The sequence below is a fragment of the Squalius cephalus genome (genome assembly GCF_949319135.1).
Source record: "Squalius cephalus genome assembly, chromosome: 25".
NCBI classification, from domain to species: domain Eukaryota; kingdom Metazoa; phylum Chordata; class Actinopteri; order Cypriniformes; family Leuciscidae; genus Squalius; species Squalius cephalus.
Genome location: NC_137146.1, coordinates 10,070,781 through 10,214,959, shown reverse-complemented (window position 1 = coordinate 10,214,959; position 144,179 = coordinate 10,070,781). Strand labels below are relative to the sequence as shown.

At 37.2% G+C, this 144,179-nt stretch overlaps 7 protein-coding genes and 1 long non-coding RNA gene across 27 annotated transcripts in view; 4 read left to right on the top strand and 4 right to left on the bottom strand.

The window, feature by feature from the left end:
• Nucleotides 1–31,826: 31,826 nt before the first annotated feature.
• Nucleotides 31,827–43,798, bottom strand: armc1 (armadillo repeat containing 1). Its single transcript, XM_079862536.1, has 7 exons — nt 43,577–43,798; nt 42,600–42,808; nt 39,963–40,054; nt 36,408–36,597; nt 36,191–36,307; nt 35,333–35,407; nt 31,827–33,632 (listed from the first exon to the last, which is right to left on the bottom strand). The coding sequence occupies exons 2-7, from the start codon at nt 42,759–42,761 to the stop codon at nt 33,441–33,443; spliced, it is 828 nt and encodes a 275-aa protein (XP_079718662.1). The 5' UTR covers nt 42,762–42,808; nt 43,577–43,798; the 3' UTR covers nt 31,827–33,440.
• A 704-nt stretch (nt 43,799–44,502) lies between these two features.
• mtfr1 (mitochondrial fission regulator 1) lies at nt 44,503–48,631 on the top strand. Of its 2 annotated transcripts, XM_079862535.1 has the most exons (8): nt 44,503–44,634; nt 45,140–45,241; nt 45,323–45,424; nt 46,085–46,209; nt 46,295–46,521; nt 47,232–47,475; nt 47,554–47,728; nt 47,804–48,631. In XM_079862535.1, exons 2-8 carry the CDS (start codon nt 45,206–45,208, stop codon nt 47,849–47,851), a joined length of 957 nt encoding a protein of 318 aa, XP_079718661.1. In that variant the 5' UTR covers nt 44,503–44,634; nt 45,140–45,205; the 3' UTR covers nt 47,852–48,631. The 2 variants fall into 2 exon arrangements, with proteins under 2 accessions (XP_079718661.1, XP_079718660.1); XM_079862534.1 differs by having other exon boundaries at nt 44,548–44,634; nt 47,232–47,728.
• A 1,176-nt stretch (nt 48,632–49,807) lies between these two features.
• On the bottom strand, nt 49,808–81,076 carry pde7a (phosphodiesterase 7A). 14 transcript variants are annotated; one of them, XM_079862517.1, is made up of 14 exons: nt 80,022–81,076; nt 61,405–61,465; nt 59,451–59,495; nt 58,280–58,369; nt 56,142–56,293; nt 55,606–55,669; nt 55,309–55,404; nt 54,239–54,339; nt 54,015–54,146; nt 53,781–53,872; nt 53,467–53,611; nt 52,356–52,452; nt 52,176–52,256; nt 49,808–51,054 (listed from the first exon to the last, which is right to left on the bottom strand). In XM_079862517.1, the coding sequence occupies exons 1-14, from the start codon at nt 80,157–80,159 to the stop codon at nt 50,831–50,833; spliced, it is 1,518 nt and encodes a 505-aa protein (XP_079718643.1). In that variant the 5' UTR covers nt 80,160–81,076; the 3' UTR covers nt 49,808–50,830. The 14 variants fall into 14 exon arrangements, with proteins under 14 accessions (XP_079718643.1, XP_079718650.1, XP_079718649.1 ...); XM_079862524.1 differs by lacking the exon at nt 59,451–59,495 and adding an exon at nt 58,907–58,939 and having other exon boundaries at nt 80,022–80,892; XM_079862523.1 differs by having other exon boundaries at nt 58,280–58,366; nt 80,022–80,881.
• A 4,853-nt stretch (nt 81,077–85,929) lies between these two features.
• On the top strand, nt 85,930–93,186 carry dnajc5b (DnaJ (Hsp40) homolog, subfamily C, member 5 beta). The gene is made up of 5 exons (XM_079862537.1): nt 85,930–86,006; nt 86,458–86,580; nt 88,136–88,349; nt 90,583–90,757; nt 92,973–93,186. Exons 2-5 carry the CDS (start codon nt 86,474–86,476, stop codon nt 93,056–93,058), a joined length of 582 nt encoding a protein of 193 aa, XP_079718663.1. The 5' UTR covers nt 85,930–86,006; nt 86,458–86,473; the 3' UTR covers nt 93,059–93,186.
• A 3,578-nt stretch (nt 93,187–96,764) lies between these two features.
• Nucleotides 96,765–103,515, top strand: trim55b (tripartite motif containing 55b). 2 transcript variants are annotated; one of them, XM_079862532.1, is made up of 8 exons: nt 96,765–97,578; nt 97,881–98,050; nt 99,388–99,565; nt 99,717–99,812; nt 101,646–101,879; nt 102,247–102,269; nt 102,349–102,473; nt 103,041–103,515. In XM_079862532.1, the coding sequence occupies exons 1-8, from the start codon at nt 97,459–97,461 to the stop codon at nt 103,220–103,222; spliced, it is 1,128 nt and encodes a 375-aa protein (XP_079718658.1). In that variant the 5' UTR covers nt 96,765–97,458; the 3' UTR covers nt 103,223–103,515. The 2 variants fall into 2 exon arrangements, with proteins under 2 accessions (XP_079718658.1, XP_079718659.1); XM_079862533.1 differs by having other exon boundaries at nt 97,287–97,578; nt 99,391–99,565.
• Nucleotides 103,516–104,594: 1,079 nt separating this feature from the next.
• crhb (corticotropin releasing hormone b) lies at nt 104,595–106,142 on the bottom strand. The gene is made up of 2 exons (XM_079862538.1): nt 106,048–106,142; nt 104,595–105,713 (listed from the first exon to the last, which is right to left on the bottom strand). The coding sequence occupies exon 2, from the start codon at nt 105,689–105,691 to the stop codon at nt 105,203–105,205; it is 489 nt and encodes a 162-aa protein (XP_079718664.1). The 5' UTR covers nt 105,692–105,713; nt 106,048–106,142; the 3' UTR covers nt 104,595–105,202.
• A 7,853-nt stretch (nt 106,143–113,995) lies between these two features.
• Nucleotides 113,996–133,311, bottom strand: LOC307153818. The gene is made up of 3 exons (XR_013820212.1): nt 133,182–133,311; nt 120,955–121,113; nt 113,996–114,061 (listed from the first exon to the last, which is right to left on the bottom strand). It is a non-coding gene; the product is annotated as an uncharacterized lncRNA (long non-coding RNA).
• The window catches only part of pcyt1ba (phosphate cytidylyltransferase 1B, choline a), a 15,233-nt gene continuing 4,110 nt past the window's right edge, over nt 133,057–144,179 (top strand). For all 5 annotated transcript variants that reach the window (XM_079863539.1, XM_079863538.1, XM_079863537.1 and 2 more), the window contains exons 1-4: nt 133,057–133,123; nt 138,436–138,559; nt 138,672–138,878; nt 142,038–142,137. In XM_079863539.1, the coding sequence (XP_079719665.1) occupies nt 138,840–138,878; nt 142,038–142,137 (139 nt within the window). In that variant the 5' untranslated portion in view covers nt 133,057–133,123; nt 138,436–138,559; nt 138,672–138,839. The remainder of the gene's footprint in view (nt 133,124–138,435; nt 138,560–138,671; nt 138,879–142,037; nt 142,138–144,179) is intronic.

Genomic DNA, 144,179 nt, shown 5'->3' with positions numbered 1-144,179 from the left:
TATAATATGCCAGGACAGGCCAAAATCAGTTAGTTACTGTAGGTTAATTGTATGTATACTTTCACAGACAGGGCTTAGATTAAGCCATTATTAGGCCTTAGTTCAATTAGAACAATTATCTTTTATAAATGTACCTTAGAAAAAAACATTACTGATGTGCATCTTGAGACAAAACAATGGCACTGACATAATTATTTTAAGATATATCAGTGCAATTTGCTTTAAGTTAAGACAGCTCAAACATGCATTTTAGTCTGGGACTAGGCTTAAAACGGGTTATATAAAATATCCAATAATCCTAACAGCAACAACAAGTTTTGAGACACCAAGTGTAACCTTATTGTAGAAAACTACAACTGTATCTGTTTTGACAGCAAACAGAGTGGCATCTTGACAGCCTCATAAACCCAAGATACTTTAATTGGTTCGTTTCATTTTCAAGTAAAGTCCTGTTTGGCTCAGCTCAGAGGGAATAAACAGTGTGGAGACCTTGTGCATGTCATTGTTCTTTGCTGTTCCTGATTCCCTGTCCCAGGGCAATGTGGCAATATGTTGCGTTGTTTAGGACAACAGCCGGCTATCTGTGAGCATGAGAGCCCTTGTCAGGCTACAGCACAGTGCTCACAGTGACACGAGCCTGTGGTCACAAATGTGCACACACAAAAAAGCCATTTTATCTTCCTGCTCATCCATGCCCCTAAAACAAAGTCTCACCATAGCTAGACAGCATCAATCACTATCATACAATTTACACTAACTTTGAACGAAATTTCCGATTCACTGTGTTTTCTTACATTTAAATATGTCAATTTGTATGTTAATATATTAATGCATTTTCACATTTTCTTAAAGTATTATATTTAAATGAATATAATAATATTGACATTATTTTAAAAGCATTATATTTAAATATATATGCATATTATATATATTTATCTTACAATGAACTTTACATGTTTGTTACACACACACACACACATATATGTGTGAACAACAAACATGTAAAGTTAATATATATGTGTGTGTGCATATCTATTTTTTACAGTCTATGGTGTATATATATAATAATTATACAGTAATTTCACTTAAATGGGAATGAAAATTACCTATTAATTGCCATTTAAGTGAAATTACTGAACTTAAATATACGAGCTTGATAAAAATGATCATTCTAGATGAAAATTTCAGATGGCACTTAGAGGTTTTTGCATCTGAACTCTTCATATATATATATATATATATATATACCCACGCACAAACACACACACATACAGCTTTACAGAAACCTTAATGATTTTTTTTGATTTTCATTATTTAAAATGTTGAACATGTGAAATGTGTAGTATGACCCAAAAATAACCACCCCATGAAAGAGGGTCAACTGCCCCTTTAGGGTACCATGTTTACCTGAACTGGGACCAAGTTCAGATCTGTGGGTGGCCATGGAAACTGGCATGAGCACACTGCAGCAACAGAACCATACCAGACTGAGGATGTCACCCAGAAAACAGCAACGAAATTAACTTCTGGTGGCTGAGACTGCTCACAAATCTTTTGGCACGAGTCGATTCAGAGTAGGTTTTTAATAAGCAATGAATGTTTAAAAATAAAAATGGAATAAATACTAAAATAGTACTAAACACTAAAACTGTGTTCCATTTACATGTGATTTAAGTAGCCTAAGTGTACAATAAAAGCCAATTTGCATGTCATAGATTTTGTAGTGGGTGCATGATAGCATTTAAAAAGACTAGATTAATAAATAAAATAATAACTGGATTTGAACAGTCCTGAATTAAAAACAGACTGAATTATAAATGTGAATTATAAAATAGAATAACATAGGGATTCTAACCCCTTCTAGGAACCAAAGAGTTTGGTTCGGAATCTTTTGGACTAGACAACCCCTATAGCAACCTCTCAGAGCACCCTAGCAACAGCAGAGCAACATTCTGGCATCTACCCACTGTTAAAAAATTATTGTTGGTTTAATTTAAAAAAGTATGTCACCTGGTTGCCTTAAAATTTTAAGTTCTTTGAAATTCATACAATGAAGGAGATTGATTTAATCAACAGAAATTCAAAATATTATGTTATCTGAATCGCATAAATTATCGAAGTTGATTTGACAAAATAAAAAATCATGAAAATATTTTTGAAGCGAAACTTTGCAGGGCAAGCAGAACTTTTTCAGTGAATCTAAAAATCCACTTTTTAAAAAGATAAGTTAAGATTTGATGAGCAAACTTGCTAATCGGAGCAGTCCGGCCAGCACAATGACTCAAGACCCTTCACACTAGAGAGCATGAGCCTTGCTCCAAGGAGCTGAGTTACTTAGGAGAAGCTTTTCCATATATTTGCTCTGGAATGGGCTCATGGTGCACACATAGAGTCTAAGCCTCTCTTGTCTCTCTCACCCCTCTGCATCAATCTGTTCCCAAGCTGTTCCCACATTTTGGTGAATTTCCCAGGCTAATTCCTTGGCACAGACAGAGCAGAAAGGCTGATTACTTCAGTGTGAACCCCACAAGCCTTTCCAAGCCTGTGAAATTCAGGCGTTCAGTGGATGAGAATCTCTTCTTTGTCTGCTTTAGGAAGCCTGTGGAATGTGCAGGGCAGAGATTTGGATTTTTCAAATATGATTACAAGCCATCAAACAATCTGTGTTTCTTTGTATTGGCCATAATTGACCTTATAAATTAACTAAACATCTTACCGAAATACAGCAAAAATGTAGATTTTAAATTAAAATATTCCTTGTTATAATATGGCAGATGTCATAGAATTACTGGGAAAAAAGTGGCGTGGGTGAAGCAAAAGCAATAATTTGGTTCATAGAAATTAGCTATTTTCAGCCATAAATGGCCATATATAATTTGTTATATGAGTGAAAGATATCAAATAAATAGTAATAGGCTGGTCATCTGATTTCAATATGTAGTCCGCCATTTGTGGCAACCTAGAAGAAAACAGCTTTTAGTTTGTCACATATATTAATATATCACATAAATATTATTAATTTAAGGGTACAATTGAAAAAAAAAAAATGAGGGGGGGAAATGAGTATACCTTTAAGACTCTTTAAAAACAACCACTTTCATAAAGTGCAATCAGCAATTAACCAAAACTTTCTAAAAGATTTCAATTCTGAAAACTGATCCACTGTCAATTTATTCTTTTTTCCCCCCTCATAAATTACATTTCCGGGGCTGTGTGCAGATATTACTAGGCCGCAGGACAGCTGTGTCCCATTAAAATATGTGATGGTTGCTGATTTCCTACAGCACATGGTCATCAGGCCAAATCTACAGCCAGTAATTAGGAAGATGAAATGTTTAATTGTGCCTTAATTTTGATAAAATTTATCTGTCACCCATCCTATAATCAGCCATTATGCTTACAAATCAATGTCAGTAGATTTCAGCAGGGGGGCATTCACAATTCTGACAGAAATGTCTGCATGTCACATCACTGCTCATTCCCGCCACTTCATGACCTGCTCCTGTGCCATCTCTTATCATAGATCGTCCTTAAGAAATACAGGGCATCAAATTACAAAAAAAAAAAAAAAAATTGCAGGTGGCTTCTTGAATTGAGAGACTGTCGCACATGCTAAAATATGGTAAAGGTGAAGCGTGTAACTTCTGCATTTTTCAGTATTTTTGTCAAGTTTTTCCTTTAAAAATATCTAAACATCCTGAAAGCAAAAACAATTCACTTGAGAAGCAAAAAAGTATGAACATTTCTTGCTATAAGATTAATTTTATTTTTAAACAAGCAAAAACATATTTGCCAATGGGCAAGAAAAGCTGCTTTAACCCTTAAATGTATGAATGTTTCGCCAATCATTATTACATATTCGGGTCTTTAGCGACCCGGATCTATATCTAACAGGGATTGATCTCTACCTGTCACGATAATATAAAACTCTCCTGATATTAAAGGAACAATTACAAAAGATTTAAAATAAAGCATATTTTTAGCTTGGAAGGGTTCAGTTTGAGCTGATGTTTTATACCATTATTACAGTCCTTTTCAGAGCTTATTTCCCATTTCCCTCTTTTATCATTTTTAAAATTATGTCATGCGGACAGTGCGGCCGAAGTATACTTTGGGCTTTAGTCAAAAAATATTTACTTGAAATACCCCCTGAAAATTACAGGTGATATTTCAGTAACTTAATGATACCTTCACATGTTAACGTTTCTCTAATCTTTTAAAAAAACATTTAACGTTTTTAGTAAGCATTTTATTTGTATTGTTTTCACTTCAAAAAAAATCTTTGTGTATTGCACATCTTTCCAATCTTTGTGTATTGCACATCTTTCCATATATATATATATATAAAGAATATTAATAAATTATATTGCAATTTCAGTTTTATTTCAATTAGTTTTGCTGCCATTTCTTTATTTTAATTTTACATTCAATTTAAATAATGATTAGCTTTTCATCTACTCACGAACCCCCTCCACTTCCCTCACAAGTCCCCAGGGATTCACAAACCCCCATTTGGGAACACATGATGTAGACATTACAGTAAGACAAAAAATTGCTGCATTTCAATACAAAATTATAAAATGATTGCATTGCATTTTAAACGTGCATTCCTAAATCAGGCTAACCGCTAGGTTATGGCTCCAACTTTGTGAATTTTTCAAATGTTTTGGATGATATTAATCTGAAACAATGCATGACACATGCCTAATAACTGCTGCTCAAGGCAACACCTCTTAAAATGACATCAAAACCGAATCAGACCAACTGAACTAACTGAATTAGCCTTCTCACATGCTACAGCACAGGAACTTCTTGTTTCTGAGGGACAGAAACTGTCCATCCTCTGTCATTATGGACAAATGGACAGATGGACGGAGGAGGCAGAGGAGTGGGAGAAGGTCATCGGGAGAAAAACAAAGCTTTTCATGCAACATGATGGAGTGTGATATTTCTAGGCAAAAAGCACAGCTCTGCCAAGAGCATCCCAGCCAAGCTCTGCCGAGCTTGTAGCAGTTATCAATGACAGCATGCTTGAGGGGGCACCCGAAACCCAGCGGAGAAAGGGAAGAACGTTGAATGCCTTCTACTTCGGTTTGTAAAGAGGGTAGTGTAATGTACCAGTAGCATTCATGGATCTTTGAATCTGGGGAAATCAAGTGGAAAATATTGCACTGAAACGCAAACCAAGTCAAATGTGTTTGTTCATTGCTCATTTGTTCTATGTTCAACAACTTGTTAGCCAAGCCAATGAGCGTGCAAAATCAGTTGTTCTGACTGAGACAAACCTATATAGTTCGTTCAATTAGAAATCATGTTAATGTCACGTGGAAGAAAAATGTAAACATTTCCTCCACATTGCTTTAAAACGGCTGACAGCTTAATACAAGCATTCCATACAAAACTATGGCAGACAATTTGGGAGCTTGAAATTATTCAAATATAGAAAATACTGTAAATTATAGCCTAATATATTAGAATTTTACATATATTATATAGGCATTTCAGTTAATTTTTTCCATTTCAATTCAAAGTTATGAAACGATTGCAATGTATTTCAAGTCTGCATTCTGCATCATCATTGCTCCAGCTCTTTTTGACTGTTTGGATTATATTCATTCATATATAACTGAATTAGTAGACATCTTTTGTTGATATAGTTTGTCTAAATGAAAAATTTTGCTGCGCTGCTTTAAACAATTGACAGTAGGAAATAAGTAAGAATTGTGGGACTCTGCATATTAATGAGTTCTGTGCTTCCCAGGAGGAGCCGTCCCCTCCCTGGAGAATTTCGGGTGATTATCGTCAGTTCAGTCCTGCCAGTAATTCACCCCACGTGTCACATGAGATGCATCATTACAAAAGGTAAAATAGGGCATCAGATCTGGGGCAGGACTCCAGCAGTACAGCTTTATAATCACAGAGTCCAACTGTTCCCTTCCACATTCACTCAGCCACAATTATCCGTGTGGATTTTTCTAACTTCTGCAATGGTAGAACATTCTGCTTAACATGTGGCACCCATAATAATTAACACAAAATTAACACATATCATTTTATAGCCCTTCTGCTGCCAAGCTTTGCCAAAACGGGCCCCTTGTTTGTGCAGTGATCTCTGGAGCGCTTCATTACGCCCACCCTGCTTCAACATGTCTTACTCTGACAATGATTTGGAAAGACAAATCCTTGAAGCTGCTATAAGAACATTGCAAGTGTTTTATCCAATCCTATCCTAATATATATATATATATATATATATATATATATATACACACATATATATATATACACACACACACACACACGCACACACACACACACACACACACACACACACGTACGTACGTACATACATACGTACATACATTCACACATACATTCATACAGTATACATGCATGTATGCATACATAGTACCGGTCAAAAGTTTGGAAATATTAAGGTTTTTGAAAGAATTCTATTTTTTACCAAGGTTGCATTTATTTGATCAAAAATACAGTAAAAACAGTAATACTGTGAAGTATTATTACGATTTAAATTTACCGGCTTCTGTTATAATCTATTTTAAAGTTTAATTTATTCCTGTGATGCAAAGATGAATTTTCGGTTTCATTACACCGGTACACTTCATAAATCATTCTAATATGCTGATTTGGTGCTCAAGAAACTTTTCTTGTTATTATCAATGTTGAAAACAGCTGTGCTGCTAAATTTTTTTTTTTGGAAACTGTGATTTTTTTTTTCCCACGGGATTCTTCGATGAATAGAAAGTTCAAAAGAACAGCATTTATTTTAAAGCTGCAGTCCGTAACTTTTCTTTTTGGGTTAAAAATGATCCAAAGTAAATTTTGAGCAAGTACATAACCAGCCAGTGTTCAAAACTACCTGCTTGACTTAGCTCGATTAAAAAAACGGTAAGCTTGTAATAATGTTTCTAATTCCAGTGGTACTGGTGGATTTCCGCGGGAAATCCGAGCATGTCTTTGCGTCATTACGTCACATCTGTACGTACACATAAAGAAGGAGTCTCGGCTAGTAGGCTATATTGCGAGTGAGGATGTTGGAGGTGGAGATTTTTAGCCTTTTCTCACAGCACTTGATATAATTAAACTTATCAATTTGATGGTGGATCCAGAAAGGTTCAAACGACAATCACCAGTGACAACTGGAGATTCACTCGTTGTAAAATGTAAAAGACTTCGGAGTGGCTACAGAAAAAAAAAGACTGCAATCGGGCTTATGCGAAAACAAGGATAAATATCTGAAGGGCATTTGAAAGGTGGCGTGAACTCCGTATTTTCTGCTGGACAGGTAAGACATAAGCGATCGGAATTTTTAATCAGCGCAGTTTACTGCAATGCTTTTTTCCCCTTAGTTGGTCAGAACAAAAGTGGATGTTACTTACTTGTTGAGATGACATTTTCCGGTGAAAATTCTTATGTTGGTCATACTTCCAAAAAGTAGAATCTGTGATTCCGAATGACAGTATCCACTCCGGCGCAGTGACTGACAGCCGCACATTCTCCTCAAAACATTGGATTCATTGCAGATTTTGAACAGAGATGGCGACAAAGAGGAAAAACTACGGACTGCAGTTTAAATAGGGGTGGTGTGTCGCAATGGATAAGACACATGCCTTTGGTGTGAGAGACCCGGGTTCGAATCCACTGTGAGACACCAATGTGTCCTTGAGCAAGACACTTAACCCCTAGTTGCTCCAGAGGCGTGCGACCTCTGACATATATAGCAATTGTAAGTCGCTTTGGATAAAAGCGTCAGCTAAATGAATAAATGTAAATGTAAATGTAAATAGAACCTTTTTGTAATATTTATTAGGGGTGGGTAAAAAATATCGATTTCTCGATTTTAATCGATTCTCATTTTTACGAAACGATATTGATTCTAAATCCCAAGAATCGATTAGTCATCCTGTTTTCAGTTGATGAATGAATGGAACATTGTTGCGCGCATCCCATCCAATAAATCGCAATAATCTTTGTGCTTTGTTATTATTGATATGAAACAAAGTCTCAGATTTCAAATTACGTCCATTTTCTTACGAAATTCAAAAACATAATTAGGCCTACCGTTTTGGCGCTGTGGCGTGAGATCGCTCTGGCGCAGCTCAAGAGCAGCAGCAGCGCGGATTGCACATGATCTTCTTGTTAAACTCATTATGTCATGATAAACTCGTTAGACAGCTAGAAAAATTAACTCTAGAGAGGAGCATTTTGTTAAATATATGCACCATATTACATATTCATTATAATTTTTAATGTTCTTCAATATTTAATGCATGTTTGAATAAATCTGGAAAGTTTTTTACTTTATAAATATAAATGAGTGTATTTTAAGTGTATACAAATCAGTTAATGTTTACCTTCAATATTATAGTTGGCTAATGAAGCCTATAGGCTACAACTGACTCCCATAGTTTACAATAATAGTTAAGAGATTAGTTTTCCTTGAGAAAATTTGCAATGTATTGTACCTGATATCCAAAATAATCAATATTGAATCGAATCGAATCGTAATCGAAATCGAATCGAATTGCTAGCTTGTGAATCGAAATCGAATCGAATTGTGAAATTTGTGTCAATACCCGGCCCTAATATTTAATAATTTCATAAATGTCTTTAATGTCATTTTTTTAAAACAATTTAATGTGCCTTTGCTTACCCCAATCTTTTTAATGGCAGTGTATCTTGATTTCAACGTGGGAAAAAGGCAGCTAAAACTGTCATTGATAATAATAAGAAATTATCTTAGAATGATTTCTGAAGGATCATGTGACACTGAAGACTGAAGTAATGGCTGCTGAAAATTCATCTTTGCATCACAGGAATAAATTACATTTTAAAATACATAACAACAGAAACCCGTTAATTTAAATCATAATAATATTTTACAATATTACTGTTTTTACTGTATTTTTTATCAAATAAATGCAGTCTTGGTGAGATTAAGAGACTACTTTCAAAAAACATAAAAAAAACAACGAAATGTTTCCAAACTTTTGATCGGTACTGTATATTTATGATGTCTTTCAGGTGGGTATATAAGTGCTGTTAAAGCTAAAACAGAAAAGGTGGTTTTATAGTAAGATATCACTCCTCATCCTGAGAAAATAGAGCTAACACAGGAAGATATATATATGCATTAAATTTATATATATATATATATATATATATATACACTGTCACTTTTGATCAATGTAATGCATATGCATTACATTGATCAAAAGTGACAGTAATTTACAAAAAAAATTACATTAAGGTTTAAAAAAAAACAGTTTTCAACATTGATGATAATAAGAAATGTTTCTTGAGCAGCAAATCAGCATATTAGAATGATTTCTGAAGGAACATGTTACTGAAGACTGGAGTAAATTCAGCTTTGCCATCACAGGAATAAATTACATTTTAAAATATATTAAGTAGGAAACAGTTATTTTAAATCGTAATCATATTTTCACAATATTACAGTTTTACTGTTTTTGATCAAATAAATGCAGCCTGGGTGAGAATACTTTTTTTTTTTTTTTTTTCAAAAACAAAAAATCTTAACCACAATAAAAGCGCATGATTGAATGACTATTGTAGGGAAAAATGTGTGACAGAAACACTATAGCTGATGAAATTATGCATTATTGGCAACTTTGGATGGCAACTTTAGGAAGTGTCCAAAACATAATCCACAGATCTTATTAACCGTTACTAAAAACAAGCTACTGAAATGAGAGTCAGTATTGGGAGAGCTACTGTATAGAGGCAAATGTGAAATTGCATATGGCGCTCTTGCAGCTGGCAAGATAAAACGCTTTAAATTTGGTTCTCTCTAACAGCAGGACGTCTTTTCTTTAGATCACAGAGAACAAGCTAGACTGGATTCATGCTTCTAGGTCGAGTGAGCAATGACGCTCAGACGCGTCAAACCATTGTGGCCCTCGCTCAGATGCCCCACTGATGGCGAGAACTACAAGGGAGGGTGTCTTGGTACAAAGAACAAATCTCCCGCCTGTCCTTGATTTTTTTGTTCTTTGATTAAAGAAGAACATTTGAGATTTGCATTTTAAAATATGATGATCAAAAACAATTATCGCTCCGTCTGTATGTCTTACAACAAATGAATTAGATTATAAGCCTTCGTGAGCACCAGTTTCTTACAGCCTTGTTGCGCTGACAGTATTTGAAGTTTCCTGCGGTAACTTCATTACCCATATTTTGTCCAGAATTAGTGGAGCGTGCTGAAAATTGCTAATGACAGATGTTTCACCACTCTGTCACACTCCTTGTATCATTTGATTTGGAAAGCAACATACGGTGTTCTGGTCTATCAGTATGTCACAGACTGTCTGCAAACAGCTGGTCATAACTCAGTTCAGTGAAAACCATTACTTTCCAATGAAGTGCTGGAGACTGTCCAAATTGTGTTTTGGCATGGCCTCAGCCCTCTAATGCAGGTAGGGAGGGACAGGCCGAGTGCCAGCATCTTCAGCTAAACAAAGCACGGCGCTAGCAGGAGGGGACACAAGTCACCGGGAACGCTCTGAACACTGGGACGTTTCATCAAAAGATGAATGTTCGAATGGGGTTTGAATGAGGTGATAATCTTTGACCTTTAAACAGAATGTGGAGAGAGAACGTCATGCTGGGTAGCGCTGGAAAGTCAAAGCCGAATGTCAACTCAAATGCGACCGTGAGCTGGCTAAACGTCTCCGATGGTTTATTTAATTAAAGACAATGTTTCAAATGTGCTGAGATAAACAGGCTGAAAATAAACTAAAATGGGTCGTGTCCAATTCAGAACTCAACTGAGAAGGAATTTCTGAATATGATTAGCCAACACAGGATGTAAAATTGAATTTAAGGAAGTAGAATTAAGATCGCATTACAATTCAAAGTAATTCATGTAACTAGTTTATGTTTAGTTTTTCCTAATTACCTTTTATCATAAATCAATCAACATATGCAAAATTTCAAGAAACACGATTTTCTTGACTGAAAAAATAAAGATCCAAAAATCAATATTTAGATTTTTTACCACTTGTTTTTAATACCTTAAAATGATGGATGGATGGATGGATGGATGGATGGATGGATGGATGGATGGATGGATGGATGGATTTAAATTCTGTTGTTTGGGACATTCCCAATTTAGGACAGTCCAATTCCATTTAAATTCCAACAGTTGAGAGTGGAGCCAATTCTTAAACACTGGTCAAAACATTTCATAATTGTAAAAAAATGAAAAATTAACACGAAAGCTGAATCTTGAAGATCACAAATAACAATGGCATTGCCCTTGAAAGGAAAAGGGCTTTATTATTTCCTACTGCCAGCTAACTGATGCTTGAGGTTTGTAAAGCCAAATCTTCCATCAGTAATATCATCTGTAAGCTATTTACTTTCTTGTTATTTGTTGGTTTGACAACTGTAAACTGACAACTGTTCTATTAGCACCCCTCTAATAATGATGGCTTGAAGGTCAAGAGCAGCTCCGATGTGTCTGAGCATTGTTAATTCCCCGTGATTCAGGCCAGGATTTAAGTGCCTGTTTTTATTCAAGGCCCACAGTCCTCATTTTCCCTACCCCTTGTTAGCATTGTGGGCTACAAGACTGACAAAATAGATGGAAATTGCATTAATGAATGTTTGCTGCTGTGAATGAGTGAATTCACATGGATAAGTGTGACCCCCTCTTTTCCTGGCTGTTGATTTCCTTTCTGAATTACTGTAATAAGTATATGTCCCTATTCTCAGCCATGTCTCCAAATACATGGTCTGCTCTAACACTAGGAACCATGGTCCTTCCCATGTGATATGTTTGTCATGTTTATCATCTTATCATGTTTATCTGCACAACAAGTGAGTTAATACAGCTTAAAAACGCAGAGATGACTCCAAATAAGGTAAAACGTATACTTGTCCTTTAACCTGTATCACTATAGTCAAAGTACATTAGGTGTGATTGCTAACATATTTTCCACAAAATACATATAATGCATTTAAAATGATTCACTTGGCTCCTTATTTACCTTTAAAAAAAAGAAAAGAAAATATTTAGAAGTGAAAGATCACTCCACTTCAGCATTCGTAAAGGAAATTTTAGAATAAGGTTTCATTTTTTAACTATATTAGTTAACACAACGAACAATACTTCTATACAGCATTTATTAATCTTAATAAATGCCCCAGACAGCATAGTCATAGTGTTGACCCAGATCCGGCCCATATCTGGTACGCATGGAATCCACATCTACCAGATGTGGCCCGGATCTGGGCCGGCACTGTTGCTGTCTTTCTAACATTTACTTTTTAAAATCCAAAGTTGTATTTGTTAACATTTATTAATGCTCTGTGAACTTTAACATGAACAAACAAACAATAAACAATTAGATTTTTACTAACGTTAACAAAGACTAAAAAATTCATTAAACAATTTATTGCTCATTGATAGTTTATGTTAGCTAACGCATTAACTAATGTTAACAAATTAGACCTTATTGTGAACTGTTACTGAAATTATCTTACATTTGTGAAGAAAATTATCAATACAAATTCTTTAGACTTAATTTGATTGTCTATTTAATATAACATAACATAACATAACATAACATAACATAACATAACATAACATAACATAACATCACATAACATAACATAACATAACATAACATAACATAACATAACATAACATAACATAACATAACATAACATAACATAACATAACATCGTAACCTGACCATCACTGTAATAATTGATAAGGTAGGCTGTTGTAATGCTATAAATAATTCAAAATGAACCTAAATGCCAATAAGCAGTCTTACTAGAAATGTGAGCATTTGCACTTGAATTGTATTATTTTCATGTGTTTTTGACCCGGTTGCTTTAATGATTTACCCCATTCATGTGCTCATCTGTAGTCTCTCTCAAGCATAGCAGGACCATCTCTGTCCTGCCAATCAATGTGACATGCTTCAGGGATTTCCCTCTATTTCACACCGAGCGTTTGTATCAAGCTTGAAACAAAAGGTCACATTTATTACCAATAATTGCCTTTATGTGCTTACTGTAATCGGAGAATTTTCATTTATTTATTTATTACTTTCCTTCCTTTTCTTTCTCTTTTTCCCCCCCAGAAATTGTTGAGTGTATGTCCAATGCGGAGGCACGTATGCACTCTTGGAAGGTAATCTAAAAGCGAGTTGGGCCATGACAAATGGGGACAGCTGGCCTAATTGAATCATTTGAGCTAAGACAGCTCAACTTGGTTATCCTCTCTGCTGCCCATAGTGATATTAGCGCGGGAATCATTAGCCATGAAATCATGTCTGCGTTCTCGTCCTGCATCCTTTATGACACGACAGCCAGCACAGCCTGCCTTGGGTTTTTTTTACACCAATGAGAGCCTTTAAGCACAAACAGTCTGGGTAGATGAGCGGGATACATCCATCATGCATACAAACGAGCTATGTGATATCATTCGCGCATCAGTTTTCCGAATTCATTGTATAAGAGAGACCAGGGATGTTTGTTGTACTGGGTGAGTTATAACAGTCAGTTAACCACTTAACCAAAGATCATGCATGACATCCTCCTAAAATAAAGTAAAACATTTTTTAGAAAAATATATTTAATTTGATTTTGTGATGCCTGTTAAATGACAAATCTGACTCAACAGGTTCTCTTATTTAATTTGATGTATAACATTTCACGTTAAAGTAAAAGCAAATTATAATAAATGAATAAATAAAAATTAAGAAATATATAATAAATAAATAAATACAAATTAAGAAATATCATGTCTGAGCAGACGGGATTTCATTTACTTCTACTGGACCCACTAAAAACAAACAAACTTAGCCGTCATTGCACATAAATGTCAGATATGTATTTTAATTGTATTTGAATTTAATTTATTTTTTAAATGTAACTTAAAAAAGTGAGAAAACCTCTTGCCTTAAAATTATTAATAATAATAATAATAATAATAAGGGATTGATTGGGCTTTTGTTAACAAAATAAATAAATAAATTGATTAACAAAACTGAAACTGATGTCCTTTTTGCTATTTGTGTTACAACTCATCTTAAGTACTTTTAAACAACAGCACTCATTGTACTTGATATTAATTAGCAATAAGTTGTAGATTTAAAAAAAACCTTTTTGTAGCAGATAAATATGGGAAAATTACATAAAAAAAACAAAAACAAAAACAGAGTTACAGACATTAAATCAAAAAGTGTTATAACCCTCCCGGTCTCCCCTATCACGCAAAGCACACAGTGATTTGCACAAGTTTCTGTTCTTGGAACAACATTCCCATCAACCAATCTGCTCATAGGAGTATGGAATGATAGGAATGTTTCAGGAAGAACAAAGGATGTTGTCCTACTTGGGAAACACGTGTGACAGCCCAAACGGTCAAACCATTATTGGTTAATGGCAGTGTTGTTCTTGTGTTATGTTAGTGTTGTTCTTGTGTTAAGCTATTTACATTACATTTGTTTTCTCATTGCCGTGTTTGATACAAAGGCTTCGGACAGAGTTCAGGAGAGTTCTGTGTATGAAAAAATGTAATCTTTTTTTTAACCACGTCACGCTCCAGAGCTTGTAATGAGCTACAATTACATTCATTCCTGCAGACCATTTGCTGGTAATGTAATCAGGTGCGTTTCATATGGCGCTCCATAGATGGGCTCCTCAGCGGTGTTTCCAGACCTCTCATATGTCCAGGTCCGGTTTTGCTGTCTTCTTCTCTTTCTTTCCACAGCAGACACAGCATCTCCGATCTCCAGTCTCCTGCGCATGTGTTATCTGAGGACGCATGGACACTTGCATTGTGGCCCTTAGTGGAAGTTCACTCATGACAGAGTGATTTAACGGTGCTGCGTGTGGGATCCCCCGCCACGTTCGGGTCAATTTCCATTTCGAGGGTGTGATGTGACCCCAATGAGACGCCTGCTTTAGCACCGTAGCATTAAATGATGTCCCAGATTCCCCTGAGCAGTGCTGTGCAGAGACCTCAATCTCACGGGTGAGCTTGACTGGAGACGCGGTCGACAGGGGTGCGAGCGCGAGCGCGCGGCCCCTGGGTACGTTCAAGAAAAATTTGCCATGAGCAATTATTGAGAGTTTTAACATGACAGGTCTATTCCAGGTTTAAATCCGGAGCAGAGAGGATAAGCGTACTGACAGTCATGTGAAAGGATGGAATTACCGCCATTCCTGCTCTCGGATGACTCTCTCTATCCTCTTTTCTGCCCTCAGGGCTTCTGTGCAGTGTGTCTTTTGGATGTTTACACATCATTACCGGCATCTCTCACATAGTCCTGCAAAATTCGGATGTGCATCAACAGCAGAAAAGGAGTCAAGCGTGAGAGAGCGGAACTAGTGCTGTAACGTTCGCTTATTGAAGGTGATACATCGCTTGACAGCGCAACATCATGGTGTTCAATGTCAATTAGTCATTGTTGTGCAATGTAAAAAAAAAAGTTGCTGCCTTAAATTAAGTACAATCAACTTGGATGTTGAAGTCATTGCAACTTAAGTTTCATTAAACTGACTTAAAAGATGAGTTGAATCTTGTATAACTTATATTAAAAAAATTTGCTTAACTTTTAAAGCAATGTAAAAACATATGTTGTCATAACGTATTGATCATATCATTTTTTACAGAGTGCCAATCTTATAGGGCACATTTTTATTGTGTATATAGCAGTAAAATTATAGATTTGGTTTCCTGAAGTAAAATACCAGTGCTTGCAAGGAAGCAAAAGAATAGCATTAAAGGGGACATATCATGCTAAATCCACTTTTTTAGCACTTAAATGCATTTTGTTTTATATTTGGAGTGTTTAGAAGTACAGAAAAGTTGAAATTATTCTCTTCAGGTGCTTCGTTGATATCTTTATATTCTGTTTTGGCCTTATTTTTCAACCTGTTCCGATTTTTCTGTTATCTATGACGTTTTGTGAACTATTACATCACAGTATTTGCAGCGGAACTGCCAAATAAGGACATTGACTTCCAGCCCAACACTTCGAGCAATCCGCCATTTTTATTTCTCGCTGCAATTTTGTAGTCCAAGCTAAAAGATGCAGAAGTTACGAGAGGGTAAGTTAAAATGTTCGGTTGTTGGATGTAGTAACCCACACGCTTCATTACACTGTCTAATGTAGATGAACTGCAGCGCTTGTGACAGGGCGCATGTTTAACTGAAAGAACGAGCAGAGAGAGAGAGACCCGGTCGCGCGCACGCACTCTCTCTCTCTTCGGAGCCAGGCGAAAATGTAAACAAGACACCGTCTCCAAACTAGACGCTGTCTTGCTCTCTCTCCCTCGCACATATTAATCAAAATAAATCGACATGGTGGTAAAAGGTCGGAAGACCAAAGTTTCATGTGTAAATACAGTAACACACCATTGCGATACATCCATATGAAGACGTTGTTCTGCAGGTTCGTCGTCTTCATTTTCATCTCGCTCCGGCTCCGGCTCTGGCTCGAACATGTAAGGCTGGCTGGACAAGTCTTCCGTTGTTGACATTTTGTTAATAACGTGTGAATAAAAAGTTTCTGTGCCGCTAGATAATCGTATCTCTGCTATCAAACAACAAAAATGGCCGAACGGGGTGGAGTTGAACCGAGTGTCACCTCTGCATCCTGGAGAGGGGGCGGGGTATGAAGTGTCTCATTTGCATTTAAAGAGACTGCACCAAAACGAGTTGCTCTCAGACGCACATCAGAAAAGGGGTAGAAAAGGGGCCTGTGGAGCTATAATAATGAGGAATTCAGACCCAAGCATTGCAGTTCCGCTTTATATAGACTACAAATGTATGATTTATATGTAAAAAGGAACGATTTAAAAGCATGATATGTCTCCTTTAAAGCTGAAGTGTGTAATGTCCGTGCCACAAACATTAACAAATGGATTTGCAAAAATAATAATTGTTGTTGAACAGGTTTCCCAAACACTCTAAGCTAAATTAATTGCAAGAAATTGTGTAGAAGAAAAAGTTGTTATATAATACAAATGTACAAAACTTAATAGCAGAAAATACTATTTTTAATATCAGTTTGAATCATTTTCAAATATAAGAATTCTTAAATGTACATCATAATCATTGCCTTGTCATTCAAAGATGAGTAGTAAGCCATAAGTGATTATGTATTTAAATTTGTATTTAAAAAAGCCCACTGCCATTTGATAAAGATTAAAGCAGATCATCAGTAAGATTCCTAGCAAAAGAAAGTCATTCCCTTCAAAGTATCAGAGCTCAGAGACCGAGAGAGAGAGAGAGAGAGAGAGAGTCTGGTGGGCTGCAGACACGTTAGACAACAGTGGCAGTGAAGCATTGGCAGAAAGTGATAATTGTTTTAATTAATGATAATGGTTTTAATGATTCAACATTTTGGCTAATTGATTATGATTGATTGCACATTACTGAACAAGGAAAGTGAATCAGGGAGGTAATCAGGGATATGACAGCACAGGTCAACACTGCAGCGCGAGAGATTCGAGAACATACAGTACACATGCTAATCAGGCCCAGAGAGATGGCAGTCTGTCTGCCTGCTTGCACTACACCGTCTGTCTGATCGCCTATATAGCTGCCGTTACACTAGTTATGGCCATCGTCCTATGTTTGGCCATTGTCCTGTAACTGTGCCCACACTTAGCCAAGCATGCAACAGAATAAGAAGCTGTATGCAGTACCAAAATCTGCCAAAATCGCGTTTGAGAGAGACCGCGGAGTGAAACAAAACGCAGGAACAGTCAGTTTATACCGCATTATCCGGATGAGTGATTATTATTTATAAATATCTGAAGTGAACGCTGCTATTGACCAATCAGAAACAAGAATTCCACGGTGCCGTTAATACGTATCTGGATGGACAATTAAGGGGGCGTTTACAGACCACCATTTTCAGCTAAAAACGGAAAGCTTTTTATGCGTTTTGGCCATTCATTTACGCAACGTTTTGGGGGCCAGAAAATGCAAACTTTTGAAAACGGGATTAAAAGTGCAAGTTTTTGAAAACTATACTGTTATCGTCTCTGTGTAAACTACAAAAATGCACATTTGTGAAAACGGTGACATCATGCGTATTACGTGTTCAGTCTATAGGCACGCAGTGTTTCTTTACAAAGTGACATCGCCAACTACAGCGTTTTTAGTCGCTTCGTGGATCCGGGTGAATGAGGATCATTTTTGACAGCGTTTCAGTTTCTATGCAAATAAACTCAAAGGAAAAACGTTTCCGGTGTTAGTACCCCAGAAAGCAACATAGTGTCGGCCCAGATCCGGCCCACATCTAGTCGTGTAAACGTACCCTTAAACACCCAAATTTGTGGATCATTACTAAAGTACATTCAGCTCTAAGTTCTGAAGTGGAACACCTCAATTGTTTAACATAAATAATAATGTATTTACTAAAAAATGATAGTGATATTTTTTCCTATTTTTCCTCATAATTAGTGGGTTATGGCGGTTCATATTTTATATTTTTAATTGTGATCTTTTCTGCTGCCGTTCGGATGCTCATTATATGAACCTAACACTGCTGCCACACCTCTTATGGTGTTAACATTTAGAGTACAGTCGCATCTTTTACAAAATCGTTTTGGATAAACACTCAAAAACTGTTGGCAAACACAAGCCTTCATTTTCACATTCCTCTACTCGCTATAGGCCTAATGAGCCTCACAGAGTTTTTAGTTTTCACTGGACTGTATGTGCAATTTTACTCAGTTTTGCATGAAGGTGCATGTGTTTACAAGAGCTGTGCAAAGAGCAAGCTACCTTTGATAATTGCAGTTGTTTGTGTACTTGAGAAAATGGCAATCTTGGTGCAATAAATAGGGGGCATGGAGGGCATTCTAGAAAGAGGCACGCTTTTAAGCCTCATCACACTGGTGTCCATGACAGGTACCACTCATCCAGGCCACTCTATGTTAATTTGGGGTCCACTGAGAAACAGAGGAGTTGTTTGAGCCTTGTTGTCCTATGTTACGCCTAGCCCAGGATGTAATTGTGCCTTCACCTGTTCCTCCAATCTCCCTGCTGTTAGCCGCATTTGGAGGACACTCGTCAGGAGAGGAACCCATCAAAACCTGCCTGCCTCAAAAGCCCTGTACATGCAAATATAGCACCCCTTTTATGTCATGTTGGAGAGTGGAGTGACCTTTGCCCTCTGCCCTCCACTCTCAACTACTTATCCCTTCTGCATCTCCCCTCTGGAGGTGGCACCTCTCCGAGGAGGTTGACTGGGTTAGACTTTAATTAATGAAATGTATGATAATGTGATTTCTGTAATAGAATGACATAGTCTAATGGTGTTGTGTGATTATGATTAATACAGCACTTTACAACATGAAAATCCAGCCAAGGGCTAAATGACGGCCCTCTTTGATTCCCGACCTCGACCCACCAAAGAAACTGGACAGACTGACCCGATCAGAACGAGTTTACTTTACAAGTTCAGCTTATTTCAGATCCTTTGATTTGATATTTTCATGGTTAAGCTAAAAAACAACCCAAATGTTATTTGGACGAGCATGACAGCTCTCATTATCAGTTTTTTTTTTTTTTTTTTTTTTGAAGGTTATGCCAAGGATACAGACAAACCGTCTCCTGGAGGAATGGAGAACTTTCACAGGTGTCTGCGGAGGAGCGTTAGTCACCCTCATACCTTGTGAATTCGATAATTAATACTGTAATTCAACTAAAACCACTCGGCGTGAGCCGTAATGAAAACTGATGTAGCTACTCAGCACAGTGAGCATCACAGGTGGGCCCAAATTAATGTGCAAATAGAGCTAAATTGCCTGTGCTTAGTGTTTTCGTCAGCACCATTTCAGTTTGTTGGAACTATCAGTAATTAATTCTGATATAACAAAGTCGTAAATTTAAGGTTAAACGCCGGGATTACCTTCAGACGCAGTGACGGGGGGCTCATTTGAGAGTCCCAGCTGGGATCCAACATCTCCCCATTACTGAGAGATCAGATAAACCCTTTGAGATAAAGAACAACTACAAAATGCTGTCAACTGTGGTTAGTGGACTAAGATACTCAGATCCCCATGTAGATGAAAAAAAATTTGTGACGGCTTTGTAAAATACCAGTGTTGGCTTTAAAACCATTTTCGGATTATTTGACATGAAGGGTAAAGGTTAATTTTGTTTTGTTTTAGACAAGTTCTGTGTGAAAGACGTGAATCAAAACATTTTTATTCTGCTTCTGCTTCTTTCTTTCTTTTTTTTTTTTTTTCTTTTTTTTGTTGCAGCAAAGCATCTCATTTACTGAAAATGGTGTCTGAAAACAAACCACAGACAAATCAGAGAAATAATCACACATTTATGAATATTTAATATCATAGTCACGGCAAATAAGGCAAGTAATTAGTGGTTTCCATAAATTTGCAAATTGTTATTTCATGTTGATGAAAGAGCTTCAGTTTTCCTCATAAATTATTCATACATCAACAAAAGTTTAGCGGAAAGAAATGAAAAGGAATGAAAAGTGAAAATTGCTGGACTATGTTAACACACACACACACACAAATGCTGGAAAATATATTTGACAACAAAATGTTGATACTGAGCTCTGACAATAGCATTTATCCTAGACGTACAGTGAGATTTACATATAATTTTTTTTTAAGTACGGTAGTTTATTGTCATGTGTACAAGTACCATGTACAAAGCACAATGAAATTCATGCAAAAAAAAAAAGAAATAATAAGCATAATTAAGTCAATTTTTTTAAGTCCAAACCTTAAATCACCTACATGGTGAGGAGCAGCCAACAGCCTTTAAGTAGAAATTGTGTTAAAAACACAAAAAACAAGCTAATGTCTTAAGAAAAATCTAAAAATGCAAAAAGGTTTCTGAGAGGGTTAGGACAGGAGTTTTCAATCTTTTAGATGCCACAGACCCCCAAATATGATCATATTTTTGTGAGGGACCCCCATTCTAAAATTCAAAAGTCAGCTATATATTTTCAAGTATAAAGATATATAAATATGCAAAATATTTAGGTTCTATTGTTACATTATTACATTTTCTTCTGCTCACTATAGTACTGTTATGTATCTATTATATAAATCAAATTTATATATATATATATTTTTTTTTTTTCATGTTTTTTTCTAAACTTTTCCACTGACCCCCTAGACAACATGACAACCTGACTTAGGAGGTAGAAAATATCATTATAAAACCCCTAGAAGACCCGACCATTATAAAAAAAAAAAACATTTTGGAAGCAAATCATTGAATTTCCACGAGGCCAGATCGTCAATCCTTTCCACATCCTCCAAAGTAACTCATCCACAAACAAGGAACATTAGCGAAAAGAGCCTCTTTGTGATTGTTGTCGGCGAGTGTGTGTGTGTGTGCATTTAGTGGGGTGGGGTGCAGGGGTTAATGTTTCGGTGGAGCCGTGAGACGCAGTGAGTCAGAAAACAAGAGCAAAACAAATCTGTGATCTGGAACTTCCCAAGCACCCATTCAGGAGGGATTAATGAGGAGTACACTGCTGTGAAATTACGTGCCCTTTGAGTCAAGAAAATGGCCTTAGTGGTGCATGACCTTGAAATGAGGTGAGACAAACCTCACCTGAACCACAATTAACAATGTTACATGGGCCGAGTTTGACATTAGCAGACAAAAGAATACAAAAGTCAATATTTTATGTGGAAAAATCCGTTTTCAACCCGCATCGGGGCTCATTTCCCAAGGCCCAACGTGAGCAGCCTAAAACCACGTTTGATTAAAAGGTATTACGGAATAGGAACACTTGCTCGCCAAGCGGATGTTTGTTTGTCTTTGTCGACCGGCGGCTGCTTTTATCTTTTGTGTAATTCTCTGTCTGCTGAAATGTGTTTAAAGAGATGAATTGGGATTGGAGGAGCCGTCCTGACATGATTATGAAGGATTCATCGGGAGCCATCTGCCATGGTTATGAAAGGGGGTGAGGGTGGGTTCGCACGGCGAGTGTGGAGAGACAGCGGACCTTCTGTTCAGCAGTCTTCCTGCTATCACACAATAGACAAGCCTTTTGCGTGTTGAATGAACACGCTTGCGCATCCAGCTCGCCTTCGCGAGGGACAGTTGTGGGGTCGGGCAGACGAAGGTACGAATTCGTACGGATGCGGCCAAAAGCGGCGAAAATCTGTGATACTTTCCCAGAGCGAAGTCCAGGTAACAGAAGGACGAGGGTTCTCGCTGAACATATAGTTTACGTCATATTCACACACCAGTTGGAGGAATTTAAGGAGCAGATGGGTTCTATTGCTCATCAAAACGTCCAGTTGCTCTTCAAAAAGGACGAGGCCGGAAACGAAGCCAGCGTGAGCCTGTTTGATGGCATATAGGAGATATGCTTGAAAATCACACATTGTTTTCTCTCACTATTTAAATTTGTCTTCGGGTAGCAACTGACTGTACAGGCCAACATAAATCTGTCTCTGATTGGATTATTACTGTATTAGCATGACGCTGGTTTTCAGATTAATTTAAGTCTTTATACTTCTGTTTTTTTTAATCATTTTAAAAAGAGAGAGGTGAATAAAAACAAGTACACATGCACTGTAGAAACAAGATTCTGGCAAAATACAAAAAAAAACATGAAATGACACAAAACATGAAATGTGACATAAAACACCATAATGCTCATAACTGTCAACAAAAACCTTTCAAAAAGTACACTATCAAATGATACTTCATGCAGGGACTTCTGGGAATGTAATATTCTCATATTTTTACTTACAAAGAAACAATTTTACTAATAATATAATGTAAATGTACTTTCTTATTATATATACAGTGTAAATTCGAATTAGATTCATACTTTCTACTCCCAAAGCCATACATTCTGCAGTATTTTACAATAAAATTACAGTTAAGGTTAAGCAATTAACACATTTTGTATTGTAGCATTTTACAATTTCTCCCATACTTTTTTTTTTTTTGCTAATCTACTGACTAAATATTGATAATCCAAACTATATGTATTTTTGACAAAGTTCGACAAACCAAATATTCAAGATAGCGTCGACCAAATGGTAACGTTTAAAAATCAGTCACTGAAAACCCATATTGATGGACCACTGTTCTGAATAATGGGAGTGACACGTCCAGCTGAATGATTTTAAATGATTTTAACATCAAAACCAAATTAGTGAAATGGATGTAGAGGCCTAGAGCCAGATTTACTGACATGATTCTGTTGCATTAATAGTCCAACAACTTTTATTTCTGCTACTTTAGTCAGTTTTGAGCGAGCAGTTTCTTTTTAAAGACCCTGCATCGCGTTTCACTTGCCACCGATGCTGTGGACATAAAATCTCACTATAAAAAGATTTATATCACTCTCTTTAAAACTTGATTTATATTACATGTCTTTAGACCATTTCTCCTCTCAAAAAAACTCAGCGATGTGCACACAATAGACAGGACGATCATTACCACAGTAAAAGGTGGTTGTGGCAAGTCTTTTCATCCTTGTAGGAGAATTAAATTTCACATGACTGCACCTTAAAAATTTCAATTGAATCATATATCGTCAGCTTAGCTCGAGGCAGAGCAAGCATCACGTCCAAAGTGATCATAACTGCTGTGAATTGTGGCCCGTAACCTCTGAAGTAAACGGTCAGAAATCTCAGCGCCGTCTGGGCATCTTCTTGACAGCCCGTTACAAAGATAAACCCAAGGAGAATCAGAAGCAAATAATCCCCAGTGATCCGCTCTCTTCCCTGCATTGTTTTAACGTAGTGCCTCCACCTATTACAATCCTGCCATCACTTCACATTACAGGTCAAAGTTATGGTGCTTAATTACATGCCGCCTGCTCCCCGCTTCTAATAACCTGTCATTTGGGGGGAATTTGAATGTCACACCATATTGTGGAGCCGTAATGGCGTCCGGCAGATCCACTGATGGGACGTTTTAGGACAATTATAGGAGATATTCAAATCGCAGGTGGGGTATTGAGTGACCCGCAGCATATACAGATTTTCCGTCACTGTCTGAGACACACACACACACACTTCCTCCTCCACACTCAGAACTTGACCCCGCGATCCTCCGCGCTTGACATTGACAAAATGAACGCCTCTGCCGCCGAAATAGTTTAACTGTAGCCTGATCGCTTTTATTATCCTTCTAATCCAGATATCAGCTATTTCATCAGGCCGGAAGATATGCATGTCATGAATTATTTTGACACGGGGACCTTTTAATTTTCTCCAGCAATATTTCATCCCACCAATCAGCGGCTGAAGTCAGCGGTGCCGCGCGGCCGTGGCGGTGTTAGAGGACAGTGCTCTCCCGACGGCTTCAAATCATCTGGGAGCTGTAATGAGCTATGGACACAATTATTATCATCTCCTGTGCTCACACATTTCATCAGCCCAAGGGGGGCAGATGCAAGATCACACGCACAGGGAGCCTTAAACAGAAGCTATTCTATGTAAAAGTGTTATGCTCCTTGACATTATGGGATAAATTTAAACTCTATTGATGACATTTATTGGAATTATTTTGAGTGAACCTTCTGTTTATAGTAATGCACTCACTTTGAAAATCTAGGGACCGACATAGCATAGAATTTTCCGTGTTTTGAAAGTGTAGCAATAATATCAAGACATAATGATAAAATAAGGGGTGGAGACAAACCACAAAAAAGCAATTTAAGAAACCATAACACTCAATATGACGGTTATAAAAATGGAAGGTGAATGCAATTTCACCATGTACAACATGATCCTGGATCAACATCTTTGTTGACCCTGGAACAACATTCCAATCAACCAATCAGATATGAGGGACAAGTTTACAGTTTAGGTGAAGCTTAGGCTTACAACCAGTGTCTTTTTAAATGAAGACCACGTTAAATAGATCCGGGGACATTCACAAGATGGCCGCCTAGTGTACTGATATTATATATCTTATTGTGAACGATTTATCCATGTCTATGTATGATTGTTTTTACATCTTTTGACCTCATAATGTTTATCTTCTGGTTTATCTTCTGATGAAAATGGCAGATTTCTGACTGGTGACGTATGCTGCTTCTCTGTTCATTTAGTCCACTTTAACCCCACCACTCCACAATGGACTGCAAGCTTGCATTCATTTTTGTGTGCAACGTCTGCAACGTGCAACATTTTTTTCTTTGGTGATAATCCATTACACTCTAATGTTCATCAGAAAAAGAAAGAAAATACTTTGGCTGTGAGAGCTCAACGCGTTGCAACTACTTACAACACAAGCAAATACAGAAGTGCGTTGTAAATACTCACAACGCAACCAAATACGAAAACGCAATGCAAATACTCAAAATGCAACCAAAAAAAGAAACGCACTGCAAATACTCAGTCACAATGCAACCAAATACAGAAACGCGCTGCAAATACTCACAACGCAACCAAAAACAGAAACGCATTGCAAATTACTCACAACGCAACCAAATGCAGAAACGCAATGCAAATACTCTGTCACAATGCAACCAAAAACAGAAATGCACTGCAAATACTCGCAACTCAACCAAATACAGAAACGCACTGCAAATACTCACAACTCAACCAAATACAGAAACGCACTGCAAATACTCACAACTCAACCAAATACAGAAACGTAATGCAAATGCTCAAAATGCAACCAAAAACAGAAACGCACTGCAAATACTCACACAATGCAACCAAATACAGAAATGCGCTGCAAATACTCGCAACTCAACCAAATACAGAAACGTAATGCAAATGCTCAAAATGCAACCAAAAACAGAAACGCACTGCAAATACTCACAATGCAACCAAAAACAGAAACGCACTGCAAATACTCGCAACTCAACCAAATACAGAAACGCGCTGCAAATACTCACAACGCAACCAAAAACAGAAACACACTGCAAATACTCACAACGCAACCAAATACAGAAACGCGCTGCAAATACTCACAACGCATCCAAATACAGAAACGCGCTGCAAATACTCGCAATGCATTCAAAAACATAAACGCGCTGCAAATATTCGCAACACATCCAAATACAGAAACACGTTCCAAATACTCGCAACGCAATACAGAAACATGTTGCAAATACTTGCAACGCATCCAAATACAGAAACACTGCAAATACTCGCACAGAAACCAAATACAGAAACACTCTGCAAATACTCGCAACACAACCAAATACAGAAACGCGCGGCAAATACTCACAATGCAACCAAAAACAGAAACACACTGCAAATACTCACAACGCAACCAAATACAGAAACGCGCTGCAAATACTCACAACGCATCCAAATACAGAAACGCGCTGCAAATACTCGCAATGCATTCAAAAACATAAACGCGCTGCAAATATTCGCAACACATCCAAATACAGAAACACGTTCCAAATACTCGCAACGCAATACAGAAACATGTTGCAAATACTTGCAACGCATCCAAATACAGAAACACTGCAAATACTCGCACAGAAACCAAATACAGAAACACTCTGCAAATACTCGCAACACAACCAAATACAGAAACGCGCGGCAAATACTCACAATGCAACCAAAAACAGAAACGCACTGCAAATACTCGCAACTCAACCAAATACAGAAACATGCTGTAAATACTCACAATGCAACCAAAAACAGAAACACACTGCAAATACTCACAACGCAACCAAATACAGAAACGCAATGCAAATACTCAGTCACAATGCAACCAAATACAGAAACGCACTGCAAATACTCGCAACTCAACCAAAAACAGAAGCGCACTGCAAATACTCACAATGCAACCAAAAACAGAAACGCGCTGCAAATACTCACAATGCATCCAAATACAAAAATTCAATGCAAATACTCACAACGCATTCAAAAACATAAACGTGCTGCAAATATTTGCAACACATCCAAATACAGAAACAAGTTTTTGGTTCCGTTGTGAGTATTTGCAGCATGTTTCTGTATTTGGTTGAATTGTGAGTATTTGCAGCACATGTGTTGTCAAACTTATGAAGATGTTTCTTAATTTGCTGGTGTTTTTTTTTTTCTATTTGCATGTGTTTTCTAGAGTTGCAGCACGTTGAGCACTCTCGGCCACCGAAAGAAAAGCTCTGACGCTACTTCCATTAGTCCACCTTCAACAGACAATTTAAACAACGTTATAGATCAAATGATAAACATATTTACAGAAGATTTGTATTTAAAAGTACTTTAACCAAAAATACAAGCTTCAATTGTATTTAATTTATTTTGCTTTTAAACACTCCAGAATGTCTTGTCTCATAGCCTTCCATTGTATGTGTGTTTATGTATGTTTTTGGAGGTTTTGACAGACTGAGAGATGATTCGAAATCATTTTTGGTGGTAATCAACAATCAACAGTGTGCATAGATTACTTTTTTAAATTTATTTAACAAAGAGTATTGTTTTAAGCTTGCTAATTCCACTCAAAGAAATATATACTCAATCATAAAATATTATTTAAAAAAATAAGAAACAGACTGCCTTATAAACACATCGAAAATAGTAATCCATAATTCGAGGGACCACAAGACCCTAGACCTGCCATGTTTCTGTCTTGTTGCATCTAACCTCACTGATTTCTGGAGATAAATGTATGTGGAAAAGCTGATCTCATTCCTAAATCTGTGAATCTACGACCTTCTCCCAACCAGGTGATGACCCTAGATTTAAAACGAAACATTAAAGAACATTACACAAGACGCCATTCCATCAGCCTTTGAGGAAAAGAAAAATGTTTCAATTAAATCTCCAGTATCAGCACCAGCGCTGATTACACACACACTTTCACATCCTCAAAAAGTTATTTGACATAAATTACGGGTGTCACATCATTTTCCAGCGCATAGAATGCAATTTACGGCCGATCCCATTGACTGGGAGCTGAACCTCGAATAAAATCGCCAAACTGCCTGGGCAATAAGATGCACCTTTCTCTCCCATCAGCACACAATCAGTCCGCCGGCCACAGGCAGATTAACAATGCAAATACTGCTCATGATAGTAACGACACATTTATGCACAAATTCTGAGCTGTGGTCGATATCTTTCAGAGCCAGGAAGGTTTGGAGCCATTGGTTTTATCAGCTTCCCTCTTCAAATAAAATGAACTGCCTAGTAAGAGGATGGAAGAGATGCATTTGTAATACTCAATAAATTAAAACATGTTTTAGTGGAGTTCACAGCATCACCGTATTTGTCTTCAAGGTGAGTTTAAAGGTCTTAATGACAGTTTGTTTTTCAGTCAAATGTGAAACAATGAAAAACTTCAGTTATTTAAATATGCATACACTGTACATTGCATGACAATAGAGAGCTTTTCTATAGGTTGTTTTCAATCAGGATTGTATTTTTGAACCAAGTTCAGTGAATTTATGAATGTAAGTGGGACACTTAATGATGTGTCATTGTGTATATTCTTCCATTAATATTTTTTTGAATGGAATGACATTTAGCCATGCGTATCATTTTAAAAACAACAAATCCGAAAGTGCCTCAATTTACTCTCCCAACCGTTGAGACCTATTTGACATACAAAGCATGAAATGGGCCTATTGTGTCATGTTTGCTAACTCATAAGTTAGACATTAAAGTGAATACGATAAACTCATATTGTCGGAATGACAATGTACCTTAGGTTGCTGAAAACGTGGCACTTCCTGTTTACCTTTGTAGTAACTGCCAACAGCTGAAATTGTATCAAAGCTCATATATCATATTATATACATTTTTAAATATAATTTTGAAAAGTTTTAAAGTATTTAATAGTTCTAAAATCTTAAAAATAATGTACAGGTTTGACATAATGGAATTTCTCTCATAATTTGTACTTTTAGGATTTTTAAAAAATCTCTAAAAAATCCTACTAAAAACTAAAATTCTCATAAAATTATTGTGTAAGTGGGACTTATATGGACTAAATATTACATTATATTGTATTGTATTATATATATATTGACTTAAAAAAGTAACTAAAATATTCCTCAATATTTCTACTTGATCTAAATAACTTTGATTGTTGGTTAAATTTGCCAGGATGATTTAGTCACATTACATAACATTTTTGACTAGAATATTATTCTAGTCCATACCATAGAATAATGTTACCATGTGAAGCAATTTTTTAGGTTACCTTGAAAAGCACTTTTTACAGACCAGGATCTGAAAGGATTTGATTTGTCGATTTTTAAAAAAAAATTTTTTTTATCCCATTAGGATCTTTGGTAACACTTTATTTTGATGGTCCCTTTTGAAAATTCTGTTGACTATAAGTAACTTTGCAACTTCAAGTCAACTAACTTTCATTCGAGTATTAGTAGACTGTCTGCTTAATATCTGCTAACTCTTTATTGTGATGGTCCTCCAACAGACATTCTACTGACTATAAGTAACTTTGCAAGTATGTCAACTTATTTTAACCCTAACTCTACCAGTCTACTAATACTCTAATGAGAGTTAGTAACATGTAGGTGCAACGTTACGTTACTTATAGTCAACAGAATGTGTTAAAGGGACCATCAAAATAAAGTGAAACCGGATCTTTTAGGGTTGTTGGTCACAAACAATGACAGGAAATTCATAAGGTGGGAAGGAGTCGACATATAAAGAATGGGTCTTAGTCTCGATAAACACTTGCACACGGCCCTCATAAAGCTGTCATCAAACACTTAAGCACTTGACAAGGCAAAACATGCACTTTGTCCTTAACTGTGATCATTTAGTTAGGAAGCAGCACTTCACTGAATGAAAATCATAGCAAACCAGCGCCTCCTAGTGTCAGGACTGACACATTTACTGTAATAAAAGTGTCAGACATTTCACCAGAGGCTTGGAGAGGTCTCACTGCGTAGCTCTGGCTTTTGAAAGCCTATAGTACTGACACAATTACCCCCAGCTAAACCTGCCATACGAGCACAGTATGGTAGCCATATGCATGTTTTCTAGGCCTGTGGCCCAGTTGCAGTAGCTGACCCACTTCACATCACGATAGTGCCATAGGGGTCTTTCAGAGATGAAGGTGTGTATGTTGGAAAAGGTGCATGGTGATGATTGATGAGGTTTCCTGCGGCTTTCTCTCTGCAAGGCCTGTTGGAAGAGCAAAGCAGACTTTGAAGACTTTGCCCTGATATCTCCCTAAACACAACCCTGATATGCTTCTACACTTGTTTCGACCAATCTACAATTGGACTAGTACTTGTTGATTTCCTTATTAAAGCTCAGTGATCTAACACCATGTACAGAATCCTAGCTGACCATGTCTCTGCTATCTTTGCAGGGCTGGAGGAGGTGGGTGTCCCTTATGGCTCTTTACACCAACCATCATGAACAAAACAGATTTCCTGCCCTCCGCTCTCTTTCTCTTCTTCTACTGCAGGACATAGAGAAATTAATACTAGAAAGGATTTATTAAAGGGATAGTTCAACCAAATTGACTAGAACCTGTATGAGTTCCAAACCTGTATGAGTTTCTTTCTTCTCTTGAACACAAAATAAGATATTTTAAAGAATGTTGGTAACCAGTCGACAGCACACATTGACTTCCATAGTATATAAATATTTTTTCCTACTATGGAAGTCAAAGGCAACCTTCCGATTACCCAGCATTCTTTTAAAGATCTTCTTTTGTAAGTAAATGATGACAGATAAATTGTTTTGTTTTTTCTGTTTGGGGCGAACTAACTCTTTAAATTGATCAAATTGACAGTAAACACTAACATTATTTTAAAAAAAAAAGCTATTTTAAATAAATGCTGTTCTATTCCTAAAAGAATCCTGAAAAAATGTATGACGGTCTTCACAAAATATTAAGCAGCACAACTGAAATGTTTCTTGAGCACCAAATCAGAATATTAGAATGATTCCTGAAGGATCATGTGACACTGAGGACTGTGATAATGCTGAAAATACAGCTTTGATCACAGGAATAAATTACATTTTAAAACAAAATAGAAAAGTTATTTTAAATGGCGATATTTCACCATAATACTGTATTTTTTGACTGAATAAATGCAGCCTTGGTGAGCATATGAGACCACAAACTTATGAATGGCAGTTTAAATGATATTAATAACTGTTCGACTGAACAGACAATGAGCTATACACAGACTTATTGAAACAAAACCTTATTTTTCACATTTCAAATTTCACACACCAATATAAGCAATATATGAAAAATACACATTTCTAAAATGCCTTGCCCCATTACTGTAAAAGCAATTTGTTTCTACAAACTGAGGCATGAGTCAAAATGATTTGCTATGGTAATCAACATTTGAAACCTTTAAAGCCGTAGTAGTAGTAATTCACGGTAAGATCAGATTCTCAGGCGCTTCTTCTTGGTGTCCGTGAGCATCCAGCTTTAATCAAAAAACAAGCAAGTTGATAGTAACAAATTGGTGTCACCAAACCTAATGAAATGCAATTTACAGTGAAAACAAAACACAACAAAGCAAATTTATTTTATCTATTTAATAATCCTTGTCATTACTGTGAACAGTCAAGAACTGTGTGTTCTAAAACTCTTTGTATATAACAGCGAATATGCCCTGTACATGAGAAGCGACTAAAATCTACCGTCTGCCATGGGCTCTGGTTCTGCGGTCCTGGAGTAACAGTGAACAGTAGCTTAAAACGCTTCAAGGAAGGATGATGATGATGTACAGTACAAGAGGAGGGAAATAAAAGTACAGAAAATGCAAACCTCATTTCAATTTGGACTTTGTTCATAAATATAACACTGATGGCCTCTCTTTCATCTTGCACCCAACTAGAAGCACGCCACTGTATGGAGATTCAATGCTGTACACTAATAACAAATCCTTAATGTGAACAGACATGATGTGAGTCAAAATAAAAAGTCTCTTAAAGCACTGCTGATTAAATTGTCAAATTAGGAAAAAATACAAAAGTGTGCAAACACTGATGCTTCACAACAAGCAAAGTTTTCCAGCATAATAAGTGAAAAATTAAATCGATTTCAATAGAACTAGTTACATTTAGAAAAGGGCATGTATTGGTTTTGATATCGATGCGCGTCTCCTTTTGGAAACACTCTATACTGAACGCAATGGTAACATACACAAGACCATCAGTTGCGGGAGAATGTACACACACATCCTAAATGCGATACGTGAGGTGAGTCGATCGTCTAAACTGTTAAAAGACACCATAGGTCAGGGAGATCTCAGAGAAAGGGGCGAGGGGTGATGGTCATGCAGAGGTGACAGGCACATATCCCGTCAGATTTGACCGGATCATGCATTTGGCTAGCAGGAGAACCCACACTGAAATGATCATGTGTATGAAAGGCCCTGAATTTATGGTTACCCATTTATGATATTTAGGAATACACAGAAAAAAAAAACATTTATAAATGGTCAGTATGGCATAATGGAAAACTGTATTGACGCTCAAAGGTAAAAAAAGAAAAGAAAAGAAAGACAACCTTATATCAGTTCCTAAAGGGTCACAACATATTTTAGCAGTGTAAAACAAAGGTTATCTGGTGTTTGGCACATGCTGTAACAAACAACACACGCACACACACACAAAAAAAAAGGTTAGTATTACACACACAGTAACAGCCATTTCGTGGTGACTTCCCTTTACAGGAGACATTAAACCGTTAATTATTATTACTGCACACCAACCAGTGCTGGTGTTTTAATGATGTATCATGTGAAATCAGGAACCATCACTACGCATTTCAAATTCTAACCTAAAAAAATAAAAAAATAAAAAGAAAAATCGTCTTGAGAAGGCTTTAAAGTTCAGCCGAAGCAAATAAAGAGGATTTAAAACCGTGAAAATGAATCACATCAACAAGCTACGTAATAGAGGCACACACAGAAGGAAAGGGGTTCGAAAAAAGGCATCAAAAATACAGCATGCTTTGAAAAGTGCTGATGAATAATAACATTAGGATTATTAAATAACTGAAAAAAAGCAGTTGTTTTAAAATGTACAAGAAGGCTGAGATGAAGGGTTAGAACACATCAGAAAACACCCAAATTCATAGAAATGTAGAAAACCTCAAGGTACGACCCACCCAGCGAAACCCCCGGGCCGTTGTTTAGTCTCAACAGACACGAAACCGCAAGGAGGATCTGGGGCGAATCGTTGGAAAACCTTCTCCCAACCAAAAAAAAAAAAAAGAAAAAAAAAAAAGTGAGTAAGAGAGAGCAGATACACACAAAACTCTTTCTGTGAACTTCTCCCGGTTGCTCTCAGGTTTTAGTGTCTCGTGGGGTGCGTATGCAGCGTTAACGTGAGTTTGGGAGCAGGTTGGATCGCGTACCATTTACAGCCGCCTGTCATGGTGTTTTTATAAAGTTGGAACACGGTTATAAGTTTATTGCGAGATGCGCTCGGCAGTTCTGCAGGCTGTAAAGAGGCGGGGCATGCGGGGAGTCGTCGGGTCACCAGTAAAATGAGCGGGACAGGAAGTTGGCGGCCGTGCTTAGCCAGGTCACACCATCTTGCACCGAGCCCAGTCGCGTCACAGCCTTGTGCTGCTCCTGAGACGGGCTCTCGTCCTCAGGCAGATAATCCGGCAAATTCACGTTCTGCTCGACCACCACATCAGAGTCCTCTTGGAATGGAATTACAATCTGGATGAGAGGGAAAAGAGAATAATGGGAACAATGACTCATTTAGTATACACAGAGCCATGAATAAGCAAATTAGACCCCGCCTCCACTCACTTACACCAGTTCAGAGATCCACTCGCTCAACTTTACTGTAGTAAACACTGCATAATGGCAAGTGGAAATACTGGTTTAATTCAGCCACATGTGTTTGAACCAGAAACTGATTCAGAAGAAGTGGAAGAGTAAATTACACAGCCTCGTATACAAGTCCATGTATCAGAATGGTAATCCATTTTATGTATTACTCTCTAACACGTCGGACACATAACGGTAATAAATATGGATAGCCTTTTAGTTCACTATGTTAGTTATGAAACAGCTAATAATGTGTTGCTAATATTACACAAAGCATGTTCACGTTCACCATCTCAGAGTCAGTCATCTGCCTTCAAACAATCAGTATTCCTTAGAAACGCTTTGAACAACTAAGAACGTCAGTGGAGAAAGGCATAGTTCATCATAACATCGTAAGATAAATTCACCTAAATAGTACAGCTATATTGCTAAATGTACACAATTTTTCAAATCAACAGAAAAATATACCAGGATAACCTGGCTTCTCTTGAGACCCCTGCTGCAACACTTAATGATATGCTAAAGCCCGCCCCCCTCATGACAGGATTGTTTATTTGTGAGGTAGAGAACAAGGGCGATGTCTTTTTTTCACTGCAGTTTTAAGGAGAAATACTCAGCAATGGTGATGCCTTATGAATTTGCACATGGTTAGTCTTAAATCATATTAAAAAAACACCACAAACATATAAACAACATTAAAAGCTTGACTTTCACCACAGGGAGTCTTTAACATTGCGAATCTACTAAAGAATGGCCGTTTGGTCAAAATTATTACCGTTATTTAAAAATACAGCTCAAATATCATCATAAGGTTCAAAAGGTTAAGACATTTTATTTTTAGTTATATCACTCTGGCCCTAATTACTATGTAGCTTTCTCTTTGTGCCTGTTCAAGCAGAAAAAGTTTGAGTCGATATCTCAATCAACTGCGCCACCTGCTGGTTGTTAAAGGAAGTGTGTGGTAAAGCAGTGTTCCAGACCGCAGGGCTGACGGCCACCGGAGGTCATGACTGTGCCGCTGCAGGTAGAGAGCGCCCTTCCAATTCAACCAGAGAGGACACATCTTTCTTTAATGACCACACACTGCATGCAAGAGTGTGTGTGTGTGTGTGTGTGTGTGTGTGTGTCTCCAGGGCCCTCTGACGCAATGTTTCAGGGGGAGAGGGACATCCTGAGTGATCATGTGATGAGGGGAAAATGAGTAACTCTTCTGAAGGGGAGGAATAGATAGACAGCACCAGCTCCACATGACAAACTGCATTAACCTCGGCTTTCTCACGGTTTTGAGGACAGACGCAGCCACGGCAGCGTCGGCTAACATCCTCAGGTAGAGGTAGTCAACAAAAATGAACGCTGCTTGAGAAAGGGATAGCTCATCCTAACCTCAACACTGTTATATTTACTCTCTCACGTCATTCGAAACTCATTTGAGTGCATAAGGAGATCAATTTTAAAGATTTTTTTTTTTCTTCCAGAAAAATGAAAGCATATAATAACAGAGGCTGTCTAGCCCTAAAAAGTGACATGAAGATACTCATATTTGGTTCAACTATCCATTTTTAGATGCGTTTGTTTGATTTACTCACCTCCGATCCGTCTTCCCCCCTCATTACCTGCTGTGCCTTCATGACTTTGGTTGAAGCTATAGCAGTTCCCAAGGCCTGGGGAATGAAAATAAATGCATTAGAATCTTGAAATGGGTTTTATAACAGCATCTCTGATCCATAAAGAGTGATTTGTTTCTTCAGAATCATTTCTTTTGGTTCAGTTGATTTATTACTCTTTTTTGCTTCAACAGTCAAAATTGTTCACAGACGTCCCAACCTGGCATCTTAAATGTATTAAAATATACATATTTTTGAAAAGTCACTTATGCTCACCTAGGCTGCATTTATTTGTTATGTGATATACAGTAAAAACAGTCATATTGTGAAATATTATAATTTTAAATACCTTTTCTATTTAAATATATTTTAAAATGTCATTTATTCCTGTGATGGCATCATTACTCCAGTCACATGATCCTTCAGAAATCATTCTAATAAGCTGATTTGGTGCTCAAGAAACATTTCTTCTTACCATCAATTATTAAAACAGTTGTGCTGCTTAATATTTTGTGAAAACCGTCATTTTTTTATTAATTTTTTTGTAAAAGTATTCAAGTCATTACTGTCACTTTTGATCAATTTAATGCATCCTTGCTAAATAAAAGAAAATATCAAAAAGATTGTGTCCCAAAATTGAACAGTAGTGTACATGTAGTTAAATATTGATTTTTATTACTTTATTAAAACTCATTAAAAATACAAGACATCTAATCATTTTTTTATTTGAATAAAAGCAAACAACATACTGAAATCAAGGCAACACTAGTTTTATTTTTCACAGGCATTCTTTAATAGTCTGTAAACGGTCATGTTGTTCCTGCTAGATTGTGATCTCACCTCGGCCTTCAGGTCCGAACGGATCCTCACCACGCATCTCTTCACAGCCATTTGGAAGGTAAAGCTGATGACTCCTTTGATCTTTAGCAGTGCCTCTTCACAAAGACTCCTCCGAGTCTGACATAAACAGATACAGTGTGTCAAATTGTGCAAATATCTGAATCTCCATACGCTGCGATTAAACGGGTTACAGTACAAGTTGTTTGATTGCAGTTACCGAATCATCAAGCCCGTCGATCTGAAGCACCACCGTTTTGGCCCGTTTGTTCGTGGCGCCCAGGAAAAACTGAGCTTTTCTTCGGCACGAGGCGGACGCCCCCGCCTGTTCGGCCTCCGCACTGCTGGAGTTCTGCAGGATCTCGTAGATCTCAGAGGCTAGCAGCTTCGTCTCGCCTGGCGACGTGCCCCTAGACCAACACATCACAGTTCACTGTAGGATTTTCCATTATGACAACAGATGAACAACTAACAATAATGGCCACTTTCGATGAACAAAGAAATAATTGAGCAGTCTAGTCTTTTTAAAAGAGCATGTATTGTACAATTCAGTGCTTGTCGGTGCTGATATTTGAAAAGGTCACCACTCCGGCAGACAAGGGGACACGACACAGATCTGTGCGGGGGGGTAATCTGCACACATGAGGGATACAGAAAAGAGCTTGAACCAACTAACCTTTAATACTGAAACAACACTGTGATTCATCTAGAGCCGTGCATTCCGTATGGTTTAATATCACAACGAAGTATAACAGCATATCGAATGTACAGTACACTTGAAAATTAAGAGATTGATGCATCATAGCATGAAAAGCCTAAACAAAAAATATACTGTACAAAAGTAGTACATAAAATAAAATTAAAATAAAATAAATAAAATTAAATTAATAATAATAATAGGGAGTGGGACAAGCTGAAAATATGCCTATTAGGGCAAGACGAAATTAAAGTAAAAATAATAGGATAAAAGGATGTCTGTCATCAACTGAAATTGTCTATAACAAGAAAAAATATTACATAATAATAATGATAAAGAAAAGTTAGGTATTATGACACAAACAGCGTGAACTATATGTGAACGAAGTTACATTTCAAATAAAATCTGGAAAAAAAATGTGTATGCAAAAATAACTACAACAATAATATTTGTATTACTCTTATAATAGTCTTATTGTGCGGCGGAATTTTTAAAGCATACATAAAACTTTAATATTCAGAATATTTAGTTTTACATTTTTTTTGAATAAAAGGTTAATAAAAATGCCTAATATTCTCATGTGCATCTCTCATCCATAGGCAGTTTTAGATGATTGCCCCTTGCTAAATATACTGTCACAAAAATTATGCACACTGCACCCTTGGTGCATCTTACCCCCATCTCCCCTATGGATTGGGGCACAAAAAGGCCTTAAATACAGAACAAGAATGAAAACAAATGGAAAGTTATTAACATTTTCTATTTAGCCAGTCTGTTTCTTGGTGGCTAACTATAGTCAAGTGACCTGTTCGTTTAATGAGGTTAAAAAAAACAGCAGTTCATTGACATCATTTTAGATCAGGCATGACATCAGAATCTTGATTTGCCCTACAGGAGCTAATGGGGGAGATGCAACTCTGCCATCATTCATGCAGTGTTACAGGAACGGGCATCTGCTCACTGGCATATCTGAGCTGCCAGACCTCCAAGCTTCCCATGTTCACCTGAGGGAATGCTGACGGCATCTATATCCTCCGTCAAAAGCAAGTTGTATATCAACTTCTGCAGCCAATAACAGCACATTCACATATAGGTCTTGGAAATTACAAAAAAAGAGTCAGAAAACACTGAATGTTCCTCATAAAAACAAATACAAGCATTAGCATAGCTTAGTTCTGAGCTCTGTCGTCTCATCAGGGGTGATGAAGGATTTCTTCACTTCCTCTAGCCATAAAATTTCACAGACTGGGGCAATACACAACCTCTACCCAAAGTCGTTGTGCCGGAAATAGTGACGGGCAGCTTGTGGAACTGCAGGGCACTCCTTGATGGCATCTGTGCTAACTGAAGTGACTGGTGAATGGAAGGGGGCGGGCAGGGAGTCGCCCTGAGAGAAGGATAGGCAGCTCTCTGCCAACCATCGGCACTTCTGTCTGTGTGGCTCCATGTAAACAGAAGGCACTCGCCGTCTAAAAGCCTGCAGACTTTCGCACTCGAAATAAGCCCGAACTGCAGTGAATATATACATATACTTGGACATTGCGCCTCTATAGTTAGCCTTGGGGTGTAAAAAACATGCAGTTATATGAATATTTAAAGCATCAGCTGGCATCTACGTTAGTATTGTTTGACATGTGAGGTAAAATAAACCCTGAGTAAAAGAAAGCCTGAGTAAAAGAAACCCTGTTTTCTCAAGCATAATCTAACAAAGGCTCAACAGTACGGATTTTTTTCCTGTACTAGATCAGATTTGCCTTGCCACTTTTTACATTTTTCACTGGCCCCATCACATATAATATATATATACACTGTGTACACATACACACACACACACATACATTATATATACATACACACACACACACACATGCATGCATGCATACATACAAACATACATACATACATACATACATACATACATACATACAATGTACACACACACTTTATATTCAACAAATAATCCTGAAAAAAAATTCTTAAGTACCAAATCAGCATATTAGAATTATTTCTGAAGGATCATGTGACTCTGAAGACTGGAGTAATGATGCTGAAAATACAGCTTTGACATCACAGGAATAAATTACTTTTTAAAATGTATTAAAATTAAAAACATATTTTGAAATATTTTATAGATTTAAAAAATTACTGTTTTTACTGCATTTTTTAATCAAATGAGCATAAAAAAAATAATAAAAAAATAAAATTATATATATATATATATATATATATATATATATATATATATATATATATATATATATATATATATATATATATATATACTTGTAATAATAATAATAATAATAATAAAGATCTACATTTTTTATGGACAAAAAGGTAAAACAATTTGGTTCAAATTCAATTTGAAAAAAAAAAACAAAAAAAAACTTGTGAAAGGTTTTTATTGACAACTATAATGTAACTAAATGACAGCTATAAATTCATAAATATATTTGCAAGGCATTTGTGGTTTCCTTATTCTCAAAGTTTCAAAAAAATAAAAAATACATCAGTTTGCAATGGATACATTTTTTTTTGTTGCATAATTAATAAGTGTAAGACGTACAGAAAATGCAACACAATGTCAACCGGCTCTCTCACACTGACCATCCTTACTGTTGAACCATGAGTTATGATGTCATTTCCCTTTCTTGTCAGGTAAATGTATAATAACTGATCATTGAAAAACCCATATTGATCAACCAATATTCTAAATATGGGCACTGAACATGAACTCCTTAATGTCTCCTTAATGGTGGTATGATATTCTCTCTTAGACTGACCTCTGCTGGACATCAACAGATAGCGAGCAAAACAAATGCAATCGTGCACCAAATCAGGTTGCTTGACACGACAGTTCGCATTACGCTTAAACAGCAAGATCGCATCATCGCTCCCATTTAGTTTCAAAACAGACAAATCCGCTTATGACAGGACGACCTTTTATCGTGCTCTTAAAATCTGCCCACCTCACACATTCACTTCAACTAAAGCTGCAGGATGAGGTTTTCTGCGGAAAGTGCAAAGCGAGCTCACGTTGCCTTCATGTTTTGTGGCAGAATGATGGGAGCGACTTACTTCTGCATGACGTTCTGCAGGCTCAGCATCATTCCCAGCTCGCCCTTCATCTTCTCCCTGTTGGCGTGGCATTCTGCCAGGTAGCGCACCGCCTGGAAGGACACAGAGCCATTAAGGGTCACACAGGGCCATTACAGAGGCATACCGCCAGGCACCGCTGTGATAACAAATCCATTAACACAACACCAGGACTACTCGGGTCAGAGTTACTGTGTGTGTGTGAAAAAGTGTTATTCAAATATTCTCCAAATGTCTTCACAGGTGTGATGTCCTTCAAAAGGAGGTAAAACATACAGTGGGGTCCAAAATTTTGGGGTTCAAACCTGGAAATAAAGTTTTATGATTTAAAGGTGACATATCATGCTAAATCCACTTTTTTTAGCCCTTAAATGCATTTTGTTGAATATTTGGAGTGTTTAGAAGTACAGAAAAGTTGAAATTATTCTCTTCAGGTGCTTCGTTGATATCTTTATATTCTGTTTTGGTCATATTTTTCAACCTGTTCTGATTTTTCTGTTATCCATGACGTTTTGTGAACTATTACATCACAGTATTTGCAGCGGAACTGCCAAATAAGGACATTGACTTCCAGCCCAACACTTCGAGCAATCCGCCATTTATATTTCTCGCTGCGATTTTGTAGTCCAAGCTAAAGGATGCAGAAGTTACGAGAGGGTAAGTTAAAATGTTCGGTTGTTGGATGTAGTAACCCACACGCTTCATTACACCGTCTAATGTAGATGAACTGCCGCGCTTGTGACAGGGCGCATGTTTAACTGAAAGAACGAGCAGAGAGAGAGAGACCCGGTCGCACGCACGCACTCTCTCTCTTCGGAGCCAGGCGAAAATGTAAACAAGACACCGTCTCCAAACTAGACGCTGTCTTGCTCTCTCTCCCTCGCACATATTAATCAAAATAAATCGACACGGTGGTAAAAGGTCGGAAGACCAAAGTTTCATGTGTAAATACAGTAACACACCATTGCGATACATCCATATGAAGACGTTGTTCTGCAGGTTCGTCGTCTTCATTTTCATCTCGCTCCGGCTCCGACTCTGGCTCGAACATGTAAGGCTGGCTGGACAAGTCTTCCGTTGTTGACATTTTGTTAATAACGTGTGAATAAAAAGTTTCTGTGCCGCTAGATAATCGTATCTCTGCTATCAAACTACAAAAATGGCCGAACGGGGTGGAGTTGAACCGAGTGTCACCTCTGCATCCTGGAGAGGGGGCGGGGTATGAAGTGTCTCAATTGTATTTAAAGAGACCGCACCAAAACGAGTTGCTCTCAGACGCACATCAGAAAAGGGGTAGAAAAGGGGCCTGTGGAGCTATAATAATGAGGAATTCAGACCCAAGCATTGCAGTTCCGCTTTATATAGACTACAAATGTATGATTTATATGTAAAAAGGAACGATTTAATAGCATGATAGCTCCTTTAAAAAAAAAACGCAATAATGACAATATTTCTAGTTCAGCACTATTTCTAGGTCACTAATCAAATAACTAAATTTGTTTGACCAAATTGACCATGTCAACAAAGGTTTTTTCTTGCTTCCACTGAAAAACAAGATGCTCTGTAACATTCTCGAATCATGCTGGAGAACATGGATCATGTCCAGATTTCTCTATCCGTCTTACAGAAGAAGGGAGGAAACAATTCCTGTAGAAGTTAGGCTAAGCTTTGTGACAATATTGGACAGCAGGTGGCAGTCTTGTGACTGTCTTCGGACAGCTGGGAGGGCATGGAGTGATCTGATTGGTTGATATGAATGCCTTTATCAAACAACTGATGTCAGACTATTTGAGTTTAATAATAACGTTATTATATTTTATAATAATTATAGTGTTATAATATCTAATAATAAAAATAACCGCTATATTAGGTACAAATTATTATTCTTATTATTTGTACAAGTTTATTTGAGTTTAAATTTAAATTATATACATAATAATAATAATATTATTAATATTATACACTGAGTACAATAATAATAAGCCACAATATTAGTTACAGATTGTTATTATTGATATAAATGTTATTTGAGTTAATAATAATATTATTATGCACTATTATTATTATTAACAATAAGCCATTATATCAGTATAATATAATTATTATTGTTGTTATTATGTATACAATCATATCCTTTTTATTATTATTATTATTGGTTACAAATAGGTGGCAGTGGCAGTCATGTGTCATGCATCGGGCCAGCTGGGTGTGCTTTGAGTGATCTGATTGGCTGAAATGAATACCTTGATATCAACAACTGGGACATTTAAAAATGACTGGAGGTATAAAGTAGTTCTAAAATCATAATTGCAAAATATTATGCTTTATATTGGGATGTCTGAATCTGAAACTGAATCTAGCAGAGACTGCTTACTGCACACTATAATAAACCACCCATCAGATTTCCAAGAAACATTGCTATCAAAACATTGCTGTTTATTAGAGAACATCAACATATATAAAGATTATACAAAATATTTATGATTATTATAGCATAACATTGAAGCTACGTTTGAGTTCCTGATATGAACCCTGACTTACTATACTAACATGGCAGAAAGCATCTTACAGGTCGCTATGGCAAGAATGTCTGCACAATTCTTACAAACTGGATCTTACCAAGAGCGCCGAGTAGACGACTTGTGGGTTGGGGTGGTCGAGGAAGAGAATGAGGCCTGGCAAGCAGCCTTGATCTTCAACAATAACTCGCCTGTTGAGGGGGTCAGCAGCTAAGTCCCTCAGCTGATTCACCACAGCCAAGGCATCAGGCTCCCCACTCATGGTGCTCCCACACCAAGGGCCATGCACAGAAAATACACTGATCTTAGCTGAGGGGGATAAAAACCACAATTAGATCATTTCTGATACCATGGAACTCTTTGTTAATGACAGAAAGCACACTAAGGTCTATGATAATAATAAAATAACATAAAAACTGGTTTAAATTGAATTACATAATTTTCAGTCTGCTTAATCTTTTAAAAAATACGATATTTTTTAGATTTTAAATACATTATTTAAACAAAAAATAAAAATAGGAACCGGAGAAATACTGCCTGACGTCACTCAGTCAACATGCATTTTTGTCTCGCGACACCTTAGCATTGATTTACTGATTATCTTTTTACACGTGGCTTATTTGTGGCTTATTTATGGCTTTCATAGTGCACTAAATGGCCCATGATATTCATATATGATTCATATAGCATAACGAGGCCTTTAACGGGGCCTGTGCTAACCGGCTAACATTGACACGGCATCACAAGACAATGACACTCTTGAATTCTCATATGGGACATAAAACGGCATGTAAAAGCTAGCATTTGGCGCTGACTGCTCATTCATATTTAGTCTACAGACGTCAATACGGGTGTATCTGAATGTGCAATGTCTTTCTATGAACAAAAACAATGACAGCACGCAAGACAGAGAAAGGCAGAATCTACTTATATCGGGTCACATATAAAAATACTCAGATATGTAGCCAAATAATAATGCTAAATGTACAATCAGTGTATTAGTTTCTGATGTTCGTGGTCTCTATCTTGTTAACCTTGTGTGTGTGTTGTGGCACTGTTGTCCACGCATAACCTTACAGCAAACACGCCCAGGACGGCTCTTCGCTTCAGATGATCCTGTCCAGTCAAAGGATCCCAACAAATGACCTGCTGATGGACACGAAACTGGATGTAGCTCGTGTAATAACGACGAGAGTGAATATGGTTAAAAATCTTTATGACAGCTGTTCTGGTCAGGTATATTTGTCCATTATCTGCGGAGCTTTAACACCCTGTACAACACTTCCTGGAATTAGACAGACTGATTGGAGGATATGGACTATGACATCATGCGTTCTTGACCAATTAGAGAGGGTTTTACTAAGATACATATTAATATTTCATAATAACTGTGCTTCACATACAATACAAGTGAGCATTACAGATCAACAAATCAGAACTAAAGCTTACTAAAATATTTGTTTGTTTGGCTGCTGTTATTTTTTGTATTGTAGAAATAGGAATATGAAGCATGTGATATTTATATTGGGCCTTACTAAAATGCATAATCGCTTCCCAGTACATGACATCATTTGAAGCCGGTAGAAAATGTCCAGTTCTTATATGAAATGACACTGACATCTGGACAAACAAGGCAAACGTGTAAAAAAAAAAATCTTCCAAGTACACGCATTTTATATTCAGACATAAAACAACGGACTAGGGTAGCAACAAATACATAAATAAATGTTTGATACTATTTTATACAGATAAAGGGTTTAAAAGACTTGGTTGCCATAGTCAACCAGACACCACATAGTTTCAAAATAAATCATACTCCGTTACACACCTATGCATGCCTCGTGTATTTGAGTCATCATGTTATGATTTGCCAGTTTAATTGCCTATCCACCATTCTAAACCAATGGTTGCCTCAATACTTCTAGAACCCACCCATTGTTGGAACATTCTCAATGCCTATTGGCCAATACTGTAAAGACCCGCCCCTCTAACCATGCGAATGCTCCCACACTGTGGAAATGAAAAACCATTGGAAAAACATAAGCTAGGTTACCGCTGGATTCGGTCTGGACAGCATTAGCATAGCACAGCCAGAAAGGTCCACTAGGAAGGTCTGTTACACTACGGTTTACATGGTAAGATATCGATATTTCCCTGTAATGTCCTATTAGGAATCCCGACAATTTTTGTAAACAACTAAGAGCGCGTTTAATACAACGCTGAAACAATAACGCGTGGAGTTTTAGCGCATTTGATAACTGTAATAAAGTTTTGTAGACCGTTCACTTGTCCTCTGTTTGTGACAAATACTCTCGTGCAGGAAATAACATCTAGAAAATGTAGTCATTATTTTTTCCCCAGGCAAATATCAAGGTGAACAATGGCTGTTCGCCACATAGCAACTGTTTAGGAAAGTATGAGTGGAGACTCGTTTGTACAAGATAACTTACTCCTGAAGATCTTAATTAGCTGGTTCTGTTGTGTTTGATCTGAGCTGAACTTTGCAGAAAGGTACAGGATTGGGCAACCCTGGCTTACAGGGATCATAATGTTTTTATGAGTGGAAACCACTGTACTGTATTAAAGATGAGATCATTTAAAATAAAACATGTATGAGCATAAAACATTGTTTTTGTTTAGGTTTTGATCTGAAGATGACTTACACAGATCCTTGATGATGAGATAGATCTGTGACTAAATCACAAGATGAGCGGAAATCATAGACGGATAGAAATGGATCTGGTAAGTGCATGGAATCATATGTACAGCTTTGGCTAATCTCTAATCCTTATAGATGAATGATTTTCTTTATGTCTCTCTTAGGCTTTATCATCATCATCAAAGCCTTATGGGTCATCCCGGAGTATTGTCAGAAGAATTGCCACAAATCTTCCATTGGCGCCTTGTGCTCGTGTCCATTTTCAGGTAAAACATCAGTTTTTGTTAATTCAAATCTTTAACACCCTCCATCTTTGGCCTTCTCAAAGTCTTCAGGTTTCATTTTTCAGTTCTCCCGTACCATAAAATTTCTGGCCTCTTCTCTGCTTTGATTCCATTATTGTGCTGACAATAAACACTGAAATCACAGGGTACTGGCAGCTCACAATATCTAATCTATCCTTTTCCCACTGCATAACCTTTAAATTTACAAGTATGATGACATTTAACCCACCTTGAAACTTGTATTACTGTCTCTGTTTCTCTCTTCTCTGCCCTTCCTTCCAGCTGTCCTGTATGTCAGGAATGCAACATGTCTGCTTTAGGTCAGTTCTCCGGTTCGTTCTTGAAAAATCTAGGCCAATAAGCTTGAAGTGCTTATTTACATATAATACAGATTTCCTCTTCATAAAGAGTTGAATGACACTGTAATGTTCTAATTGCTCATACAGCACTTGGTTTATTGCTAGGTGATATTTAAACCGGTTTGCCTGGTGTTATTTACATTACCGTGCTGTAAAAACATTTTCCGCTTGCTCTGCTGTTGTGGTTCTGACATGGTTTGAGTGTCTGTTTGTCTTTGTTGTGAGACTTGAAGCAGGTGTTGTAATTATTAACTATCCTTTAAACTGTCTTTGGGCCGCGTAGCTTCATCCGTTCACTTCAGGAGTTGGTTTCCTCAACCATTCAAATGGGCCAAATGGCCTTGTGGCCACACTCGCTGATGTGGGCTGGATCGAAAGAGAAGAGAGCGATAGCGCTGGCAGAAATAGGTGAAAAGCATTTCTGAATTGAATTAGGAAACATATAAAAGTTGATGTGTGGTGTTTATCATGTACGTAACTGTATGTCCTGCAGGTTTGAGGCGGATTCTGGGCTGTTTTTTCGCACCCAGCACCGCAGGCCCCTGAGACGCCAGCGGTCGTTACCCAGCTTGCACCAGGCTGAACCTGCGCCACAGAGCCAGACGGTCATCAACGATGAAGCCATTCAGAAGATCAGCGTTCTTGAGACTGAGCTGGCCAAACTCAGAGCGCAGATCGCACTGATAGTTCAGGCACAGGAGCAAAGCGCTCAATCCACAGGTTAGATGGGCAGTTAATGGATGTGTGTGTCCATGGTTTGGAATGCGTGTGTGTGTGTGTTCACTGCTGCTAATGTGTGTGCACTAACTTGGAAAAAGTTGCAGTGTTACTCTAGCATAATAGTATTATTAATATGTTGAAATATATGTATTTATATATATATTTTATATTTGAGCTTTTTTATTTTAAGCATTTATTTTTATATTTAAAGTTTACATCCTAATTTTATCTTTTTTGTCATTTATTTATTTATATATCTATATCTCTCTCTATCTCTCTATCTATCTATCTCTCTATCTATCTCTCTCTCTATCTCTCTATCTCTCTCTATCTCTCTATCTATCTCTCTATCTATCTATCTCTCTATCTATTTAGCTTTACTATAATTTCAGTTGTAGTCTGCTTCAACTTGTTTTAGTTAGTTGCCATATGTAGTTTGTGTGAAACTGATTTTTTAAATAGTTTTAGTTAATAATTACAGCACTGGTTGGTTGTTCTTTATGCCCCAGACTTGTCAACACAAACGCAACACAAACTTTTGAAATATGTCGAGACTACAATTCATAACTTAACGCGAGTACACATCTTACAGAGCAAGTTAAAGTTAGTTAAATGGTCAACATATTTATATTTGCGCAACTGAATAGCACATTTAACATTAAAATAAAAGTTTTTACTCATTTAAAGTCGCAATTTTGGCATAATTTCAGCTCCAGCGCCAGGTGGTCCCCCTGTACCACCAATGGCTCCTCCTCCACCACCCCCTCCTCCTCCTCCATGTCCTGCCCCAGGCATGCAGAGAAGCTATTCCGCCATTGACCTCATCCGAGAGCGCCGTGGGAAAAAAGCGGGGCAGAACACGATACTGGACTCAGAACCCAAAAAGCCAGAGCTTCCCAGCATGCTAGATGTGCTGAAAGACATGGGGAAAGTGAAGCTGCGCTCCGTAAAGAGGCGAGTATTAGTGTTTGTTTTGGTCTGTGATATCATATACAGCTTACCAATAGGGTTAATTTGTCCTTTCGTTCGCAGTCATCAAGAGGACGGCCACACGAAACCCAAACCTGTTGAGCCCACAGACGCTGCAGCGTTAATCGCAGAGGCCCTGAAACGCAAGTTCGCTCACCGCTATCGTAGCGACAGCGAATGTGACGGCAGCTTTAACTTGCCGGCCCCTGAGAATAAGACCCATGTGGAAACTCCGCTGGTAAGAGAAACCACTTGAAATCTTTCTGACGTACGCAGTCTTAATGCTGTAATGATTTTGTGCTTTCCTTTGCAGTTTGGACAGCACATGTTGAAATCAACTGGAAAGAAGAAACTGTTCTAGGATGAGGCTGAGCCACGTTTCTTCGCTGTGGGTTAATGGAGTTAACCTGGTGACTCTTAATTTAGCTAACTTTTCTAGTTAGCTCTTAAATTTTGTTCGTGTTCACTTTTAAGAGAGCATGCACATGCTAAAACACTACGCAGTCAATCTGGTTTCCCTATTGATATTTTTGTCATTTTGCACTTTGAAAAGTTCATCTCTATCAGTACATGTTGTGCCAGTCAGTTACATCAATGCCAGTTACATGGAAAAGTTTTGAGTTCAACAGTGCAAGTATTCGACCTTGTTGAATTCCTCGTTTGAAGGGATAATGTTAAACGAAGGCACCAAAGTGTATAGATGGATTTTTTTTATATATAAGTAGTTTTATGTGTATTTTTAACATCTGTTTGCACAGAAGTTCTTTCTACTTCAAAGGTACAATTCATAATTGCTGAAATTGTAAAATCAGTTTTTTTTCTGTAATGCTGCTACCACTATAACAATTATGAAGCACACTTTTGTGATCATAAATGAGGCTTAGGTGGTGCCGTCAGTAGTATTTGCTCTCTAATGTTGAGAGCTAATTTAAAATGCCTATTTAGGTTGTAATTTATTTTTGGAACATTTAGTTATTTAACCAAATCACTTGAATAATGTAGTTTTGTTTCATGTGAAACCAATGCACAGGATAGTATGTATAACAAGTCTATTGCCATTTAATCATAATTTAGTGTATTATCAGAATTGTGACAGTGTTTGTACCTTTTAAAAGGTTTGTTCTTTTGCACGTTTGACCAAGTCTAGCTGATGTTTGTCAAAAAACCAGTGCATTATATTACAAGATTTCTCATTTCAAGGGTTTATACTGAATTTAAAGGGATAGTTCACCCAAAAATGAAAATTCTGTAATCCTCAAGTTGTTCCAAACTTGAATGTTTTTCTTTCATCTTTTGAACACAAAAGAAGATATTTTGAAGAATGTTTGAAACCAAACAGTTGATGGACCCCATTGACTTCCATAGGTGGGGAAAAATACTATGGAAGTCAATGGGACCATCAACTGTTTGGTTACAAACATTCCTCATATCTTTTGTGTTCAGCAAAAGTAACTCGTACAGGTTTGGAGCAACTTGAGGATCAGTAAATGACAGAATTTTCATTTTTGGGTGAATTATCCCTTTAATGGCCAGCACATAGGAGCAGTACCTCAGCGGAGATGCATTTCGTTCCATTCTAGATTGTGATAATCCAAATTATCACACTATTATTTCACACTACAGAACCATTATGAATGGGCTTTCAGATCTTGAATAAACCTAAAACAATTGGTGTCTTGTCATTTGTGTAATGGTGTTTCTGTTGGGCTATATTTCAACCACAAGATATTCAACACATGATTGGGTCTGGTTTGTACAGAACAGCATGAGCTCATGCCATCCGGTAGAGAAACATTTTGTGAAGATTTATTCATCAAAAACGCAACTGCAACAAGTATGTATCAAAAGGTTATACGGCAAAGCCTTTACAAAATGGCTTGACACATAGGTCGTCTCCCCAAAATGGCTGTTACAACAAACTGTAAACAGTTTTTTTTCTTAAATCAACAGTCTTACAGCACTTACAACAAAAATACAAATCACCTAAAATAAAGCACCTCTTCTCTTTCCGAATATAAAGAGAAGCACACAACTGTCCATTCTGTACAGAATCCAAAACCATACACAAAAAAATGGAATGTTCAGTGTTAAAAATCAAATTAAACCAACTCTCCTCCATACTGTATATTTAAAAAAAAAAAAAAAAAGTCCACGACGAAAGGCAAAGGGTCAGACAGTGCACTAAATGGACAATGTGATGGGTTTAAAATGAAAATGACAGCTGGTTTGGTCACTTAGCTTTGTGCATAGTTTTAAGGCATTGTGTAAGCAGTCTTCCGAAGAGACGAGAGTGGCTTTGAGACATTCTGAGAAGGACTTCTTATCTTCTTTTACAAAATACAGAGGAGAAAGAGAAAGAGGGTGGTGGCTACCTACAAAAGGCACCTGTACGTCCTTGTTTCTCCCAATAAGCAGGCCAGTGAAACCCTGAGCGAAATCCATGGAGAGTCCGTTCAGCTACATGTCCTGTGACAAGATCCTTCTTCCATGGTCGAAAGGGTTCATCTCTGCCACCTTTCACCGAGTGACGTTCCTTCAACACGGGGGCGCTGTCTAAAACAAGGGAGAGAGATGCAATGGCGCACAAATGGCATTCGTATGGCATCTGACGCGTCACACACTGGCGGGGTTGCAGTCTGACAAGATTTTGTTGATCATCAGCAGTAGGTTTCGAACAAAATGTACAAGTGGTTCTTCACATCTGTGCTTAAAAGGCAATAATCACAGAACTAACATGATTCAGTTAAAAAACAACATGTGTAAACAGTCTTCAGAGGCAGCAAAAGGACTGGGCTCTTCACATTTGTATTTTTGTACACAAGGAGGAAGATTGATTTGCAGAAGCACTGGCACACGCTCACACACACGCTCGCACGCATTCAGTTTCACACACATTGTCTCTTGGTGCAGTTGTAAAAACCTCTCCTATAAATACTCAAGGTGTTTCAAATGACTTTCAGAGCAATTCATTGTTTCAAAATGGCACTTTAAAGCCATAGGAGGGGGTTCCTTCCAACCCCACATTCCCTTACAGTCTTTAATCAAAGCATTGGAGCTGAATTAGTAACACCCAAAAAAAAAAAAAAAAAAGGTTAAATAAATAAACCACAATAATTAAAAGGAAACAAAAAAAATGCAGCAGTAGCCAAATGAGGTATCTATGTATTGCTCTATGTCGAAAGGGTAAATGAAATTTAAAATTAAATAAATTAAATCCACAAACAAACGAAAAGAAGAAAACAAATCATCAGTGGTTGTTTGGAGATGGGTGGGCGAGCAACTCAAATGTGACGCAAGATGTTTGGCTGAGGGCAGTAGAGGTGTTCTTCCTGTTGGGGTGTCATGACTCTTGGCTTCCCTGAGATAAGGCTCTGGAACTGGGCTCTTCGGTGGCTCGGGTCGGCTCGGACTCCCCCTCCTCGGAGCTCCCTGACGCCTCGGGCTCCATGGCACTCCAACTGGCCTTGTTCAGGCCCAAATGACCGAGCATGGTCTGAGAGAGCCGCGTGTCTGAAAAACGCGCCCACTCTGCAAACAGAGGCTCCACCACGTATGTCATGAAACCTGGTACCAGAAAAACAGAATCACTAGATCAGCCAGACCTTAGATATAAATAAATATGTTATTATATAATTATTATAATATAATCACATCATTTTCACACACATACATTTTTTTTTTTTTTTTTTTTTTTGAATACAGAATTTTGGATCTCTTTTTATCACTCTATAAATCAAATAATACTGTCATATATAGTATTATATAATACAATAATAATAAAGTAATTAAAATCTACAGATGAAAATAAATAAAGTGTAATAAAATACACTTAAACGTGGATGCAAAATTGAACAAAATCTCAATTGACCAGTGCCTGAAAAAACACGGGTTTTGCCTGAAGTGTCTTGCATTAAATCAATATATAAAATATACAGGCATGTGATCAGCTAAACCATCCCACCCAACATGCAATAATTTTAATTTATTAAGAAACATCTTACTATTGCAATAATACATACTTTTGTACTGTAAAATAAAAATAAAAATTTAATAATAATAATATTATTATATTATATCATAATACAATATATGTTAAAATAAGAGTATTCATTTATTTGTTATTATTATTGTTTGTTAATAATTTATATTATCATTATATCATTTTTTACAGAACAGTAAAATTACAAAACTAACATTTACGGTTCGTTCTTAATTTCTTTGCTTGCAAACGTAAAACCATTGAGCTTTTATTTTGAGCTATTGTATTTACTGTGAAACAGTGCAGTGCTTTACTCTGAAACATGCAGTGCGACATATAAAATATGACAACCATTGCGATTTAATGTTTGCACAAAGCCATATCACATTCTCACTACCATGCATTGGCAAAATGAATTAAAAACCAGGCAACTGGAAAGTAACACGGTTTCAACACTGTTTGGTGCTTTTCTGTCCCGTGAGCTCATGCAGTTTATTTAGTAGCGTTTTCAATCATCATACAGTAAACACCTCCCACCTCAAAAAATTTTTTCTCACATTTATGCAATTCACATGGATCATACTTTTCAGGTCGGAAAAGTACGAAAAAAATTATAATAATCACATCGCTGAATATATTATATTATTTTTCCTCCCAAATTCAGGGTGAGCACTGAAATCACATAAATGATTGTTCCGGTTCTTACCGATTTGAACACTGGCTATGGTGTTGGCTTCACTGTCACACAGTGGACTGATTTCAAGTTTATGCTTCTTTTCAATGTCACCTAAATAAGAAGACAATGTCAAAGCACAAAGATTAACTTTTGAACGCAGTGAACTAGTTGCAAAAGCAAAGAGTTTGGTCATCATGAGTACTTGGGTACCTTGGTGGAAAAACTCCTCTGTGACCTTCTCACTCCACTGTTTGCTGAGCTCCCACGGTCTACATGGGTTACAGATATCTGCACACTTCAGGGCCATCTGGAACATATGAACACATGTGGATTTGTTTTTAAGTGCCTAAAAGTGTCTTTCTTTATTTAAAAATATGGTGCGCAGCCCCTTCTACTTAAAACGGGACTCACACAGATCTTATCACGACAACTTTATTATTATTATAGTAGTAAAAAAAAAAAAAAAAAAAAAAAAAAAAAATTCACTCAAACAATTTTAATAAAAATTATTCTCTTGGTTTTGTTTAATAAAAATAATTAATATTTAAAAGATAATGGTCCTCAGTCAAATGAAAGATTTTGGTAACACTTTACAATAAGGTCCTACTAATAATGAATAAGTATTTATACATTTTTGTTTACATAATTAATTTAAAAAACACAGATTTTATCATTTTTTTTATCAGGTTGATAATAAATGTTGAAATTAGTAATAACTAAAATTAATAAATATTTTAGAATAGATTTTCATTATTAGTTCATGTTAACTAATGGATTCAACTAACGTTAACAAACGCAACCTTTTACAATAAGGTTCCATTAGTTAAGGTTAGTTAATGCATTAACTAATAACAATGAGCAATACATTAGTTACAATACTTATTCATCTTTGTTAACATTAGTAAATAAAAATACAATGTTTTTTGTTGCTTCATGTTAGTTCAGGTTCATTAACCAATGTTAACCGACAGAACATTCGATTTTTATCATGTATTAGTAAAAGTTGAGATTAACATTAACTATGATTAATAAATGCTTTAGAAATATTTTGCATGGTTAGTTCATGTTAACTGATGTAGTTAACTAACATTAACAAATTAAACCTTATTGTAGCTACCGTAAAGTGTAACCCAGGTATTATTTGCAATAATCAATTAAGATATTATGACTTGTTTTAGGAGAATGTATCTTTTCAATTCCTTTAAAGCAAACATCTCAAATGTATTCCAAAAGCCATTTTGGCATATCAGTCGTATATAGAAATATATCTAAACTGTTTTATTTATTTTATTGAGATGGATATTGAATACCAAATTCTCACCTGCAGAGAGAAATGCCGATGAGAAGACTGTCCTAAACACAGGCTGTTCTCATCCAGATGTGTCCTGAACCGGGACAGGTACTCATTCTGTCGGCTGATATCTGTGGCCAGAATCAGTGATCCCAGCTGCCTCTCTATACCCAGACTGTTAGACACCAATTAAAGTCAGTCAATCATAAGTAACAGAAGTCATTTACAAGTCTTTTATACTCTAGGGGTCAAAAAGAGGACGGAAATGAAACGTTTTAAAAAAAAAAGATGGCTTGTTTGTGGTGTAAGAAGCTCTAGGCTGTAAAAGACCTGCAGAGACTGACCTGTCCTCAGCAGGAAGATGTGAAAAGAGATCAGTCTCTCTGAGCAGACCCACTGCAGACCTCCAGTGATGGTTCTCCAGAACTGAGGTATTCTACAGAGCGACACACACACACACACACACACGTCAGTGCTGATCGACTTTGAAATATTTACAAATACGGTAATTTACTTAGAACATAAAGAGGATTGTGGAGCTAATGATATGCTTAAATCCCATTGGATGGTGCTCTAACCCGGTACAAAGCTGCAAGGTAATGGTTGGTTTTGATGAGGAAAGGCTGGTTGACTCCAGGGTGGTCCAGATCGTGTGTGGCCGCTGCCAGCAACCCTAAGAGGATGTCGAATGATGTGAGGGACTGGGCGAGCTGTGAATACAGACACACAGAGACAACCGTAAGGCTGTAAGTACAGTTATGTAAAAAGGGAATAATGGTACATTCAATAAAAGGACAATCACCTTGGGTTCTCTCAGGTAACAGTGCATGGCCTGGGTGACATCAGCAGCATGGACTGCATTATGGTAAGGGTTTTGATTGTGGTAGTCTTCTTGAACCAGAACTTGAAACCAGAGGACAACGTTTTATCAAAGTAATTCAGCAAGATTAGTACATGTCAGTATATTAGGGCTGCAGCATTTCACTAAAATCGATGATGACAATAATCAACAACAAATTTCATTAGTTGGATCAGAAACATTTCGGTATTTTTACAATACCAATTTTTTTTTAAATATATAATTCATACATTTTTATAATAATAAAAAGAAAACAATAATAATAATAATAATAATAATAATAATAATAATAATAAGTATAAATGGTGGAGGTCACAGCCAAACCAAGTTTGTTCAAAGTATGGAAGGACTTTATATTAGATGCTTCAAAAAAACTCATAACCAAAACATTTAATAAGTAGTTCAGATGTTTTTCTTAGCACATAACCTTGACATTTTATTGATTATATTCTTGAAAATATTACACATTCATTATAAAATGGAAAATAAAAGTATTTCCATTTTGCAAAAAAGTTGTTGATAAACTACATTATTATTATTATTATTATTATTATTATATTATAATATATAAATAAGATTTAAACATTATGGTTATTTTTTTAGCAAATGTTGACTAAAATATTTCTTGAATGAAAAATAAATGTATAAATAAAAAAAGTCTAATATTTTGAATTAATCATGTTGTCAAATATTGCATTTAGGTTTAAAATAAAAGATATTTCGCTGAAATGTTACATAACACATTTTTTATTAAAACAATAATTACAAAAGTGTTAAAACACCTGCAATTAAGTTCATATACATTCATACATTTATATTTGTTTTACAGCCTTCCATTTGCACACTGTTTATAGCAGATTACTATGCAAAATGTGTAAAGTATTTTCAATAAAATAATTTTTTTTTTAAATAACATAAAAACGGAAAAAAAAAATCAAATTAATTGATCAAAAAGGTAGTTAGTATCAGCCCTAAAGCATTTTTATTCTAAAAAAGAAATTAAAAACACTTACCTAGAAATCGACGCACTTTAACCATGTCTAACTGGAAGAGCTCGATGAGGCCATACTGGTTCAGCAAATGAAATGTCAAGAAGACGAGACTGTTTCCTTAAAAACAACAAACAGCACAAGAGGAATGAGGGCATGGGCAAGGCAATGCTTCATCCTCAATATTGCACATGCATTATTCAACCAGCAGGTGGCAGTGTTCACAACAAAAAGTTAAGTATTTACACACTGAATTGCTATAGTGGAGGGAAAGCACAACACACACACGCACGCACGCACACAAAAACAGAAAATATTTACCATTTGTAAGTCTGTCAAAGAGGAATATGTCAAAATTCCAGGATCCAACCTTTTCAAGCATACACTGTGAGAAAATGACAGTGAGCACAGATGAAAAATCAAGAACTTATTTTAAAAACACTACAAATATTGAATATTCAGGGTAAATTAAAGTCACTCACTGCATCTGAAATTGAATACTTCCCTACACTATAGGATGCGAAAAACAATATGACGAAAAAAGTAGTATGTCCGAATTCACAGTATTCGGTGAAAAGTACCCAATGACCTCCTACTACTTCCAGCAATACTCTGAAGCACGCATTCGACGGACACTTCACTATCCCATGAGGCCACGGGAGAGGATTTGCAAAAGCTAATGAAGCTATGCAACTGATGAAGGTAGGTCATGTGACTAACAACATGGTGGAAGTAGTACATCTAAATTTCATTCATACTACCTATATTCATTCTAAGTTTAAATTCAAATGTAGTACAGACAGCATGCGATTTCGGACGCAGTGTTTTTAGCACAGTGTGTGTTTGTGATCCCATACCTTGGCTTGACCGCAGTAGTCCTCATCCAGGATATGGAGGGTGTTGAGGTGTGGCGCTCCTCGTAGCAGACGTGACGAAAGCAGGTGTCGCTGGAAACTAAAGAGCCTCCGGATTCTCCGAGCTGGAATCGACCCTGCTGACTCAGCACGGGCTGTGCACACACACACACACACACACACACACACACACACAGAAAAGAGAGCATGGAAATTCCATGATGCAAGATGCCGGATTCTCAATAATTAGGCTGATAAATTAGCATCTTCAATAATTAGTCTGAAACTGCCTTCACATTTTTAGCATTTAGTGTCTTTAGCTTTGGTTCCTGTCAAAATCACCGCCCCAGCCCAGCCCCCATGACTGGAACACCTGCTATTTTAAAGTTTGGTTGCTATCGTTGCGATTGTGCTGCTCAGGCAGCCTACGAGAGGTCACGCCTGACCGAAACACAAAAGGCAAGAACAGTCCGAAGAGAGTCTTTAAAACAGTGTTTCATTTCACCATCACAAAAACGCAACAAATCTTTCAATGTGCCCTGTGTACATGCTCCTAAATTCAGCTCACCTAGTGTCAACACAGACAGAGGGACATATGCACCACGAGAACTGCGTGTGCAAGGCTTAGCCTTCCCTTGGCCACGGACTTGAGCCTAACGTGGTGTTTTCTCACTCAAACCACTGCCTGCTGCTGCTTCTGATTGCTTTTAGAGGGAAAAGCTGCTCATAACTGCTGGTCTAGGATCAGTTTCTCCGTAATAATAGCATGTCGGCAAGCGATCCAGTGCGTATCCGTGTTTGCGCTCTGGAGACCGGCAAAGGTTTCTATTTACGTGTTTTTGCAGCGTTGAGCAATGTAGCCAATCACTGAAGTATTTGTAGACTTTTTTAACGCAATGGCCAATCACAGGTGTTTAAAGGCCCCCTGAAATATTTTTTTTAGTTTTTTTAGCTTTTAGTATGAATATGTTAGCCTTAAGGTTATGAATAAGCTGGTGTGTTCCAAAACAATAACAAAATTCACATTTAGGAGATATAAGCATTCAAAACTTAGTCTCTCACTCACGCTAAAATGGATCACGGATTTTTATGACATCACAGCGGACGTCAGCTTCTCGTCACATCTTCTGTCCAATCAAATGCTCTCTAGAATCTAAAGCAGGGTTCACCAATCTCGGTCCTGGAGGGCCGCTGTCCTGCAGAGTTTAGCTCCAACCAGCTCCAACACACCTGTTTGAAAGTTTCTAGTATGCCTAATGAGACCTTGATTAGCTGGTTCAGGTGTGTTTAATTGGGGTTGGAGCTAAACTCTGCAGGACAGCGGCCCTCCAGGACCGAGATTGGTGAACCCTGATCTAAAGCGTCCCGCTCCCTATGCTATAAATACCACCTGGCCAAAGCGACCATTGACACGTCACGGAGCAATATGGGTTGGAGATGGGAACTGTACGTTGGTTTATTCACACCTCTACTATTGAATCCAACGTATCATCAGCGCTCTGATTCGCTTCCATGGTGCTGTCAAGTACGACTTGCAGTCTGTGAGGTAAACTAAATGCTATTGGCTATTTGAAAAAGGGGAAGGAGCCATTAAATATGTCCTGCCTTAGCTTCCTGTTTCAGTGGAAATTACATCAACGCATCATACAAAGCTGCGCGTTCAGTGGGCCTTTAAGTTAGGATCCACTTTCCACTCAAAATTTTTGTTCTGCACACTCGCAAATCCTCCAATTTTAACAAAGTGTTGACATGTAAATAAGAGATCCATTGTGCAATGTAGACACCTTCCTTTATTATAACGAAACTTCGTGAGATCGAATCATGGTGATGAACTAAGATAAGTGACAGCTATTTAGTGATTATAAAGGGACCGCTCTTTGCACACTTTTCTACGCGATATATAGTTCAGAATTAGAATAAACGTACGCTCAAAAGAACTCAAACTATTCACTTTACTCATGTGCAGTGTGTTATGGGATGAGTAGCTCATTGACTAATTTCAGAACCGGTTTAAAGATTCAAACACTTTCAAATACCTATGGAGAAAATGAAAACTTTCAGAACAAAGCGTCCCTGTAGCACTCTGCTCCACAGAGGTAGGAATGTGTGCGTGTGCTGGACGGTCTTAATTTGGTACTTACAGTGCAAAGTGCGGAAATCGACGCCCAGGTATGGGTGCGAGCCTCTTCGTTCAGGTTCAAAGCCTACCTGACTTCTCACTCTCACATCTCCTAGAAGGCATCAACACACAGGTCCTCAAGACATTTGTTTGCAAACACAACGTACAGCAGGTTACAGGCCTGGCTACAGGGGGACAGAGACACAGACATACACACACCGCTGATGGATGTGGAAAAGGGAAAGACAGGGGGACAAGACCATGCATCGCCATGCCAGAGGGACTTATGCATTAGTATTCAGACGGCTAGGAGCAAAGGAGGACGCATGGAAGAAAGACAAGCTTGTGCTTCAGCCCAGGACAGAATGGAGAGGAAATCAGAGGGACTTCAACGAGGCTGGCCAAAGCTCTAAAGTCACATCTGTTAAAAAGTCATTCAATAGGCCTTTTCATCAAACTCTGGCTGTGTGTGTGTGTATTTGCATGGAGAGGGAGAAGGAGGGGGGGACGCATAAACTTTTACTGAGTAATGGCAGCCTCCGACATGTCAGTCACTACTGATTGGAGTTCATGTGCAGTAAAAAAGTAGTCAACGTGTAAATAAGTCAAACAAATAATAAAACAGCCTCCCACCAGTATATTTACTTACTTGAAAACAGCTGTTTGAATATTACACAAGCCCCTATCAAAATACCAAAACTGTGAATTACAATTACATAAAAAACACTATTAAAATGAATAAGACAAACATGAGTTTTAAAAGAAACAGAAAAAAACCAAAACAGTAATAGATACGGACCGACCTTACAAGTGTGTAGCACAATTGCACACATGCAACAGGCGAATCAGACATTTAAATAAATAAATAAAAACAGACGGAAGCTATTCGGACATGCAGAAGAAAAGCCGCAGAGGTCGAGGAAGCAAGACCACATCCAAATTATGGAACCGAAAGCGCGCTCTTTTGTTTTGCGCCCAAACCTCTCGTACGCAACCAGAACTCATCTCCTGACCCACAAATATAATTAGAAGACATTTTAACGTGAGAAATGCCACTGATTGCACTGTGCCCACTGATGCAGGTCTTTAAGGAGGAATGGTGTGGAAGAGTTATTAAAGGGATAGGCCGTGAAAGCGAGTGAGCGGGGGGGGGGGGTTTGTCTCTCCTGGTGGTGAGAGGTGTTGGTTCATACCTGGTGTAAACACGAATGAGGGTTTGATTGTTTTGTTTGTCACAGCTTAAAAACAAAACAAAAAAAGAAATTACGATCAAATATTAGGTCAGGGTTAGCTTTACTGGGTTTTTGGCTACATGCTGATGTTACTGAACGTGAAGATACTCCAGGTTAAGATGTGTCGCTAATTCATGGTACAGTGACAGAAAGCAAAGCAGTCATACGGAAGTGGTAAACTCTAGTCTGATTGTGTAAACGCCAGTCAATCGGATTTAATGTGTGTGAAACCACCGCATTCTGGCGTGATGTGTATCATTTCTGATGCGTTTCATCCCAAAAGGGTGATTGCTCGAGGATGAATCGCATAGAACACATTTGGTGTACTGTACACAAAGTTTTTAAGATTTGTTAGGGATGCACAGATACTGAAATTCTGAGAATTATTCTTATATTATAAAACTATAACATTGTTAAAGGGATAGTTCACTGAAAAAAGAAAATTCAAGCCATCCCTGATGTATATAACTTTTTTTCTTCCGATAAACGAACAAATTTCTATGAGTCCACATAATGCCGTAGAATGGGTGTCGCTTGGTTGACGCTTAAAAAACAACATAGCGATCGTGACTGTAATCCATACAACCTCAGTGGATGATTCAATGTCTTTTGAAGTGAAATGTGTAAGAATACTACAAATCATCACCAGTTTTCTGTCATACAAGTGTTCAAGAGTTACATTTCTGTCAAACTGAACTTGTAAACACGCCTAGGACAATTGGCTGGAAATGATGGTGTATAGTTAAAAGAGTTTAAAATAAGTATTCTTACATTCGCCAATAATTATTTAATTAATTCAGCAAAACATTACATGGACGCACAGAGATTGATTATTTTCCTTAAAATCTTAATTTGCGTTTATCTGAAGAAAGTCAGTCATATACATCTGGGATGGCATGAGTGTGAGTAAATCATGAGAGATTTTTCATGTTAGGGTGAAACTATCCTTTAAAAAAAATAAAAAAAATAAGCACGACTGTTACATGCACACGGCAACTCTCCGACATGCACAGTTAGAGAAAGTGCTCTTGAAGGCTTACATATTTGTGCCATAATTTATTGCCATCTCTTTAAATTAGGAAAACTTCATTTAAAAATATATCCGATAACCAGGTGATAAATATACAATAATTACCAAACAAAATGAACATAAAAAGAGTAATAGAAACTGATTCCAGGTGATATATAAATGCAGAAATATGTGCAGTTTGCTTCCGTTTCATTTCCCACCCCATCTACTTCTTTAAATTATTTCCACATGCATTTTGCCGTCCATTCACAATACTTCTGCATTTAAAAAATACCAAAGCAATACTAAAAGTTTCACCTGTGCCGATAAATGTGATGATATACTGCAATATAACTACTCTTTTAACAGTATCTTTGTCTAGTTTCCCCATAAGCTGTCTAAATATCCTTAAAAACGAGATGGATTTACTTGAAATCAAAATGGCCAAACATAAAACAATGACTACAAGCATGAACCTAAAATGCTTCATAGGTTAATCTGACATTGGATTACGTAAATTTTTCGATTTGCAGTTTGTTCATATGCAGCATTTAAACATCAGGCCTTTTCAGTTCTGTCCTATAACCTCAAAGGGTCCCCAGGGTCAGCAATCAGGCAGAGCCAGGGTTTGATAAGTATTAAATCAAAGAAAATTTCAGGGAAACACTAAGCAATTCCCAGTCGAGGAATGACTTAAGCTGTGGATGTAATGACGAGATTATCAGCGGCTTTTTGACTGATGTTTGAGGCTCTTCATCCCCTCTGTTACACAATCTGGCGTATAATGTGCTGCGCTCAGTAACTTCCAGTGCAGAGTGGTACATCTACCCTGTGTCTGCATTTGTTTACAGGTTGAGTGTGTGTGTGTGTGTGTGTGTGTGTGTAGACAGGGAAGATGGTGCTTACCTAGCATGCGAATATACAGAGCTGTTTGATCAGAGCTGTCATAGGAGATTGCTCCGCGTCTCTGTGGGGGAAGAGATGCAGATGAACATCAGTATTTGCATTTACTCAAACACGTGGGAAAAAACTAATATAAAAGCCAAATGCTCAACAGTGTATATTCAAATAAGGCTCAAATAACCACCAAAACTTCAAGAAAGAAAATCAGCTATTGTTTATTTTCTTTTATACATTGTCATATTTTGCTGCTCTTTGAAACCATCAGTCATCTGACACGCCTTAAATTTTTATAAAAAAATCCCATGCAAATATGCTTTTATAATATACATTTACAACCGATTTAATGTAAATGGGATTTTAAAAAGGGAAAAAGATGGTTTTAAAGCGCCATGACAAATAGAAACAGCACACAGATAAACAATCCAAACTTCCTTATGAAAAATTCAATATCATGGTATAAGACTGATAATCATTTATTAGCATGGTAACAAACAAAGTGCCGTAACAACAACATTTCAGTAATAAATATCTACAAGTATGCTATTGAACACACCGATATTGATAATCCACTAATTATTTTATATTACTATTATTTTATAAACACTGATCAATGGCTGATATTAAAATAGTGTATTATTTTGTATAAATAAATTGACTAAAAACAGCATCAATTAAATGAAATACAACATTAAAACATACAGTATGAAAAACAGTATGATGTTCATTTGTTTTTTGTTTTCCTAACATTTTATTTACTGCTATTTACAGTGTTACTAAATTCTAAGGTGTCTTTTAAAGATGAACTTTAAGGGAACATTAGATGGCAGCAAAGGTAATCTCAATGTAAAAATAAGAAGAAAAAAAACATGTACATCTAAATATCCAATAGAGTATTCCTAAACACACTTCTTTGTTAATATATATATATATATATATATATATATATATAGTTATATATATATATACACACATACACACACAAATATCAGATTAAAACAATGGCATGAGGCCTCACTTCAAGTATCTATTCAAGTTCTTTAATTATTCAAGTAGTCATGTAAATGAAAGAGTGTGATAGTTGCCCCATATCTCTAATATCTCTACCTCTAATATGAGTGATTGGCCAATCTGTGACTCAATCCTTCTATAATCACGTGAGGGAAACGCACATGCTGGAGGGTTAAACGTGAGCTCAACTCTGTTACCAGCCCAGCCTCCAGTGCGCACACACACACACGCTGCAATTTCCCAGCAGCAAGAGGAAGCTGGAGCGGAGAAGCTTGCTTCACTGAATTAAGCGTGCATCATCTGTCCAGTGTAATCTGTTCTCCTGTTCATTACACTTCCATACAGGGCCATTCAGAGATTAATTCATGAACAGAGTCGCACCACTGCTCATTATGCAGATGCGAGCGTGATTGGCCGCCCGAGAGCGGTGGGCGGAGCATTCCCTGCCCACAGTACTCCAAAGAGGCCTTTGTGTGCCGAACACGTAGTTTTCGCACTTGTCGTTTCTTAAAGGTAGCACAGGTTTATCTTTTAAGATGTTACAGACACTGCTAGCACAAAGCACAACTAGAGGACAGCATAAGGGCTTGTAATAAAACGCTTTGTGAGAGAAAGAGAGGACTTGATGAATACGTCAACCTTTCTCTGTCATATTTTCTTTGTCTCTGGCAAGTAGTCATCCATGTGAACTCAAAAAAACATGCATAAATGAGAAGATGAGAAGGAGAAAGGTTCACTGTGAAAACACAAGACCTGGCACATCTTGTGCCGCCATATACCCAAAAAGAACCCGTGCATACGCAGACAAAGACAAGCACTTCAGCGCAGCTTTTAGATGGCTGGTCAGGGTGTCCCCAGATGGCATACAATTCAGTTTCTGACGTCAATGGACTGAACCAATTTGCATACTTGATTTTTATCCATTAACAGCCCTCCCGCGCCTCGAGCCTCTGCCCAATAAAACTGCAAATGCACAAAACTAGAGGACTGTCACTAAAACTGGAAGATGTAGATGAAGAACCTTCGACGATATATCTCAACGTTTATATTCAGGTTTTCTGTCCAGTTGTTTCAATCAAACAGCTATTGTTGCCAAGTGCATTCAATATATTTTGCAAGTAAAAATATATTAAAAAACAAAAACAAAATAAAGCTAATAAATACATCAAATAATGTTTAATCATTTAGTCAAAATCCCACTGTTCTTACTAATATGAATCAATATAATCATACATATTAGAAACAGCAATATTTACCAAAATACTTATACAAAAACATTTTAGTACATGAAAAATGTCAGAAATCAGAGAGAGATTTAATACCACACCAAAAATGAATATTCTAATCGACATTCAGCTTTATTTCAAAAGTGAAAATATAAATATAAGTACACACACACACACACACACACACACACACAGAGTATCACACTAATGGCATGTAGCCATTAAAACCCTACACATGACTGCGAGAAGCAACTACAAAGATGATTTTAGCACAATATGCTCATGTAATCCTGTGGCAAAATGCATTTATTAAAAATGAAAGACAGAGGGTCCGGTAAGCTCCAGGCAGCACTATTCGGTCAGGGTATTAACGCTGCTGGAGGCTAGTCTGCAGTTTGCGAGGCGAACACAGGCATTAACTGATGCCAGTGCTTTGAGTTAAGTTAATAACCAGTGGAACAGATGAACTGTAAAACTGCTAAGTGAATATACAGGCTACAAAAACAACTGTACCTTGCAGTAACCCTCATACGACACTTTGACATCCCCTTTCTGCAATAACCACCATCAGGCCGGTGAAAAACAAGCCTCGAGTCATCCGCTATTGCCACGGCAGTATTTTAGTATCAACAAGCTCAGTGTTTACACACATTACTTGGTGTTTTTGCGTGTGAGTAATTTCCACCAGTGAGCTGAGCAGAGCATGACAAACCACCCAGCCGTGCCCATATGGGCTCAGCACACGAGCGGCATCAGCGCAGCCGGACATGGAGCGGGAACGGAGGAGTTGAATTTCTTGGAGAGGCCAATGGCGCTTGTACGCCAGCGAGGCGTGACAGTCTGTGCTGTTTTGCTGACTTTCAGTTAGCAGGCTAGAAGACCAAAAAATGATAATACAATTGGGAGTTTAGCAAAAATGACAAAGATATTTCAGGAAAGCTGACTTCGAATCTATATCAGAACAATTTCCTGAATTAAGCTCACAACAGACACAAAAAAGAAAAAAAAGAAAAGAAAAGTCAGTCTTCACCATAGACTGTAAAAAAATACAGTTTTAATCTTTATATTTTGAGAGTAGTTAAATAACTAGCTCAATTAAAAAAATACATTTGTAAATATTAAATAATATGAATTATTAATATTAATCAAGTCACCTTTATATAGGGCTCTATGCAATACAGACTGTTTCAAATCAGCTTTACAGGGATAAACAGGAAAATAATGATTCAATGATGCAAACAGAATTCCATTCTGCTGTAAAGCAGCTCTAAAAGGGAAATAGTGTAGGCTAATTGTTTAAATGAGGTCAGTGTAATTACTGCTAATAACAACAGAATACCAGCATAATTAAAGTATACCAGCATTCATAAATATCGGGGAAAAAAAGTTGTCTGTTAAGGGGTTAATGACCATTCTTTAACTTTTTAACTACTACAGTACATTAAAATGTATTTTAGACAATCCAAAATTCTCAGTCTATTTTTTTTTTTTTTGGGTGACAATGTATAATCTAAAATATATTTTCAACAAATAACTGGGCAGAAGTATAAATATACCAGAGCCTAGATTTTATGCTTCTGTAAATTAAAGGGTTAAAGACTTTGAATTATATTACTACAGTTTCTTTAAAATATGTATTACAGAATACATATTAGCCACAATAATCTGCACTGAACCATATTATGTTTCCTTATAATTGCTTTCAAAAAGCCGCCTAAACACTGTTGCGTCTGTCTGACAAGACTCTCCATTGCCTGAGGCCAACCTGAAACTCAAACCCATCCAGCTAGTTTGTTCAACAATTCATTCTTTTATGTGTCATTCAATGAACTTTCTTAAATACCTCATTGAGACATGTTCAACTAAACTATTTAGACGATCAACATCTCGTGCCTCAAAAATGCACCGTCACGCCTACTTCTCCGTGATACTAGCTATTTACAAAGCAAATGAATGGGCTTCATCTAATCGTAATAAAACAAACAAGCTCATGACTGGACAAGCAGTCAAGAAAATGATATCTGTGAACATCTGCCATTTATCTACAATTACGTAAAAGCAAAACATTTCGTGTTTTATCTCTAGAATGAATCCTGGGCGTGTTAACTGTGTTTACAAGATGGATTATTGTGATATGTTTGGCAATGCGGACAAACAATTGCTGTCACCATTTACATAGTTTTAATATGTCAAATGTTTGACGTGCCATTTTAACATCCAACTTCCAACTACACTTTCAGCATTGCCTGATCCACTGTTAATGTAAAGATCTTTCAGGTGGAAATGCAAAATATATCAGGACCATGACAGTTATCAAACATTATTTAAATGTATTGGTATCAACTGATATTTGATATTTCATTTAATTCGGTATAAAATAAAGATTCACCCCATCAACTTTGTACATGCATGTTATAGATCTTATTGTGAACAATTTATCCATGTATACTTTTTTTTTTTTTTTTTTTTTTTACCTTGTTAATCAAAATATCAAAACTCGATCTTCCAGTAAACATCAGACTTCTCTCTGGTGTCATATGCCGACTTATGTATATGTATATGTAAATATCCAATCAACAAACAATGGATAAAACTAAGTAGCTGCCCAAATTTTTTTCTTTTTCAATAACCTGTTACTATGGAAACTTGTTTCCACCACAGAACAAAAATTAAAAGATAATTGCGTCTTTTTATCTCACAATTCGGACTTTTTTTTCCTCAGAATTTAGATATGAACTCTCAACTCGAAATTTCTTGTTTTATCACAATTCTGAGAATAATCAGAATTGTGAGATAAGTCGCAATTAGCTTTTTTTTTTTTTTATTCAGTGGCGGAAACAAGCTTCCATACATTACGCTCGGATATACATCACAATACAAAATACTTTTTTTTGCAACTTCCCTTTCATCGTGACTAATCCAATTACTCAAGTAATCATTTTATTCCAAAGCAACTAAAATTATTGTAGTGACTGTAGTGCAACTACAGCTAATCGTTCCATTTGGGAGACCACATGTCCTGCTCAAAAGAACCACAGTATGATAACAAAGTTTACTCAGAAACTGACAACTTCATAATACCTATTGCTTTGAAGTTATCCATCAACTTTTATGTTACCAACTCCACTTGATTACCACCAATTATCAAATATATGTGTCCAAAAGCTAATAAATATATGTACTTCTTGCTACAGCCAACCTAAGGACTGCTTTGATGGTGGTAAAAGGCACGATTGCCACCTTTTATGAAGCTCTTGAGGAATTTTAGCAATGCTTTGAGGGGTCTATTTGAACAGGTTAGCAGGCCTACAAGCCAATTATTGACACAGTGTTTGGATGCGAAACAAGTTAAAGGCTTGTGTGAAGAGGGATGGAGCCCAATCAATTCACTAAGAGACTTCACAGTAACACGCCACAACCACAGTGGACTCAGGTCCACACCACCGTCTCTCCCGCTGGAGGTTCGACTGAGGCCTTCAAACAGGGGAAACACCATCACCACTTCCTTTAAACTAATCCAGGAAAAGGCAGTGGGAAAATTATTCAGCACTTTGTTCCTCTTTGTTTACCGCATGGATCGCCTGAGAGAAACACCGTTCAAGATGAACTTTTTATTTATTAAAATAACCAGTCAGACCAGACCAACATGTGTAAATGTCTATAAATCAAGACATGAGAATTAACTACACAAACTGAAACTGTTTCGCCTCCACTTAGGTTAGTCAGCTAGTCAACTTCAGCACATAATTGAGGAAAATCATTTTAAATATGGTAAAACGGAGCAGATAGTAGTACATTTTTTAGATTAAAGTGTAATTAGCCAAAATATTGAATAATCCACTGCGTAATGGGTGAGGATGTAGTTAAAGATAAATAAAAATGTACCCTATCTATTTTCTAAATGCATGTTATTAATCTCATTGTGAATTATTCATCCATGCAAATTTTTATCAAAATTTCATTAATCTATCTTCCAGTGAAACAGACTTGTTTCAACAAACTTGATGTTAGCTGGACTTCTCCAATCATTTTGTTCGCTTAAGCCCCGCCCCTTTCTTACAATCAACCACATGCTCACATCCAGATCTGCCATTATCCAATCAACAACCGATGGAAAACGCCTCTCCTGACCCTACATCTTTTTCGATAATCCGTTTCATTAAATTTGTCCATCACAATATAGAAAAGATCTGTCCCTACTTCTGTTTTATTGCAACTTTAACAAGTTAACGAATGACAAATTAATGTGACATTTGTTAACATGTTAAAGTTGCAAAAATTCTCTCTTTGGACACAACTAAAACAAACTATGCATCTCACATTGCAAGCATTGCCGTGTTTATTTCTGAAACAAAATAACACATTTTACCATATCAGAATTAAACTTCAAAAGCCTAAATAGTTTTGATTAGTCTGCACAAGATGTTCACGGTGGTATAAGCAAGAATAAGACATTCTGCAAATCAAATACACAAAACCAAACAATTAATTTGCTCTTCCCAAGGTGACTGCTATGGCTTGAGCCATGGCGATAGGGTCTGTGTGCATTTCGGTGGGGTTTCCTCACTGACTTTTAATCACTACTTGATAAGCGAGCCCCACGCGAGTAACTTACGTGAAGTTCTGTAAGTCTGAAGTTCTTGATTCACTTCAATTTCTAGACAAAGAGTTTGGGGCTATTTACAGTTGGTTTTTGCTTCATAAAAACAGACGAACAGTTGTCAAAGGTTATCGTGTAATAAAAGCTGAGCCAACAAGGAAACCCACCCAAACCTACCTTAGAAAAAATCCATCTGACAAGGACCGTGATTATAGACCAAATCAGAGCTATTCCCATTGGACCTTGCGAAAACTGTGGATCATAGTCTCTATGTCAGTTTTCGTGCAGGTGTTGCAGTGTATGTCAGCGTGTGGGTGTATGGATTTGCGTACGTGTGTTCGCATGTGTGCACGACTAGATGACCGGAGACCAGCTCAAGGCCCAGACAGAATGTGTGCTGAGCTTAGTGCAGCTGTCTTAGTTGTACACACACACACACTTAAACGAACTGTCCGTGTTAGCCCTAAATGTCTCTTTCTCTCTCATACACACTCTCACACACAGCCACCTAGCAACAACCAACCAGACCAGCAGAGCCACTGACGCACATGGTGGGAGGGGCTGGCAGCAGGAGAGCATGTTAGAGTCTCCTTATCAGCAGTGCAGAGAGCAGACTGTATGCTTTATTTTCTAAACTTCTCAGCCACCTTGTAATCTATCACTATCATGAAGCATATTTATTTTCATTTGCAGTCCTCAAGGACTCACCTCTCATAAGAACCTGGTCTTCATAAGTCTCTATTTGGGGCAAGATTTATTTATTTATTATTTTACATCTAGTTTATATGTATATGTATATGTATATGTATATGTATACATATGTATGTATGTATGTATGTATATTATGTATGTGTGTATGTGTGTGTGTGTGTGTGTGTGTGTGTGTGTGTGTGTGTGTGTGTGTGTGTGTGTATATATATATATATAACACACACACACACACACACACACACACACACACACACACACACACACACACACACACACACACATTACATATATTATTTATATATATAAGCAATTATAATTATTTTGCCAACTATAATTTATCATTAATATACATATACAAACTACTCAGTGTGTGAAACAGTTGTCACAAGAGGTCATATGTCATAATCCATTATTATGAATATAACATTTTAAATGTTTTACATTTTTTAGGATAATTGATGTTTTTATCTCTTATGAAAACGCAAACTTAACTTGCAATTTTACACAAGTACCAGGCCATCAAATAACAGGCTACATTACTCTGTGTTCGTTTATTGTTGCATTAATTTAACTGTAATAGTTCAAATCAACATGAACTTAAAACTTTAACAAACGTTCATGCTTTATTGTGAATGATTGATCAGTGCACAATTCAAAACATTTTTTTTTCATTTTATATTTTTGCTTTTGTTTAAATTTGGCCCGTGGCATCAATTCTCAATCAATTCTTATTGTGTGCGCAACAACTTATTCTTAATAATTCTGTGAGACCGCATAAGCCCCACTCTCCGACATCCCTTGTCACAACCACACCTCCCGGACCTGCCTTCTTTGGTGACAGCCAGGTAACGATCGTGCTGGTCCTAAACTTCTGCAATGTTTGTCACCGCTGTGAAATTAAACCACTATTACAATTTTAAAATCTCTCAATACAGCCTAACTTACTAGGCAATAGCACTCCATTAAGCTTAACAAGCAAATTAGTCTGGCGTTGACAAAATAAATGCCACCAAATTTCAAGATTAATTGCCTTCATATGAGTTCTTGTATTTTGTTTAATTATAACAATATATGTAAGCAATATCAAATGAGCAAGACTGCTATTTTCTCGAATATCAGCACGATTGCAAAATGTGATATAAAGACTGTTTTTGCCGTATTTTGCCATTGACAATTATTACAAGAAAGCAGAAAAGTTGCATATCTTAGCAATTCTTGCTTCGTTCTTGAATGATTCACCGTTTATGAACTAATCAGGTGAGTCAATGATTCAATGACTCATTCATAAACTCAGTGGATACCTGCCCCCCAAAATGTGTGCAATGTATGCAACTTTTTGGTTGAATATTCACAATATTCACAAAAAGCATTTCATGTTGACCTTAATGAAGAATAGTGTCATTTTCAACAAAATAATGTGAATCTATTAAGCACGAGCTAAAAGCATAAGCCTAATGATTGAAGTTTTTGGATTTTAAGTGTGGCTTGGACTCATTTTAGGAACAGGTGTAACACACAAGCTCCCTCTCTCAGACCAAAGTTGGCCTCTCTTAGCAGTGACATCACCACATTTATCTGCGGAGAAGCATTTCCATAAATAGCAGAACGGCAAGTTGGATGAGCCGAACCCCCGCAAACCACAGTCACAGAAAACAGACTTTCCTTGCATCTCAAAGACACTAATGGCCCCGTTTCACAGAAGTGAGACACATTCGACCCTGCTGATAGCATGCATGGAATGAGCACCGCAATCGAATATCATTCCTATTTAAACATCCTTGCTTACAGCCCGGGAAAACCCCACCGCTGTGTCCAAAACCCAACATCCTCTCTGTTTTGAATGTTTCTCCCAGTACAGACTTACTGGCACTCATGTAAATGTGAGATCAATGACATGGGAGTTGCACGCTGGGTCACATGTCTAATAAACAGCACAGCTGACGATGTGCGTATTTGCATTTCGAGAGCAAAAGAGCCTAGCGCTTGAGAGAGGGGCCATCGCAGCTGTGGATTCCTGAGTCAAACACAGGAAGTGTAATGATGGAGAGCATGACGTGGTCCTCATGAGGCTCCTGTTCCTGACCCCGTGCTCTCGGCTCTCAGGCCCGGGTCCAAACAAAAAACCCTGACAGCACGTCATGAGGGGAGTCAGGGGTTTATATGCTTGGCTTCATTTTTGTCAAAGTAATTCAGCCTGTTCGGACAGAAAAACCCATTCAACATTACTGAGTGATCTTGATTCTGTTCCAAAGACTGCCCCACAAAGTGTAATTACAGTTGTTGTCGATCAGCTCTTATCTGCACCACGTTTACAATCCTGTCTGAGAAGCTTTTTGAGTGAAAATTTGTGAATCTCTCTAAATAAATTTATGTCAATGGAAAAATTACTATCACCTACAACCATTATACCATAAAAATGTGTTTATATCAAACTTGCATTAAAGTCCATGGATGAAATCATCCACATGTTTTGACACTAAAGCCTATCCATGGTCCCTAACAGGTGTAAATGTCTATGGAATCAAATTTTCTTTGCTTAAATATAATGTTTTTTCTTTTCACCCCCAGCACGTTTCCACATTTTTTTTCTTGAAAGCGATAACGGTCAGTTTATAGTCAAATTATTTCTTCCTCATGTCTAATTGCAGCCGAGAAAAAAAAAAGGAGTGGGTTCATGACAGTTCAAGCAAACAAAAGAGGAAGCTAGACAGATTCCCATTAAACCTTATCCGACATTGTACTTCTAAACTCACTCAGATTAAAGGAACAGGCCTCGAAGAGGGCTCATAAATTCAAAGCGTCCTCATGAGTTATAGCACCATGCTGTGAAATGCTGGATAACGGTAGTGCACATTCCTGTAAGTGCCAAGCCATAAACTCTGTTTTTACTGCACAGGTTATAGAGCCGGTCAGGTCGCAAACATAAACTAACATATTACTTAAGTACACCTGCACTTTCTTCATGCTGTTCCAAATCTGTAGGACTTCCTTCTTGAAATCTTTTTTTTCACACAATGAAAGTCAATGGGGTCCAAAGTTGTTTAGGGCCCCACTGACATTTATTGCATGAGGAAAAAAAACAGTTGAAAGTCTTCAAAATACCATATTTTGAGTTCTGCAGAAGGAATAATGCCATACACTTTTGGAACAAAATGGGGGTGAATAAATTGTGACATTTTTGTGTGAACTATTAAGCAATACCAGTAAACAGAACGTGAAACATCATGTGGTTGCCTTTCCCTACTATAGTTAAACTTCTCAACGCGTTGTGTAACAGATCTCGGTGTTCTTAATGTCAGATCCAGTAGTCTCTCTCTTAGATGGTAGCATAATTCGCTGATGGCCGTTTTGTGGTGTAACAAGGATTAATGTGACAGGAAGTGAATCAGTGTTATATTGTGACATGACATTCAACGGTCATGACGTTGAGGCAACAATGGAGTCAACAAACCAAACCAGAGCACAACGCAAGGGATCGTTTTTTCAGAAATGCTACCCGAACATCCACCCATAATAAACACGATCAAAGAATTTTTTATTTATATATTAATCGATTAATAATCAACATTAATATATGAAATTCAAAAAAAAAAAAAAACATTTAAATTAAGTATATATTATATTAAGATAAAAAAAAAAACACTTAAATTTAATTGAATTCACCTACAACCATTATTCTGATTTGGAGTAATGAGTGGCATCATAAATAAGAATTGCACAAAAAAAGTACAGTGTGCTGTACATTTTTGCAGAAATGCCACCCAAACTACGTATCTCAGAGGCCCATACGTAAGGGAAATGACATCAAGGAGGCAGAAGAAAAACTTTAAAACACTGAAAGCCTGTCAACAAGGGTGGAGATTTGCGTCACTTCAAAATAAACACAATACTTTAATGCACAAGATCCGCCATCCTGATGTGCCTCCATTCAAATGGCATCTTTTAAAACTCACTGACCTGAACGACAAAAAAACAAACAAAAAAACCCACAAACTTTGAACGAATGCAAAAGCAACTGAATGTTAATGGTGAATGTGAAAGCACTCTAGGCAGTGCAAGGGTTACACACAAACTTACACACACCAGCAGCAGCAAGTTGTGAAATACTGAAAACCGAACAGCTCCCTCCACATTCTTACCACATCCTGAAACTACGTCAGTCTAACAACATGGCACAAAAAAAACCTTATCGCATGAGTGAGATAAACAAACTCCTTCAAAAAAAAAAAAAAAAAAAAACTCCTCACCCTGTCTGCACCACCAAACACGGCTGATATGACCTCCAACAAATGCACTTCAAGCAAGCATGTCGGCCTTCCAGCTACACACACACACACACAATGATGTGATCTACCTTTGGCTCTCCACTCGCAAACTAGATGCCAATGGTGTCAGCGAGAGCCCACCGATATAGAGGACACACCGGAGAGCCGCAATGCTTCACATGGTGCTCGGGAACGGGCTGCTCTGTCTAAATGGCAAAAACATGCTGTCGACCTGCTGATAAGTCATTGACGCAGTAAAGTAATGCAGCACATGAATAAGTGTGTGATTCACGAGCGCACGCACATCAGAGACACGGGAGGGGAAAATTTCACATGCACCGTACAGCTGCCTTAACCTGCTAGAAAGCACATCATAACCTGGCACGAGATTCTCGAAAACACATGTTGCAATGCTAAACGCAATGAGAACGGCGTTTTTTCTTTCCCAGGTCTTTGTTCTTTCAAGTATGTCTCAGTCGCATGCATGTGTAACACATAGACCGTGACTGATAACACAACGCAACACCCTCGGCTTTTGGGAAGACATGAGTTTTGTTCATTTACAAAAAGAGTGTTTGAGAAAAACAAGTGTGGGAGAAGTTGAGAGGGGAAAAAAGAGTGAAGAGAAGAATGACGATAGAGAGCGAGAGATCCTGGCCATCTGTGATGTTGGCTGCAACCCAAACCACTGCCCCCAGAGTCCAGGCACATGCTTAACTACCTCCCTCTGCACTGGAAGCCTAACAAACACAGCAGCGAGGGGCACCTACACACACAAGCGTTGCAACAGTCACTTATGTTTTATGACTGCACAAACACAAAAATTCAGTGTTTACAAAAAGATAATTGCCCTGCCTCTACAAGGCTGCAAAGTGTGCATATAACCTTCTGAAACATTACCGTTCCAACTCTGAGGAACCGTTTGTGACATTCAGCAATCTGTTGAACGACGGGCTTTAAAGCTGATGACACTTTTTCTTATCTGTGCAGAAACCATTCTTAATTTTAGTAAAGTGTAAAAACCGTTGTGGCTTTCAACGTTATTCTGTTTGAACGACCCAACGTGGTTTTGGCACCGGACAAACTGTTTGGCGCTTTAAAACCATGAAAATAAAATTGAGTTGTGTAGCTTTTAGTCTGTGTTTTGATGCCATCCATATTGCTGATGGTATACTTCTAAAAATTTAACACATTACATGTTTAGCAAGGGTTATGCTCACATGACAAACGAAAATGTATTATTTGCATACGTATTAAAGCTTTGCCATTTAAGCTTTTTATTCGCACGCTGTTCTGACATAAGCTTTGAGCGCGAACATCCGAAGCACGGACACACTAAAAGCCTGTCACTATGCAGGCGAGTACTGAACTAAGTTCTCTTTTGTGTCTTATTGCGTTTAAACTGTCAAATACACGCAAGGTTTACATAAACAGTCGTTTATATCTTAAAGGGATACTCCACTTTTTTTGGAAATAGGCTCATTTTACAACTCCCCCAGAGTTAAACAGTTGAGTTTTACCGATCTCCGGGTCTGGTGGTACCACTTTTAGCATAGCTTAGCATAGATCATTGAATCGGACAGGACCATTAGCATCTCTCTCAAAAAAATGACCAAAGAGTTTCGACATTTTTCCGATTTAAAACTTGACTCTTCTGTAGTTACATCATGTACTAAGACCGACGGAAAATGAAAAGTTGCGATTTTCTAGGCTGATATGGCTAGGAACTATACTCTCATTCCTGCGTAATAATTAAGAATCTTTGCTGCTGTACCATGAGTCCAGCAGGCGTAATGATATGACACAGCGCCTGAAAATAGGTCTAATAGGTTAGACAAACTTAGTCCCGGTCACGTTGGAAGCTACCGGGCTGGGGACTATTATCAGGCGCTGCGTCATATCATTACGCCTGCTTCACCCATGGTACAGCAGCAAAGTTTCTTGAAAATCGCAACTTTACATTTTCCGTCGTTCTTAGAACACGATGTAACTACAGAAGAGTCAAGTTTTAAATAGGAAAAATATCGAAACTCTTTGATCATTTTTTTGAGGGAGATGCTAATGGTCCTGTCCGATTCAATGATCTATGCTATGCTATGCTAAAAGTGGTACCGGCAGACCCGGAGTTCGGCTGAATGGATTCGAAAACTTTTAACTCTGGGGGAGATGTAAAATGAGCCTATTTCCAAAAAAAGTGGAGTATCCCTTTAAGCAAATGTAAAAAGTTCAGAGGTGTATCAATTTAGATCCGTGCATTCGGTCTTAAAGTGACAGCTGCCTAATAAATCTGCTGCTGTCTGTCTCAATGTTAATCAAACAACAAAAAACAAAGAGAAAAATCACTCTTGACTGAATAACTTAAGTAGCTTTAATAAGAATCATTGTATATTTAGTTCATACTAGAGATGCACCGATTGATCGGCTGGTGACCGGAATTGGCCGATTTTCTGACATATGCCGATTTTATGCCGGTCAAATTCACTCGGGCACCACATGATTAACATCGCGCAACATCATATATATATATGTGTGTGTATTTCCCACACCAGGAGTAATTTATATAGTTCTATTTTATAATGATTATCTGTTAAAAAAATGATCTATGTTCTATGCAAAATGTAAAGTAAATGTAATGCTGTAAAGTGGTTAGAAAAAATGAAATCGGAATCGGCTAAAATCGGTATCGGCAGGTCAAACTCAATGAAAAATCGGAAATCGGAATCGGCCTAGAAAATTGTAATCGGTGCATCTCTAGTTCATACAGTGACATCTATGTAGTGTTTTATTTTTACACTTGTTTACTCAATTTCTTACTTGAATGCTACTGTTACAGTAAATACATCTACTGTTGCTGAAAATATTAATGCACTGTTTATTTAATTTGTGTCATATTGAATTTGTCCTTTTATTTGTCGTTTGCATCTTTGTTCTTGTTTTAAAAAAAGATCAAATAATAATAAGATTTTGGTCGTATTTTGGTCCCTATTTTTCCTAAATGGTTTAATATTCTTTTTTTCTCTTTTGTTACCTTATTATATATATATATATATATATATATATATATATATATATATATATAGGCTCATTTAAAAATGTTTAAATTTTTAAAAACTAAATTAGCTGTACTTTCATGCAAAATAATCTTAAAAACCAACATGAAAAAGAATTGTGTTAAGATTGTGGATCGTAATCCTGCCTGAAAAAAATCATGATATAATATTTTTGCCATATTGCCCACCCCGACTACAACTACTACTAGTAGAAGTAATAATAATAATAATAATAATAATAATAATAGTTTTCTTTTTTCTAATTATTAACATTGTATTTGTTTGCATTAAATGTAAAGTACAATAATATAATAATAGCACATTAAATATATTTTAAAATGTTACACAATGTCATTTACAATATTAAAATTGATTTCAATAATAATTATTATATGATTTTAACTGCATAAAATGTTTACTAATAATAAATATTATTTTATTATTATTATTTCAGTTTCTAATTATTTTTCCTGTAGTTATTTGCATTCAAAAAAGTTTAAAAAAAGTAAATGTGCATACAAATATGCCACTTACGATGATTTATATTAATATTGATAATATTAATACTTAATATTTCTACTGTTATTATTAATTGACTTTTAAAAATATTAAACTACTACTACTAATAATAATAATAATAAATAAATAAATAAATAAATATTTCCGTTCCTATCTATTATTATTATTATTATTTGCATCAAATGAATACTGTAGAAAGAATAATGAAGAATCGTATAGCAATCAAATGCCCTATAATGGCCAACGAGTAATGGCAAATAGCATGGTTTCTTGAATGTAACATCACATTACTAAAGCCTACATCAACTCAAGAAAGAAAACGGAGCTTGTCAAGCAATTTCACAGGGTCTAGAATTATTTAAAATGAAAATACATATGACAGGACCAGAAATGGTGACCCTAACTTGGTGGAAAGCTGTGCTACACGGTGCTGATCTCATCTTTTCATGAAAATATTGCTCTAAGCCGCTGCACTGAAAGCTGGGCAAAGAACAGGCTGGCGAATGTTACCAGCTTATTCCTAACTACAGACGTTCAGAACATGCGTCCCTTCCATACAGAGGGAGCACAAAGGCCTGGACTTGTCAAGACTGAGGGCCAACAGCCGCTCCGGGTCTATCCCACATTCCACCCACGGATGAAATTCCAGCGAAAATCCAGGCAGAGCTTTGCTGGGTTTCAGAGCAAGCTCTCTGGGAGGCACTTAGTCAGGCATTGTGTTTTTAGAGAAGGCGGTTGTAGCTGCTGGGCTTTCATGCATGCAGCCTAACAGACAGGGATAAGAGACAAATGCTTTTTGCACAAAGCTTGCCAAAGCAATGCCATTAAGAGAGGCAAATAGGTCTCAATGCATTCTGGGTCAAACTCCCAATGGACCTGGAAATTGTATTAAAAACCAAGGGAAACAATTTTTCTGCTGGCAAAACACCTGTTATGATAGAGAGCAAGTCAGAAAATCTATGATATAACGTGGACACTGTTGTTCGTAATAATCCAAAACATTCAGCAGTCGCTAGTTTGACTAGAAAAGCAGCAGCCAAATACATTTGCATATGTTTGACTTTAGAGATGCTGATAGCATCAGACAACCAGGGGCAGTTGGGGCAATACACTGGACAGAAGGGTTATCTAATCTAACTCTCAATACAAGCGGTCGCTTGGTGACATGACCCTTATTATTGACTGACTACATCTTAAATTCTAGGCCTCAAAGCCCTGCAGGGCTTCTTTCACTAGCGAAGCATGTTATCTCCCACTGTGTGAGCTTGCTGCAAGACTAGTAAATGTATCAAGTACAGTGAGTAACAATCCTTTGACCTGGAGATATGCATTATCTCATATTAAAGATTAAGTACAGGCCGCTAAAGATTACAGTTCATCTTAAAAGCATCGCTTATACACGCACTGCCTTTATATTTGATATCTAACACGTGATAGCACTGTATTACTCAATGTGCAAGCAACTGTTTTCACAGTTTCATCACACAATACCAATTTTTAAAAAAGCAAGAAATACGTTATTATGCCAGTTTTAACATGGTTGAAAGATGCAATGCTACATAACCCTATAAAGCCTCTACTGTATCATCGATACATGCATTATTTATCAACATGATTAAAACTGCTGAAAAAACCTGTTGCACACCATCTATGCCTTCTGCCCTCTGATTGATAGTTCATAGACCTTTTAGAAAAAATTTAAAACTTAGTAATACTTGTGTATCTTGGCTGTGAAATCTTTAATGGTTTTGAATAACTTTTAAGTCGTTAGTCATGCTTTAAGATGAACATTTACTCGACTGAAGCAAGTTCTTTCTCTCTTTTTTGGGGGGAAAATCATGTTAAAAAGTATGTCAAATATGATACAGCCGACGTTTGAGGATTGTTTTTTGCATCGCTCAATCATCATTGCATCAGAATTTCATATAGCCATATACATAACATCTGCACCAGATTGCATCTCTCTGACTTTTTTTTTTTTTTTTCTCCTGGAGTGAGATCCATATTCTCACTATATCATACTGGGTCATGCAGGCCTGATGTATCAAATATGATACAAACCATAGAAAACGTTATTCTTATATATTAATTTTGTATATTTTAGGTCTTTTTTAATTATTTTGTCTATAGGTTCTATAAACTGTTCCAATTTAAAAATATATATATTTTGTTACTATTATTTAATACATCAGGCTTTACAGGGTTAAAAGCAGAGAAACACCTACAATTTCTCCAATGGACACTGAGTAACAAGTTGCAAGAGGGCTGTCCAAGAGAATCCCCAACAAATTCAAACATTGTGTGTGTGAGGGGGAGAGAGTGACACACTTTCAGCCTGAAAAGACTGTCAGCATGTGGCCCAAAGGGACAACAAAACATATTTTGTGTTGCCAACACCGCAGTATGACAGCGACAACAGACAATTAGGGAAAATAACGCTCTCTTGTCAAGCCCTGACACTTGGGGACTTCTGAGTAAATAAATCAAGACCCTAAACAAGTACAAGAATAATTAAGCATGGAAATAGATATTGGGCCTCGTCTCAAAACCTTGTGAGCTGCCTACATAGGGTTGAGCGCCGAGAATCAGTTGTTTTACTAAAAATACATTGGATAATTTTTAATGACGTTCGATTGCGTTAATGGTCCACGAATGTGCACAAATTACACTTTGCTAAATAATCTGCGTTTCCTAAATCTGCATCGTGAAACGATGTCCAATTCTCCAAAGAATGACTCTTATGATCCGGTTCCTTTTTAGAATCAAAAGTACTTAAGAATCAGTCGGAGCCGTAGCTGAATTATTAAGATTTCGCTATGTCCGACTCGAAAAAACAAAATATGTTGTACTTAAGGCACCAGAGACTGTTACTGACAAGTTGATATATGACAACGAGTAGCCAAAGATATTGACAATATTGTATGAACGAAACGTATTACCAATCATTAAAGAGTCATTTGATGACAGAGCAGTAAAAGCAGCATGAATTACACTTCATGAACACAAACTATTTCTTTCTTCTTCAAAAACACAAACAGAATCGTTAGTTGAACCGTTAACGAATCGAATTCGGAACCTTAATTGATACATTCCTACTACACAGGAAGAATTTGAGCATCATTTGAACGTTCCGAACATGCGAATATTTTGGATGCTCCAAAATGATTCGAACGAGCGTCTGATTCTCTAGGTAGACAGCTCTCTAGGTTTTGACACACAGCCCAAATGTTTTGTTCTTTACCTGTGACAGCTGCCTCGGGTCGGGGGCTCCGAATAAAGAGGAACTGGAGCTGAAACTAATGGCTCCCCTCCGGCTGAGAACATGTTTGGGAACCGGCCTGTCTAGAGGCAAAACCGGTAACTGATAACATAATTCCATTGAATAATATCAACGCTATGGATCCGGATCAAAAATAATTCAAACCCGCTGAAAGAAGTAGTAAAATAATCAAAGAAATCAAAAGAAGGCGGAGGGGAGAACTTGCATGGAACTTGAGCGCTGTTTGGAACTCTCAAAAATCACGGGAATCCCCTCTCCTTTAAATTGCAAATAAAAAAATATCAGTTTAAATGCTCAAGAGGCGAAGTGCTTCATTTTGTTCGGATCTATCTGGTTCTCGCGCACACCGCCGTCGTTATTGATATGGTCCATATTTCCCCACGCGCGTGTCTCGTGCTCCATTTCACTCGATTTTTATTCATCAGGCTCGTTTTTCTTCCTTTCTTCTCCCTTTTCCCATGCACAGATCACGGCCTGCGGAACGACGAGGCCTCTCCTCTATCTTTTTAGTATCTTTAGAAAAAAATGCTTCCTCATTTTTTAAACTCCGTCCAGTCGTGAATCATCATCATCGTGCAAATGGCTCCGCAGTCTCGTCTCCCAAATTAAAACAAAAGGCATGACCACTTCAAACCCCGATGCTTGTAGAAAACAGAGAGATCCTGCGAATATATATAAATAAATGTACGTGAAGTTGTATCCGTTTAACGACGGATTTCATTCAAGCTTTGCGGTGCATGAACATTTATTCTCGCTGTCTTTTTCCTCAGTGCAGACACACAGATAGCACCCGTAATTCAACACACACTCAATGCAGCACTGTATATCAACCAGAAAAAAGTGGCCTGGGTGGAATAAAAACACGCCCCGCGACCACGCCATGCGTGTGTTGGCACATGCTGTTCGGTCAGTGTCAAAAAGAAAACGTAAAACGGGAAATAAATTACAAGGATAACATACGACAGTCTCAGTTCGTCCTGAACATTGCAAGCTGTTTCCGAACATGCACCACCTGCGAAAGAGATGGGGTTGTACAGAAAGCGTTCGCAAAACGTCCTCGTCTTAATGAGCCAATAGGCGTGCAGCAGTTCATGTAAGGCCGCTTCCCATTGGACTAAATCGTGCAGCGCTATTGAGACGGCGAATCTCATTGGCGATGCTTTCAAGAATCATTTATGCACTCGTTCAGTGACTGTACGGACCTCAACAAGGGTATTCCACTACAACGGGGTTTGCCCTGCAGCCGGTCTACATCATTGCCAGTGATTACCTTTTCTCTGTATGAGTCATCCAGTTCTTCGTGAGCAGTGAGCCACTGTTAACTTCTCTCAATAATAAAACCCATGAGTAAACGTTTTTTTCTTCTTCTACTTTTTAAAACAATTTAAAGGACCCTGCTAATAAACATATCTTAAACCAACCTAAGTTGCTTTCATAGCCTGATCCAGCTAGTGTTCAGCTGGTTAGCTGATCACCAAGACTAACCGACTAAAGGGTGCCTAAAAAAACACACTGGGAGACCAGCTAAAACCCATCTTAGGCCCAGCAGGGTATAGAAACCTGCCAATCAAAGGTATATAATCCAGTAAACTAAATGTCATATTTAGGCTATATGTTATAGTACCTATAAATAGCGAATGTATGTGATATACAAATAAACTTAGCTTCTTTCTTCCAGTTTTGCCTTTAGGTTTTGTTTGCTTAAAGAGTTAGTTCACCCAAAAATAACAATTTACTCACCCTCAAGCCCTAGGTGTACATGACTTTCTTTTTTCAGGCAAACACAGAGTTATATTTTTTTTAAAATATCCTTGCTCTTCCAAGCTTTATAATGGGAGTGAATGGTAAAAAAATTTTGAAGGCCGAAAAAGTGCATCCATCCATCAAAGTAATTTATACGGCTCCAGTGGGTTAATAAAGGCCTTCTGAAGCAAAGCAAAGCGTTTTTGCAAGAAAAATATCCATAATTATAACTTTATAAACTGTAATCACTAGCTTCCGGTAACGTCTGTCCGCACTTTAACGAGAAAGTCGAGTTCCGGCATATGATGTAGGCATAGCGTAAGCTTAGGTGAGAATAGACGCCTCTCGCGGTTCAACAAACTCAAACTCCTCCGACATTTCTCTTTATAAATTCTCGTTTTAGACTTTTTAGACTCGCCTACGTGTTTGAGGATACGCCATACGTCAGATCAGAGGTCACTCTACACTGACTAGCGTACAGCTGTTACTAAAGCTAATACAATTACTAAAGCTGTTACGGAAGCCAGTTATTATAAATAAACGTTATAAATAAACAAAATACAAAAAAGCATCGCTTCTCTTCAGAAGGCCTTTATTAACCCCCTGGAGCTGTATGGATTACTTTTATAATGGATGGATGCGCTTTTTTTGGGCTTGAAAAAATGGTACCATTCACTCCCATTACAAAGCTGGGAAGAACCAGGATATTTTTTTATATAAATGCGATTGTGTTTGGCTGGAAGAAGCAAGTCATATACACCTAGGATGGCTTGAGGTTGAGTAAATTATGGCATAATTTTAAAAAAAATTTGTGAACTAACCCTTTAAGACAGAGGCTTACCAGAGAACCTTGTAAGTTTAAACAATAAGAGTGCTGTCAGGCATTACCAGGTAATTGCATGACAACACTAGTCAATAGCAGTCTCTAAGTATCACATTGTGTGCTGAGGTACAATTTGCATGGAAACGCACTTCAAAGTCATCATCATGAACTAAGGCTTGTTCCAGTTTCAATAAAACTGTTAATGTGAATAAGCATAAACTTACCAACTGAAATTCATCCTCATGGTGATTGTGTGGGCCAAATAGTGTAGTAATACATGTTATGTCATTTTGTACAGTTATCCTTTCTTTTGCAATCACATAAGTAGTGCCTATTTTTACCTATAGAGGCAAGTTCGACTCACTCTCTTTAATTCATCAATTTAAGTCGTAAAGCTTTGCAATGTTAGCAAAGCTTTAGCGAATGTTTTAACTCGAGTTGCTGGAGACCAGGGGGACAATAGTGAACTGTGCCATGGCAACAGAGGCCATATGCCAGTAGTGAGTATAATTGCTCCATCCCACCCCCTCCCCGTCGCTCACAATACAATTCTACACAACCAAACCCCACACCATGCAGTCCTAATCCGTTTCTATCCTGAATAAACGGTGCCAAAGCACACAGATTACTAGAGTGCTTTACCCCGGTGAACTTCTTGGAAATATGATTTAAATTATTATTATTTTTCTGAAAAATGCATTGTTGATATAACTAATGTTGATATATTAATGGTTCTAGTGTGATCTATGTGGTCGCTACACTCTTAAAAATAAAGGTTCCAAAGGGAGGTTTGTGTAATGCAATAGAAGAACCATTTTAAGTTTTCCCAGAGTAAAAGAACCCTTTTTTTTAATACTCTGAAGAACCTTTTTTCCACTGTATAAAACCTTTTTGTACAATGGAAAGATTCCATGGATGTTAAAGGTTCTTTATGATCTATTGATTCCAATAAAGACCCTTTATTTTTAAGAGTGTACATGAAAATGCTTAAAGGGATACTTCACCCAAAAATTTGTCATCATTTCTTTCTCCTGTTGAACACAAAAGATATTTTAAAGAATGTTGGTAACCAGACAGTTGACGGCACCCATTGACTTCCATAGTCTTTTTTTCCTACTAAGTCAATGGGTGCCGTCAATTGTCTGGTTGCCAACATTCTTCAAAATATCTTCTTTTGTGTTCAACAGAAGAAAGAAACTCAAACAGGTTTGGAACAACATGAGGGTGAATAAGTAATGACACAATTTTCATTTTTGGGTGAAGTATCCCTTTCATCCTTCACTCTTTAAATCTAAATGTTGCTAGAAAGAATTAAACCTCGGGACCAAACAGAGAAAGCAAACACAACACACTTAACAAGATAAGACGTCTGGCATCATGCATATCTGCCAGTGTAGTTATTAGCGGATCTGTTCATTCATTTACTTTTACGATACCGTTTAATCAGTGTCAAGGACTGCTTCCCGTCCACTACCGGTGGCCCAGCGTGCTGCTCATTTGGGAGTCTCACATTTCCTGACTGAGGGGCAATCATTTCATTAATGGTTTGTTTCTGAGGCTTAGTTTGCCACAAATGCCATTCCCCAGGCAGACGTGCTTTGCAGGAACAGCCTCCCGAGGAGACAATGATGAGGGGTGGCGAGCAGCACACCTGCTTAATTCCCCTCGAGACTCCATGTATCCACTTGCAACACGACCTGTGCTATGCAGCAGTCATCAGGAGATCATAAACAAGGGGAGCGCATAATTCCACACTGCTGGTTGACGTCAGTGATGATTTTCCCCCTTGTTTTGACTGCTGGATGTTTTTGGGATTGGGAATATGTGATTAGTTTGGTCATATTTTCCATAAAACGTCTATGCATAATTTAAAATTTGTAGGAATATGAAATTTTTCAGCATTTAATGACATTTTTAAAAGGGTGAGTAAAAGTAATATTATAGAAAAGTAACTTTTTTTCCATTAACCACTGATAGAATAAAAATTCATGCTCAGATGCCATCTTGTGGTGATACAAGATAAGTGCTAGATTTTTTTTGCTACACAACAGGGATTTTCAGGCCGCAAGGGAGTGTAAAAATGTAGAGAAAAAATTCAAACTAATAACAATAATAATAGATAAATAAATAAGTAAATAAATAAATAAGTAAACAATACATCTAACAATACAGTACTATAGTAGGCTAAGTAGAAACAAGTAATAACGTAACAATAGAAACTAAATATTTTCAAATATTTATGATGTTCATTTTTCACTGTATAAATTGGGTCTTTATGAAAAATAGCTGCCTTTTAAAATTTAGAATGTGGTCCCTCGCAATACAACATCAAAAATGTGTGGATAAAATATAGCTCAGTGAATCAATTGGCATTATATTTGGCATCATCTCTGTTCTAATCAGATTTTTTTTTTTTTATTAAATCCATTTAGAGTTACAAAATTAACGTTAAAGGATATCTTTAGTACAAATTCCGTAGGCCTCCTCTATAATTTAAGTATCGTTCTAGATATGCATTTACTTATTCAATGAAAAATGTAGCCTAATATTCACATAAAATTTTATAAAACATAAAAAATGGTCACAGAGTCGATTAAACCTAATTTCTTAGTTTATAAACACTTCTGTTTGTTCACAAATGGCATTACGTGAATCAGTCTTTAGTTTCTTCCAATATACAGTACCAAAATATGAATGTCAGAGTTTATTTTAGCAAATGTGAATATATTGGTTAAAGGGAATGTTGTCATCATTTACTCACCCTCAACTATCCGTTTAAATCCCTTTGAGCTGCGCATGCGCACATCTTCTGACGTGAGTTAATATGGCGGTTATGCTTATAATTCTGGACATTAGTTTTTATAACTTGAGACCAAACTAATTATAAGACTTTCCTGTTTTACAATTTTTGTTCGAGCAAAGTAGTTTTTTTAAATGTGCATTTGGACGTCACTGCGTTTGCAGAAAGGCGCCGCAAGATGGCGATCTTGCTTCAGACAGAAAATGCATACACTCAAGCACATTCATGCACGCACACAAGACTAGCTGATTCAACCATATAGACACGAAACCTAACCTTTTTATCCTCCTCAGTCCTAATCATGGAGGTTTAAAAGTCAGTTATGGCAGGTAACGTGTGTCCATACTCAGAAACCAGACAGTGGTCATCATCAAACATCTTCCATCGAACACCAGGCGCTGAAACCTAATGCACCTTGTTGATAACCATGTTAAACTGGCCTAAAGTTACCTGAGCTCATGACTAGTTCCATGTATAATTTATCTCCTCAGTAATCTACTTGCCTTCAGAGAAGGAACCTGACTCCATTAGCCTGTCTACCTGCCCTGGAGAAGGATTTAGGTTTGGAGTCTGTTAACAGGTAAGAAAACGAATGATCTTCTTTGAGATTAAGAGCAACATTGCTCTTATTGCCCCATTTTTGCTTCTCACGTTTTAGCAATCAGCCATTGTAAAGCTCAACAGAAATATGAAGGCTGTATCATTTTTTAGAACTATTTAATATTCAATGAAGGCTCATTATGAAAGATGGAATTATCCAGGAGTGGGGGTTGGTTGGAGGTTGTTTTGGACAGACAGGTATATATTATCTGCAATAACCTTTCAATTTATGTATTTTCTTACAAAGAGAGGGATTGCTTTGAAACTTATGTAAACAAAAAGTCAACCAGGTCTGGGTTGCTGTGGAAAGAGTGACGTTGTAAGTCTCAAACCAAACGTCATTTGTATCTTGTTCACCACACAGGAGAACCGGACCTGACCTACTGTCTTGTACAATTTATTGATGGTTGATTTGTTCTTTTGATGTTAAGGTAATGGTTTAAGATCATGGCTGAGCAAAGGCAACGGGCCCTGTCCACATCAGGAGAGGCTCTGTACCAGGTTCTTGGCCTTGACAAGAACTGCACCCATGATGACATCAAGAGATCCTACAGGTAAGACGTGATTCACACTCTCATTTGTCCCGAGATGCATTTACTTTGGGTTCTGGTAACTAGGTAAGAAGTTCAGATACTACATGTAGGAAGACAGGGGTAAACGAGGGAGCAAAAGATGGAGAAAGCGCCAAAATGTGACACGTTCCTCTATAATCTCAGCCATCAGTTGCAGTGGAGCTGCATGAATATAATATGACTTCCACAAAACTGAAATATTCATTATGCTGAACAGATGGCATCCTTTATTTTACTGGGATCAGGAATGATGAAAGAATCTCACATACGAGAGCATGTTCGTGATGCACGACGTGTGTATGTGCATGAATGATTCTGCACTATAAGTTAGATAGCGGCATGGAAAAGCGACAGCCTTGCCTTTGGGAGTAATATCTTGACGTTTAATATCATAACTTGTAGGTAACACTATATGAAACTGTTTGTTTTTTTACAGTTTTCCTTTTCTGTGGCTGCACAGCTTCTTCTGTATCTTGTACACTAAAACATGAAGGCAACAAGTAGGAGAGCTTCATTAGACAAGTGTGTTTCAAACGCCATACTGATGTTCCAACAATCATAGAATCTAATTGCTCTAATTTACACGTTGTTCAAGGAGGCATTTAAATGGTTAGCATTTTAACAGCACTTGTTTGCTGTTAATGAATATATAATCATCACAACTCTTGCAGACGGCTTTGGCTTAATCAAAAATTAACAAGCGAGCGTGCTCGGAGAATTATAAATTATACATTAATTTTTTTGGATTCAGCAACAACAAAAGATATGTAAAAAAATAAATAGAGTCTATGTTCATGTAATGTTTTTAAGATTCAAACTCTTGGCTATTTTTAAATGGTATAAATAGATGTATACTGCTCTCCGTGGCTTTTACAAACTACTATAAATATTTATAGTTTGATATTCGATCATCCACAACCATTTGGAGCTGAAGGATATTACATTTCACAGCATTATAAAATGTCAAACTCTTCCTTATTGCTGCAGAGAGTTTTGAAAAGTGTTGCGCAGAGTTTGGGACATGCTGGCGTTCATTCAGCGCAGACCTGAACTGAGTCAGAGACAGAGACATTTGCAATGCACTGCTGGTTCTAATGGGAAAAAATGTCAACCTTGGTGACGTTCCTCTCTTCACCACCCCTCGTGTGCCGAGGCGCTAATGGGGTCTGCGGTCTTGCCGACACACAGACAGGTCAAGCAGCGTGCGCAGAAGACAGCTAGCCGCTAAAGATCACACCCTGCTGAGATCATCAAACAGACAGATACAGCATTTTAAACTGGCCACATGGTAATGAGTTTCCTCTCACTGTGTGTGAGACCAAAAAGTATTTGTGTTTCCTTTTATAACGGTTGTTTTATGCCACTTTCATTAGGTGCATACAAAGGGCACATTCTGTATTTCGGAGGTCATTTAAATATATTTCCTGATTTTACATATGTCTATATGATCCTCATGTCAGTTATGCTTTTTGCATTGCATGTTGCAAGGAAAAAAAATTATCTTTAAAATGTCCTCAACCTTTTTTTTTTTTTTTAGGAAGCTCGCTTTGAAATATCATCCTGACAAGAACCCTGAGAACCCTGATGCCACTGACAAATTTAAAGAGCTCAACAATGCCCATGCGGTGCTGTCTGACGTTACTAAGAGGAACATTTATGACAAGTACGGCTCCCTGGGTCTGTATGTGTCGCAGCAGTTCGGGGAGGAGAATGTGAACACGTACTTCATGCTCTCCAGCTGGTGGGCAAAGGTGAGGTATCAGTCTTGTTTCTATACAGACATTTTTTTTTTTTACTTGTAGGAGCTATTATTATATGACCTGATACTTAAAAAAAAATTGTGTTGGTGTAATCTACACAATACACAATTTGAATTATATATCATGTAAACACAATACTATTAGTCATATTAAATAAATAATATTTTTGCAGTTTTTTTTGGTTACCTGAAAATATATTTTTACAGTGCATTTTATTTCTTTTATTCTTGCATTTTTGACTTTATATACTTGAAACCATGTTCAAATATTTGTACATTATTTTATAGCAAAAAATGTACTTAAAAAAATGGAATAGAAATAATATTAGAATGTGAAATCGGCAGTCTTTTCTTCCTTACTGTGACGTAAATCCGAGTGAAACGGCTTCTCGGACAAGAAAAAATGTAGGGCGGGACTTGATTTTATCCATCAGGAATTGATTGGATCGTTTGATCATTGTGGTTCACTATTGCTGTGATGTCATGTGACGGACAGGTTGATCCCGCCCTCATGTCAAAAAACATGTAATCAGAGGCGTCTTTGCAAAAAAAAATTTTTTTTAGCCTTTATTTAACCAGGAGTCAACCTCACTGAGATTAAAATCTCTTTTAAGGTGATGATACACAGGGCAACTTTTTGAGCAATATTGCTGGACAATCTTGCCGAGCGATTGTTGCTTGGGCACTTTCCCATTGAAAATAGGCAATACATTTCTATCTGGATCATTTTTATCAGTCGTGGGCCTTGTCTCATCTGGTTGCCCGTTGATGGCAACATTGCCCAGCAACATTGCTCAAAAAGTTGCCCTGTGTATCATCACCTTAATTACAGGAGTGTCCTGGCCAAGATAGGCAGCCCAGTTATACAAATACACATATAACAAACAAATGATTAAAGATTATGAGGGCACACAAATAAAAAAATAATAATGATGTGCACGGATAAATGATTTATAATAAATAGTGCACTATTCCATAAAAAAATTATTTCATTGTGTCTTTAATGCTGGAACATAAATAAGAACTAATTAAATTCCCCCTGTAGTCAATAATTATATCCCTTAAAACTCATCTTTGATCACTGAAATTGCATATTCAAAAATAAATCCTTAAAACAATTTCTTCATGCCTTAAAATAGCTTGAATGTAACTCTACACCCTTGCCTCATTTAGTATACGCGGTTCTATGAATATGCTAAATAGCCCTGCCTCCACTCACTCACACCAGCTCAGAGATCCACTCGTTGGCGATCACACGTTGACGTTGTTACAAGTTAGTTTCTGACGTCAGAAACAACAGCGATTTTAAACCGCGTTTTTGAGACGGTCTTTGATTCACTGCAGTTTTAAAGAGCAAATACTCAACAATGGTGTTACTTATGAATTTGCACATGGTTTGTACAACTCTGCACAACATTTAAAGCTTGATTTTCACCACAAGGGTTCTTTAAATATTGTTTATGCAAATGCAACTACTGACTTTAAAGCTATATTTTATATTTACATTATAGTATTCTGTTACAGCATAATTATATAAGTGTTTACCGAGTAATACTACTAAACTACATGTATCTAATTAACAGTTGGTTTAATAAATATTGCTATTATAAGTTGTATAACTACATATATATATATATATAAAATTTATTAAAAAAATTATAAATTATTTTTAGGGCTGTCAAACGATTAATCGCGATTAATCGCATCCAAAATAAAAGTTTGTGTTTACATAATATATGTGTGTGTATGAGTATAATTATTTTCTATATATAAATACACACACATGCATATATATTTAAGAAAAATGTGTTATTTATATATAACATATTTATATATAATATAAATGATATATAATATAAATATATATACACAGTATATACATGCAAATATTTCTTAAATATATACATGCATGTGTGTGTATTTATATATAGAAAATAATTATACACCGTACACACACATATATTATGTAAAAACAAACTTTTATTTTGGATGCGATTAATCGCGATTAATCGTTTGACAGCCCTAAAAAAAATATATATATATATATATACACACATATATATACACACACACACACATATATATATATATATATATATATATATATATACTTGTATAACTTTGTAACATAATATTATATAATGGACACTGTAATATAGATATTTTTATCTAAACTAAACCATGACGCTGTGTGCCTGTCTGATTTCGAACATTCTCATTTATAGGGGCTGTTTGCCATCTGCGGCTTGCTGACAGGTTGCTATTTCTGTTGTTGTCTGTGCTGCTGTTTCAACTGCTGTTGTGGAAAGTGCAAACCGCACACACCTGGAGAAGAGGACACTGAGTGCTATGTGTCTCCTGAAGACCTGGAGGAGCAGATCCGTACGGACAACGAGAGAGGTAAATGGCATGCGCAAACACTTTAGATGTGTTCTTCAGGTGGTCACACTCAGTTTTGAAATGGTATATGATTACAGAACATGCCTCAGTCACTCTAGAGCAAGAAAAAAAGTGGATAAAAATGATTAGAAGGGACACATCCCAAAATTACAGCATCACATTTAGCTCTCGATAACAGCATCTTCTTCATGTCTTAATTGTGAATGTTCTGCTGGTAATCTTCAAAATAGATTCTTCTATGGAAAGCGGAAAGACTTTATAAAGACTTAAATATGACATTATGCAACTAAATCTTCCTATAATAATTTTTAAAAAGCCTTATATGATAATTTACTAATTAAAAAACTTCATGAAATATTTAAACAGAAAAATAGGCTTTGATGTAGCAGATCATGGCTTATCAGCCGAGGGAAGAGCTTTCAACGTATAAGTCACCCTGCTTACAAAAATAAATAGAATTGATACTTCTGAGCCAGATGTTTGGATACAATACGCCGTTCTTCTGCCAGTGAGCTGTAGGAGGTTTTTTTTTTTTACATCTTGTGCTGTAGTCCCTCACAAAAGTGATAATTGCCATCTGAGTCATTTCTCAAAGTGCGTTTGCATACTAGTTTTTAATAGCATTCTCACAATAAAAATAAACAATGTTTTCTTTCCTTGCATTTCAAAGGCACCATTTGCAAGATGGTACTGACAAAAATGCTTTTTGTCTTATTTAGACCCTAACTACATCATCCATGTAAAAAAATTACACTTACGACTTACTCTTCTGTTTTAGTTTACTTGCATTCACTCAAACAACCTGAGAACACAAAGGGCACAATATCCTGCTTTTTAATATTAATAAAGTATAGTGTATGGAAATTTGTTTCCACCACGGAATAAAAAATAAAAAAGGTTATTGCAATTTTTTATCTCACAATTCTGACTTTTTTCTCTCGCAATCGCAAGTTTATATAAACTCGCAAGATATAAAGTCGCAATTGCGGAAGTCAGAATTGTGAGGGAAATAGTCGCAATGGCATTTTTTAATTGTGAGTTTAAATCTCACAGTACGGAATTTATTGCGACTTTTATATCTCACAATTCTAGAAAAAATAAAGTCAGAATTCCGACTTATAAACTTGAAATTGTAAAATATAAAGTCAGAATTGCGAGAATTTTGACTTTTTTTTTTTTTTGGTGCAATTTCAAGGTTATAATTTGCAATTCTGACCTTTTTTTTCTCACGTGCTAGTTTATATCTTTTTATAACTTTTTTTAAAAAAAAAATACATTTTTAAATCTCACAATTAAAAAAAAAAAAGAGTCAGAATTGCAAGTTATAAAGTCAGAATTGCGAGATATAAAATCACAATTCTGACTTTATTTCTTGCAATTCTGAGTTTATATCTCTCAATTATTTTTATACATTTTTATGGTCATTATTATTATTATTATTTTAGAATTGTGAGATATTTGGCCGGTTTCACAGACAGGGCTTAGATTAAGCCAGGATTAGGCCTTTGTTAAATTAGAACACATTTTTAAATGTGCATTCGAAAAAAAACATTGGTATGAATCTTGAAACAAAACAATGGCACTAACTTATTTTAAGATATGACCGTTGCAAGTTGCTTTTAGATAAAACAGCTCGAACATGCATTTTAGTCCAAGGCTAGGCTTAAGCCTTAAGCCTTGTCTATAAAACCGGGGGATAAACTCACAAATGCAAGATATAAATATTATGTAACATATAAAGTCGCAATTCCAAGAAAAAAAAAGGTCAGAATTGTGAGCTAAAAAGTTGCAATTACATTTTTATTTTTTAGTCCGTTGCGGAAACTCGATAGCATGCATGCACCTGTTAGCATTTATATTAGTGCAGTGAAAAAAGTCATGCCCAAGTCATGTCCTGCTCAAGTAGTCTCTAAAAATCCACACATGTGGTCTTAGAATCTTATTTTTTCAGCATTAGGTAAGTCAGTGGACAGTGGGCTGCCCTTCAAACCAGTGTTACAGAGCCAGCTCAATGAGGTCATAAAAGTGCAGCCAGCAGGGGCAGGCTAACGGCAGATTGCTGGGACGTCCTTGGAGCGTACAAAACACTTTTCATTTCAGCAGGAAGTTCAATTAGGAGTGTGAAATGGCATGACATTAGACAGAGTAAGCTCTTGTTTATTCCATATTGATGATCATATGTGACCTCTTTTACCTGTGATTTTGTTTTTTTCAGAGGGCGACACTCCGATTGTGCTGCAGCCAACCAATGCTAGTGAGAAGACCCAGCTGATCGGTGATGGACACAGAACATACACCTAAATGCAGACGAGTTATTGATAGATACTAATTTTTAAATTCTTTTTGAATATATCGATGTATTTTACAATATACTGCTTCTTTTAGGACAGAGAAAGCAAAAAATACTCACCTTCTTAAGCTTTGTTTAGTCATGCTGTCTGTAAATAACAGATATTATATTATTCTTATGCTTAATGTGCAATTAAAACAGATAATGTGATTAAAAAAAATTATGAATGGTTCTCCTTTAAATAATAAATGTATGTCTTAAAGGTTTTCAAAATAAGAATTCAGATATTTCTGTACCTTGAATATAGATTGTGGTCTTGTTTCAAAAAATCTTCATGCAATATAATGTACACAAAGCCCTTTGGTATGTCTTCAGAGGTTTTGATTTTGATTTGCAATTGAACGAATATTTTATCCACTGCAACTCCACTGAGTCTAAATACAAATATATATTATCAAAAATCCAAAAGTATGTTTCCTTCGAGCCGGATTCGAACCAGCGACCTAAGGATTACAATGTTTCCTCTACAGTCCTCCGCTCTACCAACTGAGCTATCGAAGGAACCCGTTATGTAGGGCTCCATCTCCGGCTGTTGTTGGTCTAAAATACACCGTAGCCTAACATGAAAATGACAATAGTGAGTACGCGAATTATTTATTTTAAGGTTTAATAAAAAAAAAGTCTATTCTTGGGCTATTGTTGTTTACTTACAATATTTGGTAGTTTAAAATGTAATTGTTTAATTATTATCGTTAAAAAAAATATCTGCCGACATTCGCACTGCCAACCAATCCGCAAACAGCCGCTGAATGTCTGACGGTACCAAGGTTGTGCTGTTGAGGCTCGTGCGACGCCTCATGAGGAGAAATGGAAACAAATGAGCGCGTGAAAGAAACTCAGTGAAAATACAGAGGAAAAAATTCATGTCACTGTGGAGTTTTTATATTTAAAACATATGATACAGTTAAGCAACATCACAGGACCGAGAGTGCTGAATACCATAACGATTGAAAATGTGACACTGATTTCATATGACAGTTCTAAGTAATTCATATTAAGTCACTTACATTTTAGACACAATATTGACTGTTTTTTCTCTCTTATTTCAGCAGCGAAAATAGTTCCAAACAAAGATCATAGCAGAACCGTATGAGATCATGAGAAAAACATAACCGTGTTTTCATTTAATGATTCACCGTTTTGAACGAATCGGTTGAGTCAAACATTCAATGACCAATTAAACTGCCTCATTCCTGAACGAATCAGCCGTTTGAACGAATCGTTTGAATAAATGGCTCAATGACTCACTCATTAAGACGGTCACCTGCCGCCACCTGGTGGTTTAGTTTCGTGTTCAAAAGTATAATTCTTTACAATATTTCAATTTTGTATATTCCAAAAAATATTTTAAACTATTTTAAACGATCTCATAACATTATTTAATGCAGTTGTAATTTTTCATAGTAAATTATTTAATTTGATTGGTAACAGCCACTGGTGATGTAAACAGGGTATATGGTATATCCACTTCGAAATCCCCTCTAATGTGCATCATTTAGTAGCTAATCCAATCTCACATGAATAAAAAACACCCAGACAAGGCCGTACCCACCAATGAGGTCCCTGAGGTCCGGAGAGTAATGAATGTATTTAATTTGTATATAATTAAAGTTGTGAAATAATTGCCTAATATTAACTCTAATTTGGTGCTGCAATGATTTGCCCATCGCGACGATAACCGACCTTCTCATCTGAGCTGCTTCAGCACTCAAACACCCGCTTGTCAATGTCAAAATGTTTGAGACCAATCAAAGCAAGCGGGATTTATGTTCACAGAAGCGCGAGCCGAGCGCGAATCCCAACGCGACGCTTCACGGTTCAGTTTACGGTCATACAGTGCGAGATAAGGTGCAAGTAGCCTAGCTAAACTAAACAGCTGTTTTTCGATAGAAGTTTTAAATGACCGACAGAAATAATCAGTTTGATCAAAGACCGTGGAAACTATAAGCTCAATTTAACAACACAAGCACCCTATTAAATATATTGCCATTATTATTGTATAAATATATTTGTATAACGTTACCTCGAATGTGTTCGAATATTTCCCCAGTATAAGCACTGGGACTTTTCACTGTTTGTATCACTGCGCTTGTCTGTGTCTGCGCAACTTGCATCATTAAGCCAGAAGGTGGCGACAAGTGACTGCCTTTATGAGTGAGCAATTGAACAAGTCCAAAAACATTGATTAATTTAGGAAAGAAAAAGTAGCTGAAACTGATCTTTGATGCTCATAGTAGTTGCTCATTTGCCTCTGGACACAGAAGGATTGCATTGGCATTTGTTTGAAATGTAACATCGATGCAAAATAGGCCTAATCCTTGAATCATTTCTTATTTAAGGCCATTCCCGTTTCGAATATATGATTGTGTATTGTTGTCAACAATAAGCGTAAACATTCTGCATTTCCCTTTTTTATACGGCCCTGCACCCAGTAAAGACAGTGATGCAGTGATGGCTTGAATAGTTGTCCAATTTGCATGTGTGGATTGACTAAGGAATAGTCACTCAAAATTCATAATTATTTAGTTGTCTCTTCCTAGTCTGTGGGCCAGTATTAATTGCAAAAACGGCACCTCTTCTGTGGCTAATATTAATTTCTTAATGATCCTTTCTCCTTAAAGTCAAGCTGCAAAAGTTAAGTGATAATGTGCAAATACTACTGGCCCATTTGGGGGTGAACTAATATGCAAGACGGGTCTTACATGTCACTGTTTATAACACAGAGCGTTCATCCTTTGCTGGGACGCTTCAAAAAATATTGGGGGCATAAATTAAGAGTATACCCACTTCTCCAGGCACCACTACATCACTGGTAACAGCCATATAGTGTGTCTTATTCTAATTAATTTATTGATCAAATTTAAGAATTTAAAATGAAAGATGAAGCAAAACGATCAGGGAAAAATGCCCTTTATAAAGGTTAAAATATCATAAATATGCAGATTTAAATATGTCAAAGACTGAATACTGATGAGAATATTGCTTCAGAATAAATTATATTTAGCCTACAACCCAAAAAAAGACAAGCACATTTTTTACTTGGTCAAGTGAATGGCCGATTTACTTGTTCGAAGGACAAGCACACATGAAAAGGCTTAATGTCGAGCCTATTCTGTAAAGTTAGTGATAACTTTAAAGTTAGTAGGGGTTTTTTTTTTTTTTTTTTTTTTTTTGCACATTAATCTGACAATAAATTTAGCACACCCAGTTTTTTTTCTGGCTACGCTAGATATTACAAATTAGATATTTTTAACTGATAATCAGTTTACTCAAATGTACATTTCTGTAAAAGAAGCCCAGGAAATAATGCCGTGGTTTGCGCAGTTAATTTTACAATGTGTAATTTCTAGACTAAAAAGGATATAGATCATATTGAATTATCCATTGAATTATCAACAGATTATTTTCGTTAGAAATAACAACCGAGTCGTTACATCTAACAAAACTGAAAGGCAAAAATAATGTAACCAAATGTTCAACATTAGCTTACAAATACTTTCACAAAAGTGCAAAATTGAGATACATTGATACACGATGATGGTAAACTATTACAACAATTCCACATATGAAATAGCAGAAGTAATCTGTCAAGTAAACTCAGTCCAGATATTCGCAGCAGTTTCGTCATTTTCTTAGCCCTAGCCGTTGAGCTAGTCCATATGGGGAATTAGCTCAAATGGTAGAGCGCTCGCTTAGCATGCGAGAGGTAGCGGGATCGATGCCCGCATTCTCCAGACCTTTTTCTAACAGCGTTGCCATTTTTGTACTGTTATATTCTCTTACCTGAATTGTGTTCAAAGCCAAAGGTATATTGTAAAGTCTATAACAACGTTTTTTAAAAAATTAAACGTTTATGTTTTTAAAGCGTAATGTTTTTTTTCTTCTTGGCACTTGCATAGACTACTAAGTTACTACTGCATGATGCATTGAATCGCGTGTTTTCATTACAAGTCTGTCATATCCTATTAGCATTCCAGTTCAAAAAAAATATTTATATTTAAGTTGAATTATGTTTTTTTTTTTTTTACGTATTAAATATGTTTAAATTATATGTTTCTATGAATTCCCTGTTACGTTTAATAAGAGATGCAACAGTCAACAGTATCATTTTCATATATGGGCAAGTAAACATGGCATCCTCTGACGTGCGGCTTTCTAAAAACAGCGCTCGCTGATAGTGGGCCCTGGCGTGGGGGAATGCCAAGCCTCATTATAGAGGGTACAGACAGGCGGTTGGGCAATGGCGAGGGCCTGAGTTCACCCCGTTCACAAGAATTGGGACAATTTAGTTTCCTCGATCAACAACAGTCTCATTCTCAACTTCAGTGGAGCCGTTGCTCGTCAAATCAGGATGGACAGCTTGGAGAAGCAACTTATCTGTCCCATTTGTCTGGAAATGTTCACGAAACCGGTTGTGATTCTCCCTTGTCAACACAATCTCTGCCGGAAATGTGCTAATGACATTTTCCAGGTACAGTTTCAATATTTTTTTCTTTGTCAACATCATTTAGCCTATCACACAAACATTGATATCCCATATTTTAAAAAATGTAATACACTGTTTTAACGTTGTGGATGTTTTCATAAATTATTTTGAACATTTTAAAATATTAACTATGATTTGTATTATAATTTATATTACTGTGGTTTTATCATTGGTTATCAGAGTGTTGCTACAGCTAAAATATATGAATATTTGTAAATAAACAGTCACATTTTATTTAAATGTTTTATTTTTATTAATTTGCTGTCCTATACACACTCCCCATACAGTCCTCAAATCCATACCTTCCCACCAGAGGAGGCTCCGTGACATCCGGGGGCCGTTTCAGGTGTCCATCCTGCAGGCATGAAGTTGTGCTGGACCGCCATGGTGTCTACGGTCTGCAGAGAAACCTTTTGGTGGAAAACATCATTGACATGTACAAACAGGAGTACATCAGGTTAGATCTGGGAAACGGACACCTCAGGAAGCTCTAATAGGATGTCCATGTGGTTTAACAAGATCCCTTGTGTAATACAGAATGAAGTAGGTTGAAGAGTTACAGAGTGCACAAATGACTCTTGAACCACGGGTCATTTTCAGTTTGGTAAATAAATCATAGTGACACAAACACTCGGTTTCACAGATAAGGCTTAAGCTAGTCCCAGGCTAAAATTCATGTTTGAGCTGTTTTAACTGAAAGCAACTTGCACTGGCATGTCTTAAAATATGGCAGTGACATTGTTTTGACATATGTTTTTTTCTAAGGCACGATTGTAAAAGCTACTTGTCCTAATTGAACTAAGGCCTAATCCTGGCTTAATCTAAACCCTGTCTGTGAAACCGAGCCAAAAAGTCATAATTATGAGACAAAAAGTTGAAATTGACATTAAAGTCATAATTATGACATGTCATTAAACATTAAAACAGTGAAATTAGGACATTAAAAAGTATTTTTGACTTCTTACCTCATAATTCATTTAGACTTTTATGTAATAATTATGACCTTTCTTGTCATAATCATGAATTACTACAGAATGATTTTTTTCTCTTATGTGGTGGAAATGGGCTTTCATAGTTACCTCTTTTGTTGAGATATACTGAAAAAGGTATATTGAATCAACCTAAATATATTCATTTATACCAGCAAAAAACTTTTTTGATTTTAAAACAGCTGTTTAAACTAATAATTGCAGGTTACAGTGTAATAATCCTTTATCCTTTTAGTAAAGTGCATGAAATTAAGAAACCTGAAGAAGCTCAAAATAAGAGCAGACATGCTTTTAAGAATGAAATTCCCCAGGGTTGAACTATTAAGTTCTCTACCGCCCCGTCACTTTGCATAGCACTTAAGCGTTTCACTTTATGAATTCAAAAATAGCTTGTTTTGGATGAGAGGTTTGTCTTTTAAAGCTTTATAATTCAGTCAGTGTCTGTCAAGTGTGTACAGACAGATTCCTCGGTGTCCATGTGACTCCCAAGACCTGTGACTCAGACAGGTCAGAAGACTAAGGATGACGGTCAGCTGGCAGGAAACTTATTTTTAGTTCCACCACTCAGTGTTTAGTCTCCTAGGCATACTGACACACATCACAGACCTTCAATATGGCCTTGTGAACCCTAGTTATTTCAGTAAGCGTTGTTTTGAACTCCTGTCCTCATCTGAGGCAAAGCCGAGAGGTTTCAAACCTTTGAAAAGTAAAAGTCTGACTTGAATTGAACATATTCAGTTCATGCTGCATGTGTTTAATCTCAGATGTCAGACATTGATACTCATGGATCTGTAATTCTCCACAGCAGCAGACCGTCTCCTGAGAGGAAGGATGACCAGCCGATGTGTGAGATCCATGGGGACGAGAAAATCAACATATACTGTCTGACCTGCAGCGTCCCCACTTGTTCAATGTGTAAAGTGTTCGGCTCCCATAAGGACTGTGAAGTGGCCCCTCTTAACAGTATTTACCAGACGCAAAAGGTAAAAAATCAAGCGCTTTCGGGGCATATTAATATTTATGATTGTCTGCATAAGTACGCCAGAGTTTGCATCAGCGTGCATGCGTTTGTCTGCGCAGCATATATTTTTACAGTGTGTGTGTTAATATGCTTACCCACGTCCTCATCTCCAGACAGAGCTCACGGATGGAATATCAATGATGGTGGGCAATAATGACAGAATCCAAGGCATCATCAGTCAGTTGGAGGAGACCTGCAGAACCATAGAGGTTAGTCACCCTGTGTGGGGGCTTCTCCCTCCCTAAAGCCTGGCATAAGAACGGGATTATTGATGAGGAACGTAAGAACGCTTCCTCTGACAAAAGATACACGCGCTCTGGCATGGACGAGCAGGCAGGCAGGAAGCTGGATTCTCTCCAGACCTCACAGTTGCGTTCACAGAGGCTCCATGATTGACAAGCAAGCAGAAATGAGCCGTCTCTGTTGAGCATATGGCTCCTCTGACAGAAAGTCATTGTGAACAAGGTTGAGGGTTAGATGCGGTCGAAGGAAAGAAACAGGTAGTCAAACTATTGATTTGCAAAGTGAAAGTTTCAAACCTTAATCTTTAAAAAAATTGTATCCATGAAGTGACGTTCTTTAGTAAAATTATATGCACAGATTATGCTATACGTAATAGAGGCCAGTAAGAGCTGTGTGTGTAAACCTCACTCCCCTGGCCTCACGAGACCCACTAGCGACTGACGCTAGAAGCTGCGGTCTTTAGTGTCCTTGTGAGCGCGCCAGCCTTGCACGCCGGAGACCCCGGTTTGAATCCCGCTGGGAACGGGTCGAATAGGACCGGTTACATTTGGTGCCGTGACCCGGATGGGAGTGAGGTTAAGGGGGGTGACTGTAACGGACGTAGGCCAGTAAGATCTGTGCGTTTAAACCATAGACAGTAAAAGAAATGCGACCCCATTGGATTCAACAGAGAAAAGTGAAGTCAATTAGAAGCACTCACTTCCTGATGGCTGACCGTATTGGACAGACTCAAACTGAGCTTGACGACGTAGATGTGACGTGAGCAACCCGTCTGTCTTCTAGTAGCTGTGCCAAGAGAAATCTGAATCATTCCCTTCCGAAACTTGCAGAGACGGAGAGTGTGAGTAGGAGGTGTCCATGAGCTAGGAGCAGGAGAAACTTTTGCTAAGTATTCTGATTAATTATTTTGTCATTTTGCCTCCACGTCTCCCCGATTGCCCGCGAGCTTCTCCTCCTGTCCATACGGTAATCTCTCTACTGTGCGACAGAGAGTCGCGTGGTTATGACGCAATCGTTAGCCTACTTTTACAAAAACTGCTTCTACAGGGCCATAACGTAAGATACAAGGTAATGGAGCCTTTTATACATTTTCGTGTTTCTTTAGAAATAAATAATGGACAAATGGAGTCTTTAAACGCCTCAGATGTAAAGTTATTCACTGTCAAAGTGACGCCAAAATGAATGGGAGTCAATGGAATGCTAACACCATGTGATGGTCTGCTAATCAATGGCGGCGCCCGCGCCCGGGGAAGCTTCAATGTTTTCCAGGACATTACCCCCCTGGTTTAAACTTCAAGAAGCGCGCGAGCAGTCTTTAGCGTCCTTGTTAGCCCTCCCACTCCTGAGACATCGGTTCGAATCCCACTCGGAGCGGGTTGAGTTACATATCACATTATGTACATTATATACACTACTCAAAAGTGGTTTGTAAGATTATGAAATGATTTTGAAAGAAGTCTCCAAAAGAATACCAAAAGAAGGTATGCTCACCATGGCTGCATTTATTTAAAAAAAAATAGTAATATTGTTAAATATTATTACAGTTATTAGTTTTTTTATTTAAATATATATTTAAAAAAAAAAGTAATTTATTCCTGTGATGGCAAAGCTGCATTTTCAGGATCATTACTCCAGTCTTCAGTGTCATATGATCCTTCAGAAATCATTCTAATATGCTGATTTGCTACTCAAGAAACAGTCTAATACATAATATACATATACTTTGATCTATTATATACTGTACATTTATAAATATGAATGTATTCATATTTACCTGTATATTATTTGTATATTTACAGGAAAATGGCAGGCGACAGAAGTCCAATGTGTGTGAAAAGTTTGACCACTTGTACGCTATCCTGGAGGACAGGAAGAGCGAGATGAACCTGAAAGTGAACGCTGAACAGGAAGAGAAACTGAATTACATACGTGGCCTTATAAGGAAGTATGGAGATCATCTGGAGACCATGACCAAAATCATGGAGACAGGAACACAGACACTGGAAGAACCTGAGATGGCTGTTTTCTTACAGGTCCTTTAAGATGGATTATAGAAACTTATAAATTATATATTTTTTAAAGCATACAAAATTCATGGAAATGAGAAATATACTATTTCCTAGTTTTGCTGTGCTCTAAAATATTTGTAAATGTTTCGAGAAAAAAACCGGCCCCCAAGCTAGTGTGAAAATATCATTCTGTCTGTTTAAGGGTCTTATTGGAGGCATTCGTACACTATTAAGCATAATTATTTCAATCTATGAATGGCATGAAAATCTATGCCAGCAATGAACAAGATCATGAGTGGGAACCCTGTAGAAATTCAATATATTTTATTCATACTTTTTATGTTATCTTGTTGTAAAATAAACTTCTTTCTCTCTCATACATGCCATTCAGAGTTCCAAACCCCTCTTTCAAAAGTAAGTGTTGATCCTTTCTGCAACATTAATGCGTATTTCACGTTTTGTACATCCCCTGAATTGGTTTCTTGTTTGCAAGAATTGCAGAGGCATCGAATACCTCGCACCTGGAGAGAGTTGAGCGCGGCTATGAGAACATGGATCTTTACTCTGTGAGCTTCAAGAAAGAGTGCATGGCCCTACGCAATATCGACTTCGCCAGAGGTACGGCTCGCCTAAAATGCTCATTAACTTTTGACTATCAACATGTGGGTTTAAATCAAGTTAGCTTGTTGAACTGATTACCGTTTGAAAAAAAACGTTTTCATGTGTAATTTAGAAGCCTCTCTAAGCATGTTTTCAAATTGCAACTCAATGGGCAACCAGTTCAAAAGCCTCCCTGGCTTTTCAGTATATTAATCAGATTTGAAAGCCAATTTTATACAAAATTCACCAGGAATATGGTGCTAAAAACTGTCAGTCCTGTAGATGATCATCAGTATGGGGTTGATGGTATCTTCACGCTTGAGAATGGGTTGAGGAAATGGAACTTTTCCAATTGAAACTGCTAGAACGTGTTTTTGCGGTTAAAAAAGATGCGTTTTTTTTACAAGTTGAACTTCTTTTATCTTGAGCGCCGCATTATTAGAACACTGTTTATGCGAGAGAAAAAAACGCTGAGATGCTGAAAAAAACGCAAATCGATGCATAGAAAATCAATGGAAAAGCAGCACAGTGGAATGCAAAAACGTGTTCTGTGTGAATGACCCTTTATACTCTCATCTTTTGCAGATGATGATGATGATGATGATGAAGAGGAGGAGGATGAGGATGATGTGGGCATCGATGTGGACGGCCGGGCAGGGCAGACAGCCTCGGGAGATGCCGATCCACTGGGCCAGTTGAACGAAACCCTACCGCCCCTTCTGCCCCCACAAACCCTGAGCGCACGCACACCCGCCACATCATCCTAACTGCGCATGCCAACACACATATTGATCCAACAGTCTTTTTGAGACCTCTTCACACACAACAATCACAGACCAGTGAATTTCAGATGCTGGTACTGTTTTTTTGTTTGTTTATGTTTCAGTTACTTTAAGTCAGCACATGACTAAATATAAATGTAGACGACTTAAGAAACCCTTCCAAGATTTGTGGTGTTGTTTACTGCCTAGGGAGTGTTCACGTGGTATTTGAGTTATGATTTGCTATAAATGTTCTGGATTTCATATTAATGTCAACGACGAATAAAAGGTTACCCTTGTGTAGTGGGATCATTTGTAACATATTTAATTTAAACCAACATTCAAGTCAGTTCAATTTGGACTGAAAGCATTTGATTTATCACACATACAGTAGATGCCCGGTCTACTTGAAGGAACGTCCATAGCAAGGCGTGAAAGTAATCTCCACATCTCATTGCTCACAGGATTGTCTTCCCCTGGATTTGCAGGCGAAGAGTAAACAAGTGTTGTTCACACATCTCGGTGGTCGAGCTGAAATAACGATGCCAGGACATTGCGTAATCCATATATTCTGGCCCAGTGGAGGATGATCAGTGACAGGATGTGCATCTGTGGCTGGATTCACACAGAGAACATCTACAACGAACATAATGAGGCCCAGGGAGCACAACCCCAAAACATGTGTGGATTCCACCTCTGGCAAAGAATGGTGCTGCATAAAACATGAGGTTTAAGCGAACTGAAATGTTCTTAGTTTGCATCTGAGTTTTGATCGATATAGATGTGCTTCAACCATCAAATTTAGGACATGGTTCAGTGAAACCCTACACCCATGGTTTTTCTAGTTGCTGCATAGATAGAATGAGTCACCACACGTCAGTTATTTGGTCTGGTGTGAAACATTTCAGTCAGCACCAGTGTTTATACTGCAATTTAATCAGCTGTCTTTTTCATAATATGCATGGCTACTGTTTTTTTTTTTTTTTTTTTTTTGTCCAGTAACATTTTGCCCATATAAAGTGAATTTTTTTTGGAGACATGCTGCCAAATCCAGACAGAATTCAATGTCTTTTTTGAAAAATTAAGTATATTGCAAGCAAGTATGTTGATTAATAATTCAGTGTGTACAGTATGTGCAATATACTCTGAGGTTATGTGTTTATGACTTGTTTTTGAGCTGTTTTTAATTATAAGGTTATCTGAAGGTAGGTGGTGAAAATGAACCTTCTAGTAGTGTATGGTCACATTTACCCTTTTAATTGTAACTGAAATTATGGATTAAATTCTTGGGGAATATTAAATATGAAGGAAGAATTGTTCTCACCTGGTAAAGCCTAATTAGCAACAAGATACATGTCAATTATCTCACTCATTCATTGATCATTAATGCCATAGGGGATTTATCATGGTTCTTTGCAGTTACATTGACAACATGATTGTATTTATAAATATTGTACATGTAGTGATTGTGAAATATAAGTTGATTTTTTTTTATTATTATTTAATTACTTTTTCCATGTCAATAATCTAGACAAGAGGTGTCAAACTGGCTTTCAAATTTTTATTGAAAAATATAAATATAAGACATTCTCTTGCACAACAAAAATTAATGGTTGCTCATTAGTTTATTAACAAACTTAAACAATGTACTGTATGTTACAATGAAACTCAAGTCTGTCAGATAAAATAATGCAGTACTGGAAAAAAGTTTTTTTTTTTTTTTAAAGAAACCCAAACGTTTTCTTCATCTACAGTTTTGAATGATCACTTATACAATAACATTGATGGAGAGTGATGACAGTTTTGCGCTTCTGAACACTTTGATTCATATACACCTACTGTACTCTATTCGCCTTCGTTGAAATATCTACAAATAAATAAGTCACCGGTATAAATAGATCATGATGGAAAAGCAGCACTATGGTACAGAATATTCATGTTTGTGCTAAATGTAAAAATATCTTTGGCTGATGGGTTTGCTCGTGGTTACTTCCCGAATATTTCCATCATTTTGCGGTTGCTGTGAGCTTGCTGGGCCATTTGCTCGGCTCTGGCCATCTCCAGTACTTCTCGTAGCAGATGAAAGGTCAGATCCAGGGAAATCGGTGGCTCCTCCGACCTGCGCTCTCTCTCCATTGAGTCGAGCGCCCGGAGCGCGTAATTGCCATCCAAACGGCCGATGTTTCCAACTTTCCCCTCCAACAGACGCTGCGTTAACTGGAGCTGCAGTGCTCTTTTGGAATACTGGGATGTCTTTGAGAAGCTGTCGGCTGAGGATCGGGGAGAATTCTGGTTTCTGTTACCGAGCCGGATGAAATACTCCTCCCCTAAGCGTGCCAAAACCGGCGGGGATTGTCGCTCTCCATCGGGGTCCGTGGCTGGCTGGTTGGAGCTGCTTTCGATGGCTCTACATTCATACGGTGGTGGAAAGGCAACGAGCAGAGCCACGGTGGTGACGAGAAAATTGAGCTTCATGTCAAAAAGTGGCGAGGAGAATCTGTGGGAGAAGTGAGTCAATTATGCGCACGAATTCAACTTCTCAAAAACTGTTTTGCGCACTCTGGGACAAAGCTCAATATATGACAGATGTATTTTTTTAGAGACCTTACTGAACATTTACATTGCACAATTGTATATTTTGAAGTCCACTTGGGCATTTACGCGCGCCTTAAAGTTGGATAGATGGGTGCCTCATTGTGCGCAAAACACGAGGACGCATCCATAGAAATACAAAACTGACTATAATAAAGATTACCAGTGTAACATGTTATTTGCTAAGGTTTAAGCTACCTCGATACGAGCTGTCTTATTCTAAAAAAGATGTTGCGTACCTGTGCGTAATTGGTATATCCTTGGATGGTTTTTGAACTTTGCGAGGTGCGTCTCTCTTCCAGTTGTTGCCTATCAAATTACTTTTAGGACTTCTTCAAAGGAAGGCTGGAGTTTGCGTTTATATAGGCACGGTCAGCGACAAGTGTCACGCATTTAGTAGCTTGCGTCTGCGCAGAGGAGAGAGAGAGCGGACTTGAATGAACGTAAGTGAACAGTTTTCGGTTTGAATGAGTCATCGAGGTGTGTGTATGTGTATGAAAGAAGATGCATAAAACAACGGTATTTAGGATCCTTTATATTGATATTTTCTCCTCTTTAATGAATGAAATGTAAGACGGTGTCCTCTACATATTTTGCAAGTTTTATACCTTGAAAAATATGTAGGCTATAAAATGCATTGTTCGAATTATGAGCCTCCACTTGAACCCCCCAAAGAAAGTCAAGACAAAAGTTTGGGATGAGTGTCTTAAAAGTACATAGTTTATTTAACACAAGTTCCCTAAGTTAGATTCCAAGTAAAGCAGAATGCACTAAAAAGATGTTAGGGAAGAGAAGTCCCGTTCGAATGACTAAGTAACCATGGCAACAATTCGCTGCTCGAGCCCTTCACGTTAAGATCACTATGGGATGGTACGTCGACAAAACATTGTTTTCATTAATCACTTTATTACAGGTTTACATATCACAAATATATTACAAAAAGTGTTTAGTGTTTTTTAATTTATTTTTTAATGTCTTTTATGATTTTCAAATTTCTGTTATGAATCCATAATCTTTACTTAAAGGGATAGTTCACCCAAAAATATAAATGCTGTCATCATTTACTCACCCTCAAGTTGTTCCAAACCTGAATGAATTTCTTTCTACTGCTAAAGAAACACAACAGAAGATATTTTGAAGAATGTCTGTATACTCAAACAGTTGATGGGCCCCATTTTATTCCATAGTATTTTTCCCCCATACTATGGAAGTCAATGGGGCTGTTCATCAACTGTTTTGTTACCAAAATTCTTCAAAATATATATATTTTTGTCATACAGGTTTTGAACAACTTGAGGGTGAATAAATGATGACAGAATTTTCATTTTTGGGTGAACTGTCCCTTTAAATGCAGCGTGTGTTTGACCAATGTGGGTCATTGACTGGTTTTGAATATTTGGTTACATTGTGATCTCTGCTTAATTGCTTATTCATCTCTAATTACCAAAGATGCATTTTAATGTGGTGTAACTGCAGTAGTCAATTCCTTGGTCACAGTCCAGGTTGTTCCCTCCTTAAAATCATCATCAAATACGTCAAGCTAAACCGCAGGTTGTTAAGTTGTTGCAAACACAGCCACGCAGGCGTGGTGAACTTCGGGCAATGTTCTAGTGGGTGTCATTTATCCAGACAGCACAGACAGAGCTTTGGGTCCCAGCGATTACAGATGCGCAGCGGCAGGACCACGTCACTCTCGCAGTCACTGCTGTCAAGTGCTGTCCTCCCCCCTCTCTCTGCTCTGGCCATGAGGGAGGCTGGGAGATGGAACACTTGGCTCGAGCCCCTTCACACCTGCTTTCAGAATGCCAATCAGATGGCATCCCAATCAGCTTCTAGACAATACATGCTAACGTGTAATGAAACAGAGGTTACTTATTTCCCAATAGATTTGAATGGAAATTCCACATTGACGCTTTGTCCTTTCATCCAGTCATGTGGGTTATCCACTAAAGAAACATGCAAAAATAGAAGTAATTATTAGGCATAGGATGGATAGGATAAAACAAGGTCTAAAATAGAGTGGAACAGTCGGGTTCCGGAAGTTAAAACTCCAGCTATGAGGCTGTTGATCCATGGTATTTTCTTCTTTTGAAGCCGTCAACCCGCGATATTTCAGATTATCGGCTTATATAATCGTATTTAACAGCAGATTTCCTAGTGAAAAGCTACATTACCCATGATGCTGTTTACAGAAAATTACACCAATCAGTGAGTCGAAAAAAGCAACACATGCCAAAATAACTCTTTAGCTCCACCCACTTTCATTAAAGGGGTCCTATCATGCCCTTTTACAAAGTCTTGATTTTGTTTTTGGGGTGTACTAGAATATGTTTTCATACTTGATTGTTCAAAAAACGCATTATTTTTCACATATTTACAATATTACAGCACCTCTCTCCCCAGTCTGACTCGAACATGCCGATTTCGATGAAGCCCCTCCTTCCAAAATACGAAATGTGCTGTGATTGGTTAGCTGGCCCTGTGTGTTGTGATTGGCAGCGCTTAACGTGTGTTTGGGAAATGTCCTCCATTCCATAACTGCAAGTTCTGCTCTATTGTGATTTCGAACCAGTTCAATCCCGATTCAGACCCTGACAATGTTACCGAACATTTCATGCACATGCTTTGCAAGTACGGATTTCACAGGATGTTTCAGAGTGGTATGTTTTTTTGTAATTTTGTCTTACAAAAGCGAGAGCTTACAAAAGCAACAGAGAACAAGCTGTTCTTCATAAAATGTGCAGCGCACAGATCAACGTTGTGGTAATAATGTTCAGGAACAGTGTTAAAAATAAGTTTCAACCACTCTAAGTTCGTCGGCATTAGGAAGGCCAAACAAATGAGTTTTAGAAATGTTGTGGAAAAAACTGTCTCTTTGACATAGCGACAACACTGTCTTCTCTAATGCAGCTCAACCAGACCTCGTCCCCCTTTTTTCGTATTCCGTGGGTGGGGATTATTTAAACGAATACCATTGTGACTTCATAAGATCGGGAAAAATCTTGTTGTAGTCCAAACGAGCCGTTCGTTGTAGTTCTTGAAAAGGGGATTCTGTTAAATAAAATGTCTCTCTTTGGAGTTTGTCACTTTGCAGATCTTTTTTTTTACACTCAAACAGCAACATTACACACTAACTAAAGTGGAAAAGCATAATAGGACCCCTTTAAGCACTGCGAATGGCGTAATCAAGTTAATCTCTCTAAGCTCTTAAAATACTTAAATATTTGTATTTATATGCATATTTTGCAATAAATTTAAAATATATTGTTTATATATATAATCAACATTTGTTCATGAGAAGTTTTATATTTCTCCATCGTTTTTAATTTGAGTATTCTGTTCGCAATGCTTCATGGGATTGTAGTTCTTTCCCTCACTAAAGCCATTAAGTACACAGTCTTTTACTTTTGTCATTTTGTCCGATTGTCGAATTATTTTTTTTTGCTTCAAATCAAAGTTTCTAATGTTATGATTCACCTTGTAACTGATTGGCTTGGTTCATGGATATCAATTCAACTTATTAGGTCAAAATTAGGACATTATTGTGGGATTATAATTGTTGGATACAATCGTGAAATCAAAGAAATCACCATTTTAAGGAGTGATACAGATATTTAGCTAACATTTCATGCTTATGATATTCAAATAGTTCATACAATAAAAGCATGGGATTTGTGCAATTTTTTAAAAAAGTTATGGGGCGCCAATTTGCACCCTATTTGTGGAAAGTGCCATTACATTTATGATATGTGGGATGGGGAAGGCTCAAGGGAAAAAGGGTGACGGTTAAACAAGAAGAGTGGATTTATCCCAAGAATAATGTTATTATGGATAATGACTGCATCCATCTACGATAAAGCTGACAGATGAAGAAAGTGGCAGACATCTTGGTTCTATTTCCAGCTCCTCAAAGCACCTAGTCCCTAATCCACTCAAATTTACGCCGGTGATTCACTCGGTAAATTAATTATTATTATATTTGCCCCACGTTGCGCAGCCGTCTGTGTGATCCAAAAAGTTAGACAAAACACCTTTATGAAGCAATTCCTGGCATTCATTGATGTTTTAGACTGAATACTTTTTCCACTGCGTGGGAGTTTTCATTCTGACTGACTGTATGAAGCATTCAAACAAATGATGAGGTCAAAAGCTTAAGCGTTTCTCCGCAAAATAAAGTAGAGCAATTTTCCGTCTCCCTTCAGGCCCGGTGTCAAGTCCCATCATGACATGCGGCTGCTTTCTGACACAAATCCAACGTACCACCTCGCTGTAAAATTCGCAGATTCGCTTGTGGTCATCGATGTCACTACGATTTCAAATCAACGTCTGTAAGTGGATCACAAAACATTCCACGTGACGAAACACAGGAAGTGCTGTAGGCCCAGCACACTGAATCCATGCACGTCACGCAATGAATGTGGTTTTCACCGGTGTCTGTTGATTAATGGGAATAAAGGCATATGCTGTTTACCAGAGGCTCTAAAGACACATCAGAAAGTAACTGAACCATTAAATCTAGCTCTTGAAGCGTAACAAAAAGTTCATTAAACTCTTTACCTCATATGTTCCTCTCATCTACATAAGACACTTTACTTTCATCCTTGTAATTGCATCGGATTACGGCAGCGCTGTTAACAATGATGCCGTTAAGCTGCGCACCGTCATCAACAGATATAGTCTATTCTGGTCAACTGCGACGAGATATCAATAAAGGTTGTCTTGTCAGTACTAGAATTGAGTATAAAGAGGCTCAGAGAGCCTGCTGATCTCCCTGCTCCAAATAGACTGTGGTCTGACTCAATAGAAAGGCTCATCTGTCTTCTCAATGGGGTGTTTGCTGATATGAATTGGTGTCTTTTAATTGAATCTGAAAAACTCACAATATTGGCTCCCTCCTGGATCTCAGACACGTATTATTAATGGCGCCCAGAGATGTTTAAAAACAGCACACTCAGACGTTTATAGACACCATACTGATGTTAAGTTAAAGACTAAACTGTATTATCCAATGTTTATTGTGTCCGAAATCCTGTATACATTTATAGTATTTACTGAATTTGAACTTACTTTTTGAATGTCAATCTTTGAACTTTTGTGGCACCTAAAGCACTTATTTATTATTTAAAATCATTAAAAATAAAACATTAATATTCTATATAAACGTTTCATATTTAATTGTAATATTTGCCTATGGCACTTAAAACATACATATTATATATATATATATATATACACACACACATACATATATTTATTTATTATTATTTTTTCCCCCCAGAAGTTATTCAATAACTGCAAACCAATATTTGCTCCAATATTTTTATGAAACAATAGGTTGTCTGAATTCCCATACATTATGTACTAATTTGATGAAGGACTTACTTCTTGACCATCCATATTTGAATTTACTTGGTACTTAAAGCACTTGTATTATTATTTTATATAAAATATTAAGATTTAATATTTTCTAAATATATATTTTTGTATTTAATTTTTTTTTTATCGAAAAGTCAAATCAATAACTGTAAATCAATATTATGTTCAATATTTTTTATCAAATAATTATCTGTATACTATCATAGTATGTATATATCGATTTTTGAATGCCACTTGAAAAGATCTTCCTGGCTCACAGTGCACTGTTTTTTATTATCTGATGGCCCCCTCAGCTCTGGTGGGCTTATGGGATAGCAAAGTGTCCAGTTGTTGCACACTTCACTGCCAACAATATAAAGACTGTAGTCTTTCTTTAATCTCAAATGAAGTGAATCATAATGCAAATACGGCGTAGACTTCATTGTCTGACAGACATGTCTGAATTCATCAGCTGTACCATAAGTTTTAATAAGTTTGTTAAAATCCAATTTCTCATGGGTTTGTAAATGTCATCCAGGATTATAGTCCAACCAGTGGAAAGTTAAATAAAAATGGAGAGCTCCAAAATCATGTTACTGCAACCCCATCAGGCGACTGTCCTTTAGGTGCATGCAAAATCTGCTCTATTTGGACATTTCATTGCGAGCAGTGAGTCCATTAGGTCTCTTAAAATACAAGGAGCTCTTGGCAGACAGGGAGAACAGATGAGGTCAGATGACCTCCTCAGGCCACGATACTCTAAATCCAAATGGATCGGCACAGGGAAGCCAAAATCACACACAGCGTCAAACATGAGCAAAATATCATCTGGCTTAATTATTCATTCAGAGTGAGAGGTGATGGTCTCCTCTGCTCCGCATGCATCTTTGATTTGTTACTTTGCATTTCTGGGCCTAATTAAGTTTTCTATTGATAATTTGAAGCTTGTTGTTCTGCGATGGTGGGACGCTTTGTTAAATTGATGGATATTTTGCGAAGGCATATGCCTAATTGCGGGGAAGGAACAAAGGATCGTCTTGATTTAAAATTCAAAAGCTGAACAGTGTGTCTTACACAAGAACTGAAATTTATCTTTTGTTCTGCCACCCACAGGTCTGTTCGTTAAGAAATGTATTAGTTTACAGCAAATATGAATACAATGTGCAGTAGTTATTTTACTCATGAATGATGAGTTCATTTTAAGCACTGTTCTTTTGAATTGTTTATACAGATATATCTTTTTTAAAAGCAGTCATAACACTGCTAAAAAAAGACAATTTTGCAATAATTGTAAATAAATATAATATTCCAATAAATAAATATAAAATAAATACAGAACACTTGCCCAAACACATTTTCAGGGCATTATTTTGTAGAAATTCCTTTGAAACTTACTCTGAATGAAGTCCAAATTTAACTTTTCACATTCTTCACTGCTGACCTTTGTTGCTGAATCACCTTGAGATAATGAGAAGGCACAGATATTCTTCCAGAAATGCCACGCTTTATTGCACTTGCCCCTTTCTGGTTTTATTTAACTCTTCTAGTTTTGAGTACCCATCACAGACAGTGTAGGATCCCTGTCTTTTACCTTTTTCTGACAATTCTGCTGGGCCTGACAACACATTCTCTACTTGTTTGTGATGTGATTGATATGACATGACATGAGTATCCCTCATGAGAAGACTTTGGGTTTGGCATGAGAATCAATCATACTTTTAAGTCAACTGTACTGACATCTTTATAAAGCAGAGATATCCTGTAAACTTAAGTCCTCATGTCCTTCTTGTCTTTAATACTAAAATTGTTACTTTTAGCAGGAGATCATAAAAACAGTAAGGATAGAAACAAACAGTGTGGGGCGGATTCACTTAACAGTTACAACAGTTGCAAAAACCTCATCATATTCTCAAACCACCCACTATCCAGTGTAACCAAACACTGAATGTGCCGGAATTGTGCTGAAATGCCATCATCGTCATCGTTTTCAAAGTAAACACGTCTATTTTTCTATGCAAATGAGGGTTATTTTAGAATACTACCAATTTGCTATTAAAGGAACACGCCGACTTTTTGGGACTTTAGCTTATCCCCCAGAGTTAGATAAGTCTATACATACCCTTCTCATCTCCGTGCGTGCCGTAACTCTGTCTGATGCACCCACCGCTAGCCTAGCTTAGCACAAAGACTGGAGGTGTTCCTTTAAAAAGTGCATGTTGGAATTAGGGATGTAAATTTACATATATTCCCATAATCAATCATTATTAAAATTAACAATCAATAATCGATTAATCATTAACCTTAACCTCTTAAATCCAAAGTGACGGGCGCTACTAAGTTATGTTACTCAATAACCACTTGCTTGACCAACACAAAAAGAAGCTTGGCTTTACAGTGATTATAGCGAATATGACCGTTCTATACCAAGTATTTGTATGAAATAACGCCTGTGTATATGATGCTTTTGCGCCACGTTTTGGTTTGTAACGTCACGAAACATTAGTAAACCATAGTAGATTGCATTCCTTTATTTAGAGCAGGTGGTCTCAAATGAGCCCAAACACAAGACAATGCGTAGATCACGGAGTGACATGACATGCTGCTTGGCTAAAGGAAACTGGATCTCGGGTATGGTGGGTGGGCAAAGTGGTTAGGAACGATGTGTAGAGACCAATCGGACACTGTTTTACAGCTGGAACGCGTTTGGATTGGTGTAATAGCTCAGATTGACAGGTACCTACGAACTATAATGATAACCTTTTTATCGATTAAATTATTATTGACAATTAACCAATCGCCGATTAATCTTTTAATCCCTAGTTGGAATAAACTTCGCCTGAACAGCAGAATCCATTGCAATCTTCAAGAAGCATCCAAAGACCCACTCTTCTGGGAACACTAGAAGAAAACATCAGAGCAAAAAATGTAATGTGAACTTATAATATCCCTGATGACATTAAACTGTGAATCCCAATTTAAGATTTGTTACGGACAGAAATCGTGATCTACAACTCAAATGGAGTTTGACAACATATGGGGTGAAGCATCACTGTTTAAAAATGCCTGTTGAAAAAACACATCACAGCTTTTTGCCTCTTTGTGAGTCAAGGTGCCTTTTTTTTCTTAAGAATACCTTTAGGGCTTGCTGCTGGCTTCCAGTCCCTCTGAATTTGTTATGAGGAGTTTAAGATTTAAAGCAGAGCTTGCAGCATTAAATATATGTCTGTAAGCAAGCACCCCAATAAAAAGCATGAAAAAAGTGTATGTTATTTACAGGTAGTTCAGTTTATAAATGTATAATTTAGGTACTGTAGAATATGGTTATATTGGTAAACCTGAAAATGCATTAAAGATCATATTATTAAAATCATATCTGTGTAAGCAATTCAAATCTTGTACTGCACGCAATGATTGTTTACTGAAGTACCTTGCCAACTAACTGCACTACCTAAGTGCAATTCCATGAATATTTTAACCAAAGTGTACTTAATTTTCTTTTGTGCGGCAGCTTTTAAACTAAAATGCTTTAGAGACATGGCATTGCACTGTAAAACACGTTTTGTTCAGGGCAGTTTCGTAAGAAAAACGTCACTCTTTTTAGTTAGGTAACCTAAATATATAAGTTTTATTCAACTCAAATACATTATTCAATACAGCTGAATCAATCAGACTACATTAGGTAACACCAATGAAAGCAATTTTAAGGGTCAGGTCAGGTTGAAGTAGTTGCACAATGCACAGTCACTTTTTAAAGTATGTGTTAGTAGTAATTGATCGCATTTAAAGGCTTTTACAGCACCTACATAATTGGGGTGAAAAATAAAATTTGTTTATTTTGTAAACTTTAAAACAGAAAATGCATGTATATCAAATATCCTGACTTATCTTGATTTATCATAAAGCAAATGTGACCACCGTTGCCTTTAACTCATTTGGTGTCTTCTCTAGATAGGGCATTCGATCCCATGGGAATGTTTCTGGGCGATCCTTGATCATGTGTCAAGTGACACAGAATCAATGACTTGTGGCCTTTTCCTCCGTGACCGCACAGAGAGCGTGCAGCTTTGCCCTGTCACTGCCCCTTCTCTCTCTCTCTCACACACACACACACACACACACACACTGATTAGGAGCATCATATTCACTCCGCTCCATTCTGCTGGCTTTTTCATCCCAGTTTGTCTAACATGATTATGAACATAATTTTCAAACTGTTCTTGCAAGAGCTCTGACCAAAAACGCTCTCACTTCATTGGTTATTTCTATATTCCACATCTTTTTATTGAAGACTCATAAAAGATACTGCAACTGTAACACAATAAAACAAGGCACTTGACAAGAAAATTCAATTAAGTAGTAGTACACAAAACAGTCAGAGACAAACACAATCAAACCCCCTTCATCCCAGCTACATACCAAAAAAAAAAAAGGAAAAAGAAAAGAAGAAAAAGAAAAGAAAAACAAACAAGTAAATAAATAATAAATTAGGACACAAGATCAAACCTCTCTCCAGAGCCCTCTAATCAGCAGGTCCTGTCCACTTTATTATCTAGCCCATTATTAAGACCATCAACAATTGCAAGTAAAGGGTTCCAGGTCATATGAAAAGAGCTCAAGTATCCCTTCAGAGCGCATCTCAATTTTTCAAATTGGATGCACTGTAATACCTCTCATATTCCCTACTCATGCGCTGGTGGGGAAGAGTGTTTCCATTTGAGGAGAATGGCACATATGGCTAGCAATGTTGTAATGGTACTAACACGGTCCATTGTAGTAGGTATAATCAGAAATGTGAAGAAACCAAACAGAGCATTTGGGGTTAGGGACAATGTTGGTTTTGAGTTTTATAAAATGTCAGAACAATATTACCACCGGGCAAGTCCAAAACATACTGTATATGTACTGTACTGTACATACTGATTCTATGAAATGTTAAAGCGCTCTTTGAGAGTTAGTGGGAAATGGTGATAAGGAATTTATTTTGCCATAAAGTGTAGATATCAGCCATCTTTGGCCATGGTCAAGGGTAAAAAACTGATTTCAGAGTCAGGAAGGCGATTGGGGAAACGTTTTTTTAATAAAATGTCTCAATTGGAAGGTCTTTTACTCAAGTACCGTGTATACTTCGTCCACCAATGCAAAAGTCCGAGAGAGAAGGGGGGAATAGACCGTTATTTAGAATTGACATATGAGTCAAGGCTTTGTGTAAGCCAAATTGCTTTCTAAATTGAAGCCAAATCTTAGTAGTATTAGCTACTATTGGATAAAATGCATTGATTACTTCTAAGATGCAGTATTTGCAATTCTATTATTGGCAAAAAACTAATTTACATTACTGATAACAAAAACAAAGAAACAAAACTATTTAAATAAAATAGAATCATGTGACGTGTCACACAAGGACATCTACTGCGTTTCACCGTAAATTATACAGTAATTAATAGTATTTACTTGCTAAAACTATAAATGTGCTTGTATTTTACAGTAAAATTACATATAATTAGCCTGGGAAAACCCAGACAACTTCCGGCAAATTCAGATTTGCTCGAGAAGTAGTCTGGCAAAGAGCTCATTCAAGCCCATTTCCATGGCCTAGAAATCGCGGCACCAATCAGAAACGTTGAGGCGGGCTTTACACGATGACGATCGCTCTGATTGGTTTTTGGTCTATCCAATTGCACCCAGAGGTATTTGAGTGACGTCCGTTCAACTTTTAAATGCATTATTATATTCAAATTGCAAACACATGAGGACAGTCTCCATGAAAGACCCACTGGCAGATGAACGTGCTACTACATTTCTCTCCGAAACAGTAGGAAATTAAATTAGATTTAATAGAGGATTTAAACTGTGACAAGATGATTGACAGGGCAGTTTAAGTGACAGGATGCATGCAACAGATCCGTCCGATAAAGATGACGAAGTAGTATGTCCCAAAGCTTGCCTACTTTTTTGCTACACATTCAAAAATACCTTTTCTTCACAAAAAGAGTACATACTTTTATGGAGTAGTGTAACTTAGGCGAATTGGGACGCAGCATATGGCTTTACATGATGACGATCGCTCTGATTGGTTTTAGGTCTATCCAACTGCGCCCAGAGGCATTTGAGCGACGTCCGTTGGTGACGCCCCTTTGGAAATGATTTGTCTATGGAGCTTTGCCAGACCATAACTCAGTTACTACTGAGAATGGTCTGGTTTTAACCAGGCTAACATATAATGCAATTTTAAACCATTTACAGTTTTTCACCTTATATGGTAAGATAACTTACATGTAAACAATTACATTTAGCAGGTTTTTGCTGTAGCATCTTTTTAGTGCACGAGTCAATAGGGTCCAATACAACAAATGACACTCTTGACTTTCACTGACAAAAAACCCTAGACATTTTTCAAAAAATCTTCTTGTTATATCTTCTATATATTTCGTTCCACAGAAGAAAGAAACTTGTACAGATTTGGAACGACATGAGTACATAATGACTCAATTTTCATTTTCAGGTGAACTATCAATTTAATGGGCATATAAGCACATGGAGTCCAAGTGACTGATCAGTAAAACATCTTCATGCTTTATTCAGCATAGTGTTATTTACATAATCAGTGGCCAATTGCATCTTCCGATGAATGCAGAAGTGTGCATCCCTCAGAGCAGATAATCAAGCTACCATGCTACGATGCACAGAAATACCATCCGAGAAACGTCAACTTAAAAGTGTGAAATTTCATAATAAGTCACAGAGTACACATCCAGCTTTAAAAATCCCGAGGAATAATTACCTTGGGTAAAAGTTTCACTCCCTATAGATGAATGTGGAGGGCTAAAAAAAGATATGTTAGAACAATGCCATTAAAGAATTGTCTAATTGGTGTGTGAAAAGGTCTCCTTGGTCATCTCCATCCACATCATTATGTGGATATTTCAAAACACGGTTATGCTTTTTTCATTAGGGACCGCGAGTGTGAGCCTAAACAAAGGCGTACCAAAGTCATCCACTACACTAATTGGTGTTCATTAGCTCCAAGGTTGATACTTTGAGCTCTCTCTGCGAATCTCAGACTGAATCAGAGGATTCCACCCATCAATCAGTTTGATTTACCCTGTTAATTAATCACCATCATTAAAGTTGCTAATTGTGCAAAAAGAATGTACGTAAAGCTTCACTGTGCGTCAAACGACTCTTTGCATTCAAATCATGTTTCATTCACGCACTCGAGGCAGGGGATGTACAAAAATGACTTTCGAACAACCTATTCCTATCCGAAACCAATGTTGAGAAACACCTCTGAATTTGCTTAATTAAACGTTGTTGATTTACACGGACACATGGTCATTCATCAGTCAATTCTATGTGAACATAAATCAGAAGACACCTCTTAGCAAAAAAAAAAAACAGAAAAGCAGCTTAATTTAAGGGCGTGGAGAGGCGAAGATATTGAGATGCTCGGCCAACCTCTCATTGCAGTAAGTGTACTGTTTATTTTTCACTTGTTGAGAGAAGTTATCAGCGTAAGTGATTGCAGTAAACAAAGCTGACATCTTGTTTGGGACTGAATGACAACAGATGTCCATGATCAATTAGAAGGAGATGCCATGCGATGGTGAATTGGCAGTGGAATTTATCGATATGTGAGTTACAGGCGCTCATCGGATGAGTCAGCTTCTCTCAAGGGAGTGGCGCACGTATCTTTATAGTTTAGGCTTAAAAAGTGTTCCCTCTCCAGGCCTCTTTCCAACTTTTAACATCAAGCAGGGAAAAAACACAGCTTGATGTTCTCTCTGAAATGAGGACAGAATATGGCACTGAATCAATAAAAATGTCGATCCGCTAAAAAGAATCTCCTCCAGTCTCTGAAAATGAAGGAAATAAATACAGTGGATTGAATTTTCCTTTGACGTGTCTAAAAATTGAAAAAGTCTCCAGCGTCTCAGGAGAGCCGGCGTTCTCTCTGAAGCACACACCTTAAGCTTTATTATATCGGTTTATGTCATTACTGAGCAAGGACGGCGTGTAGCCGATGTAAAAACAAGAAGCTCAGTTTTGTCGTAATTGTATTTTCATGCTGCACATTAGCAGTTCATTAGAGCAATTAATGGAGATGTTGTTTATTGCATTTAGTGCAAACATGTCACAACACGCACTAATGAGCAATAACAATCAATTTGAATTAGAAGAACCTGAACTATTAATTTATAATAAAAAAACTTAGCAGATGCATATATTAGACTGTGATTTTAAAAATTGGGGGGAAAAAAACAGGGCTAGGCACATGATTTAAATGCTGTAATTTTATGCAATGAAATTCTTATACATATCTACTAATTATAAATTTCACATCTTTAATAATTGACATCTTTACAATGTTTTGAGATTATATAATAGGCCTATATATATTATAATTTTCACACACATGTATGTATAGTTTTGAGCTCAATTAATATTAATTATTATTGCTGAAAGCCATTAAATAGCCTGTTTAATACAGGTTGTCTTTGTGACAACATGCCCTGCTACTGGTGCACTATGTTTCTATACAGAAACTGACTTTCAAAATCAAACAAAAGTAACTTTTCGAAAGGATCTTGCTCCAGTTCCCCTATTTTAAAACTTGAGTGAAAATTTTAAACTCGACAGGTCAGTGTGTTCTCAGAGAAAAAATGACAGAAAAGTACTTGTCCTTGTAATTCTTCCTGAAGCACCGTTTTCATATTCTGACGTTGTTGGAACGTTTGCTGAAAGCACCCACATATTCAATGTCAAAAGAGATGTATTCATGATGCTTTAGTCTATAGGGACCAGCTTTGATTTGATGTTAGAAGAATTCAAGCTCACGTTCAAAATGGTCCTAAAATGGTTTTTTATTCCATATATTCCATTCCATTTTATGAGTCAAAATTTGTAAGCCAAAGAATTGCATGGCTTTATTCCCATGCTCATGGGACAGACAACACCTCTGCATATTCTTGCCCTGAGGAAAAGCTGTACGTGTGCATCATTATGCGGCATTTGCTTCATGTGCCATGTACAAAGAGGAACAAAATTCCACACTCCAGCTTTCAGATCTGTTAATGTGATTGGTGAATCCACACCTCCAGGTGAATTGCCTCGCATCTAAAAAAGCCTGTACTTTTCAAGCAGCCGAGTCTCGGAAGTTGTCCAGTAGAAGTTGGGTTTTTAGAGCTCTGCTTCAATGTGCATCAAGTTTTATAGAGCTCCAGAGTAATTAAAGTGTAGGTTGTCGATTTCTCATGATTATCTCCGTTCAGTGAGCTGCAACCTAAATGACTCTGTTGGCAATATTGAGGAAAGACTCAAAAGAACAATAGCGAAAGTGAAGTCATGACTCATGGGCAAGAAACACAATGATTCACACTGTGTGAACTGCATTATATTGCAAACAGTATATTGCCACAGGACTGTACATACACTGTTTTCCAATATAACATCAGGTTTCCTTAATTATCATGATTGTCATAAAGGGATAGTTCAGCCCAAAATGAAAACATTCCTTTCAGTTTTAAATTAAACTAACAGGTGAGTTGCCCAGCTGTGATGTTTATTTCAATCTGAAGTTTAAAAGCAGTCATCCCACAACCCAGAATGAAGAAGCCAGAGAGAAATCAAGCAAGCTTCGCCCCTGGCCATTGCTGCCAACCACCTCTAGCAGTGCAACAATGTAAACGTGAATCCACCGCAGTGGCTTTCCCAGGAGCTCATAATGATATCTATAAAGCACAACAGGAGTTGACACATGGAGCCTCTCAACACTCTTCAAAGCAATGACTCACCAGCTTTTATTTAGAGTAGATATGCAAATCAGATGCCGCAGCCATCACCACGTTCTCTCCTGAACCCTTGACAGAGCATTAATCACCCCATCCTCGAAACGTCGCCCGCCGCCCATCGGAACGTCACAGACACCTGGAGATCAGTTCATTGTCTTCTTGCTGTAATGCCAAAGAATGTGTTAAGTACGTCTACAGGCTGGTGTGGTTGGACAGAAGAACATGATGCATCATGTGCAACTGCTGTTTTCAATATAAAGACGCATTTCAGTTGAAAAAAAAGTTTCACAGTACGACTGGCAGAATATCGCACAATGATGTTATAATAAGCCAAGAACATGAGCAGAATTAAGATGCAATTAAGTTGTGCTGGAATGATCTTATTACAGGATGAGAACAGATGAAACTCAATAAGCCCAATTTCTGAGCTGGGGGTGTCAATTAAAGATTCATGGTGGAAATTTGTATTGCTCATAATAAGCTGTAATTGTGAATGTTAAATGTTCAATTTATTTTAATGAAGAATTGCAAAACATTTTAGTGATAATTTATTTCGATAAAGAATAGAATCTCCGTGAACCCATGTGAAAAAAAGCAGAAACAATCGATATCAATTAAGCATATGTAAAATAACACAATCATCAACATTAAACATCATATAAATCAAAACTGCCTAACGTTACTGAGTGAAATGTCGAAACTATAGGACAGTGCAAGCTTTGTGGGTGTTGATGGACTCGATCTACTTTATGTTTTCATCATCATTCTGAATCCGATCCAGAAATAGTCTTTGATTTTCTCCGTTTTTTGCTCAAAATATTGCTTTTTAATGAAACTTACCCACAACCAAGTGTTGATAAGAAAAGTATGCATGAAGTATGCAGTATGCATGAAGCTGGATTTTTTTGTTCTTTTCTGTTCTTTTGATATGTTCAGATATTCATACAACAAAAATATTCTGGGGGCCATGAAACTTTTGTAGAAATGATCAAAAATGCTGGCGTTGTCTGGCAATTCTTTTCAAAAAACGCGGGCGGGGAAAGAGTTAAGTAAATTTAAATTTGAAATGAATGGTTCTTTTGAACTTTCTATTCACCAAAGAATCCTGTTATCATGGTACAAAAATGTATCCGGGTTTCCACAAAATTATTAGACAGCACAACTGTTTTCAACATTGATAATAATAAGGAATGTTTAAATTAAGCTTTGCATCAAAGGAATTAATTACATTTTAAAATATATTAAAATAGAAAACATAAATGACAGTATTTTGATCAAATGCAGCCTCTGTGAGAAAAAGAGACTTATAATGCAAAGACATAAAAATATGGCTTAAATGTACAAATTAATTTTGGGGTGACGTCATTAAATGACATGATTATTCAAAACATATTAACAAATTATCAAGCTCTAAATTTATCACATGTTGTTGCCTGGGGTAATTGAAGCAGTGGTGAATTTATTTATCCCTGAAAGATTTCACTGCACCTTTTTTGTTACGGGTTTACAGAATCATAAGGTCATTTGCAGCAGTAGAGACAGCCCGAGACCTTTTCAGCGCTTGATGTTATCTTCCTGCCATATCTGGGATGACAATATTTAAGTGACTTCTTCTAAACTTGAGCTTAATTTAGTTGGAAGCCAATTAAAAACAGAACCATGGCAGGGGTCAATTTGCTGTTCATCCAAAACTCTTCTTTAGCACTCACCATTTCAACAGAAAATCTGATTTGAGACATATTCCAAATTATCCCTCGTTTTAATAGCAGGTCTGCTGGCAGCTGACAGCTCTTTAGTCTCTAACTGCACCAAGAGGTTTAAGAACACCCAACTTTTCCCAAGCACAAATTGTATGGGCTTTGACCATCATTTAAAGCAGGAACAAACAAGTGCAGCCAGGCTGGAGACTTTTTAATGAGAGGCATTCAGTCACATTAATAAATGATACATTTATATTCCTAAATTATATTATTAAACTACATTTTTACATTTTCTGAAAAGAAAAAAAAGCCACAATCAAGGTTAGTTGTTACATAGTGTCACACAAATAACACCACTCTCTGCAACAAGCAGCATAATTTGTAGCTTAATCATATGAGCAACAGTAAAAGTGATGCTTTCTATTTAATACATACTGTATATTGCATCTCCCATTCTTTGAGAGCTTCACTAACCACTTTTTAAATCAATTATCACTCCAACCAGGAAACCACAGCTAATTAAATAATGTGTGATCTTCAACTATTCTTAGATATAAAGGTGAGGCATTAAAGGGCTACGCATTACACAAAAGTGAAGCTCACAGCACCTGATTTCTGGTTTTAGCTCTTTAATCTAATTTTGAAAAATGAAATAAGTTGAAGGTGTCATTTGCATAACAGGATGTCTTGCGTACACATAATCTAAATTATTTATGGCAAAGCAGAGTGGCACTGGATTTTACACAGTTCGGAAGCTTTCATGCTCAATGAAACAGACGGTTCATCAAGTTAGCAAATGTGGCGGCTTGTCTCGGCCAAGAGCATTACACCTTACATTAATCACTGCCAGCAACTGATCTGGAATATTTGGTGCCAGAATATCACAGGTGACATGGATGTGCGACAATAACGCTTGGCAGCCACTGGAGATAATTGCCACATTGTGTGAGCGATTTGACTACTGACTTCTGAACTCTGACTGACATTGACTGTGTTTGTACATCAAGAAACTGAAAGTCGTTCAGCGGGATTCTTTCTACGTACTCAGTAGCACATAATAGCGTTTACAGGCAGGTGCGTGCCTGGCATGTTGGAGAGCACAGCACAAAGAAATTGAAAAAGGTCAGGCTTGTCACATAGCACTGCGTTTGCAGGGGTGTCGCCAGTCCATGTAGCCAAACTCCAGCTGTGTGGGAGTTCTGTGAAAAATATGCTGTTTAATTAGCTCAGTAAGTGTGTTAATATAGATCACTCGCTGTAAAGGGTTAAAATTCTTTGGGCTCAACTCCATAGAGGCTTCTGCCTTAAAATTAGCTGCTGATGAGGTATCAACAGTCTTTCACACTTAGATTTTTTTTTTGTTCTTTTTCTGATGTTAGTCACTTTCAAGTCATCACATAAATTAACAGATGGTCTAACACGGGGGTCGGCAACCCGCGGCTCTTAAGCGCCGCCCTAGTGGCTCCCTGGAGCTTTTTCAAAAATATGAAAATGGAAAAAATATTTTTTGTTTTAATATAATTTCTGTAGGAGGAAAAACATGACAAACATTCTTAAACCCTTTCGCACGTACGATCGCACCGGTGTGATTAGAACGGTCAGTGCAATGACATGATCAACTGCTAAATTCAAATGTGCTCTCGCGCGTTGGCTCAGAGCTGTCATCACAACTTTTCAGTGTTTTCAACCACATAATGTTTATTTTAGGTTTCAGACATGTAAGTACTAAAAAACAATACATTTAGAGTTTGTAAAATACACAATGATGTTAAAGGAAGAGGCAATAATAATCATTTCCATTATAATTAAACACGTTTTATTCATATCAGATAGACACATTGTGTAAGTAACTTTAAAGTTTACTCTATTCTTCTCCCAGTTCACCAGCCACTTACTTTTATGTATTTCGGGAGAAGTGGATGAATTCACGTGTTGTAAATCCAACAGGTCCGATTCTCTGAACTGCGTCTGCGGCACAAACTAAGATGGCGGCGCCCATCGCGCATACAGCTCAACTAACTCGATCGGTATAAAGGTGTTTAAACAACAAAACACTTCTACTTGCATATATTTGACAATCGGAATATCAGATATTTCATGCCATATCTAACAAATTTGTGCATATTTTGAATAAAAAAGGAAAAGGCTTTTAATTTTTTGCGGCTCCAGACAGATTTTTTATTTTTTTTGGTCCAATATGGCTCTTTCAACATTTTGGGTTGAAACAAGTGTTGAAATACTGCACTTTTCAAACCCTCAAAGGTTGTTTATACATGAAAAGAGTTGTTTTTTTTTTCTGTAGGACTGCAATGACTTAATGAAAAGTCGCAATCAAACTGTCTCCATACTTGATGCAGCTTTGCACAAATTTAGATGTAGTGTAGGGTGAACGTCACTTTGTAAGCGGCCCCATGGGATACGAGAACCGCTGTAATGGCCTCAGAACATCTCTCAAAAGGCTAATTTGTCACTTGTCAAATGCAGATTTGGTGAGAAGTCATTTCTTTCAGATTTGCCTGTTCCCAGCGGTCGTACTCTGTCAGTTCACATAGTGTCACAAGAGGGTGCGCTGACGACCAATTAGATGTTTAAAACTCTCAAACCGCCCAACCTCTCAATTAGATCCATTAGACATCTTCGCATAATTGCGCACAACTCAATCAGATATTTTTGCCCACTAACAAGACGTTAACTAAGTGTTTAATATTAGGAGTCAGCAACTAAAATGGTCGCTATCTTCTTTAGAGGTACATGGGACATTGCAGCAAATATTATTTTTGCATTCTCAGTTTCTCATTTAAAAAAAAAAAAAGAGTAAAGAGTAAAAGACGTCAAATTTAGAAACTCCCCTAAAATTTATTGCAGAGTAAAAATATAACATGGTAATAGAAGTGATAGAAATGTACACTAATTTTTTTTTTTTTTTTAATTAAAGTATTATATTTATATTTACAGCTTCACTGAATCGTTACCAAGATCCGTCACTGAACCGCAAATCTATTTTTGATATGTTCAAAATGATCCGGAACCATTGTAATTAAAGAAACAAATTCATATAAACGGAGCAATTCCAAGAGGGTCCTCACACCATCGGTGCTCGGGCCCTAATTAAAGGCACACTATGCAAGATGTGTACCGTAATATAACAGCTTAGAAATCATTTAGATGGTAAACGCACTCGTAGTAGGGCGAATCATCCCGATAGCGGGTGGGGGCGACAAATCTCGCAAGAATAACAAGTTGCTTTACGGCACGACGTCACATACACCAACAACATATGAAGCAGCCTCTATGGAAGACACTAGCAGCATTTCAGACGTGAATCATGGCAGAGTCGACGAAGAAAATGAAGAAAGCGCGGTCGGAAGAGCGCTGAGACGGCTCTGCGTGAGTGGTATTTACGACAGTAATGTTAAAGTGTCTATGTTAGGTTAAATTTTTTTTTTAGATATATTAAATAATGTTTAGATGTCTGAGTGAAAATGTAATTATCATTAAAATTATTACTGTAATTGCCCTACAGTAAGCTTTATAGCCATTTCTGTCAAGATCATATTTTCAAAACACAGCTGAGCTGTGACGTCAGAAGAGGGAGACGTGCCAAAAAAGTTCAATTCAAGTATGGAGAGTTTTGAGTCTGAGGAGATCCAAAATCCCTCTCAAACCTACGATGGCCCGCAGCCATACAATTTTGAGCCTCCCAGGCGTGAGACAGATGAGGTGCTAAACAGAAATTTAAATAATTCCTATCAAAGAAACATAAATATCTGGTGTGAAGAAAAAAAAACTTAACTCTTTTCAAAATCTCACTCTCATCAACTTTTAACAAAGCCAACTCAAAAGCTCAGACACTTAAAAATAGCAAACTGGAAGAACAATTTGGAGGCATTACTTACGTTTTAAAATCCATTTAAAATTTACCTCGGGATGAATAAATGCCTTCACAGAAATACCTTAAAATTAGCCTACAGCTAACTTAGCCGGTGCTAAGTCCTCCCTCACTGCATTCAACTGGCCTTCCTTACGCTTCGTTTCCACCAGGCTGGCATTTATGTCCGTAAATCGGTTTGAAATAGGCTACGTGATATGAGTGTTCAATGTAAATAACTCTTTCCACCAAGCTTTGTGTGCGTTTGTGAAAACGCCGACAGCCAATCATTTCTTTCGGAGCTCCACTGTATGGCTCTTCGTTCCGGTCTCATGTCGTTATGCTGCTTTTTTTTCTTGGATACCGAAGCAGCACTGAAGTCAGCGCGTTTGGTAAGAACAAAGTTGACCCAGGCACGGAACACAGACCTGCTTTTTGGAAAAAAGTGGACTCTGTGACCGGTTTTAACGGTGTTTTTGCACCCAGCACAAACGCAGTAATTCACCATCGTGAAAATACGCCTGCGTATACCTAACTAACTGAATAAATAAATGTCCTAATCACTAATTTTCTCGCTCTATCACTCGTACATTTATCCACACAGCTCACAAACTTCTCCTCAACTCTTCAACGTCTCCCTCTTATGACGTCAAGCTCATTCGTTTGGGGGGAGGGGGCGTTTTAAGTGAGTACTGAAAATAACTAACTTTTTCATCTTATATTCTGCCTTTAGGTATCGAAAAACATACAGAGATGCACCGATTACAATTTTCTGGGCCGATTCCGATTTCCGATTTTTCATTAAGTTTGACCTGCCGATACCGATTTTAGCCGATTCCGATTTCATTTTTTCTAACCACTTTACAGCACACACAAATATTTATTTTATATCTTTTCTGTAATAGAACATTTTACAATTTGCATATACATATTGTTTTGAACAGATAAACGCTATAAAATAGAACTATATAAATTACTCCAGGTGTGGGTAATTCACACACATCTAAAGTGCAGTGTTATGGAAGAACCATTTCCTTTTCACATTCAATATCCAATAATTTTTTTATATATGTATTTAGCAAACTAAACGTCTGTATGAAAACAGGGAATGGCAATAAAATAATATATAAATAAAAAGTAAAATAAATATAGCCTTGCAGTATAAAGATATTTCTCAAAGCACACACACACACAGGCCTATTGCAATCACTTGTACAAACTGAATAATAAAAAGTTTAAATGGGTATATTTTCTATAAATATTAGTCTTCGTTTTCTTTTCTGACATAGCCTACTCCAGTTCTTGTTAAAACACGCAAATTCTGTGCATTTTGGGCACTTTTTTTGTGAAACCCTATTTAGGCTATTTTGTCCATCAAAAGTGTGCTTTCCCTTTAATTGAGCGTGAGCAGTGCAGCAAATAGACTCGGCGCCGAAACACGCGCTTCACTGCTCGCGACGCTCCTGCTTGACGCTCACGCGCTGCTCCTGCTCCCGTTGTGAATGCACTCATTCATTAACATGCACGCCGAAAAAAAATACGCGCTTGCGGTCTGAACGGACGTACTGTAATTCACGAGGTTTTTTACATGTGTGTTCCGTGTGCATGTGTGATGCTGATGTTGCGCGATGTTAATCATGCGGCGCCCGAGTGCATTTGACCGGCATAAAATCGGCATTTGTCAGACTGACCGGCCGGTCGCCGGTCACGGCCGATCACGTGAAAATCGACCAATTCCGGTCACCAGCCGATCAATCGGTGCATCTCTAAAAAAAATACATCAACTTGTCAAACGTGTATTTCCCCTAACTATTTTGTGTTAATCTTAATTACAAATTTAACCAGACATACACACTTTAAATACAAGTACTCCACTCAAGGGTGACTCTAGGGGTCGCTGTTTGAGAAAAAACGGAAACTGCATAGTGTGCCTTTAATAGTTTTGTTGCAATCAATTATTAATGATATTAAAAAACCTTTCAGATATTTCACACAAAAAATGTTATTGGTGATTGTTTGGCACAAATACGTTCTTTTAAACAAATACACAGCTACACACTTTGCAGCTCAGGGTTTGTTTGGTTAGCATAGTCAGTTTAGCCCTATGGTTTAGCCCCTGGTGTTAGATGCTGTAACTACATCACTGTTTAATTACATTTCATTGGTCAAATTGCAACTTGGTCATACTCCAATTAAAGAGCAATTAATAAAGAGAGCTTATGACCTCCTGTCTGGATCTTTGGTTCAGCACGTTTGGCACTTCAAAGGGAATTTCTGTGGGCTTTGTTCCCAGAGGCAAACACCGAATATTTGCATGCATGATATTTCCATTTTGTCTTGCACTCTGGCTGAGATTATGAGAATATAAAAAGAATTTAGCCCTGAGCTTTTTGACAAGCTTGGGTAATAATAGTCTGATTTCTCAGGTTTATTGACACTGTGGAGATTAGTCAGAGTGTTTGAGAACAGAGAAAAGTGGGAAAAAAAGTAACAATTTGTCTTGTAGCTAAAATATTGAGCTTGGTGAATGATGTCACTGTTTTTTTAATGAGGCCTTGAATGGTGGAGGGGTTGGGGATGACCTCTGTGATTAATGCGGCTTGCCTTTATAGTTAGTCCAGGCCACAGCATGAAAGCGCATGACTTCCTGCTGTAGCAGCATGTCCTAGATGGATGAAAAAATGCTAGAAAAACCTTGGAATGTAATTTCAAGGACGCAAGCTCGCATGCTGGGATTTTCTAGGATACCAGCCAGATCGTGCAGTATGTTAGCCATAGCAAATGTGGCCAGAGTCTCTTCCATCTCATATCTGATCATGTGAGAATACCCTACGAAACACGCAACATCACATCATCATGTGAGAGAAGACTGGAGCAAGTGGTTATCAGTTTTTCTTAGGAAGGATTCAGATGTTATTTTCATTTTTCCAGAGTGGTTTTATATGGAAAACCATTTTATATCAAATAAATAAATTCATGGGTAACCTCTTATCGCAAAGGAAAATATAGACTAATGCTTTGTTATTATATCATTCGGATCATTATTATATCATTTTTGTTAAATTAATGAATGCTCTTTTTTTTTTTTAAAGCAAAGCAAGTGGAATCAGCTTGTTTTCTGAATTTATATTCTGGGAACTGTGGAAATTTGTGGTATTTTGGGGGAATTTTTTGAAAAGGTTACTTCTAAATCAAGATTACTACAAATATTCAGAAACATGTTTTAACCATGTGGTCAAAAATTATGTCACTCCCTTAAATACTGTATGATGTCAGAAATATCAAAACAATATTTTAAAGAGGAAATCTCAAGTGTTCTAAAAAAGCTAATTTCCTATGTATAACCCATTAACATTCATTGGTTGTGAACGGACACATCTTGATAAAAACTTTTCAGACTTTTCTCTCATTACACAATATGCTGAGTTAAATAACGTGACCCTTCAATCCAGTGCATTATTTTTATTAAATAAATGGGATTTCTTCAGGAAAATATTAACAGAACAAATTTCAGGGTAAATTGTTTCTTATAACAAATGGTTTGTATAACCATTCTTATGTAAATTGTCACATTCAATTCAATGCAACAATGCATTCATAAGTAATTTAGACAAAAAAAATCATTGCTCATGTTCATGTTTGATGGCCAAGTGTTTGTAATGTGACTCTTTATTAAAAACATTATTTTTGTGACACCTTGAACCGGTTGCTCCAATGAATCCCCTAAGTCGACGGGACAAATATGATTCAGTGGGAAATCACGGTCTGTGGACTTCCTGACACAGTTTTCCCTCCATGTGATTCCATATAATTGGATGTCCCAGGCAAAGTGGGTCAGTTTAATTTATATAACACTGGACTAAAAATACAAGAACACGTCCAACTGAGCGTCTTTCTTTATATGGTCACTTGGATTAAGTCAGACGGGCATGAAATCATTGCCCTTTTGTTAGCTTCCCTTCTCTGCCCATCATGCCCTCTGTTTGTGACAGGTCAACAGCAATCTCCCTGAGAAGTGGATGGCCAACACAACAACACTTTACCTTCCATTTAGGAAATGTCGGTCCCTCCCGTTTCATGATTCATGGATCACCGAAGGTGCAACCAGTCAGAAAGTGTTACAGGGAGAGCCTGATCACTCCCACCACCGACACAACGACAGCGTGACCTTCAGGTACATGTGCATTCTCAAAACTGATCATGTTCTGCTGCGGAAATATTACTTAACTTTAAGGCCATGATACATCCAATAAAATAACGCTCGGAAAGCCTTAGGGAAATTTAACAGTGATTCGTCGTCACATCTTGGTAACTCAAAGACTGCAATAACAAAATAAATTCACTAAACAAAACACACGCGTGCTCCGATTACAAAACAAGCACTCAATAACCCTTCACGATAACCAACTTCTTTGCGTGCGTCATCAAACAACCAGCAGTGATGGAAACTGCTGGAACAACAGAACATGGGACTTCACACCAGGACCTAAACAAAAACTGTTTGCAACTGTTAATATTGCGCTCACCTCATTAAAATTCTCACAGTCACACTACTTGCAGGCAAACACGAGAGCGTCATTCCTATTCTCATTTCCATAGCTGTCAGAAGCTTCACTTTCACAAGAAGCCTTCAATACCGAGTGTAATTAGTGATGCCCAAAATAAAACGGTGCCATTTGGTGATCTGTTGACATTGTTAAATCCAGAATCACAGCTTTGGGTGCTGTAACAAGATTCTTCACATACCTGTAAGCTATCTATAGTAAACGATTAGATGGATGCTGTGTAGCTTTGGGGTTCTCATCAAACAAATGGTATGTGAGTGATGCTTTGTTTGTTGTTTTATCATATGAAAATTCTTAACTATGCAAACCAGATGTCGGACATAATTAGGCTTTATTTTCACACAGAGCATGTGTGATCAGGCCCTTATAGTCAGGAAATTGCTCCTGCTGTGACATGAATTTTATTTCAAAGGCTCTATATCGGGCAAGTTAATTAATTTATTGCAACTAGCTGCGATCCGTAACTACATCAATTGTCCTGAGCGCGTTTCACGCAGAGCTCCTCAAACTGAGAAAGCCCTTGTGGCTTAAGCTTTTTCACTCTAAATATATATTGCCTGAATAGCTATACATAGGTCTGACAAAACAATGGGAATCAAGGCACTCTATTGTTGACATGCATGTCAGCATGAATTCACATCATAATACTCTGACATCAGCTTTCTCCTGATTTTTCCTGCAGTAGTCTCCCACATAACTGCATTGTCAAAAAACAGAAGAAATTTGAAAGGAATACATAAGGGATAATCCACAGCTAGTGGTGCATTAAACAATTTTAATGCACAACGTGGAGGAGAACCACCCGTTGCGAAGTGAATAAGGTTAGTTGCGAAGCAGAGTGCATTCAAATTGTTTAATGCACAGCTAGCAGTGGATTATCCTGCTTATATACTAAGTTAACTAGCCTACAAGTTAAAGCTGTTGATGTTGCAGTGCAATATTTGACTGGATGGGTGAAAATCAGGGTTATTTTCGTCAGTTACAACTCCTTAGGTCTATTCTGCCCGATAATTTATATTTGAATTAATTGTTGAGAGAGAGAGAGAGAGAGAGAGAGAGAGAGAGAGAGAGAGAGAGAGAGAGAGAGGAGAGAGAGAGAGAGAGATGTGTGTGTGTGAATTACCTCCGTCTGCAGCATTTTCCAACTAATAGAAATAGACCCTTTTCACAGACTGTGATGACGCGTTTTAACAGTCATCAACATCATAAATACTGCAAAGTTTTTTATATTTTCATTTTTTTTAGGCTATGTCCATAAACACTATACTTTGTTATCAAATTGACATATTTCTCTCTTCAAACAACCGGTATAAATCACTCTCAATTTGTTTCCTCTTTTTAAAAAGTTTTGAAAATACTATTGTGGAGTTTTTCTTTTGATATTTGACCAAATGGGAACACAAACAAATATTTGATGTAGTCTCTCATTCACCACTACAGAAGTTGACCCAACTATGACGACTTCCGCTTCTGAGAAACACGGAAATGTGAAAAGGGTCCATCATGAACCTACTTTTATACAAACAGCAAATAGCAAAGGTATTTTATTACTAAAAGTCACGGGCCGCGTTAATAACAAGCTTCTGCTCCATCATGTTTCTATGTGTGCAGGCTGTGTACAAAAAAATCTCCTAACTGTGTGCGCGCTTAAATGAAAGAAGGAGCGCATTAACTGACTGGAACTACCTGTGCATTGAACAGTTTTATTTTAAACTGTTTTTAATTTCATCACACGACGTGATTAATGAAGTAGCCTACTATCAGGGAAAGTTATTATTTTTACTCATTAAGTTACTAATATTTCACTGGGGCTCGCCCGTGCCTGGTGCCTCAGTAAAAAAGGGTCTAGCGACGCGCCCCCTGCTTAGAGTAATTTGTTTGTGAATCGTTATCGGACTAATTTAAACAGGGGCAGCAGGTGCATGTTTTCCCGTGCTGTTAGCGAGGAAGAGAGCCGCTGAAAGTGGTAAACAAGGAAAACAGGAAACAGACCTGCCTCATGCCAAAATTATCCACTCTGCAACCCACCAACACCAGAGGTGAGTGTGATATATAAAATTGCTCGTTAAAAAGTAGTTGAAATCGAGAGCTACTTACATTTAAGATACAGTCAGTATATCGACAGTTGCTTCGACTCTTTGCTGCGCCGACGAACATAGTTCCAAACAAAATTACAGCAGAACTGGCCGTTGCTTCTCCGAACAACACTGCGTCAAAATTCGCCAACTATCCGTACTAAATAAATAGTATTCGACATTAGAATTAGTGTGTCCCAAATCGTTGTATGTTGAAGTGAGTATTTCAAAGATACCCGGTTGATTATTTTACTGTTAGAATCCGAAGTGCAAATCCGTGCACACGCTAACGGCTAACATTGCCCACAACCCATTGCGAGTTGGACGATGATTCGATTAAATTTAAAAAAAAATTGTTTTGTTTTGGCTTTTAGTATAAATTTGTAAGCCTTACTGTTGTCTATAAGCGAATGTGCTCCAAAACAATGACAAAATTCGCATTTAGAGGATATAGGTAGGCCTATTCAAAACGTAGGGGAGAGCGGGGCACAAAGTAACGCTTTTTGACTTTCTCAGTTTGTGTAAATCTACTTATGGTTCAGAGTATTTATTTTTTCCCACATTAATTTCCCACATGTCTAGTACAATTATGTGTTTTTGTTTTATTAATACAGTATATACTTTTTTCTTGATATACCCCGAAATAATGGAAGTGAAATGTGACAACATGCCCCATAGGTGGGGTACATTGTAACATAACATATGACAGCTTAAAATGTTATCTGATCTAATAAAAAAAAATATACAAAACAAACTAAAATATTTTCTAAATAAAATACAATTAAAAACTTTTTCATATAAAATAATGGCAATTTTTTAATAATTAAATATAAACTCATTTTTGAGTTTTGACTACGAACCCATGAAAACAGCTATACAACATAGTTCAAAACAAATAAATAATTAGTAATTTCTGAACATTGACTATCAGTCTTTATTCACCCTTTTCTCACGTTTTCTCAATAAAATTAATAAAAGTATAGAATATAATAGCATATTTCTAATAGGGGCACATTGTAACATGTCCCCGCCTGCACAACTGGGATTTAAACCCTGCTAGTGTCTTCTACTAGTTAGCAAAGCATTAAATAACTATCTCAACTATTAAATAACATCTTGGAGATTAAAATAATATCAGATTTGTCTTATTTTAAATAAACACAAAAAATAGAGATGAAAAATTAACTTAAAGCTACACTGTGTGATTTTTACCCCCATCTAGCGGTGAAATTATATATGACTACCCAGTGAATATTTGTTTCTGTTCCTCTCAATTCCGAGGGCGTTTTAACTCCTACGGTGGCCGTATTATTCCAAGATTAACATGGCTTCCAGTTATCGACTTCGTCCATGACAATAATAAACAATACGTCTAAAATGAATAAAACTACAGGACAGATGTCAGGAGGTAAACGTCACCCTTGGAATCGGCTATCCCAGCATAATCAGATTAGGCTAACGTTATAATGTGTACAAAGTAAAAGCAATTAAAAATAACTAAAATTTACAGTGTCCTTTTTTATATATAGCTTAAAAAATTGCGCCTTTAAAACTATTCATCGCCTGTGATCCGTCGCAGCACAGATTTGTTACAAGGTAAACAATACTTTTTCCCCATTGACGCGAGGATGAAGTTATACTAGCGGTCGTTCTGACGTTATGCACAACCATGCTATGGTTAGACAAGCAACTATAAAAACTTTGAATTTACACAAATGAATTACAACAGGCTGAATTACCTGTCGAGAAGAAAGCAGGCAACCTCGGCGTCCGTTTTAAAATCTTTTCTCCTCATGAGCTGTTTCCATCTGGGAAAAGTTACTCCAATATTGACTACGGTCTTGCTGATTTGTCTGTCGCGTTGACGTTTTTTTTAATTTTCTCTTTCAAATGTGAGTACGCACACACACACACACACACACACACACTATCTTTCAAATCTGCCGGCACTCGCGAGCTCGCGAGTAATCTCCCCCTCGCATTCGTCACGGTGTCACTGAGTGAAAAACGCAAAAGGCGAAGCTTGAATTTACAGGTATGTCCCTCTTTGGCTAATGTAGTTTCAAGATGGAGGGGCAACATGGCGACTGGCATTCGAACCCCACACCCGTATGTACTTTCAATGGCAGATTATAAACTTAAGAGAATACTTTATTACTTGAAATAAGTAAATATACATTAATGAGCACATATATTTTTGAAAGAACTAAGTGTTTTTTGCTAAGAATCAACTAAAAAAGTTACACAGTGTAGCTTTAAGTAAGAAATTTACTTTTGCTATGGTTTAATAAATGTCTATGGATATCTTCCCAAAAAAAAAAACTTTTGGCGGAATTTTTTTTTTCTATATAGTGTTGATATGGCAACTAGTAAATACACAAAGTTTCGTCATCCAAGCATGTGCGGAAGTATTTAAAACAAGCATGTTACAACTAGCCCCGCGTTAGGTTATGCCCTGCGCTCCCCTACAGTCTCTCACTTCAATGATTTTAATGACATCACTCTGCACTTTGAACGAATCGGTTTTGTGAATGATTCAATGAATGCACCATCACTCACTCTGCCACCTACTGGCAGAACGATGTCTAACCATTGCCAGCAACCAATGGTCTCTACGATCAACTTACCTCACGATGCTTTTGTGATACGCAGCCCAGACCAACAGTCAGTCTGGAGCTTGCAAAAAAAAAAATACAAGTGATACAAACAATGAGAAGTTTGTCTAAATACCTAAATAGCAAATCGAATTCTAGCATAGTAACTAACTGATGAATAAAAAATGACTTATACTTATGTTTATGAATAAATTATGATTTATTTTTTCTTCTAGTGAACTATTCTTTTAAAACTAGTATTTAGCATGAAATATTCCTACAATGTGTCCTGCATGCACTTACTCATTTAGCAAGGATGCTACAGTGGATGCTGATTAACATTTAAATTGATTAGGAAGTAAATAAGCATGCATTTCCCTTGCAGTGTCTTATTTTGCATGTCTGTGAAAATGAAAAATTAATTAGTTTGTTTGTAAGGCCAGAATGAAATTAATGTCACTTAAAAGAAGTTACTTAGCCAGATTACGTCAAACAATTCTCAGGGGAATCTCAGTATTCAAGAGAGATAAAAGAATATCCTTAACCTTGAATCAGCACACTTATATCACAATTGTCTCAAAAAGGAAGTGTTTTTTTCCCCCAGACCCTCTCAACGCCTTGGAGGGAAGAGTCTCTTCTCTTTGTCAAGGATCTTCCTGTTTATTCTCTATTTGATTATGACACAGACCGATAACCTTTTTGAGCTGGAGCGCAGCTGCTTCACAAGCCGTGAGAGTTGAATCAATTAGCTACGGCCCCACCGATAGAAGTGTTATTCACAGTACTGTTGCCCTCTGAGTCTCTGGGGATACAGCAGTCAAAAGTACATACCCCCAGTCTAAGAGGAAAATGAGACTCTGTCTTCATGCTGATGAGGAGAGGAGCTCACAGAAAACACATAAGAGGATATCGAATCTCTCGCCAGCTCTCTTGGACCACATAGGGGGTGGTTCTTCAAAGCACTTCTGTTCTGTCCTGTGACTGAAATAATTACCTGCTGAATGAGGCCAACACTGGCACTCAATGGAGAGATGCACACAGGACATGTTCAGGGAAACGGCTGTCAGAAGAAAAGTTTGTGCTGAATGGAGCTACTCTTGATCCTGTTTATCATGAAACATTGTCAACTAATATTAAGAAACTTAAAAATGTTCAGTTTTGTTAACTTGATTAGCCATGGGACTGACAGCAGAGCGTAAATGGATGGAAGCTGTATGGGGAAATATTAACAAGTACTGCTTGTCTAATTTCCAACCCTTATTTTATTCGGTAGCATCTTGTAACTATTTTCAACAACCACTTTGTGCCATGTTCAAACACACTAACTTAAATTGAAACAATGGTGCCACCAAGTGGATAACAACTGAACAGTTCTCAAAATGTTTTCTGAACTGGAAGTAAATCCCAATGAAAAACAAAACATAATATAGCAATATTTTATGGCTTTATTAGATACACTGCCTGGCCAAAAAGGCGAATGCTTAAGAGTCTATGATTGGATCATTATTGCAGTGATTATGTTTCTAGTTATATGTGCAACCGTTCTTCTAACCCTAATTGAGATTTTCATTTCTTATACAACCATGTAGGAAGACCCATCATGACCATATTCCAGGATGACAATGTCAAGATTTATCAGGCTCAAATTGTGAAAGAATGGTTGGGAGGGAGCATGAAGAAGTGTTAGAGGAGACTTTACAGAGTGCTTGACTCTTGCGTCCTCAATACAAGATATTGACCAAAAGTTGATGCACCTCTTGATGGAAATAGCATTACAACATTTATTTTCATCAAGAGGTGCATCAAATTTTGGTCAAGATCTTGTATTGACGGTGCAAAAGTCCAGCACTCTGTAAAGTCTCCTCCAGCACATCCCAAAGACTTTGAATGATTTTAAGGTCTGGACTCAAAATAATTCTTCATGCTCCCAACCATTCTTTCACAGTTTGAGCTTGATGAATCTTGACATTGTCTTCCTGGAATATGGTCATGATGTGTCTAATAAATAAATATATATATATGTATATATGTGTGTGTGTGTATGTATGTGTGTGTGTGTGTGTATTATATGTATAGTAGTATGTAATCTATTAAATACCTGTTTTATGAAACAAAAAATTAAACATTACATAAAAGCAATTAAATAAATAAATAAAAATAGCACAGAACTGTGGTAAGCTTTAATAGATTACTGTTAAATTATTATATATTAATTAAATTACCATGAATATTATTATTATATTATAAATATTATAATAAATGATATTATTAGGATATTATTTATAATCATCAATCAAAATCATTTAATTGTTGTAGACGGATCTACAGACGGAAGTAGTAAATGTTTTCAGAACTACACAAAACTAATAAAAAAATCAGCTTAGGTCTTTGTTTTGCATAGCTTAAAATGGTTAAACCTATGTTTGAAGTCATGTTTGTAAACTTAATTTAATTAACAAATTTCTAATAAATATAAAAAGAAAAATTAAAATATCTTTATTTTCAAATCTAAAATATAACGGTGCATGGTTGTTTTTAATAGTATGAAAAGGAAAATGAATACAAATTGCTACAAACGCCTTACACTTCACTGTCATGTCTAAAGTTTAGGGCTGATAAATGGGGATCAGATGAGAAATCTACGTTACTATCCCAACTTAACTGTATTGTTGTCTCTTTCAGCAAGCCTTTGTGATCCACCACAATGAGGAAGCAAGATGAAGAGCACTCAGAGATACTCAGCAGTGGATTCACAGTGATGGTGCTATAGCCTGCTCAGCCAATCACACTCTCGTATGTAAATTAGGTAGGAGGGCATGTTTTGCTGATTGGTCCTCCCCACACTTGCCACTGCCCTCATCAACAGACTCTTCCTTGTTGTTGTTGTGCCATCATAGAGGTCCTGTGTGTGTGCGCAGGGAGGGGCTGAGAGGAAGAGAAGAGCGAGTGGGCGGGATCTAGACACAGGCTGGAGTAGAGCATCCCTGACCGAGGCTCGGCTAACGGCTAGAAAAGCGCCTCCAGACTGATGCTGAGTCAGGTACAGGTGGAGTCACATCCTGTTTGGCTTGGACCCTCCAGAAATCATGGAGGAGCTGGAACATACCTGTCCACTGCCACGAACGGTGAGATATATGCGTTTTGTTGTCGTCGAGGGCATCCGTGAAACGTTGAGGAGAGGCTGGATCACTTTTTCTTTGTTTTCATCTGTCCTTTTTATTGTCCTGCTGACTGGGTGACGCTGAGCTTGTGAAACTGCAGTTAAAGTGAAATGTTTTTTACTGAATGTGTGTGTGTTTGTGCTAATGCCATGTCATAATGCTGCTATCAGCTCTTTTAATCCTTTGCATCTACCAGATGTTGTTTTTAAGTGAGAGAGCCAACACATTGGTTGGATGCTGCAGGGCTAATGTTACAGACACCATCCAGATTGCATTTATCTGCAGGTTGCCCTTTTGTGATGTTGCTCCTCCTCTTCACCTTGTATAGAATTCTGGGAAAGGTACCCAGCATCCTTCGAAACACCATCTCCGTTGCTATGGGAATGAATCATGCATTGCTCCATGGAGATTTTTCCTCCATATCACACCTACATTGCATATCTTTATTGTAAAATGTAAATGCATATGTACCAGTTGTTTCCTGTTGACCGGAAGGAAGGAATAAGCTCTCACTGGGTATTTCCTGAAAGGACAGATGGCCACCATTGTCCCAAAGGTCCCAAAAGCCAATGGAAGGTTAAAAACGAAAATATTCTTTAACATTTCTGTAATGTGTTTGACCAGTATTTATTTAAGCAGCGTCTGGTGGCTCCGCCCACATTTATGGAAACAGATCGGGGCTAGTTGTCACAATAGAAGGATGGCTTTAGGATAATATCTCTGTAACTACAAAGTTTTAAGTCAAAGGCCACTATATACTTGATATCTCCTGATTTCATAAATATTTTTTTTTTCTGTAGAAAAGGTTTTGTATTGGTTTCAAACACCAAGTTCAAAATGGTCTTAAATTATAATAATGCAAAACATTTTTTTGAAATTTACTGTTGAGTAAACAAGTGAACTCCAATAACCACAATTTAATGGTTTGATATTTTTTGTTACCTTTTTCATTTTGTTGTTTCATGTTTATTTTACTCTTTAAATTAAGCAAAAACCCAAATAGAATGCATTATATAAAATATAAACTAAAATAAATGATGTATAATATAATATATAAAATACAATATAATGTAAGACTTGAAGAGGATAGTGTTTTTATTAGGCAAAACCCCATTGTCTAACAATATATTTTATTTAATATATCAAAATATAAAATGCATTATAATATACTATTATTAATATAATACAGACTTGAAGTGGTCAATGTTTTTATTAAACAAAAACCCATTAAATATATAACATTGTTTCAAAAGATCAAATTTAAATCTGTCTTAAATTAGAACACTTTTTAAAAAAAAAAAAGGTTTAGATAAAATATTTTTGCTAGTTTATATAATTAAAGGGATAGTTGAAATTACATTTTGGTATGTTTTAGCTTACCTCAAAGGGAATCCAAGATGTAGGTGTCTTTGTTTCCGCAGTAGTTTCAATTTTGATATTTTTATCGTTCTTGTCTGTCAGTCATATAATGCAGGTCTATGGTCACCACCTCAAAGAGCATGCATAGAGAAGTCCAAATTAAACAATTCCCCATCGTAAGTACACATTGATGGCCTAAGACACGAAACGAGCGGTTTGTGTGAGAAAACGAACAGTATTTATATAGTTTTTACCTCTTGTGACCCCCAATTTCCACCAGATGCGGAACGGCTGCGGAACGGCTCCGCTGCGTGACAGCTCCGTGTTCCGTCGTCCGTCAATACCCACCAGGTCCGTATTTGTTGCGGAACGGCTGCGGTCATGACTGACAGCTGAAGTCACAAGGACCCACGAGATCTCGCAAATTCATGTATGATCGCGCAATATAAGTGCTGAATTGCTGCGGAGCTCTCCGGCATCCGGCAAAAATAGAAGCTCTGCGTATCTGCTCCGGAGGGCTGCGGATCGCCGGAGTCGGAACGCAGCTGTACCGCATTCAGTGGAAATGCACTCATTGACTTTAATGGAAACCTATTGACTCCGCCGCCGTGCCGGAGCCGTAACGCAGCCGGTGGAAATTGGGGGTAACACAACCACGTCCAAGTGATCTGAGGGCACACGCGCTTCCTGGTGTGTGACGTGTGCGTGCGTTCTGGCTTAGTCTGCGCAAGCGCCGGAAAGTGTACAAGAGGTAAAAACAATATAAATACTGTTCGTTTTCTCACACAAACCGCTTGTTTCGTGTCTTAGGCCATCAATGTGTACTTACGATGGGGAATTGTTTCATTTGGACTTCTCTGTGCATGCTCTTTGAGACAGTGACCATAGACCTGCATTATATGACTGACAGACAAGAACGGTTTGACCTAAAAATATCAAAATTGAAACTACTGCGGAAACAAAGACACCTACATCTTGGATGCCCTTGAGGTAAGCTAAAACATACCAAAATTTACAAAGTGAACTATCCCTTTAAATAGTTAACATGCTAGATGTTGGGTAAAAAAGTGAGCACAATAAAACCACATCTCAATAATTTGATATTTTTGTATGTTACCATTTTTCTTTCTTTTTTCATGAATTATTTAGTAAATATTATGTATGCATATGCTCCAGCTATTAATATAATACAGACTTTAAGTGGACAGTGTTTTTAACAAGATAATATTTCATATTTTTAAAATTCTTTCCATATCGAAATTGATTTTAGCCTATTTCAGTCATTTTTAGCCAAAATTCAATACACTTTTGACAACTAACCCCATTCTTCCCCACATTTAAACTGAAAGATGCACACAAAATTAAGTGTATCCCTGCTGCCTTGCTATACATTGAAATGCCATGTGTTGTCACAGTCTGTGCAGACCTTTTGTTCTCTGTTTATGCAATAAGCCTCTAGGAGGTTTGAATAGATTGAAATATCTGTGTTATGTACAGCATCTCCCCCACTCTGTGCTGCTGTGGACAAATGATTTGTCTTTAGTCAACGATATCAGAGAAGCCTCTACTGGACAAATCAATATTCGGCATTACACTGTTACACAGATTGTCTTGAAATCAATACGTCAGATGATAACCTGTATTAGTACAAAAAGGGAAAAAATTTTTAGAAGATTAAATATTGTATTTGGGAAGCTACAATGTGTATATATATATTTCTTATAATTTCTCTCAAATCAATATATTCTTCATTCTTCTCTTTAGACTCTTATAGAGCCAGCCTTATTTACCCCCGAGACGAGTTGTAAGTGTCGGGCGCCACATGAGAAGCTGACTGTAGAGCAAGCTCGACTCGGAACGCCCGGTCAGTCTGTACTTTCTCTCTTCACACTTTATCATTACAAAAAGATAACACACTAGTTTAAAAAAATACTTTTGTAATAAGGTCATTCCTGTTACGCTATAACCTAAGAAAATGAATATGCTCACATCATGAAGTAGTTCTGTAACTGGGTGTAACACACTCAAAATATGCTATCTCAAGCTCTTAAATAGTTACTAAAACTTAACTTTATTGAAGCGCATAACTTCATTCATTATATCTTGATTTATTACAACCCCATTTCCAGAAAAGTTTTGTAAAATGCAATAAAATCAAGAATCTGTGATTTTGTTAATTCTCTTTAACCTTTATTTAACTGACAAAAGTATAAAGAAAAGTTTTTCACTGACCAAGTTAAGTGTATTTTGTAAATATGAACAAATTTAGATTTTGATGGCTGCTACACACTCCAAAAAAAGTTGGGACAGAGGCATGTTTAACACTGTGTCACATCACCTTTCCTTTTAATTACACTTTTAAATGTTTGGGAATTGAGGATTCTAATTGTTGCAGTTTTGTAAGTGGAATTTTTGCCCAATCTGGTCTGATACAAGACAGCTGCTCAACAGTCCGGTCGTCATTGTCTGATTCTCCTTTTCATGATGGGACAGATCTGGACTTCTGCCTGGCAGTCAGGCACATCCAGTCTACTGTAGAGTGTCTAGAAACCACTCTGTTTTAGGATGTGCAGAATGAGGCCTGGCATTGTCTTGCTTCCCAAGATGTCATCTTAATGCCATTAAATGTGTGTTTAATCCCAATATACGCCTCCATGTCAGTGATACCTTCATACAAATGCAAGTCACCCTTGCCGTTTGGACTGATGCAACTCCATACAATGACAGATGTTTGCTCTTGCACCTGTCGCTGATGGAAGTCTGGATGGTCCCTTTCGTCTTTGGGACTGAAAACTTGATGTCCATTTTTTCCAAAATCAAGCTAAAACATGGACTCATCTGACCACAGCACACATTTCAACTGTCTTTTGGCCCATCTGAGATGAGCTCGGGCCCAGAGAACTCGCGGTATCTCTGCATTGAACAGATGTGTAGCTTTCTCCTTGCGAAACAGAGATTTGAGTGGCATTTCTTGATGCAGCGTCAGACTGTGTTAAGTGACAACGGTTTTCCAAAGTATTCCAGATCCCATGTGGCTGTATTTAACACAGTTGCTGATAGTTTCTCATGCAATGCTGTCTAAGTGCTCAAAGGTCACACATTCAACAGAGGTCTCCTGCCTTGCTCTACACATACTGAGATTTCTCTGGATTCTCTGAATCTTTTCACAATATTTTTTATGGTAGATGGTGAAAGACATAGATTCTTTGCAATCTTATATAGAAATGTGATTTGTGAATTGTTTAACAATTCTCTCATGATATTTGGCACAAAGTGATGACCCATGATGACCCATCTTTGCAAAAAAGAGATGGTCCTTTTACACTCAATCACAATACTCTCACCTATTACCAGTTCACCTGCTCATTGTGGACTGTTTCAAAAGAGTTTAACTTAGATTTTCTATAAGCTTTTCACTTTTATTTTGCCTCTCTCCCAACTTGTTTGGAGAGTGTTGCAGCCATTAAAATGAAAATTTGTTTGTATTTACAAATAGAAATAGAATACACTTAAGTTGGTCAGTGAAAACTTTGTACATTTGTCAGTTAAATAAAGGTTAAATAGAATTAACAAATAAAAGATTGTGAATTTTATTGCATTTTATATGTCCCAACTTTTCTGGAAATGGGGTTGTATATAATTGCAAGAAAATTAACAGGATGAAACCTAAGCTATATATATATATATATATATATATTATGTATATGTATGCATAATTATTGACACAATCCAAAGACAAGTAAGGCTTTAAGTCTAAAACCCATGGTAGTTGATTTATTAAAAAGTAACAAAAAATTGATGTGTATTGTAAATGTACATGTGCAAAAAAAACATTTCAAAGTTCTTTTCTGGAAAAGAACAAGTTTACTTTAATCTTTTGGACCCTTTTCTCTAATCCTATCAAAC

What these genes read in the sequence shown, in the direction of transcription:
- mtfr1 (XM_079862534.1), top strand. Translation starts at nt 45,206, where the DNA reads ATGAGCGGAAATCATAGACGGATAGAAATGGATCTG. An exon ending in GACGGATAGAAATGGATCTG is followed by an intron (nt 45,242 to 45,322) that starts GTAAGTGCATGG and finishes TGTCTCTCTTAG; the next exon opens with GCTTTATCATCATCATCAAA. An exon ending in GTGCTCGTGTCCATTTTCAG is followed by an intron (nt 45,425 to 46,084) that starts GTAAAACATCAG and finishes TGGGCCGCGTAG; the next exon opens with CTTCATCCGTTCACTTCAGG.
- pde7a (XM_079862517.1), bottom strand. Translation starts at nt 80,159, where the DNA reads ATGGAATTATGTTATCAGTTACCGGTTTTGCCTCTAGACAGGCCGGTT. An exon ending in CTTTGACAGACTTACAAATG is followed by an intron (nt 55,405 to 55,605) that starts GTAAATATTTTC and finishes GTTGTTTTTAAG; the next exon opens with GAAACAGTCTCGTCTTCTTG. An exon ending in AGAGGAGTTTTTCCACCAAG is followed by an intron (nt 52,257 to 52,355) that starts GTACCCAAGTAC and finishes CTTCTTATTTAG; the next exon opens with GTGACATTGAAAAGAAGCAT.
- crhb (XM_079862538.1), bottom strand. Translation starts at nt 105,691, where the DNA reads ATGAAGCTCAATTTTCTCGTCACCACCGTGGCTCTGCTCGTTGCCTTT.
- armc1 (XM_079862536.1), bottom strand. Translation starts at nt 42,761, where the DNA reads ATGAGTGGGGAGCCTGATGCCTTGGCTGTGGTGAATCAGCTGAGGGAC. An exon ending in TCGTCTACTCGGCGCTCTTG is followed by an intron (nt 40,055 to 42,599) that starts GTAAGATCCAGT and finishes GTGTCCTTCCAG; the next exon opens with GCGGTGCGCTACCTGGCAGA. An exon ending in GGGGGGAAGACGGATCGGAG is followed by an intron (nt 33,633 to 35,332) that starts GTGAGTAAATCA and finishes CCTCTCATCCAG; the next exon opens with ATTGTAATTCCATTCCAAGA.
- dnajc5b (XM_079862537.1), top strand. Translation starts at nt 86,474, where the DNA reads ATGGCTGAGCAAAGGCAACGGGCCCTGTCCACATCAGGAGAGGCTCTG. An exon ending in GACATCAAGAGATCCTACAG is followed by an intron (nt 86,581 to 88,135) that starts GTAAGACGTGAT and finishes TTTTTTTTTTAG; the next exon opens with GAAGCTCGCTTTGAAATATC. An exon ending in CCGTACGGACAACGAGAGAG is followed by an intron (nt 90,758 to 92,972) that starts GTAAATGGCATG and finishes TGTTTTTTTCAG; the next exon opens with AGGGCGACACTCCGATTGTG.
- trim55b (XM_079862532.1), top strand. Translation starts at nt 97,459, where the DNA reads ATGGACAGCTTGGAGAAGCAACTTATCTGTCCCATTTGTCTGGAAATG. An exon ending in GTGCTAATGACATTTTCCAG is followed by an intron (nt 97,579 to 97,880) that starts GTACAGTTTCAA and finishes CTCCCCATACAG; the next exon opens with TCCTCAAATCCATACCTTCC. An exon ending in TACAAACAGGAGTACATCAG is followed by an intron (nt 98,051 to 99,387) that starts GTTAGATCTGGG and finishes AATTCTCCACAG; the next exon opens with CAGCAGACCGTCTCCTGAGA.